At 35.7% G+C, this 144,179-nt stretch overlaps 1 long non-coding RNA gene and 1 pseudogene across 2 annotated transcripts; one reads left to right on the top strand and one right to left on the bottom strand.

Annotated features, from left to right (window-relative positions):
• The window catches only part of LOC102165040 (myosin-binding protein C, fast-type pseudogene), a 1,873-nt pseudogene extending 320 nt beyond the window's left edge, over positions 1-1,553 (top strand).
• A 41,865-nt stretch (positions 1,554-43,418) lies between these two features.
• On the bottom strand, positions 43,419-67,333 carry LOC146397519 (uncharacterized). 2 transcript variants are annotated; one of them, XR_014824520.1, is made up of 6 exons: positions 67,237-67,333; positions 65,576-65,731; positions 62,316-62,406; positions 48,784-48,929; positions 46,610-46,701; positions 43,419-45,338 (listed from the first exon to the last, which is right to left on the bottom strand). It is a non-coding gene; the product is annotated as an uncharacterized LOC146397519 (long non-coding RNA). The 2 variants fall into 2 exon arrangements; XR_014824521.1 differs by lacking the exons at positions 43,419-45,338; positions 46,610-46,701; positions 48,784-48,929; positions 62,316-62,406 and adding an exon at positions 64,818-65,355.
• Positions 67,334-144,179: the final 76,846 nt, after the last annotated feature.

The following is a 144,179-nucleotide window of genomic DNA, read 5'->3' as shown; positions in this document are numbered from 1 at the left end:
AATGTTAGCCATTTTCATATTCTTTTTTAACCTCTTTTTCTAGTTTTGCCACAAAAGATTAATGGAATGACAAGTTTGGGAAATGGAATGAGTAAGGAATGAAGTTAGCAAAAATGCTAAATTAAGAGCAGTTCTTATCTATGATATTCTGAGGGCTCCCCCTCAATTCTTCAAGGACTGAAACAAAATATTTAGGAAATCTTACAAAGCCACATACCTTAGTTTAGTCTTTGAAAATACAATTCTTATATTGTTTCTGGCAGTATTTCTCCATTTAGCATTACATAGTTATAAAATTGATCCAGGGCATCCTCTACGAGATGCCAGTCTTTGCTGTCAACACCAGGGCATCCTCTACGCAATGCCAGTCTTTTCTGTCAACGCTATTGGTGTCTTCCTGCCCAGCTTCAACAGCAAGCCTTTCATGCCTATTGCACCGTGAACCCCAGCACCTGACAATGGAGGATGTGACAGACGCCACCACTACCCTCAAGTGGCTTCTCCCAGACAGGATTGGGGCAAGTGGCATCAATGGTACCTGATGGAGTACTGTGTGGAGAGCTCTGACACATGGATTCCTGCTAACATGGACCTCATGGGGCACAGCCCGCTGGTCACCCTGGCCCAGAGGGTCACCCTCTGGGAGACTGTGGAGCAACCCAAGATCTGGCTGCCCCACCACCTCTGCCAGACTTATATCTGCAAAGTGGGGGAAAAACTCAACCTCATCATCCCCTTCCATGGAAAGCCGTGGCCACAGCTTGTGTGGACAAGGGCGGGGAGCTGGTAGACACCTCCCTCATGCACCTGTGCACCAGCGACTTCGACCACTGTTCTTTGTGTGCCAGGTGGCCCGCCTGGACTCTGGGGAGCATGAACTGAGCTTGCAGACTGAGAACTTGAAGGACACAGCCACCATCTGCATTCATGTCTTGGAAAAGGCAGGGACGCCAGAGAATGTGATGGTGAAGGAGGTATGGGGCACCAATGCTCTGGTGGAGTTGCAGCTCCCGAAGGATGACGGCAGCAGTGAGGTCACAGAGTATTTCGTCCAGAAAGCCAACAAGAAAACCATGAAGTGGTTCAACCTCTTCAAATACAACTGGCATACCTCCTACATGTATCTGACCTCTTTGTGGGCAATGAATACTATTTCCGAGTTTACAGCGAGAACATCTGTGGTCTCAGTGGCTTGCCTGGCCCAGTGTCTCCAAGACAGGCATCACCTTCAAGGCACCTGAGCTCAAAGAGCATGACTTCCAAACGCCTCTCGAGTTCCTGACTCCTCTATTCGACTGAGTGGACGTGGCTGGTTACGCTGCAGCTCTCAACTGTGACGTAAGAGGCTGCCCAAAGTTCAAGGTGGTCTGGGTGAAGAACAGTGTGGAGATCGGGAGGATCTCAAGGTCCTGAGGACCAACCACCAGGGGTTCCTGACACTGAACATCCGGCGCCCATCACCCTTCTACTAGGGGACTTACTCTTGTCAGACTGTCAACATGCTGGGGGAGGCCCTGGCCCAGCGCAAGCTGGAAGTCCCAGTGCTGCAGTGAAGCTCTCTCTTCCACCCTCCAAGATAATTGGCTGCTGAATACTGACCCAGACTGCCTCCAAACCCTTTCCCTTTCCCGAGTTATTATGAGAAGATAAGACTCTTGACTCTAGAAAAAAAAAAAAAAATTTAAGTGAGTAGATAAAATTCTGACTCATCATTGAAAATCTTGTTAAGAAGTATTGGTTGATAAAGAAAAAAAAAAAGCAAAACTTGAGACCACTCTATCAATAGTATATTATAATTAATTTCCTAATATGGACTATTACAGAGAAGAATATAAAAACTAATAACGAAGACCAGAATGAGATCTAGGAGTAAAAATATTTAAAGGACATCATTTTCTCTGTTGGCCATGAAAAACCTATAATGTTTAGGGTATACCACACCCAGGGCATGTTGAAGAATTATGAGTGACAGAACAAAATAAAACTTTGAAATTCTTTTAAAATAGTTTTAAATAGTGATAGTCTTGGCTCCAAATCAGAAAAACCTAATTAGACTCTCTTCTTGCCAGAATCTAAATCAATTAATTGGTCATTTAGAATTCAGAAGTCTAAGAAATGGACATTTACCCAAAAAGAGTTTTTCAATAGTAATCCTATTTTCAGATAAAATTTAGGTATTTATTTTTGAATCAATTTTTAAGTGAAAATTAGGAGATCCAAAAATATTAGTGGCTTGCTGGAGATCACTGAATAAACAGTGAAAATATAAGAACTATAATTCACATCTCTAGACTCATCCTCCAGCACTTTCCTCATTATATTTCATAACCTCTTTTATGTTCACATATTTCATATAGTTCTTAATATAACAGAGTCTACCCCACAAGCTTTCTATGTTTATTTTTATCATTTAAGGAGGGTACTCCTTTTCTAGATTAATGTTCTGTAGAGGAAAATAATACATTTATTTTGTAATTGTGAGGAAGGGATTGATTTATTGAAGACAATACCCCTCTAGGTTGGTGCCCCTGAAAGGAAGTTGGTCTCCTACAAAGCTCCATAGAAACTAGCTACAGCCAAGTGCGCAGACCAGTCAGGTGACCAGAAGGCTTGGGATCTGTCCTGTATCACACTGATACTCACCTGAGTATATATGCTAAGCTCGCAAGGTAAGGATGGAGCCATGTTATAGTGCTGTTGTATCATAGCCTCAGATCACACAGTAAAGGTTCTGAAACTTTCATAATCATAAATTTCCAAGACCCCACAGCCCAGTATCAGAGTCCCCTACTGTCCACCACACATGCTGGGACAGCGCACAGCAATGTAATAGCACTGAATGGCAGACTCTGGAAGAGGGACTCTGTCTTTATTATTCGGATATATATTTAGATTTAAATTGCCATGAGGTTTGCAAATTACTTTTAAATTGTTCAGGAAACTGTGTGTTCACACATGTGCATATGTGTAAATAAATAGCAAATGTGACAAAATGTTAACAATGGGTTATTTTAGGTGAAGTTTATAAGCATTTATATTAGTACCCTCTCAACTTTTTTTCTGTAGATTTAAAATAAAAACTAAAAGCTTAGGAATTTTAAAGTACTGTAACTAGAATCACCCAGTATAAAATGCATTTGCAATAAAGTTTAACTTTCCCTTTCAGCAACAATACTTTTTCACAAAAATGCTAATCTTAACAATGTAGAAAATAGTAATTTTTCCAGGTAAAATGGTACCTCTACTTCAGAAGTTTGTCAATTTCTCAAAATGTCAAGCCTATAGTTACCGTATGATCCAGCAATTGTAGATTACTAGGTATATACCCCAGAGAAATAAAAAAAAAAACACATGTTGCATAAAAGCATTATTTCTAATATCCAAAAAGTTGAAACAAGGCAAATTTCTGTCAACAGATGAGTGGATAAAAATGTGTAGTATATCCATACAATGAAATATTCAGCAATAAAAAGGAATGGTGCACAGATATTTGTTAACCATAGATAAACCTTGAAAATATTATGCTAAGTGATAGAAGCCAGTCACAAAATACCATGTATTGTATAATTCCATTATATGAGTAATCCAGAATAGACTATCTATAGAGACAGAAAGTACACTAGTGGTTGTCTCTGTTACCAAGTCTAAGCACTTTGCTTGCCCCATGATGATCCAATAAATTGGGAGGTGCATTGTTCGGGCAAGGGATAGCTACTTTATTTAGAAAGCTAGCAGACCGATAAGATAGTGGACTGAGAGTTCCCATTGTGGCTCATTGATTAAGGAAACCCAACTAGCATTCATGAGGACGTGGGTTCAATCCCTGGCTCCACTTAGTGAGTTAAGAATCTGGTGTTGCTATGAGCTGTGGTGTAGGTTGCAGACACAGTTCAGATCCCTCATTGCTGTGGCTGTGGTATAGGCTGGCAGCTACAGCTCTGGTTCAGCCCCTAGCCTGGGAAGCTCCATATGCCTTGGGTGCATCCCTAAAAAGACAAAAGACAAAAAAAAAAAAAAAAAAAAAAAAAAGATTATGGCCTGGTATCTCAAAGAACCATCTTTCCTAAGCTGGTATGCTAGTTTCTTTCATAAAACAAGAGGAGTGAGGGGAGAAGAGGTAAAGTAAAAAAGGTGATTAGTTGTTTCAAGTATATGTCGACTCCAGCCGGATATTGGAGGGGATGTATTAATTTCTACTTTCCTGTAGCCATTCACAGATGGGCCTGTTCAGTATAATTCCTGCTAGCCAAACAAACTTTATAGCTTAATACTCATGCATGGGAGGCAGTTTTTCAAGAGATTAGTCATTATGTACTCTTTAACTATAGACAACACCCCTTTAGGGATTAATTTACAACAAAAGCAATAGAATACAAAAGTTAAAGAAACAGATCCAATATGGAGTCAGATTTGTTCTTCCTTATTACACTTAGGACTGGGGTGGGGATATGAGGAGTGACTTCTAATGCAATGCAGTTTTTTTCTTGGGTGATGAAAGGTATTCAAATTAGATAATGGTGGTGATTGCACATCTCTGTGACTGTGATAGAAACCATTGCATTGTATACTTTATTTTCTTATTTTTAATTTTTTTTAGGGCCTCACCTGCGACATATGGAAGTTCCCAGGCTGGGGTCCAATTGGAACTACAGCTGCTAGCCTACCCCATAACCACAGCAATGCAGGATCCGAGCTGCCTCTGTGACCTACACCACAGCTCACGGCAATGCCAGATCCTTAACCCAATGAGCGAGGCCACATCCTCATGGATACTAGTGGGATTCATTACTGCTAAGCCAGGATGGGAACTCCCTGAACTGTATACTTTAAATGGATGAATTTCATAGAATGTGAATTTTATTTCAATACAGCTGTCAAAAATAGTCTTTTTTTAAAACAGAAAAAAATAAATATGTTAAGACTGACAGCAAGTATGAAACTATAAATGATCTTTGCTGATTTTGGATCTTATAAAATCACAATTTTAATGTAGAGAAATGTGGAGTTCCCTTTGTGGCTCAGTGGTTAATAAACCCCATTAGGATCCATGAGAATGCGGGTTTGATCCCTGGCCTTGTTCAGTGGGTTAAGGATCCGGTGTTGCCATGAGCTGTGGTGTAGATCACAGACGCAGCTTGGATCTGGAGTTGCTGTGGCTGTGATGTAGGCTGTGAGCTATAGCTCAGATTTGACCCCTCGCCTGGGAACATCCATGTGCCACAGGTGAAAAATCAAAAAATAAGATAAAATAAAATAAAATGTGAGAAACCATGTTAATGTCAGATATGAATAAAGATGACGCTGCAAATTTATTTGAAAATACAGCAGTTGTATCACTTGTTGATATAGTGTTTTTCTGATTGTTGCTCAAGCACTGTGGTTTATAAAGAGGATAGAAATTCTTCAGAAGAGCATTTCTTGCTGTTAACCTATACTCTTGGATGATTGAAATTATATATAATATAAATTGAAATTATATATATAATTTTAAGAAAAAGTGACTAGTTTTTATTTTTCTATTTCAAAAAATCAATTTATATGCCAATTAAAAAATTAAGTCTCCTAATATCTGAATACTCAATACAAAAGTCATTCACTTAGGCCCTTGGTCTACTTTTACTTTCATGCAGCAAAGCAGAAATAACTAAAAAAAAAATAACCTTCAAGAGGCTTACTTTCCCATAGTGGATAGAGAATATAAACATCTATACAGGACTTCCCGTGTGGCTCACAACATAACTACTCGGCATTGCTTCTACAGTGGCTGTGGCTCAACCCCTGGCTCAGGAACTTCCATATGCCACAGGTGTGGCCACTTGTTTAAAAAAAAATTTAAAAATAAACATTCTATACAATAAATGATTGAATTACATAGTATGTTAGCAAATAACAAGAGAATGGAAAGAAAAATGAGAGCAAAGAAAGGGGATCAAGAATGCAAGTGGCAAGAAGTTAGAGTTGCTGTTACCAAGGTGGAGGAAGCTACAGGAGAAGCAGATTTGGGTCTGTAAGTGGGGGGATCAAGTCCAATTTTGACATAGTGGTCTTGAGATATCTGTTAGATATCTAAGCGGAGATGCCGAATTGGCATAGATAAATGAATTCAGAAAGTGACTGAGGGCAGAGACATTTACTGTAACACACAAGTACGAAGGGCTTGGCATCTAGAGAAGTGTTACGGGATAGAGAAGAGATTTTACAACATTCGGAAGTCTTCCAGACCTTAGAGAAGGAATCAGCAAAGGAGACTTAGAAAAGTGATAGTTGTTAGTTTACACACAAATGAAGAGTATGTGGTACCCTGTGAAGAGAGATGTCTCCTAGAACCAACCGTGGAGTATAACTTTTGTGTTATCTGCAGCGACAATTGCAAAGGCAACAAAGCTGAGCTGAGAATTAATTTCTCTCCTTTTAGGTTTAAGCTGCTCACGCTAGAGATCTTACTGGATTATCCATTTTGTCTCAAGTTATAATGTTCATAATTATCAGCCTCCATGGAGAAGTAGGGATATCTGAGTTTATTAAACAGGAAGTTAGTAACAGTTGGGGAATTGCCTAATTAGGTGAGGAAAAATGTAACGGTGGGGAAGAAGAAAAAAATATGTTCAACACTGAAAGGCGGGGCTAGGAGTCATATTAACTTGATCATTAAAATCCTTGCTGTACCCCATAGAGGTGAAATTGGCCTATCTATTGGAACTAAAATTCTATGTTCTAGTAAAATACTTTTTGTAAAATAATATTCCTTTAAAGCATTCAAATTGCCCTAAGTACCTATTTGTTTTCTACTCATAGGCTCGTCATGCCAAGGCTAACAAAAAAATTCCAGAAACTTAAAATTAATGAAAGTAGATCGCACAACCATGCCACACACGGAATAGAGGTAGGCAGTAAAGACAGTAATTTCCAGATCTATCCAATTTTATGTAGGAATTGAGATACATAAAAATTAGCCAAACTTACACAGAAAGGTAGAAAGTTCTATTTATATAATCACTCAAGGATGCAGGCAGAGAGAAACACCAACAATTTAAAACACTATCATCTGTATGTGAAGCTTCAGGGTTCTCCAAGACTAGCACCTAATGTAGAGAACAGGGATTGAACTTTAAATGCTGAAGTTGGCGATGACACATGTCTTTCAGTTCACATTTTCTTGACTGAGATATGTCACGTGGCTATGCATATTTCTCTACAAACAAGTGTATCTTCCCTAGGCCTGGAATCAGAGAAGACTCAGGTGTACTGAGGATGGTGGTGATGTCTGTTAGACTCAAGTATCCTTTGTGACCTGAAGATAATCAGATCTAGGAGGCCTGCTCTGCCTGTTAGGCTTTCCTGCTACATTCATAAGCTCTGTGTATTTGAATTGAATAGGAGGTGGTAAGCAAAGAGAAATAGTTCCCTATGACCCTTGAGTTTCTCAAAAAAGGAATGGTAGCATAGTAGAAAAGGGTAGACAGATAATCCCTTTTTATTTTTATTTTTTTTTTAAGAGAGGCTTAAGTGTTCTTTGGTGGCTCAGCAGTTTAAAGACCTGGTGTTGCCATTGCTGAGGCACGGGTTCAATCGCTGGGCCAAGAACTTCTGCATGCCAACTGCATGGCCAGAAATTAAGGATAAAAAAATAAATAAAAAGAGGCTTAGATTGTCTTTGTAACATAGTATTTTGAATTATTAAATGATGTCCTGTTATCCCTTTTCCCTATCCCTCTTATTTTCTCTTCCTCACCAGGAGGGCCTTCCTTCCAGTTAGAGTAAGCCATGTCACCCATTGATTTGGAGATGGGTAGTCATATCAGAGGAGTAATGGCAGCAAAGTTAAATTTAAATTCATAAACCTCTTTTTAGGAGTTCCCATCATGACTCAGTGGTTAACAAATCTGACTAGGAACCATGAGGTTGCAGGTTCAATCTCTGGCCTCGCTCAGTGGATTAAGGATCCAGCTTTGCCATGAGCTGTTATGTATGTTGCAGATGCAGCTGGGATTTGGCATTGCTGTGGCTCTGGCATAAGCCAGTGGCTACAGTTCCCTAGCCTGGGAACCTCCATGTGCTGTGGGTGCAGCCCTAGAAAAGACAAATAATAAATAAATAAATCCCTTTTTAAAATCTCGTACATAAGATAAAAAATTTGGATCTATCTGAGCAGAGTGGATTTTGTTTTTTTCCTGCTCTCAGACTACAGTGAGATTTCTTTGGCTGGAAGAGAATTATCAGAGAAAGCCCACAAAGATAGAATGTGGGCAGAAAGGGAGAACAGAGAAGAGAGACTCTCTTCGAAGATTTTCTGAAAGTCTTAGATAATAAATGTCTCAGGAGAGGAGACACATCTGCAGTAAGTTGGAGTGTAATGGGAATGTGAGATGGCCTTAAGTAGAATTTGGAAAAATGAACAGCTGAAATTGAACAAAGAAATTGATGAGGCATGAATAGCAGGCTTACAAGGGCCAGGATGAATTTAAAGGGTGTACACTACTGTGAGCCAAACAGGCTCTGATATGAATATTTCTCCTTTGCTGCCTGAAGCAAGGGAGAACCAGAAGAAAAGTTTGGAAAATGGTTGAGGGCATAGAGGTAAAGGTTCTATACGGGAAACTTAACAGAAAATCCTGGGGCACTACTGCCTTGAAGTTGCACTAATAATGTCTTAAAAGACAGAGTTATTATATAATAACGCTAAAATGCTGTAATATATCTTTAAAATTTTTACGAAGCAAAACCTTGCAAGAGAAAATGATCATTTTCCTTAGAATGCCATTTGCAAAACTCCTGAATTGTTTATTCATTTTATCAACTCTGGAAATGTTAAAAGCCTTTGGGAATATGTTGATGTTGAAAGAAGTTAATATACTCCACATGCTTCTATGATTTTCTATTAAGTTCAAGTTATTTTACTCGTAAAAAGTAACAAAATAAATCCTTTTGATTTTATTCACTTTACCTCTAGAGTCCATGCAGTTTTCCTGGATGAGAGTCGACATGGCGTAATAGCAAACACAAATTCCTGATGGGCAGCCGCAATTTACTAAATGCGTGTGCACCCATTTTCCTAGCTGTAAAACGGTGCTGGGAATAGATACTTCTCAGGTTTTGAGTGAAGATTAAATGACTTATATTTATAAAATGCTCAGCAAAGTGCCTGGCACATAAAAGGCTTTTGGCAAAAGTAGCTTACAATTTTTGTTACAAGAGATCTTGGTCTTTCTAAGCAGCTGATCTCTCTTAATACAATCTTTCCTTACCAAAATAGTAAAAGGTGGAGTTAGAAAGATCTCAGTAGCCTGGACTTCAATCTCCCACCAGAACTGGGCTTCATTTTGTCTCTAGCGTTTCAGATGACGTCTGCCCAAATCACCCTTGAATGATTTTGTTGTTAGCATTCACATGACATTGGAAAGGTGCTAACCTTGATGAAAGATTCAGTTATTAAAACATTGTTTTACTAAATCCAGCTTTCCTCCCCTCTGAGAGCCCCACACGTCAATGTTTATTCTACCTCTGTTACTATAATGAGAAAAGCCATTTCTTTCTTTCTTTTCCTTATTTTTAGGGCCGCACCTGTAGCATATAGAAATCTCAGGCTAGAGGTTGCAGCTAAGGCCTTTGCCACAGGCGTAGCAACCTGGGATCCAAGCCATGTCTCAACCTACACCACAACTTGCAGCAGTACCAGATCCTTACCCACTGAATGAAGCCAGGTATCAAACCTGAATCCTCCTAGACACTGTATTGGGTTCTTAACCTGCTGAGCTACAATAGGATATCCCAGCAAATCCATTTCTGTCTTCTACATGGAAATCATTGATATAGCAATAAATTTAAAATGTTTCCTCTGCACTTATTTCTCAGGTCAAAAATCATCTTTGTTTATATACGTGGATTATAGCGTAAAATCCATATTGTTCAGTAAATACTCATTTACGAGAGCACATTTTAATGAAAAAATGCATTTTAAGATGGTTGCCTTTCATTTTTTTTCTCTTCTGAAGTTAATCACTCTTCGAAATTTGGTAGAAATGACAGTAATATCTAGACATCTGGATGGTGAAATAGGAACTCCTAATGCATAAAAGTTAGCCAGATAATTTGTAGGTTGGGAAAAATTTTAAATGATCTATCTCTGTTTAGAAATATAACGGAAAACAAAATCTTCTTTTAGCCCAGAAAATCTCTCCATTAAGGTAGTAGAGAAAGAAAACACTTTAATCATTGTACAAGAATTAAATGAAAATGAATGCATATCACAGGTAATCCATTAACAGAGCAGAGACAGAAAGAAACCTCACCCTTGTATAAAGCCAAACTGGGGCTCATTACATACATGTTTTCAGGACAAACAATGACTAGATCTCAGGTAAGAGGACTTAATATTGCCACTTATTATACATAGTTATCCTGAATTTTCCTGGTAGTTGGGGTAATGATGTATCTGTGTCATTTAATTAGTTTTATGCAAAGGAAATATAAGTTTCTCATATTTTTATGACAGGTGGTAGTTTTTCAACTGGAAACAAGGCACCCTCTGAAGCAAGTTTCCTCCCTCCCACAGAAACTGTGAGATAGAGGTGCCATCTCTCCTGATGATTACAGTTCCAAGAGATGGCTCCCAGGTCCTTGGGAAGGACATCCTTGGGTCATTATACTTGCAAGAGACTTATTTGCTTCTAAAACTTGACATATATTTCAAAGGCACAGAAAAATAACTTAGGAATACAAGTTTTCTAAAATTAATTCTCTAAAAAAGGCAATTCTCTTATTTTCAACAGAGAGTTTCTTTAACTTTTATAGGTTCTTAGACCCTATAATTCATGTTTGTTAATAGATTCTGGATTTTATAGCTATCATGGAATACTATGAAATAGTGAGGTTCATTCCTGGAAACTAATAAACCGAAGTATTTCATGTGACATGTGGGGACACATGAAAAAATTGGAGAAAAAAAGGGAAGGTGTTTGGATATGTCTTGAAAAAACTTTGAAACTTAAATGTATCCATTAACAAGAGGGAGTGACTAGATCTTTGTTATAACCTCTGGAGTGTTTTAACACTCATTCTGAGTCAAGAAGAGATGGAGAGAAATATTTTGTTCCAGTTCTGTGACAAATGTCATTGGTAGTTTGATAGGGATTGTATTGAATCTGTAGATCACCTTGGGCAGTATAGTCATTTTGACAACATTGATTCCTCCAATCCAAGAGGATAGTATATCTTTCCATCTGTTTGTGTCATCTTTGACTTCTTTCATTAATGTCTTATAGTTTTCAGAGTATAGGTCCTTTGTCTCTTTAGGTAAGTTTATTCCTAGGTATTTTATTCTTTTTGAAACGATGGTAAATGGGATGGTTTCCCTAATTTTTCTTTCTGATCTTTCATTGTTAGTATATAGAAATGCAATCAATTTCTGTATATTATTTTGTATCCTGCAGTGAACCTATCTACAAAACAGAATCAGACTCACAGACACAGAGAACAGATTTGCAGTTGCCAAGGGGGAGGGCAGAAGTGGGATGGATGAGGAGTTTGGGATTGGTAGTTGCAAACTATTACATTTAGGATGGATAAGCAATGAGGTCCTACAGTTTAGCACAGTGAACTAGAGCCTATCTATTGGGAAAGACCTTAATGGAAAATAATATGAGAAAAAGAATATTATGTATGACTGAGTCACTATGCTATACAGCAGAAATTGACTCAACACTGTAAATCAACTACACATTAATGAAAAATACTTTTAATAAAAATTAAAAAAAGAAGAGATGGAGATAAATAATCTCCACTTTGGGGCACAGTAGAACTCTCTTATCTTATATTTAGAAAAATGTGTGTCTGTAACTCACACCAGGGGTCCTTAAGGCTCAATTAAACATCCAGATTCCCAAGACGCTTGGCTTGAGTCTACTATGGACAACAACCAGCCTCCTTGCAGGACAGTGCTGGGCATATCTCGTTCCTCTCTGCAGGATTTCCTGCATTAGCCATCCCCTTAGCAGTTCACATAGCTCCCAGGGACTTAGCTTCTCCTCAGAGAAGAGCTCATGGTCCAGAAGGTGGGATCCACACTGGGCACATGTGGAAACTGACCTGATTTAAAAACCTCTGCCTAGATGCCTCATGTCCCATAGGAGAGCCTGTTTCTTGTAATTACTCTATGGGCATAACTTCCAGCATCCCTGCAAGGGATTGCTATAAGAGTCTCTGAACCTAGGGAAGCTAAAACTATAGCGTCTCCATCAGGAATTTATAGTTCATTTATATTTTCTTCCGGTCCAGTGTAATTTACCAACCAGGGGATATTTTTGTAATCAGTAGTGTTGATTTATATGACATTTTACATTTAACAGAGCTATAGAGTTAAATTGAAAGTGAAATGGCAGCAGAGAAAGGGTCATATGAACTTTCAGTCCTTCTTGATAAACAAATTCTTCAGCTGTTTAAACTTCAACTACCTCATCTCTCAAACAGAGACCAAGTGTTTATCTCATAGTATAAGTTGTATACATGTAATGTGACAATGTGCAAGAGGACATTGGTCCATCAGTAAATATTCTTAAAGCTGTCTATGATGGTCTATGAAGTTATAATGTTTGAGCTTTTGCCAGTAGAAAGTTTTGCTCTGTAGAGGTGTTCTTGAGAAAGGAAAACAAACTGGGAAGGATGAAGAATGCTTACCTTCAGGCCTAGGAAATGCCCCTTCAGGGTAACCTCAGATAGCAGAGTTGTAGCAAACTAACTGGATCACCGGTGTCACATGAGTGGGGAGCAGGGGGTGAAGGCAGGGGTGCAGGTTTCAATCTAAGCCCTATCAGAGTTAGTTGAATAGAAGTCATGTACTATTTTATATGTATATGACTCAAGATAAAGCAATATCTTGATCCATAGTTATAAAGGTTGTGTGTGTATATGACTGTGCATATTAATGGGTGATCTGTGTTTCCTCTTGTTTCCTTTTATTGTACCTGCTCAGGCTTTAAAAACACATTATGCTATTTTTTTTTTTTTTTTTTTGGAAATTGCTGGGCAAGAGATTGAACCTGTGCCACAGCAGTGACCAGAGCTGCTGCAGTGATAATGCTGGTTCCTTAACCCACTATGCCACAACAGACCTCCTAAAATGACATTGTTTTTTCTGCCTCATCTACCACCAACTTCCCATGTCACAATTCTTCTCAACCTTCGAGCTTTATTTTATATCTCACCTTCTACAGAAAATCATGTTGAGATTTCATAGCTAAGTCAATCTCTTGCCTCTAAATTTAATACCAATTATATTCTTTTTATGGGGGAGGGCCTGCACCTGTGGCATATGGAGGTTCCCAGACTAGGGATTCCAACTGTAGCCACAGCTGCCCACCTACTCCACAGTTCACAGCAGATGCCATGCCGAGCCGCATCTGCAACCTATACCTCAGCTCACGGCAATGCCAGATCCTTAACCTATTGAGCGAGGTCAAGAATGGAACCTGCAACTTCATGGTCCCCAGTTGGATTCATTTCCACGGTGCCACCATGGGAACTCCTACAACAACTATTCAATTTATTTAATCTCTGCATATGCCTATCAGATCTATATTTGCTAAACCACAAGAATATGTTTATAATACTATGTGTTCTTGTGAAATCTTCAGTGCTTTATACATTGTGGCTGAAATTTGATGATTGATTGACAGAAGATGGTTTAAAAAGTTAGGGAAGAAAGAATCTTAAGTCCTTTTAATGGACAGTTTTTTCCCCATTCCAAATTACTGACAGACGGGCTTAATTTGGTTCCTCCTTGATGTAGGGACCTCTTCAATTTGATAAAATGTCTTAAATATTTTTTTTCTGTTAAATTCCATTATCTGCTCCAAAGTATAAATCTTGCCTTACTACTTTCTTCTTGTCTTTTCCATACCTTCCCAGTACTAGCTGTTAAATTCCATGTGCAAATTCAGCTCTGCAATGTTCCAGAGTCAGAGCAGGAGGTATATTCAAAACCTGAGCCTCCCTAGCTGGAAAATTGCAATGTTTGTCTTGCTATATTTAGAACCTGTAATTCACATGGCAGGGCTGAATGCTGTCACCATTTGAGCCTTCACTCCTAGTAATTTGCTCAGCTCCTGTCTCACTCTTCCCTGGAGTATGAGCACTTTCCTGTGTCTGGTCCTTCTATCAAGACCTACCATTCACCTCACTTGTTAACCCCATTTGTTCTGGATTTTCCTTCCTCTTCCCAGTTATCTGACTTTATACCTCAATTGGGCATCCAATTCTGTCTCTCAGTGCTGACTTTTTCTAGTAGGTTTAATTACTCATATTAAAAACAGTTATCTCAAACTTTCTCTTACCGCAAACTTCCCACACACCCACTTTATCTGCCTTCTCTGTCAGCTAATGCTCTCCCTTCATCCTCCAATGGGAAAAGAGAGTTATCACAGCTCTCAAGTTCAAATCTATAGAACTTGGTAGTCATTTCAATATATCTTCTTCTCTTCCTTCCCATCTTTCACACTGAAAGAAATACCTGCCCTTCATCATGGCCTATTAGTCTCTGCAGGGTCTGACCTCTGCATGTCTATAATTTCTTCTTCCTGTTACTACCCTATGTACTCACTCCCTGCAACTTCCTCCTGGTATAGTCTTCCCTTTAGGCGTTACATGACTACTTTCTTCCCATCACTGAGACCCATTTTAAATGTTGCCACCTCAGAGCCACATCTCCTGACCACCCAGCCTAAAGCAGAGCCCTGACTAGTACTCACTTGTGGCTCAATCTGTGACTGATTTCCTGCAGTGTCTATACTTTGTTAGCTGCCTCCTCTAGACTGGAATTCTGGGAGGCAGAGAGTAGGTCTCCTCCCATGGCCTTTGTGTCCTGTAAATATTCCATCAATATTTGATGGAAGAGTTAGTACTACTTTCCAAACTAAAGTGTAAGCCTGCCCTCAATGACTCTCTTGCTACCTCTTCATACATACCCCAATTCAAACAGGCTTAGATGTGTGGAATCTCAACTTTTTTTTTTTTTTTTTTTTTTTTTTTTTTTTTTTTGGCACACTGTGTATTGGAGTTGCAGCAAATTCAGACGACTTTTAAAAACATCTTAGGTCCATCAGAAATTTGTATAGGGGAATTCATCAGACTGTCCAGTGACTACACACATGCTCCATTATCCAGGCATCTCACATGGCCCCCATTCTCAGGCTTTCTTCATTCTTGGACCACAAATTCTGAAACCTCTCATAAAAGGGATTTTTTTTTTCCCATGTGTTAACACTTGTTATGGTTCTCTTATGTGCTCAAAGGCTGCTTTTTAAGTTGAATCTTTTTACACCAGATTTGCATTGCTTGGCTGCCTTTTTTTGGAGGTTCTCTGAAGCATCTGACTTTGCCCCACCCCCAGCTCTTGTAGCTGAGGTCCACATATGTTCCATTCAAGACTACACTGGCTTATAAGTATTGGTTTGTTTTGAAAACAAGTCAAAAGTAATAGAAAATACCCAAAGTACTTTTAACTGTATTTTCTAAATCAAAGATATTACATTTTAGCAAAGCGCTAAAAAATAATCTGTTAAAATAATTATTATAACTTGCCAGCTATTAAATATAGTGTTCTTTTTCTATTTCTTTAAGCTAACTTTAATGGTTAAGAGAAATAAGAGAAGGAAATTCCTGTTGTGGCTCAGAGGTAATGAACCTGACTAGTATCCATGAGGATTAAGTTCTATCCCTGGCTTCAATCAGTGGGTTAAGCATCTGGCATTCCTGTAGCTGTGGCTTAGGCTGGCAGCTGCAGCTCTGTTTCAACCCCCAGCCCAAGAATTTCCCTGTGCCACAGGTGTGGCCAGAAAAAAAAAAAAAAGAAAGAATGGGAGAGAGAGAGAGAGGTAAGAGAAAAGCTAGTGCTTACATAAACCTGAACATGCGAATACCCTTTTAAAATAGAAAATATAAGCTGACCTTGAAAATATAATTTTACCTCTTTGGATCATTAAGAACTTTAATTCAGTAAAACCTATCAATAAACAAAAAAGTTGCAACTTTAAAAAATGAGTTTCTAACTTATTTTATTGTCAGTCTGTATGGCCTTCAGCTTTTAATTAGCTGGATGAAATATTTATTCTGTTTTTCATAAGGCTAAATGTGAAAATTTATTTTCAGAGAAACACTGTGTACTCACATAATCAACATATAGTCTTAATTTTTTTTTTCAAACAAGTACTGGCTCTATAAACACACACACTACAAATAGACCTTAGTAGAAGAGAAAATATCAAGACAAAGATATGCATGGAAGGAATACTTTGCAGATCCACAAATTTCCTCTCCTGCCTATAACCATTTCCCTCATTTCCCAGACCAATATAAACACAAAGTATTTTATGAATTTAATTATATGAATATTAGAAAAGTAATGTAGGTACTGGACTAAATTAACCTATCCTCTGATTCAGATACATTAAAAATGCCTGGTGAATTATTTTATGGTAATCTAGTTTTTATTTCAATTAATGTGAGAGAGAGTTTAAAGTAACAACCACCATTACACCATAAGAAGCCCTTGTTTAAAAGCTATAAAGTTACGGCACACAGTGGTAAGAAAATGAATGTTCATACTCAAACCAACTTAATTCAAAAATATTTCTCTTGCACTACCTGAAATTTGCTGAGGGTATATCATAAATATTCTCACCAAAAAAGAAAGGAATGGATAAGCAATGAGACCCTGCAGTATAGTACTGGGAACTTATCTAGTCACTTATAATGGAGCATGGTAATGTGAGAAAAAAAGAATGTATACATGAGTGTGTAACTGGGTCACCTTGCTATACAGTAGAAAGATGAAAGAACACTGTAGACCAGCTACAATGGAAAAAATAAAAATCATTATAAAAAAAAGGGACCAGATGGTACTGATGTGTCTCAAGTGACAGAGATAAAATCAGCTCCCTCTGACCAGATGTGAGCCCTGGTCCTAGAAAAAAGAAAGGAGGGGGAGAATTGGGATGATTGGATATGTTAATTGTCTTGATATTGGTAATCATTCCACAATGTATATGTATATTGAATAATAATATGGTAAATTTTAAATATATACAATTATATATGTCAATTATTACTCAACAAAGGTAAAAAAGATTTCTCTTATAGATGTTAAGTAAAAGGATTTTGATTTCCTTTCTCTTTAGGTAGAACTGAAAGCTGTAATTCTCCATGTTATCTCTAGCCAAGCTCATAAAGCTTTGAAATTAATTTCTTATTTTTCTTTATTCATTTATTTATTATGGTTTCACCCATGGCATGCAGGAGTTGTGGGGCCAGGGATCGAATCTGCACCATAGCAGCGACAACTCAGATCCTTACCCTGCTGAGCCACCAGGGAACTCCTTAATTTCTTCTTTAAAACAATGTTCTTTGGGAAGTGTTTCTGGAAACACTAGTTTTGGTGGGCTATTTATGCTCACAGTAGCTGTTAACTTTCACAGTTCCAAGGTTCAGTGTAGATGTGGGCTCCCATGAATCATTCACTGTTACTGGATGATAGCTGATTTTTGATTTTTTGAAATCTGATAGAAGGACGACCTCATTATGAGATATAATAGTTTAATATAATGAGATTTTGTATTTTGTAAGTGTCTTACCATAACCTTTTCCACATATGCCTCAATACAACAATGTCTGTAGAGAATTAAAATAGCTATTTGTAGCTAGCAGTCATCTATCCCATGTAATCAGAAAATTATCTTATCGATAAGAGGGAATTTAGGACAGGTTTGAAGATTTTAATCCATCTTCACCATGAAAGGTCTTTTAGACAGGGAACCTTTATTGTCAATACACCTGAAACTGATAGACAGGAAGATTTTATCAAGAAAGCAGCTGTCCCAGTTATACAGATTTTGTGGAAATTGCACCATTAATCAGGAAAGTTGATGATCAGTTAAGACACAGAGCAAATGCCCTTGACATCTGTTTCAATGTTGCCATTTTAAATTGACTGATGGTGACATACCCTGAGAAGAAAGCTGTAAAGCTATACAGAAAGATTAAAGACAAAAACATGTTTAGAAAGTTTAAAAAAGTGTTTGCAGAAAGAATGATGATTTGATTTGACATAATTTTCTATAAATTTAGTACTGACTCAGTAAATTCACCAATGTGAAACTAAATAAATCATAGTAATTTATATCATAGAATATTATGACACATTCATGTTGAATTATGTACAGTACAGAAGTAATTTGGTTCATTAGAGTTAAGCTCTGTGGGAAAACAAAACCAAAAAAAATAATAGCTCCAATAATGATTCTACTGCAAATAGCTGCATAAATAAAACCAGAAGAAACAACTATTAAAATCTATAAGAACTAATAACACTTTACTAAGTAAAAAATATAATTGAAGCAAAGTTTGCAGTTAATTTGGAAAAAATATATCACACAAGGGAAATTTAAAATGAATTGCAAGCATAACATACTAACAGTTTAGATCTGAGTAAAAAATTATGGCATGTAGCTTTGTAGCATATCCTTGAGGCATTCCATGTTCACCATTAATACACATTCCTATTCTTTTCTACTTTCGTCTCCAAGGTACAATCCTTTGAGAATGTTTTCTCAGTAATGGCAGATAATATTTAAAAGTTGAGAAATCTAAACCTTTTCTCTAACCTGTCCATCACCTTGGTGATGGGAGCTTATGGAGGTCAAGACTCAAAGATGTCAGAAAAGATCATTTATATCAGTGTATACACCTTTGACTTCAACAACTTAAAATTAGTTTCTCCTGCTGGTATTCAAAAGATGATTACATTTGCTGCCTTATGCTTCACTGTGGAATAAAAAAGCTTTGATTTGGTTTAGAAGGTTAAGATAGATCAGTAGCAAGTGGGGACACGAGCCCTTCTCTGAAGTGACATCACAAAGTTGGTTACATACTCTTGTTCCGATAGAAGACATTCCCTGAATCAGACTGATCTGCAGAATAACTCTTGATGTGGATTAGTTTATGTAAATTCATTTAGAAAATCAAAAATAAATATAACCAAAGTATAGATATATACTTACAGAAGGTAGATATTACTATTCTCAGTGTTAAGGACGTCAGTATTTAAATCATAGACATGGACTGGTTTGGTCCTATTGGTTCATAAGTATTCCAATATTATAAAATTCTTTTCTACTAAAAATTCTTTGAAGATTATTTAAAGCTTGTAATTGTGGAAAGTCCTGAGGGGAAAGAGCTCTTTTTTTTTCCACAGACATACCAAGATTATGCATTACTGGATATTCTTCTTTCTCTTCGTAATTAAAAAAAAAAATCATTTAAGAGCATTAGTTTTTTGTTTTTTTTTTAAACATTGATGATGAATTGTTTCCTCAGTGAGGACTGAGTTAATTAGGTAGTCCAGGAACTTTTTAAAGTAATATAATTGTTGATATGATATATTTGAAATAACCTAACATTTAAATTATATATATTATACAACTGAGACTATTAGGTTGTCATTAAAACCATGCTATAGAAGGATATTTGGTATCTAAGGAATTAGTCAAATCATAAAGTTAACGAAAACAAAATTCAGGTTATAAATCCCTATGTGTAATGGATCCAGTACAGCCTGTGTTTTATGATTTCTATAAAAATAACAATGGAATTTCTTTTAGTGCTTAGGGTTATGGAGGATTTTAAAATCTAATCTGCATTGTGGTCAATATTTTTCTTTATTTTTATTTTTTACAGTTTTTGCTTTTATCAAAATTACACATGCCTGTAGTTTGAGTCAAAGCATTCTATAAGCTTTATTTCAAAAACCAGCAGTCATCCCTGCAATTTTCCCCTTTTCAGACCATGTTCTTTCAGCTTCTTTAGCAAAGTCTGTGACATCCCCCTCTATAACATTCATGTAGTCTTAATTCTTGGCTCCATATGTGTTATCTTTGGACTCTTTCTTTCTTCCAACACTTCACACAAAATGGTAACCAATTCCCTTTGTAAAGTTGTAACTTTTGGTTATATCAATATTCAGTGTTCAGATTTTATGAAAGCTGTTTTTAGCTGAGCTATATAAAACTTTTTCTTCACAAGTTTTTGGTGTCCCTGTGAATTATTAATGGTTATTTTGTTTTGTTTCCTTATTTTTCTAAACATTTTTCACTAATGTAAATTCTTTACCAGTTCTCTAATTCTGTTTTTAGGCATCCAGACATGTCATTTTATCTTTTTTGGAGGTTATCTTTCAGTATCTCCAGTTTGGGCTGAGTAACTTTATGTTCCTCTGGGAGCTCCTTTCAACTTTCCCCTGTGCACAGCTTTGTCTTGTCTCTGATGTTAGATCTCCTATTAGTTATGTCTCTCCCCTTTCTTGCTTTACTCTCCCCAGTTAAGTGGAACATATCTTCCAAAGGCATCCTGAGAAAAGACGGATCAAACAGTGCTCTTATTCTCCACTCACACTGGATTGATCATTGGATTAGACACAGAATTCTGCATTGAAAATGATTATCCTCTACAATGTCAAAGGCATTGGTACATTGTTTCTGGCTTTTGAATTGCCCTTTGAGGAATATGATACATTCTGATTCCTAAGCTTTCATTTTTGTCCTAAATGGGAAGGATTTCCTCTAAACCTTGGAAGCTGCTAAGAGAATCTTATCCAGAGTATTTTGAAATTGCATATATGCAGTTATATTATTTCACCCATTTTGTGGGCATTGATGGGTCTCTTCACCATGAAAACTTATGTTTCACCACTTTTGCATGTTTCTTTGTTTACATCTGTTTCCTTGTTTACATGAGAGCTTTACATCTCTCCTTTGCTCATGATCTCTTTCTTCCTGGAATTCATATTACTCAATTTTTGTTGTTTTTTTTTTTTTTTTTTTTTTTTTTGGTTTTTAGGGCTGCACCCATGGCATATGGAAATTCCCAGGCTATGGGTCAAATGGGAGCTGTAGCTGTTGGCCACAGTCACAGCCACAGCAACAGGAAATAGGAGCCATGTCTGTGACCTGCAACACAGCTCATAGTAACTCCGGATCCTTAACCCACTGAGAGAGGCCAGGGATTGAATCCACATCTCCATGGACCTGATGGATCCTGGTCGGGTTCATTAACCACTGAGCCATGAAGGGAACTCCTATTACTGAAATATTAAATTAACTGGGCTGCTGTCTAGTTTTCTTATATTTTCCATGATACATCTATTATACTTTGTCTTATTTTCAGGGAATCCTTCTCAATTTTATTTCCAAAATTTTTTGAAATCTCTGCCTTCAGAGTTTTAATTTTCAAGTTTTTTTTCTGAATATTCTTTTTAATAGTGCAATATTTTCTCATTCTCTCTAAAGGTCTTGATTTAGTTCTCATTTTTTTTAAGTCATACCCATGGAATGTGGAATTTCCCAGGCGAGAGATCGAACCTGCATCCCAGCAGTGATTGGAGCTGCTGCATGACACCAGATCCTTAATCCCCTGGGGCTCAAGGGAGCTCCATTTCTTGATTTTTTAAATTTTTCTGACTTTAGGATGCAGGTCCTCTTTTTCTTTCCCCCTCCTCTCCTTCTTCTTCTCCTCCTGCTCCTCCTCTTCCTCCTTTTCTTCCTCCTCTACCTCTTCCTCCTCATCACCTGCTCTCTGCCTTACAGGAAATCTATTGCTGCTCTCCTCTTTTATTTGTGTGGATTTATTTCCTTAACATATATTTTACTATTGCATTATTGGATTTTAGGGAGAGAAAAAAAGTATTTATTTACTTGCCATATATATCTAGACAAATACCCTGCTGTGTTTTCATGGTTAAAATATGTTGTCTTTGTAACAACAATTATACAGATTTATACTATGTTATTTTAAAAATATTCCCAGGACAGCGTTCCCCAAGTTTTTCCCATTTTAGTTTCATTTACAAGTATTCTAAAGATTTGTGGAGTCTCATGATGAAACAAGAGACATTTCCATTAAATCAGCACATTTGATCACTTGAAGGTGAAGATTTCATTTTTAAATGATATGAACAATGTTCCAATCTGTGTGCGTAACTGTATGGAGGCTGTAAAGTTTGGCTTACCCATTCAAAAACTTACTAAACACCTTTTCTGTTCCAGGTCCTGTGCTGAGTTCTGGGGGAATAGAAAGGTGAATCAGTGCAGTTTCCTCCCCCTAAGGAGTTCCAAATTAAGGAGAGAATTCTGGAGATAATCTGCATTGGAAAAGTTGCAGTCCAAAGAAAGGTGATTACTGCATCTCAAATCACAGGTTCATTAGTCTATGGTTTTGACTTGGGGCTCAGTGCTTTGTCTACTACAAATACATCGTGGTTTAGTCAGATATTTGCCCTGGCAATGCTGCTCATGTATATGGTAGTGTGTAGAGTTCGTGTCAGGGATTTGAAAGCTCAGCTTTGATTCACAGTGCTGTATACCATAGGGAATAATTGCACACATGAAGAAGACGATCTGCTTAGGCTCCAATCCTGTTTAAATGTAAGCAAATTAGCTAAGTCCCATGGTGCCTCACTTTGTTTCTGTGGAAAGTAGGTATGATAATAGCATTTACTTCACAGGGTTATTGTAAAGATTGCAAGAATTAATATATTCAAAGGACTTAGATAAAATCCTTGGCAATAAGAGAGACTGTCCAAGTATTATAGTATCAGTTGTGCCTCCGCAGAATCCACGTGTTGAATCCCTAACCCACAGTGTGATAGTATTTGGGTACAGCAAATTTAGGGAGATAATTAAGGCTAAATGAGGTCAGGAGAGTGGGGGCCTAATCTGATAGAGATAGGACTGGTGTCTTGATATAAAAAGATTTCTTTCTCTCTGTGCTTTCACAGAGAAGAGGCCAAGTGAGAAATGGCAAGAAAGTAGTTGTCTATAAACCAAAAAAGGCCCATCCAGAAACCAACTCTGATGGTAACTTGATCTCGGACATCGAGCCTCTGGCACTCTAAGGAAATAAGTTTTTATGTTTAAGCTACCTCATTTGTGGCTTTATTTTATTATGGCAGCACATCCTCATTAATGCAGCTGTCATCATCTATCTAATGCCTTATAATGTATTTTTTGCTTGATGGTAATCATCTACCCTCATCTGGGGCAGTGGTCCTTAGGTGACTCTGGTCTCTTCCTCATTGTCTTCAGTGAAAAGACTTTCTTAGGGCATTTGGCTAGAGCTTGAGAATACAGAATTATTGAACATTTTCTTAATTCTTGAGTGTGATATACAAACAGGTGGTCAAGTAACAATTGTAGGAAGAGTTTTCCGAGGTCCAAAAAGTATTCAAGGAGAAATTGAGACTTAAACCTAACCTCTAAGCAATGGTAGAAATACAGATGAGAAGACACTCATGAGAATAGAAATCGAGTGAGAAAATCCTAAGAGTTGGAAACACAGTGCTCCTTTCTACCTGTGTGGTCTTAGTAAGTCACTCTATCCTTTTTTTAAAAAAGGTTTTTTTGTATTAAAGTGTAGTTGATTTACAATATTCTGTCAATTTCTTCTGTACAGCAAAGTGACCCAGTCATCTATATATGACTGTGCTATACAGCAGGAAATCATTGCTTTTCCATTCTAAATAGAGTAGTTTACATCTACCAATCCCAAACTCTCCATCCATCCCACTCCCTCTCCCTCCCCCTTGGCAACCACAAGTATTTTCTCCATTTCTGTGAGTCTGTTTCTGTTCTGCAGATAGGTTCATCTGTGCCATATTTTAGATTCCACATTAGTCACTCACCCTTGTTGAGCTTCAAGTTCTCATCCATGAAAGAGGATGATAGTAATAGTGCCTGATGGTTTTCTGTGTTTAACTTTAAAACAGTTGTCACATAATATTTATGAACATGATTTAAAGATGCCAATCACATGCTTGGGGTAAAATGAATAAAGCAAAATAGGAGAAGAGTGATAGGAAAATTCTGGAGAGGAAAGTTGTGGCCAGATTTGAGAAAACCCTGTGTTGGAAGTTTTAGGGTTCATTCTAGAGGCACCGAGGAAATCCTGAAAGTTGTTCAGCATGGACACCATATTGCTTTAGGAAAATTAATCTTCAATCTTGCAGCAGAATGCTTTGAAATAAAATAGAATTAACACATACACATGAGCAATGTTTTACAATATTCTAGGAGAGAGAATGCTGATAAGTTTTAGGCTAAGGATACTAGGAATATAAAAGGAGATAGAACTATCACTGAGAAAGTAGAATAAGATTTGACAGCCAAACTTACATGGCAGGAGTGGGGGGAGGTGGTGGTGATGAAGCAGATATGATTATGACATTTTGAGCCTACTAGGCTAGTGAGTCAAATGATGCATAAATAGTGCTGTAGAGACAAATATTCTATTTTTGTGTGAAATGATTTTTTGCGTGTATGTGAGTCCATGCACACTTGCATGTGTGTATCTGTGTGTGTGTGTGTGTGTGTGTGTGTGTGCAATATCCACCAAATGAAGATACTTTAGTATAGTTAAAGCCATGAAGCTGAATGAAAACATCCAAGGGTGAATGTATGTCTCCTGATTATAATGACATCCACTTGACCACAGATAAAAGTCTTTTAAGACATTATTAGTTAAGGTGACAGAAATACACTTTTTTTGTTGTTTTTGCTTGATCATTAAAGCAAAGAAAGTTTGAGTCCAGTCAGATTGGATCAGTAAAGCTAAAATTTAGCCCTACATCTCTAGGTTTAACATTTGAAATTTAACCTAAACTTCAATTATGTTAATAGAGCAAGATACATGTGTCAGTCATATAAAAAAATTTTTAATATCAAGTGATCAAAGCCAAAATCTGAAAATAACATATATATATAATTCTTCAGCATGTTTCAGGAAAATTATAAAGAAGCCAAGACTGGGCCAGCAAAGACTTTCAGTTTCTACTTTAGAATAACTGTGATTTTCTTCTATTGTCTTGTGTGGTAGCTTTCTGACGTTTTTCTCTTTGAAACTTATAATCTCTGTCTTACTGAAATGATAGATTTTAGATGAGTCAAGGCTCAAAATTAGCAGGAAAGGGCAGAAACTAAATGAAACTTTTCATCACTTGTGATCTGAAACATTTCATATTTGACTATACATCTTATAAAAATCTTAATGCAATGCAAATTTATGTTCCTAAAGCAAGATGGCTCTAAAATTTAATATATATTCAATCTCCAATAAAACATTGGTTTTATTTTTTTTAATTTTATTTGTCTTTTTAGGCCACACCCACAGCTTATGGAGGTTCCCAGACTAGGGGTCGAATCAGACCCACAGCTGCTGGTCTACACCACCACCACAGCAATGCCAGGTCCAGGCCACATCTGTGACCTACACCACAGCTCATGGCAATGCCAGATCCTTAACCCACTGAGCAGTGCCAGGGATTGAACCTACCTGCTCATGGTTACTAGTCAGGTTCGTTACCAAAGAGCTACAGTGGGAACTCTAAAACATTGGTTTTAATAAAGATAAAACCTTAGATTCTCTGCACTAAGCTGTAATATGTGTAAACTTGTTTTCCTTGTTTATAGTTAAGTAGTTTTAAAGAAGTCTCCTAAGACACATACAGCTGTAAAAACTTTATTGTTACAACAGCTTTAAAAAGCTGGATTTAACAAAAAAATTCTGTTACCTCAAACATTTACTCTTACATAAAACCTAGAAAACCCAATATTTTCTAAAATTTATATCGATAAATATCACTATTTTCTGTCTTCTCAATTTAATTTTTAGATGGCTGGATTTAACAGAATTTTTTGTCACTTAGGTAGTAAGTGGAAAGGAATATTTCCTCAGCCTAACAGATTTAACAGGGTAAATTTCTGTCACACCGACACAGATACACTTTGCAAAATAACAGTTTTGGGAACTCATTATAGCTAACATTTATTGGGAGTTTACAACCTTAGGTACTGAATTCAAGCAGATTAAGTCATTTAACCATCATACCACAGCAGGTGCTATTAAGTTCATTATTTTATGGATAAGGAAGTTCAGTCTTTTTGCTTAAGTCAATAGTTCTCAAATTTTGATCACCATTCTTAGATCACTATCATAAGAGAACTATTAAGGAATATGAGATTCAGGCTTCTTGAAATAGATGATGGTCTGGGCTTTGGATTTTTACAGAGCTCCCCAGGTGCTTCTGAATGCCACCAAATTTCTAGAACCCTGAACTAAAGCGTCCTGCCTAAGGTAATATAGGGCAGATTTGATATTTATTTATTTATTTAGCAGAGTTTATATTTAAACCCTAGTGGATGAGATGCCAATAACTTATGCTCTTAACCTACATGCTATCAGTCAACAAATTTATTATTCCTTCAAATTAATAGGATGTCTATATAGTTTCTGAAAAACACAAATATCTAAATGACCTCCTCTTCCTTTGAATGAAATGAACCAGTGGTATCTCACAGTATATAGGTTTTTAAGTTAGCTGTAATATAAGGAGGCATGCTATTGATATTAGGTCCAAATATAACAGATGTATGTTGTATTTTGGTGAATTGTCATTGTAAATTTTCTAGCAGAAATAGGATAAAGATATTGTCAAAGTTGTTTCTATATTGGATGTGTGGTTAAAGCTAAATGATAAATTCTGAGATGCCTGCACACATGGGTGGGTCTGCAGGCCAGTGAATACAGCTTATCACACAATAAAATGAATTTTTAATAATGTGCTGCCCTTGCACACTGGACATTCGAATACTTCACATTGTTGAGTATAAAATGAAGCTAAATATTAGCATTAACAGCTTAACATAGAAACCATCTACTTTGCAGCTCTTACTATAAATCTATTTTGAAAGCAAGGTAATGGAGCAGCAGCCCTGAACCTCATGTTAAGTACTTTCCCCACGAGAGACACCGATAACAACTACAGATGTAGTTAAGGTCTTTTTCTGGCCCTCAAAGATTTTTTTCCTATATTTAGGTAGAAAGCAATTTCCAGTTTGGGGAAGATTGTGAAAAAGCTCTGTGGCATTATGGACATATGACTATAGCACCCCCTGGTGATGACTGCTGGGATTAAAGTTTTTGCAATGCCGACCTCAGAATTTGCTAGAGCCATTCACTTCCCTGGTGAGGCAACAGTCAAGCATTCTCAACTTTTCTTATCCAACATTTAGACCACTGTCATGTTTTCTTTGAAACTCAAATCCTCAGGGATTACAGATTTTTTTGACTTGTGGGTAATTTTTTCATTCATTCATTCATTCATTAAGAGCAGAGATAGAGAGATGGCAATTGAGAGAAGACAAAGACAGGCAAATAGGTAGTAAGTAAGGTGGTGACAAGCATTATGGGGAATGAAAAAAGAAACAAGGTAACAGAAAAATAAAATGCAGCTGGGGTTTGGGAGATTCTATTTTTTAATAGGCTGACCTGTATTTTTTTTCTTCCTTTTTTTTCCCCATCCTTTGAAAGAAGCCACTAAACACAAGCAAAAAAGGAGAAGATAGATATCTGTTTCATAACACAGCTGCTTTTTAGAAAAATGCACAAACTACGTCTGCATAACTCTGCGTCTGGCGAAAGACGTCAAAGTTCTCCCGCAGTGATGAGAGTAATAATAAATCCAAGCAGAAGTCAGAGCATAAAGGGGAGGCTGAGGTAGGCAAACCCTCATGTGAGGAATGAAATGAGAGGACTATTAGATGGTGGAGGTACAACGCATGGTTTTAGAAAAACTTTGACATTCAAAATAAGTGCATCAATCTTTGCCTTGCATCAGAGCTACATTTGAAGCTGTTTTTGAGACCAAGGTCTTTTTATTTAGTTCTTTTTAAAAATCAGAATTGTTTGTCACAAAGCTAGTGGAACAGAGCACAGTAACAAAGAGATAAGGTCGTGCTGTTTGCATATTGCATTCCAAAATCTGAAAGCATTTTATTACAATTCCGTTCTTAACATGAATACATCTGTACAATGGAGAGGGGCTGGCTTTCAGCTTTGTTCTCAGACCACCTAGATGTCTATGGCCCCATCCCTGACAAACACTGCTGGTCAGAAGAGAGAGAGGTTACCAATGTGAAGCTCACAAGAGCCAAATCTCAAAGCAACAGGATGAATAATTTCTGTTTCCAGGTATGTTAAACCAAGAAAAAATTAGTTATATCTATTAAATAGCATTGGTCAAAATAAATAAATCCAGTCAGAAAATGAGAATCCATTACGAGAAGATGACAGACACAGCCAGGACACTGATTACCTCTCATTTCTCTGCATCTTCCCCTGATTTGTGCCATCCCAAGGCAAACCCCAACTCTGAACAGTCACATCTTTTGCCTTCTCAACAACTATACCAAGGCTGCTCTGCATGCTGGAGAAAAATCTCCTATTTTTATGCTTGGCTTCTCTCCTCAACTGTTGACATCATCAGACTTTATCATAACCTTCTTCTCAGGAGAAGAGCTGCCTTCTTACTACAGGTAGAAATAGAGGCCACTTGGTTGAGATTCCCTCATTTTGCTGATGTCTATATCACCTACAAATGTATCAGCATCTGTTGTGTTCTTCCTCATCCTCTCCTCCTTTGGTGGCAGAAGTCTTAGACCAACTGTTCTAGGATGATCCTTTCCCTAGTCCTTTCATGTTCTCAGTGAACTTGCAGTATCATTCATCCAGCCAGCCCTCCATTCCCTCCTCCTGTTGGCTTTCTGAGGCCCTAGGTAGTAGGATAAATCAGTTGTCTTTGGGGTTAGTAGGAAGTGACCCTGGATAAGTGGCAGAGTTTCTGTCAAACTCAGTTTTCTCATGCATCAAGGAGGATATCTCTCAATAGGGCTTTTTTAAGGATCAAATGACAAAATAAGCAAAGCACTTGGATCATAGCAAGTATCCTCCCCCCAAAAAAACCCACAATGACTTTTATTATTGCTTGCATTACTCTTACTGTAGCATACCATCAATTTTTGTAACAGTCCTTTTCATTGCATGTTGACATATATTTCCAATGTTATTCTTACAAAAGCTTATAGTATAAGCAGGACGGATTGAGAAATGGAGTCAAAATAATAAAATTGCTTTCTCAAGGTTGCGGCAACAGGTGGTGGTGAAATTTGGACTCTGAATCCTGAGTCATTGAATCCTGCACTTCTGTCTTTTTTAGTATATGATTCCTTATGGGGAAAATGATACTGTCTGTGAATTTTGAACTTAGGAGCTAATGAGCTGCTATTGTTATAAAATAAAGTTGCATCTCTCTGTAGATATCAGTTGTGTTTTTCTTTGTATTGTGGGCTACTTACAAGATTGATGTTCTTTATGTATGCAAAGTGGGATAGGAATTAATTGTATTATCCGAAACAAAGACCACAGCTATGTAAGTTTCAGAAAAATACAATAGGTTTTACATAATGTTCTGTGAACAAAACTCCAAACACTTATACAAAGACTGTATAACATATGGCTTAGCATCCATTTGAATATGAAAGTGTAAAACATCCAAAGAGAGGAAATAAGTGGGGTTTTTTTCTTCAGTAGTTTTTGTATTTTACAGACTCAAGGTTTAGGAGAAATTTTGAGAAGTCAACTAGTTCAGTTGGTTGTTTTCAAGAGTATATTTAGGTCATCTGAATGTCAAGATATTTTACAGCTTATGTAGACAACTTACATCAGTATGAAATCACTTTATGGGAATAGTTTCTTTATTCCATTTGGTGAAAAATAACTATTTTTTGAACTATTGGATTAAAAACTGAGCTAGTCCATGAAGAATGAAGAATATAAGAGAAGGTGCTGGCATAAATTTAAACACAGAAAACAGAATTTTTACAGATTTTTAAGGCTCAAAGTACTTATTCCCCTAGATTCTGAGAGAGTGGAGATTTCTGTGGCTGAAGAAAATTGCATCATTTAGGATTATATGTGGTCCTGGGACAGCCCCCATCCAATGGTTAATAAATGAGATTTTATAAAGTCCTGGTCTTCTTGCCCCAATTCAGAATGGCTTAGAAATGTATCAGGGATAAATAGCAGCAGACACACGTTAAAGGTGGCAAGACAGATTTCATTCAGGCTATTGCACTAGAGTAGATTGACTCCAGGAAGATGAAGCTCAATTCTAACTAAGATAAAGGTAATTGAGGTTTTAAAATTGAAAACAGGGAGAGAACAAAAAGGAGCTAGAGGAAATGAAAAAATAGGGAAACAAAAAAGTGATTAGGGGCCTACTGGGAAGTAAAAATTACAATCGGAGGGTGAATGGAAAATTACTGAAAATGATTTGGCAATTTGGGTAAAGGCAATGTATATTTTGTGATTTGTCAGTACTACAGTTTTCTTGAGCATAGACTTAACACAGAGGCTAGGAACACTTATAGGGACACGGCCTAGTGCCGGTAGAAGCCAGGCAAATGTGTGGTCAAGTCTTTTAGAGTGTTTGAGCAAGTTTTGTGCTATATGGGGGCTCACATTTCACAAGGTCATCCATTTCCAGAACTCCTTTTTGGGATACCTGGGCATTCATTTAAACTGCAGTGGAAAATAACTTCTCCGTCTACTCAATCTGGCCTCCACTCACTCCTTCTCTTCCACAAGTATTGATCGAAAGATCTCTAATGAACATCTAATCTCCATCTGAAGCGACTTCGGGGGAATCCAACCCCCATCAATGTGCTTCTCTTAATAATAGTCCCTAGGAAGTTCACAAATTTGAAACAGATGATGTCCCCAAAGACATTTGCTCTATAAATCAAACTTCATTATAGCCTTAGATTGTATACCAGCTATAGGATTGTGAGTCTTCATTTTATCTGAAAAGATATGATTCTTTTTAGCTAACACATTAAGTCACTTATGTGTTAATGTCTACAAATTCTACATTTGAAGTTTTGGTTTTTGCTGTAATGATCTATTATATCCCTGAATAATTGAAATGGATCAATGGTTCAAAGATAGTCTAAATCATAAATATAAAGAGAGGCATCCTAACATAAATGATGCAACTCAAAAAAATTCATGAAAACAAATCTATTATACGTTAAGTACAGAATCAATTGTATGGCCACAGCAAGTAAATCTGGCATGATGCTTTTCAATAAGCCATCAAAAAAAAAGTGCTAATAGAAAGAACTATGTATATGGAAATTGGGTTTTATTGGACCAGTGATCTATCCATCTCTATTTTTTGGAATCTGTTTGTAGTGGAAATTTATCAAATAATATCATAAAATCTTTGAAGCTGTCTGTCACATAATTTTCAAAGCACAGTGATTTCATTAGTTAACCAAATTTGTTCTTTTTTTTTTTTAGGTATTTATTTATTTATTTATTTATGCTTTTTAGGGCCTCACCTGCAGCATATGGAAGTTTCCAGGTGAGGGGTTGAATCAGAGCTATAGCTGTCAGCCTACACCACAGCCAAAGCATTGCCAGATACAAGCCATGTCTGCAGCCTACACCACAGCTCATGGCAATGCTGGATCCTTAACCCACTCCACTGAATGAGGCCAGGGATCAAACCTGCATTCTCATGAATACTAGTCAGTTTTGTTTCCATTAAGCTATAACAGGGACTACCAAAGTAGTTGTTTTTATAAGAAAAAGTGAAAAATATTGCTTTCTAGGTTGAAATTAGATGAATTAAACAAATATAGTTATTGGTAAACCTTAGCTTCAGAAGGAATGGAACAGAGGCAATTGTTAAAATTGATTTTATTAAATAGCATTGATGGGCATCAAATTATATTAATGCATTGACTGTCAAAAAGAATTACTCTCTCAGATAGATAGTCTTATATGTGGGACAAATCCTTGATACATGAAGAATGATTGAATTGCTGGCTCATGTGAGAAACATAGGAGATGTGTTCTGGCATTAATGCTGAAGACACACCAATTATATAGAGGCAACAAGCAAGGCCATAGCTACCTGAGGTCAGCTTTAAGTAGAGCTTTACTCACAGAGTGTGCATGGTTTCCAATAAGACACCTCATATGGCTCTTTCTATGTTGAAGGAAAAAGTAAAAGCTATGAATGTGATACAGTCTTAGCCATATAATTTAGGTATTTTCAACATCCTGCAAAAAGAAGAAATAAGCAGGAAATATAACATTTTTTTTTCTAATCTAAAGTAAGCTTGTAGGAAAATATTCCTATTATTCCCCCCATCATCCAAATTTTTAAAAACAGATTCTTTGAACACATATGCCCCTTTTGGTATCACTCATTTCCCTGCAATCCAATTATGGCAAAACTCTGCAAACAATATTTTATCTTTACTTCTCTTTGCTTTTTCATCTTCTGTTCTTTTTATTGGCCCCTCCAATAGGGTTTCCATTTACACTCCTCAGTGAAACCACTTTCGTCAATGACAGAACAGCTTCCTTCTTAGCAAGTTCAAGAATAAAATATTCAGGAGTTCCTGTAGTGGCTCAGGGGTTAACTAATCTGACTAAGAACCATGAGGTTGCAGGTTTGATCCCTGGTCTTGCTCAGTGGGCTAAGGATCTGGCATCGCCATGAGCTGTGGTGTAAGTCACAGATGTGGCTCGGATCCCATGTTGCTGTGGCTGTGGCTGTGGCATAGGCCAGTGGCTACAGCTCCCATTGGACCCCTAGCCTGGGAACATCCATATGCCACAGGTGCGGCCCTAGAAAAGACAAAAAAAAAAAAAAAAAAAAAAAAGAATAAAATATTCAGGTATCCAATCAAATTTTCACCCAATTGAATTCCTGCTTTTATTTATATACATATTTAAAAAACATATTTAATTCATGAATGTTAAAAAATATAAAATATATATAATGTGAAATGCTTTTTTTAACAAAATATAGTCATCTTTTATCTAAACTCCCCATACCTTGGAGTTTCCATCTTGGCAGAGTGGAAACGAATCCGACTAGGAACCATGAGATTGGGGGTTCAATCCCTGGCCTTGCTCAGTGGGTTAAGGACTGGCATTGCCGTGAGCTGTGGTGTAGGTTGCAGACGCAGCTTGGCTCCTGCATTGCTGTGGCTGTGGTATAGGCCGGCAGCTGCAGCTCTGATTCAACCCCTAGCTTGGGAACTTCCATATGACACAGGTGCAGCCCTAAAAAGCAAATAAGTAAATAAATAAATAAATGTTAGGTATTCTTTCTGTTTCTGCTACTCTGTGACCCTTGAGTTTTTTACATATGGATACACATCAAATAAAAGATCATGAAAAATAGCAATACAGTGGGCCCAATGTTCACTTTTCATTTGGATAAATAAAGAGAAAACTTTATCCTTAAAAAAATAAATAAATGCATAAATAAAAATTAAGGAAAAACCTCCCTAACCTTATTTCCATTTTCAGAGAAAAACACTTTTGAAGTATTGTTGTTTCTCCTGATATTTATCTTTATGAAAACCATGATTCTCAATTTTTCCACTTAATGCATTATTATTGACTTTATACCGTCAGTGGGCAGATAACCTATATAGATGGTCTTCCAAAGAAAATATACCAATGGACCACAGATTCATGAAAAGGTACTCACCATCACCAGTCATTGGAAAAATGCAAATTAAAGATACAATGAAGGAATTCTTTTGTAGTGAGGGTTAGGAATCTGGTGTTGTCACTGCAGTGGTGGGGGTCTGATCTCTGGCCAAGAACTTCCATGTGCCACAGGCGTAGCAAAAAAAAAGAAAAAACTACAATGAAATGTAACCCCTTGTCTATAGAAGGCTCATCATCAAAAAGACAAAAGAAATAGCAAATGCTAGCAAGACTGTGGGGGAAAGGGAAATTTTGTGTGCTGTTAGTGGGAATGTAACTTGGTACAGCCATTATAGAAACAGTGTGTCCGTCAGTGAATAAATGGATAAAGAATTTGTGAGATATATATACACACACACACACACAAAATGCAGTATTATTCAGCTATAAAGAAGAATGAAATCTTGCCATTTGCAACAACGTGGATAAAACTTGAGGGCATCATACAAAGTGAAGTAAGTCAGACAGAGAAAGACAAGGACACTTATATAAGAAATCTTTTAAAAATAAAACTTTGAAAAGAGATCAGACTTGTGGTTACCAGAGGTGAGGAGTGGGAGGGAGAGAAAATTGAAGGAAGGTGCAAAAGGTAACAAACTTCCAATTTAAAGACAAATAGATAAGTACTAGGGATGTAATGTATAACATAACTGTAGGGAACACTGCTGTGTGTTATATGTGAAGATTATTAAGAGAGTCAATCCTGGAATTCCCAGGTGGTGCAGCAGGTTAAGGATCTGGTGTTGTCACTGCTGTGGCATGGGTTCACTCCCTGGTCCAGGAACTTCCACATGCCACAGCTGTGGCAAAAAAAAAAAAACCCAAAAACAAAAAACAAAACAAAAAAAGGACGAGTAAATCCTAAGAAGAGATCTCATCACAAGGAAAAAAGAAAATTCTTTTTGTTCTATCTATATGAGATGACATATGCTAACAAAAATTATTGAAGTAATCATTTCACAATATATGTAAGTGAAACCGTTAAACTTATATATGGATATAAGTCGATTACATCTTAATAAAACAAAAACGATGTTTCTGCCTCATAACACACTTCATCCCCACAACACAACATGTTCCATCCTCAAACACAATTATCCTCAAACTTTTTACTAAATCATTTTATCACATGCTTAGTTTTCTTTGTATTTGTCTTTAATACATTTCAAAATATACACAAAATGGGAGAGGTCTTTCTCAGTAATTTCAGATCCACTGGATTTTTGATCAATTCTCGTTTAACTTGAAGACATCAATCTGAAGACCTCTGATGTTCTGTAATCTCAACCTGCTGTTCCCTATGTGCCTCTAACTTGCTGTGCACCTAGGACCCCTCTTTGTTTTGTGAGCTCCCTGTGCCATATTTCCATGCAATCTTCTGGTTCCTGGATCTCTTCTCTTTCTGTTTATTTTACTTTCTTGTTTAGTGATGCATAAACTAAAGTGGTTCTCTGAAAATATGTGCATAGGAGGTAAAAATACTTAAGATTGTACATTTTTGAACATGTCTATCTTCTAAATTTAGGGTTGATTAAAATACCTTCCCGTTTTGAATATATTGTGCCACTGTCAAATTTCCAATGTGGTTTAAATAAATCCAATGATTTTCAGATTTTAGATCTTTGGACATGATGTGTTGTCTTTCTCATCTCTGGAAGATTTTCGTACTGTTATCTTTGTCCTGAAATTGTATCATTATTCCTCAGTCTTCTGTCATGTGTGGTTTAGTCCGTGAAAAATATTTTATTAACTTTAGGAAATAAATTTAATTTTATATCACATAATTCATTAAGGGTTTGAAGGGGTGACACATTTCTCATGCAGTCAACTGCATAGAACTTTGGAGAAAATATGATAGATTTTACTTGGTAGTCAGTTTATAAGGAAGAGGAGGCAATACTCCCTAATATAAGGGGATGTCTGGTTGATGCAAGATACTGAGATGTGGTCCTTTCACTTTCCCCAGATGTTCTCCCCTCCTTCTCCATCTCTCTACCCACCAATACATCTTGTCCTATATGCTTGATGTCTCAACTTAATCTTACTGTTTTCTCCATGCCACTTCATTACCATCACATTTTAATTGGAAAGTTCACCTAGAGGCTACATCTCCCTGGAGATTGAAAATAAATCAGTGCAGGCAGTTTTCCTCTTGAAGTTTTGGCTGACCTAACATTTACAAGACAGTTGGGCCCTCTTTCTGGGTCAGATCAGTCCTTCCTGTTATTTGGGCAGTTTCTACTTTTCCCAGAGCCCTGTGCATTAATACAAACTCTCTGTTTACACTTTTATTTAAACTGAAAGAGATATGTATCTTTACCTCATGCATTGGGTTGTATATAAGCAGAAGAAATAGAATATCTGTATATTTTCACTAATAAGATTTTGTGCTTTAATGTCATACTTTGATTCTTAAAAATAATTTCACTGTTTATTTTTAGGCAGTTCAACTTCGAATAGTTCAAATAAATCAGTAAGTTAATCAGTTACTCACGTAGCTGATTCTGGATTATTGTGGAGCACTTTATTTCTGGGGAAATTTTTGATGATGAGATTTTTGAGGATTTTATAGACAGCAATGCGATCTATGTGTGACGAAAAGATGTAGAGAGACTGACACATAAGCCCCTACCCTTTAGTCCCTCTGGGAACATTTAATATCTGTGTGAGTTTTTGTTTATTATTTAGTCTCTCTGGTTCTTTGTAGATGCACTTATATGAAGAGATTATGCTGTCCTGAATTGAAGTGATACCATGAATTCTTTGTGATCCTCAAAATTCTGGTTTGATATTCTTCAAGTGATAAAAATTATATGAAACTTAGGAAGGTTAAAAACTAACAATGGTTTTAAATAAGGGGAGAAGTGATTGTAATATTAGATACTTACAGTTAGGCTCTTTATAATGTTGAGAAGTTGATGTCTCTGATTTGAAAACGTTTTTCTGGAAATCTGTTTAATTAGCTACTGATAAAATAGGGCTATAGTGCATTAAATACTGTAATAGAATTTAGTGGTCCTGATAACGGTGGGGTTTTTTCCCCACATTTGATCAAGGTGCTGAAATCTGAACCATATAACACTTAGAGATCTTCTTAAGCTCTGTTAGTCCCTAAATCTATTTAAAATAATACTAACAAAAGCCATATTTTTCATATTGAAAAGAACTGACTTTACTGAAGGCTTCAGCGCCTCAATGATTTACTGGCTAATCTCACTCTTACTCTATTTACACATTGCTTATTTACATTCAATCTACAGTGATTTAGGCATTAATATGTTCTCTCACAGAATAGTTATGCCTTGACTCTATTCTTAAAATGGAATAAACTGAGATGTATATACCGAACGCAAAATGCACTATGCATGGGGAAAGCACAAATCCCTAGAATTTCTTAAAAGTTAAAGGGATCTGGTATAGGGCAAGGATAGGAGTGGGTATTGCAAATCAATGTGACTTTTTTGGTGAAGTATTTATTTTGGGGATTTGCTTATAGAAATCCATAAAATGAGAAACAGTAATAATGCATTTCTATTTATAACCTTGAGGATCATCTAATTATTCTTGGTGTTTAGAGTTTGCATTTTCTGTGACATATACATGGAAAGGATTTACTGCTTCTATATTAAAGCATTTGGCTGTTGGGTAAAAGTCAGCAGTGAGGAAGGCTTTCCTTTGAACACCAACTGCTTAATCACAATGACTTATTATAACTAGTGGGGCATCAGGTTTTTCTCCTCTGTAAAATGATGGGGTTGATAGGATAAACTTACATGTAAGTTATTATTATAATTGAATTGATTGAAATAACCATCTTAATTTCATTTTCTGCTTTGTTTCCATGACTTTAGTTTGTTTCATTTTGTTTTTTAAGCTTATATGAAACCAGCTTGAGTAGTTTTAAACACTGGTTATCTTTTATGAATCAGCAAAGAAGTAATACAGTCACATTGGCCATACTAGGTATTTTCTGTTTAAATACATGGATGTATTTATATTAGATAGCTGAATGTAGAAAAAAGTTGTTTTCAAACAAGGATAATTATAAGAACGTCCTCTAGAGGGATCCATTTTATTGCTTTATACTCACAGGCTTGAAATTATCCTGATTTTCTGTTTAATACATATTAGAATATTGCAGATTTATTACCATGACTATTTAATGAAGGGAGGGGAGACACAATCACAAATAAATCATGAAAAATTCAGAGTCTGCTTTTTTGATAGAGATGGAAAGTCCATTTTATTCAGATAAACATCTTTAATTTGGTATAAGACTGATGATGTAATACCTTTTCATAGAAAATAAATTTCTTTTCCGCATATAATAACTTTTATTGGAACTTAACAGTTAAATGTTTGTCTTAGTTTTATAAAAATTTCCCCAATACAGTCAAGTTGGAAATTATGTATGATAATCTTCAGAACAGATCTAACATGGTAGCAAATAATGAAATATTAAAACACTTATACATTCTTTGCACATCCCTGGTTATAATTTTTTTCATTGCTTAAAATAAAACCATTAAAGTTGCAACTTATCTAAATAAAACTATGGGTAATTTTTTAAAGTATGGGTAGTTGAACAATATTATTATTCTTTTTTTTTTTTTTTTTTTTTTTGGTCTTTTTAGGCCCACACCCACAGCATATGGAGGTTCCCAGGTTAGGGGTCGAATTGGAGTTGCAGCTGCTAGCCTATACCACAGCCACAGCAACGTCAGATCTGAGCTGTGTCTGTGACCTACACCACGGCTCATGGCAACGGCGGATTCTTAACCCACTGAGGGAGGCCAGGGATTGAACCTGCGTCCTCATGGGTCAGATTTATTTCCGCTGAGCCACGACAGGAATTCCCATTATTTATACAGTTTAGAAGATTTTCTTTAAGACACATTTGGAATTTAGGTTTCAGTTTCTTTGAGGCATTCTTTAAAATCTTATCTTGCCATTTCTTCTAGTTGTGTTAATAAAGTGATCACACATTGTAATATCAGTGATAATAAGAAAAATAATGCTAAAATTTGGAATTTTGAGATAAATAGCTTTTCCTGGTGAATTATAGTAAAGTAGTGAAATAAAATAACTTTTTACTCCAGTATTTTGTCTAGCATCCATTAGGTTTTTTGTGTATGTTCTAGTGTATGGGACACAAGGAGTGACTAAGAGCTCAGAAGTACATATCTTGAAGCAGTTCTATTTGGTCAAATGGCCTTGAAAAAATTTCTCTTTGAAACTTACTTTCCTCAAATTAAAAAAAAAAAAAAGATACAGAAAAAGAGGAAAAGAAAGGAAAGGGTAATCCTTGTCCTTCCTATATCCCCTCAATCTTTTGTTTTTTAAATCTTTAAGGCCGCACCCCGCAGCATATGGTAGTTCCCAGGCTAAGGGTCGAATCCGAGCTGCAGCTGCCAGCTTAGCCACAGCAACAAGAGATCCCAGCCATATCTGCAAACTACATTACAGCTCACAGCAATGCGGGATCTTTAACCCACTAATTGAGGCCAGGGATTGAACCTGCGTCCTGGTGAATGCTAGTCAGAATTGTTTCCGCTGAGCCAGGACGGGAGCTCCTCCCTCGATTTTTTGAATGTCAAGTAAGACCACATATTCAGAGAAGCTTTGTAAACAAAACAAAACAAAATTATAAAGTATCATTAAAGGACATGTGCATCTGGGGGAGTTCCTATCGTGGCGCAGTGGAAATGAATCCGACTAGGGACCATGAGGTTGCGAGTTCGATCCCTGACCTTGCTCAGTGGGTTAAGGATCTGGTGTTGCCATGAGCTGTGGTGTAGGTCACAGTCACGGCTCAGATCTGTGTTGCTGTGACTCTGGTGTACACTGGCAGCAACAGCTCTGATTGGACCCCTAGCCTGGGAACCTCCATATGCAGCGGGTGTGGCCCTAAAAAAGTCCAAAAAAAAAGACATGTGCATCTGTTAGTGTTACGGCCGCTACCCAGCAGCCCTGTACTGCAGCATATCAACTCTGGTGACAGCCCTGTGGCTGTAGCATACTACCTCCAGCAGTTCTGTGGCTGCAGTGGATCAGCTCTTTTAACCCGCGAGAAACCAAGCGAGCACTCAGAGAGTTGAAGAACTCAGGTTTATTATACTCAGAGGAGATCGATCTCCAGAGTCTGAGCCCAGAAGAAGGGTTTCACAAGGCTTTTATGGGCTACGTCTTCCAGGTCCAAGCTTGGCTAGTTGGACCAGAGTGACGTCAGGCAAGGTAGTAAATGTGGAAACAAATTTACAGAAGCAGATGCGTGGGGGAGGGGTGGTTGGGGCAGTTGGCTAGACTTTGCTTAGTCACCATTTTTATTGGGACATTTTCTCCTACATTAGAAAACATTCTGGGACTCACAAGTGAACATTTCAAGAGACTGTCAGCATCTATTATCTGTTATCTAACACAGACTCCTTATGGATAAATTTAGGTCTATGCCTTAGGTCTTTCTACTGATGTTTTCCTTTGGTGTAAAGATCACAAAAAGTTTATATTTGATTTTGTTAAACTTCATGAGTTTTCTTTCTAAGGGAGGTTTTATCCAATATTCATTCAATGCATGGCAAAGATATAAGATCATGGTTTGTACTGGAGCCAGAGTTGCAGCCCTTATGACTGACTTGGTAAAGATATGAAAACTATGTGAAAAGAAAAGAAAAATTAAAAAATACAAATATTAGGAATAAGAAATGAGATGTAGCCATGGATGTGCTAGAGTGTTAATAAAATTATAGGAGCATATTAAAGAACATATTATAAAAATACAAGCACAATTCTGTAAGAATGGACAACATTTTAGTAAAATATACGTCCCTTAAGGTAAGAAACTTAATAGATTATTAGAAAAAAAACTTAAAAATGACAATTTCTTAACACTTTTCTAGTGGGTTTTTTTTTTTTTTCAGTTTTTTCCCCAGGAAACATACTACTTTAATTTTTTAATGGATTCTTCATAATATAAAGTTTTCATTCATCCTTTATTTTATATACCCACAGTATCTTCTGATAATTTTTGCTTCACTTCACTTACTAACTGCTGCTATAAAGCAAAATTTTGGAAGATTTTCTATGAGTTATGAGCTTAGAATATTTTGCAAATATAGCTATCCCCGCTATTTTATGCATAATTTTTAAAATAAACTGCACGCTATTTAAAATATATAGCATTCTCAGGGAGTTCCCTTTGTGGCTCAGCAGTAACAAACCAGACTAGTATCCATGAGGATGCTGGTTTGATCCTTGGCCTTGCTCAGTGGGTTAAGGGTCAGGCGTTGTTGTGCCTGTGGTGTAGAGGTCACAGAAGCAGCTTGGATCCGGCATTGCTGTGGCTGCGCTGTAGGCTGGCAGCTGTAGCTCTGATTCGACCCCCAGCCTGGGAATTTCCATATGGCATGCGTGTGGCCCTAAAAAGCAAAAATAAACAAATACATAAATAAAACAAAATAAAATAAATAAAAAATATAGCATTCTCAGACCAATGTGTTATGCTTTCATTTTTTATTTCCTAATTTAACACAGAAACTCCCATAGAACTTTTTAAAACAAAATAATGAATTCTCTTTGGAAAGTATGAACTTATATTCTTCTTCATAAATAGCATGTTAACCTAGCTTTGTATTTTTTATCTCAAGTTCAAAGAGATAATTGACTTTTTAGTCTCTGATAAATAGAATGTAAATAATTATGCTTTAAGTCGCTCTTAAAAAATACTCTGCTTGATTTCGGTGTCTAAAGAACCTCTAATTATGTAGTGTTTTTCTATTAAATGTGCATAATCTATTGAAATTTTATGTATTGATTCATTTTCTTAAATAATTCTCTCATTGTAAAATAACTCTAGAGTTCTATACATAATGTTTCAGTTCAATGTACTTTCATCATATTCTTCTTGTTCTAAACACATAATTAACAGTGTAAAGAAAATGAAATCTCAATAAGCACTTAAAATTATTTCTTAATGCCCTTGAAAGTCGTAAAGGAGTTGTTTTCAAAAATATGAATTTTCAAAAATATTTTGAATTATATTATGCTATCTTATTACTATAAAGCAAATTTATGATTTTTAAATCCCAGAAAAGAAGACATCATGTCAAAAATTAAGTATGCAAATAGATTCAATAGCACATTGTTTCCTCAGCCCAGCCCTTCCAATGCTTTTTCTGCATTTCTGATCTCAGTAATTGGACTTTCTTTCCCCTAATTCTAGTCATTTTACATCTTTTGTCCCTTATATCCCTATCCCATAGGTCACCAGGTCCTCTTCAAAGTTTCTTCCCTTTTTGTTTTTTTTCACCTTTCACTCTCAAAGCTGCCTTAGTTTGAGCCCTTATTATCCCTTTGCTTCCTTCTCTCTCTCCCCCTCCCTCTCTCTCCCTCCCTCCCTCCCTCTCTCTCTCTCCCTCCCTCTCTCTTTCTCCCTCCCTCTCTCTCCATCTGCAATAGCTCATGTCTGTTTACCCATTGCTCAAGAGTCAATCTTGGACACAACTGTGATCTACTGGTTGTTTGTAATTTTCACCTGAGTAACTGTAACCAGGATTTTTTTATTTAACAACTCTTGTTAGATTTGAGAGTAACTGTGGTTGGAATTACAAGCTTCCTCCCCACCAGGTTTCAAGCCAAAAGTATCCTTTTAGGTTTCCTGCCTGTCATGTTCTTTCTTCAGTTCCAGTGGGTCATCTGAGTTGTTAACCACTTAACACTCTCTCCAGTTTACCTTTAAAGTTCTCCAAATATTTAAAATAAATAAATAAAAAGTTTGCCCATATTATTTTAACTTTAGCTAATCTTTAATACATCTTCTTAATTCCTGTTGGTTTACCTGCTTTCTGATCCTTTACTTGCCTCATTGACTTTTTTAGTAGCAAAAATTAGAGAAAATGTTAGTCAGAAACACCTGGGTTCTACTTCAGGATCTGCTTTTTACTGGTTTTAAGACTTTTATTCAGGTTTTCAGAAAGGTAAATAACTTTCTGAGTCATGTTTATCAGTAGTTAGTGAGGATAACTGCGATATCACAAACTTTGGGGGAACAGCTACCTGGAAAGCATATGTGCATACCTAGCATACCTAGCTCACAAAATGTACTCAATAATTGTTATTTCCTTACCAATCTTACCTATGCTATTTTCTCCCATTCTGGTACTTATCAAAACATTTCAACCTACTACTGTGGGTTGCACAATTGGGAATATATTGTTCGAAGCATATCAGAAATAGGAGAATTGAATTATGCACCAAGCATTCCTTGACCTTTTTGCCTGTACCAACCAGTGAACTCTGACAGATACTAATGGAATTTGCCTGTCCTGAAAAATTTAATAAAAGCTCAAGGTTATTTCATGTTGATGTGATTAGTCAAGCCAAAAGGAATGTTATTTGGCAATTTCTCCTAACCAGTAAATGCTACTTTGTTATATTCTCCTACCCAGTGGGCAAAAGAAGTCTACATGAGAGCCACTATATTAAATATATCTTGTTATATTAATTATATCTTGCAGAGCCATACTTAAAGAACATATTAAAGATGGGAAAATTTCTCTTCCAATTTATAATTGACTGGTGATAATAATGTGTTTGAACAAGAAAATGCAAAAAAAAACTTATGTGAGAAATTAAATGCAAATAAGAATGCCTATATTTGAAATGTAGCTTGAAAATTTGACATGTATTGACTCTTATTTGGATAAATCAACCAATAAAAATAACCCTGTGTGATAGTTACCTTCTTAGAGGACATAACAAATACAACTGAATACACATGAGTACTCATTCTCATCTAGAAATCAAGCATGCTCAGAATCTTTTCAGAGAATAAAATACCCTCATGCCAAGAATACATACTGTCTTTTTCTTTATTGAATGTTACAACTTCCCAGTGATTGACATAGTCCCCACCTTCTGACACTCTCCTACACCTCATTATGCAGAGCTAGGATGCTCATTTTACACAAGCTGTGCCTTAACCTTTCTAACTGTCACAGGGTACCCAGCTCCAGGGCCTTTGCTTTCAGCAGCAGGAAAGAGACGTATAGCCTAGAGCAAGTCATCACAGGCACCTTCAGATTGAAGTGAGTACCCCAGCATGCTGGGAGACATGCTGTTGTGAGGGAACCAAATTACTGCATCAGATCAAGAAGCGGGAGAGGAGAGAGTCGAGGTCACAGAGCCCTGGGCAAGTTAGCTGTGGATGCACTGAGCAAAATTTGCTGTTGATATTTTCCTTGTTTTGATGGCAAACTTCTCCTTCTTTTTTACTCTCTTGGAAAATGGTTTCTTTAGTTACCAGGGTTTAGAGAGCACTTAGCCCATGAAATGGCTCAAGCCAAACTTTATAAGCTATTTGCTTTCTTCTAAAAGTTACAAATTACGATCCTATGGAAAATGGGTTTTATTTTTTATAATTTTTATTTTTTTAAAAGGCAGGCAAAACATCATGAAAATAATTATTATTATAAACTGTAAACAATCCACCAGCCTGATGTTTCTTCAAAGTAAGGGAACAGACTCTGTTTCATATCATCTTTATCATTCAGACATGTGTTTCATCTATCTGTTCCATCATAAGATAAAATTTCCAAATTTTATAAACTTAGGTTTATTGAAACAAATACACTGTGTAATCTGCAGATGTTGCTATTATGTTAAAGCCATAATGACTTGTAATGTGAGTACATATTTAGTAAAAGTAGGAAGTGAACAAATGGCATAGTATTCTTTGATCTCAAAAATGATGAGTTTTGCCTTCAAAAATGTTGAGTTTTACCTTCAATATACATGAAGAATTAAATGCAGTAAAATTCCTATAAAATACTTTTCCACATGCTAGGAGTTTGGTTATACTGTGAATCAATGGAAATAGTGCGGCGTATTGCAGATAACAAGGGCTTTCAGAATTAAACATATTTTGGTTTGAATCTCAGGTATAAATATACAGGCTATGAAACCCTGGAAAAGTCACTTGATCTCTTTGACCCTAAATTTTCTTCTCTCTAAAAAGTAAGAAACAGAATACAAACTATGGTCCAATATTATTTACACAAATTAAATGCATGCACACAAAACAGCATTACATTTTAATAAAAGCAATAAATACCTAAGGAGATGAATGAAACACATTTAAAAAAATGCTACGTAGAGAGGAAAGGGAATGTGGATTAGAAATGAAGTGGGGGCAACAAGATAAAATAAAAGGCTTTGCTCACACCAGTTATAAGAATGCAGTCAGCCTCTTTCTGCAGCCACCCCTGTCATTACAGAAGGGGCTCCTGAACAAAGCAGCACAGTGACAGCGATGGAGGTTCCACATGGGCTGAGCAACGTGGATTTCCACTCCCTAAGGCTGACCTTGCCACATCCATTGCTGATTGACCAGTGTGCCGGCAACAGAGACCTACCCTGAAATAGTTCCGTTTCTAGAGTGGTTCTGTTTCCGGGATGATCAACCAGCTACCTGGTGGAAAGGTGACTGTATCAGACAGCTTCTATCATGAAAGAAGGCAGTATTTTGTCTTTTCTAGAATGTACACTTACTCTGGATACTGATATGCCTTCCTCGTATGTAATGCTTCTGCCAAAACTACCATTTGTAGACTTAAAGGATGAAAACCTTGTGCACTGTCCTGGTGTTCCATGCAGCGTTGCTTCTGATCAAGGAACTCATTCACAGGAAAAATAGTGCAGCAGTGGACCCATGCTCATGGAATTCACTGGTGTGACTGCGTTCCTTACCATTCTGAAGTGGTTGTTTTGTTAGAATGGAAGAATGGACTTCTGAAGATTCAATTACAGTGTCTATTAGGTACCAATACCTTTCAAGATTGGGATAAATTTGCCCAGAAGGCTATACAAGCTCTGAAGAAGCATCCATAATATTTTGTCTGACAGCCAGCAATCACGGGTCCATCCAGAAATCAAAAGATGGAAATGAGAATGACATCAGTTACTATTACTTGTAGGGACCCACTCACTAAATTTTTGCTTCTTGTTTCCATAACTTTATACTCCACTAGCCTAAAGGCCTTAGTTCCAGAGAAACGCTTCCTCCAGGAGACACAGCAATGATTCCACTGAACTGGAAGTTAAAACTGCCCTCGGTCACTCTTGGCTCCTTATGCCTCTGAACCAACTGGCAGAGAAGGGAGATATGGTGTTGGCACACATATCCTTACCTCCGTTGTGGTTGTGAATAGCAGTCCAATTTCCTCTTGGTAGTCAGGATCAATCACTCCAGCCAACACCACATCTCCCTTCTCTTCCAGTTAGTTCAGAGGCATGAGGAACCAAGAGTGACCGAGGGCAGTCTTAACTTCCAGTTCAGTGGAATCATTGCTGTGTCTCCTGGTGGAAGCCTTTCTCTGGAACTAAGGCCTTTAGGCTAGTGGAGTATAAAGTTATGGAAACAAGAAGCAAAAATTTAGATTGATCTTGACTACCAAGGGGAAATTGGACTGCTATTCACAATGGAGCTAAGGATATGTGTGCCTGGAATACAGGCGATCCTTCAGGATGACTCTTAGTATTCCCATGCCCTATTTTAAGGTCAATGGCAAACTGCAGCATAATCCAAGCAAGACTACTAGTGGCCAAGACCCTTCAGGAATAAAGTTTCAATTCATCCCACCAGGTAAAGAACTGTAAACAATGGGGTGCTTTATGAAAGCAAAGGGAAAGGATAGTTAAAGAAGACTGTTATAAATACCAGCCATGACCACATGACAGGTACAGAAATGAAGACTGAACGTCATGAGCATTTCTCCTTATTTTGTTATGGATATGTTTGGGTGTATATACGCACATATTAAGCAAATATTGTTGCCTTCTTTTCTCTTTATTCCCTCTTCATGTGATGTATTGAGTAATGAGTTTTCAGTTTATGTCAGTATTTAAGTGTTATTAATTTTACATAATTCAAGATAAGGGATATCAGGTGAAATGTAAACATTACTCAAGGTCTTTACCTCCTCTTCTGGAAAGGAGATTTTAGTGTTTTTTTGATTGTATGCAGGATAGTTGTATCATGTTAGATGGAATTATGACCTTGTTATTGTCCGTATGTGGAGATTAAGTATAGTTTAAGTATACGTAGAGATTCCCTTCCTAATAACCCTCATTTATCACCAGGGCTTCAAATTAATGGTCAAAAACTTACCAATCAATTTCCAATTCCAATTTCCAATTAAGCTGATGGTCAGTCTGGAAGCTGCCTGCAAGCTTGACTGCCAGTTCCTATTCCTGGGGAAACTAGGGCCAAAAAAAGGGACATTTCTAGCTTCTTCTCTAAAATCATGGGTGTTTCTGGAAACATGAAAAACTTAACATGTGTGGCCTGGTGATAAGAATAGGAACCATCAAAGGAGTTTCCCCACCATCATCACTTTACATCACTGCTGTTTTGAAAGGTTCCATTGGTGCTTGTCCAAAAAGGTAAATTTGTATCCTTGGAGTATAGTGTTACATACGTCCAGTAGATCAGGCTTGCTACTTGTGAATTAAAATCTTCTTTGTTCTTAGAATTTTAAAAATTTGCTTGATCCATTAGTCTTTCAGTGGTCTTTCAATTTTCTCTTAATAACAATATTTGTTTGTTTGTTTGTTTGTTTTTTAGGACCACACCTGCAACATATGGAAGTTCCCAGGCTACAAGTCGAATCAGAACTGTAGCTGCCTGGCCTATGCCACAGCCACCTCAACACCAGATCCCGGCCTCAGCCTCATCTGAGACCTACACCACAGCTCACTGCAATGCCTGCCAGATCCTTAACCACTGAGCAAGGCCAGGGATCAAACCTATATCCTCTCGGATACTGGTCAGGTTCATAACCTGCTAAGCCAGGATGGGAACTCCATATAATACTATTTTCAATGTTTTCTTCTATTTGTATTAGGTTTTGCTTTATAAATTGAGACAACATTAGTAAACACATGCACTTTTTTTTTTTTTTTTTTTGTCTTTTCTAGGGCCGCACCCACAGCATATGGAGGTTCACAGGCTAGGGATCCAATCAGAACTATAGCCACCAGCCTATACCAGAGCCATAGCAATGCAGGAGCCAAACTGTGTCTGTGACCTATACCACAGCTCACAGCAACACTGGATCCTTAACCCACTGAGCAAGGCCAGGGATCAAACCTGCAACCTCATGGTTCCTAGTCGGATTCGTTAACCACTGAGCCATGACGGGGACTCCAACATATGCACATATATAATTGCTGTAAGTTATTGGTGAATAATTTATCTTATTATATTCTCTTTAACCTGTAATACAGCCTTTTGGCAAAATGTCTGTTTGTTCTTCCTTTGAAAAGGCTTTTGGCATTGTTAATATTGTTCATTCTTGGTATATAATTTCTACCACTTGATTTTATCTGGTAGATAAGCTTTTACTAATATAGATAAGCTTTTACTAATTTCTACCACTTGATTTTATCTGGTCATGTTTTATATAAGCATTTTATATCTCATTATCTAATATAGATAAGCTTTTACTATTTTTTCTTTGTGCTGGTGGGCAGATTTTATTTTTTATTTATTTATTTATTTTTTTGCCTTTTTTAGGGCTGCACCGAGGCATATGGAGGTTCCCAGGCTAGGGGGTCGAATCAGAGCTGTAGCTGCCGGCCTACACCACAGCCACAGCAATGTGGAATCTGAGCTGTGTCTGCGACCTATACCACAGCTCCCAGCAACGGTGGATCCTTAACTCACTGAGCAAGGCCAGGGATTGAACCCAAAACCTCATGGTTACTAGTTGGGTTTGTTAACCACTGAACCATGACAGGAACTCCCAGATTTTATTCTTGTCCTTATTTCTTCAATATCGTAGCCCTTTAATAGTTTCAGAAAAAGATCAGGGCATTTTTTTTTTCCTTTCCTTGCAACCAAAGTCCTTGCATTAGTGGTTTCCAAATTGCACACTTATCTGTAAAAGAACATATGAGATGCCCTTCCCAGTTATGCAACATTCATTTCTAATTGTAAACGTGCACTATGAATATATTGAATGTTCCAAAATTAGAAAATAAAAAGTGATATTTTGAATAAATGTATTAGTTTTTTCTTCCACCCCGTCTTCCCTTGGATGAGAAAACTGTAGCCCACCTAATCCTCAGGGCAGAGCCTCCTTGCTTGCCTGCTTGTATGTCTCAAAAGAAACCTATCTTAATAAAGCTATTTCTTGCCTATCAAAAAACAAATGAATGTATTAGATAGTTTAATATTTTGCTGAAGCCCCCTCCCTCCATCTAATGTGCTATTTCTCAGGGTTTATACACAGATGCACAGACACACACACACACACCCCACTACACACACCTACACCTTACCTTGGAAATCAATACATTAGGAATATAACCATCTGCCAGAGAAGCTGTACAGTGTTATTGGATGTTGTCATATTCCTGCTTTCAGTCTCATCTTCATCTTTGACCTTTGGGAATTTCTCTTCATTCTTGCGTACTCAGTGGCACACCTATAGAAACAAACAGGTAATCATATTTATTTGCCCAGCATTTCTAGATCATTTAGTTCACCCTGAAGTTCAAACATTATTTCATCCAGAATATTCCTGAAAAGTGAATAACTCACTAATATTTCTATATTATCCCTTCCAAATGTTACTATTTCAAAAACTGATTCTATTAAATACATAGTGAAAATATGCCTTAGAAATACAAAACAACCATGGCAAAAAAAAATGTTCTTTCTATTTTATAACTGACGCTTTTAACAACTTATATTTAACTGACTATTTACCATTGGTTTAATTGGAAACTTTTTTGGCAAGAGAGATAGAAATGTCAACACAATACTCCTATAGCAATCATTTTCATCATTATTATTACTATTGAACATATGGCGTTTTAATATAATGGAGACAAAATTGAATAGTTCTTGAGGCAAATGCCAAACATACAAATTTTTCTGGCAACAGTTTTTTAATGAATGCAGTGTTCTGGTACTCTAACAATACACACTGGTAACATTTTGTCAAATGACATAAGTGATTTGGGATAGTTAACTTACCACAATAATCCTCTGGGCTTCTCAGTTCTCAGAAAAAGATTAAAAAAAAAATAATAAAACAGGGTAGGACTCTCAGAAAGCATGTGTTAGGAACTCTGAAAATCTGTCCCTCAAAGGAATACACATTCATCTGGTGAAACTTAGGAAAGACAATCATTTAAAGTTTTTAAAGATTGACCATCAGCTTACCATACCTTGAAAAGCATTTATTCACCAAAATTTATGGAAACTTTGTTAGGAGAGTGGAAGAGTATTGTGCACATTCTCCTTAACCCCTTCAAAAATATTATTTTACCTTTGGGCAAATAATACTTTGGTCTATTTACTGAAATCTTTTTTTGTTTTGTTTTGTGAATTCAGAGCTTGCCCAGTCACCCATGACTTTCATGTGACTGATTAAAACACGTTTCTTTCTCTTGGTTACATGATTTAGTGTTCAGGCTGGATTTCAGACTTCAAGTCCTCCTGCTGGGTGCATCAGGGACTTACAATAATTTCATAAACTCTTGATGTGGCTTTGGGATCAACATGTTCAAATATGCTCTACTCATTACATATTATATTCCTTTACTTGGTAATGGGGACTGACTGTATAGTGCAGAGAACTCTCTTCAATATTCTGTGATAATCTATGAGAGAAAAGAATCTGAAAGAGAATGCATATGTGTATATATATGGCTTAATCACTTTATGGTACAGCAAAAATTACCATAACCTTGTGAATCAACTATAGTTCAATAAAGCTTTTAAAAAAAGATATAAGAAATCCCTTCCAAGTGAAGTGATCTAGGCCAGATGCTCTAAAAGGACACCTGAATATGCTTTTAATCTGCAAGGGCAGATAGATAACAAAGACCAAAAACTTTCAGGACAAGATGTGTGCAATCTGAATTTTTGACATAGTGCCACAGCAAGTAACACGTGATTAAAACTGTTTCTAAGCATAGGAATTTTAGAAAAGGAAGCACATATGTGGAAGTATACTGTGGTTTTGTGGTTGTTGAATAAATCACTCCCAAATTTCAGGTAGTCAACATGTCCTCACAACTGTGAAATTGCCTTCGTAATTTATCTATCTACAGATTTTCTCTGATTCAGATCACCCTCTACCTTTCTGTGAGGCTAACTTTCTAAAATACAAATCAAGTTGTATTACTTAACTGCTTAAAATCCTTTATTGATTCTCCATTTCCTTCCAGATACCACGGAATTTATGTTTTTTTGGGGTGGAATTTGTTCCTACTTATCTTTCTGTCCTCCTCTTGAGTAATGTGCAGAATTGTCTGATAGCGACCTTAGGATAGTCTTTGAAGTTACCTGGGCAATGAGCCAGCTGGAAACCATGGCCCCTTCTCCTAGAGGGGTTGTACCCACATTCTGCTATCTTTCAACCCCCAGATCCTTATGGGCCACCTGGAATTCCAAGGCAACTCTTTCAAATAAATGGTGGGAACCTGAAGCCAGCCTCCCCAATCAGCTTGCTCTCTCCTGAATAATAAGGCTTCTTTATCATGCTTTCGTTTTTGCTGCTTTAAATTTTTATAAGATAATGTCCCTCTCCTAGAAGGGGCATTAGGTGCGGCCCTGCATGCCTTTCAGCAGGGGAGATAAGTGGTGAAGACACCATACCTTCCTTGCTGAACAAACTGCAGTGGCTCTCAGCTGTCAGTTTTTGTTGTTAAGATACCCTGACACACATGCCCTGAATCTCAGCAACCTACAGAACAGTGGTGCGCTTCTTGCTCATGTTAAGGGTTGGTTGCTAGGAACTGACTGTGTCCCTATCTCTCTTGTCTTCTTATTATAGAATCCAGGCTGAGGGAGCTGTCACTTTCCAGGATATGCCTGTTTTTATGGTAAGGAAAAATTGCACAGCGACAGGCAGAAATGCGTAATAGTTCTTAAGGATCCTGCTCAGATGTGGTATGTGTCACATTTGCTCCTGGACAGCATGTGGCAATGGTAGGATTATATAACCTCTTACAGGAAGCAAGAACAAATATTTTGAAACAATAATAAAATTGACTACAGTTGACCTGTATTATTTTCCACATTTACTATTTGACCATTAGGCAATGATACTTTAGAAGTGTTTTATTTATTTGTATATTTATTTTTTCTTTTTAGGGCCTCTTTTGAGATATATGGAAGCTCCTGGGGTAGGGGTCAGATTGTAGCTGCAGCTGCAGGCTTACACCACAAACACAACACCACCAAATCCAAGTCACAGCTGTGACTGATGCTGCAGCTTGCAGCAACGCCAGATCCTTAACCCACTGAGTCAAGCCAGGGATCAAACCCACATCCTCACAGAGATAACAGTCGAGCTTCTAACTTACTGAGCTACCACAGGATCTCCTGTCTTTTATTTTTAAAATTGTACATAAGTAAAAGAAAAAAGAAAGAAAAAAAGGTACTTTTAAAAGTTTAGACCAGGCAGTGTGATGATGGACACTAGACTCTTGAGAATGCTCTTCCCCAAGAGACCAGAACCCCCAAAGACATTAGAGTCCCCTGCAAAGGGATCCCTGGTTCTTTTCCCTAGTTAGTGTTTGCATGAGAACTCTCAGCAATGGCTCCCTGCCCCCCACCCAATATCCATGGCTTCTAAAGAGTTCTGCTAAAGATATTCTCCTTCTTTGGTCTTTAGTATGTCAGTCTATGACATCTAGTTTGAGCCCTCAACAGATCTTATACAACCCACTAGTGATGCAATGAGTAGTTATTACACACTAGGGGACAATTTTTGCTATCCTTAAGCAAACAAGTTCAATATTCTGCTAAATCTACTTAACTATACTAAGGCTTCTTCCAGCTTTAAAAATCTATAATGATTCTTATTTAAGTATGTAGTGACTTACAGTGTAATTATTAACAACTTATTTAATCCATATTGAAAAATTGTTTTAGGTTCATGGTTCATAACTAAAGAAATAAAACATTTCCCTATTATATAGTAGTATCAACAATTTAAAATTAAATATATGTAACTTCATATGTATTAGAGCAGAGCAAATCAATCAAAACATATAATGAGTGAAATAATTACTATATATAGGTTAGACTATACATAGTAAAATTGCCTTAAATATTGGTTTGATTTATAGCAACTGGGAATAACATATAGAAAAATATGTAACTATGTGCATGTTTATAACTGTTATATTTTTATATAATCTCACAAAACCATTCTATGTTTATTATTTTCATTCACTAAATCTCCCCTATGCATTTCGTCTGAAGTTTAATTTCATCAAATTTAATTCAAATAGTGTTTTATCTTAAGTTGTAAACTATTTTTCTGAACATGGCTTTATGAATAAACTTTTTAGTAAGTTTTTATTTAAAAGTTGTAGAACTCCTGTTTGGAGCATGTAAAAAAATCTTTTAATTAATCATTTGTATTGCTGTTGATTGCAGCAACAGGAACATAAGGTATAGTGAAACCACATGACTCATGGCCAAATAGTATGGAGACAAATGTGTACATGTTAAAAAAAAAAAATGTAGACAAACAACTATGAACTATATGGCAGTTCTTGAAAATTAAAACCAAAATTAAAACTAAAAGCAAACAGGCTCTTGGAAAATTCAATTCCTTCCTTTGAGTTTTAGGTGCTTTGTGATTAAAAATGAGAAGAATGAACTATTTAACTTCAGTGACATGTTCCAAAATGATGTCTGTGATTCTCGCTCTTTTTTTTTTGGCTTTTTAGGGCCGCACCTGTGGCATATGGAGGTTCCCAGACTAGGGGTCCAATTGTAGCAGCCCACCTACGCCACAGCCACAGCAACATGGGATCCCAGCGCATCTGCGACCTACACCGCAGCTCACGGCAATGCCTTAACCCACTGAGCGAGGCCAGGGATTGAACCCCCAACCTCATGGTTCCTAGTCAGATTCGTTTCCACTGTGCCACAGCAGGAACTGCTGTTAATTTTTGTAATTTATCTCATGAGATTAAAAAAATTATTTTTAGCATTGTTTTCAGATCTCAAAGACTGAAATTTGCCCATCTTGTAATTAAATTAGTAATCTACAAGTTTATGCATATAAATATATATATATCCTGAGATAAAAAAAAATTCTCTAATTTTCCCCAATATTCTTATTACTGCAATCCATTAACGTCATATCCCCATTTTAACTTTTTCCTTCACAATTTATGATAGTATAACTTTTGATTATATATGTCAAATAAAAATATTTTGTATCTACAGGTGTGGGTACAAAGTGAATATTTTATAAGGAGTTCATAGTGATTTTCTATTCATGAAATAGGGAAAAACCAAACTTATTCCAATAAATTATCCTTCTTTCCAGTGTTATAAATTAAAACAAACATTTAAGAGGTACAAAACAAAATTCCAGTTATAACACATTTCAGGAAGTTATTGTTATATAATCAACTATCTCTAATGGATGAATCTAGTGTTATGTAACATATTCAATCTTTTAGAATACATTTTAAATTATTTTTCTTATTCAAATGAGTTCATATTCATTTGTATTCATTTACCTACTTCTCTTTTCTTTTTTTTTTTTCCTATACCCATGACATGTGGAAGTTCCTGGGCCAGGGACTGAAGCAGAGCTGCAGTTGCAACCTATGCCACAGCTGTGGTAATGCCAGATCCTTAACCCGCTGTGCAACAAGGGAACTTCCTTTGTTTATCTACTTTTTATTCTCTTTTTTCTCTGCTTCTTTTCTTTTCTCATCTAATAGAATATTCAAATACATGGAAAGATGATTAATCAAAGCAGTCTGAAAATTGGAAAAGGACTGAATTTTTACCAATGTAGATACTATCAAAATAGAACTTTAGGAAATTCTAAAAAAATAACTTTGTAAATTTGTATGCAAAGGTGAATGGTTTGTTTAATTCTAAAATTCTTTAAACATTTTCACTACAATACAATACAGAGACTTTGTCTAATTATCCAACATAAATAAGTTATTTCTGTGATACTCTTTTGTGCAGAGGCAAGAACTTTGTTTCAAGGAAGAGCTTTGGGTTTATGTTTACATTACAAATAAACTGTCATATATATTAATTACTTGAAATGAAAGATGTATATCTTTTATAGTTTTAATTTGTTATAAACTATATCAAAGATAGAAAAATATTTGTAGTGTATGTTTATGGTTTAAAAAATAATAGTAAAACAACATCCTTATATTTACCACCCAGATAAATAAATAAAACATGATGTATCTATGATTCCTCTGTTTGCCTCTCTCCATTCTGTCTGCAGTCCTTCCTCGGAAAGGAATCCAGGAAAATTCACAAAGTTCCTGAATTTCGTGTTTATCATTCTCTTGCCTTTTAAAGAAATAGTTTTACATGTATCAATGTATCTCTAGCATTATACAACTTATTTGCCTACTTTATACATTTTACAGAAGTGGAACTGTATTATTATCCTATATGTTTTTCTTTTTGTTCAATATTATTTTTGATTGTTATTAAATGGGCAAGGTTCTAATCTATGTTGCATTGCTGTACAGTATCCTATTATGAACTCTACCACCTTTTATTTACCCATTTTTTTCTGTCAGTGGAAGATTGAGTTATTTCAAATGTTAGTACTTCCAAATGGTGCTGCTGTGAACACCGTTGCAATTGTTTCCAGGGCAAACAACCAGGAATAGGATTACTGGGGTATGTGGTATTCACACCTTTAGATTTACTAAATAATACAAAATTGATTTCCATGTGTTTATATAAATAAATCAATCCTCTAGCGATTTATGTTCTAGTTGCTCTATATGCACACCCCAAATTTTTCATGACATTTTAATTTTTGCTATTTAATGAGTACAGAATTTTTATCTCAATATTTTAATTTATTTTCATCAGCTTACTAATTTTGTGAAATATCTCAATTTTTAAAAATTCACCACTGGTATGGTGAATAATAATATAATAATAATAATAATATATAATTATTATTATTGTTGGTTTTGAACTCACAAATTTTTAAAATATTTTAAATATTCACCCTTTACCTGTTTTATGTGTTTGTGGACATCTTTCTTTTATGTCTTATCTTTTTACTTCTTTATAGTACTCTTTTCTACAGCAAAAGTTCTTAATTTTAATATAGTTAAATTTCTTTATAATTGCACATTTGTCACTTGTTTAATTAATTTATACTAAGTTTTTCTCTCTGCGTGTCTCTGTCTCTTTCTGTCTCCCTCATGCTCATGTTTTAGAGGCATTTTATTTTCTAGGTCACTCTACTACAGCTGTCACCTTGGGATAAGATTCACAGATCTAACTTTATACTGTTCAGGGTCCTATTCCTTGCATGCTGCCTACCCTTCTTGTGGTGGATGAAAGTCAAAGCCCTGAACTATAGGAACTTAATGCCTGGTTCTTCAAAGTTATGCTTTCTCATTAGCTTTAAACAATTTAAAAAAATCAAACTCAGCATTTTAAATTGTATGGTGCCTAGAAAATTCTTATGTCTACATTTCTGGAAATAAGAGTTATGTTATTAATTTATAAAAATTGTGATTCAAAAATAATTCATTTTGTACAGTATTGAAGAAGATTGCAAATATTTGTCTATACTTTTTTTAATTCAAAATTGTTTTCCCACAGTTAATATTATTGGGTAGCTACATCAAAATGCTGCCATCTCCCCATCCTGTTTCTCCCTTTCATGATAATAGGCGTGTTCTGTTCTCTGTGACACTTCAGCCCCCCATCTATATAGTTGCTAAAACTGGCCTCAAGAATAGCAAGTACATCAGCTAATCTTCACATTACAATGTGGCTGAGTATAAAATCTCCCCACTAGAGAAATGTGTACTTTATCAAGAACAGTTAGAGACCCTATCTTGGACTTGAACTGGGAAATATGGAATCAGTCAGTTGTCAGGAGAGCAGATGGCAAAGAATTCAAGACACATGACCATGAGGATCATGGTCCACAGTGAACCAAGGAAGCTAAAGCCAAGAGATAGAAAAAGTTAAACAGGAAGACAGTAAGTTGGTTAATTGTTGCAGAAAATATAGAAGTAGATTCATACAACAGAGAATGGCAAATCACTAGGGAGAATAAATATTTCTTAAACTTGTGCTCTTAGGGGTTTGCTAAAGATAATGTAGTCCCTGAAGTGTCCTTGTAAATTGAAAGGACATTTGCATTCAGTGCTTAGGAGCATTGTTGCATTAGAGTACAGAGCAGTGCTATCTGTAGTAAAAGATTGGTTCTTTGTGTTTCCAATATCAGTCATAGATATTCTAATATCAGTCATTCTAAAATTACAATTTTAAAAAAGTAGTTGAAAAATTACATAAAAAGTAGACAAAAAGAATGCAAGTCCATATTTTGAAAATTAGACGTAATAGAACGCTATACTTTAAGGGTCTCACTACTTGCTCTCAATTTCTGAGCTTATCTCATTGACTGGTAACGTTGGGAAGACTATAGCACCATCTGCAGACCACACTTTGAACAGCAGTGGTTTATGGAATCCATGGGCTCCTTCCCTGTGCTACTACCTCCACACGAGTGATGGGGAGGAAGGGCATTTCAACTTTCTTGCCCCATCTTTACTGCTTCCCACATGAGGCTGTCAATCTGTCTACCCTTTTGTCAAACTTCACTACTTAAATGCAAGAAAAGGGGAGTGGGTCCTTAAGACACGGCCCCCACATAATCATTAATTAGCTTTTCCTATCCTTTTGTGATGGATTTTGCTTTGGGTTGGTAATTTTTAAAGTTTAAAAGCTCTGAGGGTCACACCTTGTGTCCTAGAAGGCCCAAGCATCTTACTTGTTTTCTCTCCTTCTGTTCCCTTCTATCTTGTTACTGCAATGGTGTAAGTAAACAAGTTCAGAGTCAAACCTACTAAACCTGCCATGTTTACTTCACAGAGAGGGGAGGAGGAGTTTATGTTGTAGGGCAAAATTCCACATGGGGAGCTTGAATCTTTGGGCATCTAGTGTGAACAGGTATAGCTGGGATCAACTATAGCAATAAAGAAAGTATGTTTTGGTTTCAAGACCTCGTACTCTGTATCTAATCGTAGTTGAAACTAAAGTTTTTTTGTTTTGTTTTGTTTTGTTTTGTTTTCCAGAGAAAGTAGAGCTTCTTCAGGAAACTTTGATTTCAGAGGCAATTTTAATTCTCTATAAATTCACATTTAAATGTGGAAAGGAAGAGCTTTCCATGAAAGGTCCCTTGAAAAGGGGATTTCTCAGAATTAAAAAAAAAAAAAAAAATTGACCTCTTCAGATTTTGTTTGCAGACTTGGTGCTGAGGTTTGTTATGCTTCTTCAGGACAAGTAAAGTCTTCCTATTTCTGAAATATAGGTGTGGGAAGAAATATGGATGTTTTCAGTGGATTAGTAAGTAGAAACAAGCTCTAAGAATTTAAGTAGCCAGGGAAAGATAAGAATTGAATAAAGCACATTGCAAGGGTTACCCTTTCATCTTAGGCCCCTGAGGGAATAAGATGGGGGAGGGTCAAAGAAGCAGCATGGAGTTAGCAAACTTTGACTTTTAACAAGATTGTAAAAAATAGCAGGCAAAATTAATGTCTTCATAGGAAATTTCTCCTGATAGAGATTAAATTCATAGCTAATTGAAAAGAAGATTGGCAGCAAAAGATTGACATCTTAGTAAGATTCAAATCAAGCTATAATTTTCTTTTTTATTTTCAATTCTCCTGTCTAGTTTAGATATTCTTTAGTTTACCTATTTTTTTCTTTTTTCTTTTGACTAGGGGTCTAACTGGAGCTGCAGCTGAGGCCCACAGCAATGCCAGATCTAAGCTGCATCTTTGTTTCACCTATGCTACAGCTTGTGGCAATGCTGGATCCTTAACCCACTGAGCAAGGGCAGGGATTGAACCCACATCCTCACAGAGACAAAGTTGAGTTCTTAACCTATTGAGCCACAATGGGAACTTCTAGTCTACCTATTCTTAAATCTCTTCTATGGCCCATGAAAATAAGAAATATTAAGGGGAAATAAAAATCCTTTTCTTGGAAAATGCTACGGTTGTAGTGGTTGCGTTGAGTTTAGATATCATAGATACAGTGATAAGAGCAGCTGTTGTAATATGTTCTTGTGTACTATTGTCCACTTTGAAGTGCAGAAATGCTGAGTACTTTATAGATTGAATTGTGTCCCATCAAAATTCATATGTTTATTCCCAACCCTCAGTACCTCAGAATATGACTGTATTTGGAGAGAGGACCATTAATAATAAGGATCGAGCAAATTTTTAAAATTCTAAGAACAAAGAAGATTTTAACTCCCAAGTAGCAAGCTTGATCTAATGGACATATGCAACCCTATACACCAACGTAATAAGGCAAAATGAGGTCAAATGGCTGGGCCCGAATCCCATATGACTAATGTCTTTATAAAGAGAGGAAATTAGAACTTAGGACACAGACACACATATACAGAAGACCTTGTGAGGACACAAGGAGAAAGTAACCATCTACGAACCAAGGACAGAGGCCATGAAGAAACCAAACTTGCCAACCTCTCTTGGACTTTTGGCCTCCAGAAGTGTAAAAAAATAATTTTTTTTTTTTTTTTTTTTTGTCTTTTTGCTATTTCTTTGGGCCGCTCCCGCGGCATATGAAGGTTCCAAGACTAGGGGTCTAATCGGAGCTGTAGCCACTGGCCTAAGCCAGAGCCACAGCAACGCGGGATCCAAGCCGCGTCTGCAACCTATACCACAGCTCACGACAACGCCAGATCCTTAACCCACTGAACAAGGGCAGGGACCGAACCCACAACCTCATGGTTCCTAGTCGAATTCGTTAACCACTGCGCCACAACGGGAACTCCAATTTTCTATTTTTTAAAAACACAGTCTGTGATATTTTGTTATGACAGCCCTAGAAAACTGAGGTATGTAGAGATAGATCAAGACACTAACTCAGATGCTGAAGAAATTCTATCATAAGTCAGTAAAAGGTTCCTTGGGTTTCTCTACTGAATAAAGATACGTACTTATACTCTATCACCAGACTGTTGTTTGTTTTGGCTTCCCCTGAGCAAAAGATAAAATTTTGGAGAAGAAAATATCATATATTAATTTATTTTGTTATGAATTCTATAAAGGGATGTGAGTATTTTAGCATGTCTCTGGGGGCTTAATAATTAAAGTTGGTTTTAAGTTTTGGGGCATTTGTTATTAACAGGTCTATTATAAAGTCTATGCGAATTATGTTGTAAGTTACTTGTCTGATTATTTATAGTTAAGTATTCAGTGGGATGAATATACGATAATTGATTATAAGGAGGATGGGCTCTTAGACCTTGAAGGTCAGCCTCCATGTGTGATGGTTACTTTTCCCATTCCTGGTGTCCATGTTTTAAATAACAAGGTCTGCCTTTGAGAAAGAGCCTGTGCCCCCAAATTTAGTCCCTTAAAATAACACATATTTACATCTTATCATTTCTGTGGAACAGGAACTTGATCTTTGCTTAGCTCAAAATTTTTCACAAGGCTTTGATCGAGGTATCAGCTATAGCTGCAGTCTACTTAAGTCTTGCTTGAGGCAGGATCTGCTTCCAAGCTCATTCAGTTGTTGTTGGCGGGATTCCGTTCCTTATGGGCTGTTGAACTGACAGCTTCAGTACATCACTGGCTGTTGGATGAAGGCCACCCTTCGTTCCTTGTCACATGGATCTCTCTATAGTGCAGTTCACAACACAGCAGCTGGCTTTATCAAAGTGAGCAAAAGAGAGAGCTCCAACAGGAAGGAAGTCAGTCTTTTGCAACTTAATCTTGGAAATGACATACATCATTTTTGCTAGATTTTATCTGCATTCTATTTGCTGGAAGCTACTCACAAGATCCAACCCAACCCCAAAGAAAAGGGATTACACAAGGACATGGCTCATTGGGAGCATGTTAAAAGCTGCCTTATTTTTTGTTTTACTACTTTTATTTCTGTAACTCTACATGGATGCTAGGATCAAATTCATCCTTTGGCTTGTCTTGCAGATTGGAAGACTCTTGATTTAGGAGGACTTGCTTAGAGACTTAAGTCTCTAGGTCTAAGTCATGTTTTCAAATATCAATGAGATCTGGAAGTTCTCTTGTCAAACAGCAGGTTAAAGATCCAGCATTGTCACAGCTGTGGCATAGGTTGCAGCTGTGGCTCGGATTCAATATGTATATCAGTGAGATCTGATTATAGAGAATATTTTTTTTGCCCAACTATTTGTGATACCATGATACCATTTTTTTTCCCATTTGGCTGTTTTCTCATGTATAGGATGTTTTCATATTTAGTTTTCAAGAGAAGTGTGGCCATCAAAACATACATCACAGTAGTTTAGTTACTCCAAAACTTCAAAGTCTCATATATTCAGACGCAAGTAGCTAACAAGTGACTCAAGTGAGAGCAATTTCAGAAGATGCTTAGAAACAGACATAACACTGAAGTATGTTAAAAACTGAAGATGAAGAAGATGAAGGATACAGCAAGTATTAAAGGGCATTATTCATTTATTCAAAATATTCCTTCTGGATCTACTCATTACAAGACATAAGGTAGAGAAACTAGGGATATTTCAGTGAGAACTGAAAGTTTCTAAACCTAATTTTAGTGTGTAGAAAAGTTTTAATAATAAATATTGAGTTAGTTTTTCATAGCAGTTATAGTAAACATGATGAAGGAAAAATGAACCAATCCAAACGAATGAATAAAAGGCCATGCTCTAGCCAGGTGTCATCAGAGAAGGGTACCTGGAGGAAAACAAGTGAGCTGACCTATTAGTAAGGATCAGGAATCAGCCATGCATAGAGGGAAGAGAGAAGAATCCAGTTAAAGAGAATAGCGTATGCCACAAATTTGAGTTGGGACCATAGTTGCCATCATGGTTTGGGAAAGAGCTTAAAAGGTGAGAAATGAGTAGAATAATAGAATGAGTTGTGGATGTTAAGATAAGTAGGAGCTGCATAAGCCAGGTTAAGAATTTAGGACAAGGAGAAGCAGAAGAACATGGCCACATGTTCTTCTGAAATGCTTAAAAAAAAAAAAAGCATTCAGTCCTTCAGCATGGTAAATGCATTGGAGTTACAACAAATACAAGGAGACTTGATAGCAGGCAATTTCAGTGATCCAGTATAAATAAGTTTTTAGCTTGAACTTGGATTTTGAAGATGGAGAGAGAAAGAGATAGAAATATAGAAAATTTTTTCTGTGAAGTTGGGAGGAAAAAGATAAAAGTAGCTAAAGGGAATTTCTAAGTAAGTTAAAAATTTTAGTGTAGCAGATGCTTGGCCATTTTCTAGGGTCTATGGGGAAAAAGCAGGTGGATAGAAGAATTCGGATGTAGAACTCCTGAAAGGGCTATGAAACACTTACTACGTAGAGTCATGTCCCTGTTTATTATTTTTCTTTTTTTAGGTATGAAGAATTAATTTTCTCTTTGTCAAACTCAATTATGCATTTGAAATATCTTAGCTACTATTTTAAATATATGATGTTTTGATTTAAATATAAAATGTTATAAATATTTTATAGTAAGAGGGTTTTCAGGCTATCTGGACACGAATTACAGCCTGATTTTGTTTTGGCTGGGTCTATCATTTTTCTCTAACTGTAACTCCATAATAGTTTAATTTTCTTCCTCTGTATTTTCCCTGGCAGAACTAAATTATTTCACCCATCTGTTGTTTTACTCTTCCTTAAATGAACCCACTACCCCCCTTTTTTTGAGATAGAAAATCTTTTTTTTAGATAGATTTCCTCTAAATTCTCTAACATAATTGCATAGTGCTATATTTTAAAATTTCTTTGTGGTTTAGATTTTGGTGATGTTTCTTCTTATAGCATGTACCTTTGTATCTCTTTTCTTTCTCCATCTGGATTTAGTTTTCATGCTTGTTCCCAGAAGGTTAGTATTTATATTTGAATGGTCCAACAAAGAACTGAAAGAAAGCAGAGGGCAAAGGAGTGAGTCAGAGTCTAATCAGCAAAGAACTTGGGTCTGGTCTGTCATGCATCTTTTGCTTTTTCTTATATCTCTTCAGGTTGATCGAAGTGTTGCACAATGCACAGAACAGGGAAGTTCCATATTTATACATAAAACAAGGAGACTCTTTGGCTTTCCTAAACCACTTATAGAATTCCTTTATTTATTTCTTTATTTTTTGCAGAATCCCCCATTTTCTCTTCTATCTTGCAAAAAGTAAGTAAGTCTTATTCTTTGACAGTCAACAGGTCTGAAAGTTTCCTTGTTCATCTCTACCCACCTTGCACTCAACAGCTTAAGGCAATATGATGGTTGGGTCTTCTGCACTTGCAACCCACTTGTGCAGTAGACCTGTTACTTAATAACTGCTGTGCCCCCCACAGGCAATCTTATATCACCTGATCCTATTTTCACTGTTACAAATAACCCTTTACGTGTGGTAGTGTGGTATGATACTGCATTGGAGCTGTATCTAGCCCAGTCAAATATGTCATTTTGTCTTCTTTTAATTCTTGTTGATGTGTTAATTTGAAATGGAAAATTGCATTGCAGCAAAGAAAATGTTACCTCTGTGATCTCTAAACACAAATGGAACAGCACAATTTTCAGCATTAACCTAAGTATGTTTGCATGAAAAGTCCAAATCATCTTAACTAATCCTGCCTTCCCTCATATTTATTTATTTATTTATTCATTTCTTATAACAAATCCTGAAAGTCCTCCAATTCTTCTTATTGAATAAATGAGAACAAATAAGACCCCAAAATATGATACTTTAAGAAATATGAAACAAAAAGATAAATTTGTCTCCCTCACTCTTATCTAACATTACCATAAATATGGTACCTATGAGAAAAATAGTAATTCATGGTCATGGGTGGATATTAGTATGTTTCAAGTAAGGTACACCTGAAGGCAGAATTATTTTTCTATTAAGACAGCTCTGTTTCTCTAGCCATTCTTTTTACAATAGTGTTTTTTTTTCCTTTCTTTGCTTTTCTTTATGTTCTGCCTTGAAAGACTGGGAAATGACCATAATAGCTGTTTTCCTTGGGCAGTGAGCAGTGAGTGAATGTTGAGCTCCCTGTGGACTAAGCATTTTGATGCAAATTTCCTCAGAAAAAGAAACAGTGCTGCAGATTGCTACAGAACCACTGTACCTCAGAGTAGGGAATGCTTCACTGCTCTTTTGTCCTGGGGCTGAGTATTAACTACACTATTGAACAGCAAGTGCTTATCATCCCTACCATTCAGACCACATAAATCTCTGGAAAGAGACAATGTCCCTTCAGGGAGCTTAGCTAGCCCATAAATGTCAAAAAAAAAAAAAAAAAAAAAAAAAATCAAACTGCATTTAGTCCATAGAGCTGCAAAAGCTAAGGTAATTGGGGCTATTAGAAAAATATTTATTTTATGACTATCATCAAAGCAATCGATTTTCCAGAAGGCTGTCTTTGGGGGAAAATTTTCTTTAAATAAAATTATTTCAGCTCTATATAAATAAAAACATTCTATAGTCCTGTATATATTTCACTTACTATTATTTTCATGGCATTACCAAATCATTCTTGGGTACCTACTAGGTGTTATGTTTGCAGAGGGAGGAATATGCAAGGCCAAGTTGATAAACACGATAAATTTATTAAGGCATTCGAAGCAATGGGCTGAGCTCAAGATGGTGCCAGCGGCTACTGAAAGGATATGTTAGGCTTATAAAGGATCTGTGGTGGGAATCTATGGCAGGCCTTCATGCAAGGAACTTGTGGTGGGAACAATGAAGAAAGAGGAGGGGAAGGTTGGGGGTTGGGTTGGGGACAGAGGGCAGTTAATCTTTGTAGGTGGTTAATCTATGGAGGCAGTTGTTTCCCACAGACTATCTTTTCTTGCTGAGCATCCACAGCCCTGGAAAGGGTATAATCTTGCTCCGGACTGTACCCACATCTGCAGCAAGTCTCCAAGGTGAACAGCCATATTTGGGGGGTGGAGGTGGGGTCTGTCACAAGCCTCCAGGGAACCTATCACTAGGTAGTGAGAAAACTGAGATGGACCAAAAGGAAATGTGAGACTGGATTCCACCCTCTAGGATTTCAATTTCCTCCAACCATTGTAGTTGACCTTAATAGCAAGAGGCTCTCAGGGATCAGAGAAAAAGATTAAGGTCTCTGGTTTCCTGTTCTCACTGTGGAATAATGGAAATAATAAACGTTTGAAGTCAGGTAGAACTGTTATTTTATGATTTTTTTTTCTGTTAGAATGCATTCATTTTTAATGTATTTTATTGAAAAAGAAATAAAATTATACATGCATATAGTAAAATGTTCTATCACTACAAATTATAGAATTACAACATATTTTCTTATACCCAGACCCTAATTCTGTTCACAGAAGCAACAATTATAACATCTTTACTTGGCTATAATTTTAGAATTTAGTCATCATAGATACAAGCAAGCATTTTCACTAGATTATGCTAACCCAAAGTATGCCTCCTTGACATATGGGTTATTTTGAGCTAAAAGCAATTGAGAAACAGCAAATGCAAGAAAACTTATAAAGCCGGGGCACAAATTTTCTTTTTGCAGAAGAAATATCCATTTTTTAACGTTGTCTCGGTCTTTTGAAGGGGAGGGCTTTGAACAACTCTTAGCAGTGGAGAAGTCACTGGCTTAAATCTGCATAACAAACCTTACTAAAAAACCTTTGTTTACTGCACTTTTCCTGGTCACCTTCACAAAACTTGCCTCTTCTATCCAAAAGCCCCAAGTCCCCTTTTCTTAGTTTAACCTAAGGTAGTAAATATGTCAAAGGTCTAACCACTGCCACCTATAAATTAGCACTTGCCATCTGTCTCTGCAAGGATTAAGTAGCCACTTCAGCCACTGTAGCCGCTGACCTTCAACACAGCCTGAAAAGAGATCAGGGTGGAGATCAGGAATGAGACATTCATATATATTATTAAGTAACATCTTTCCTTCCTTTACCCTTCATCTCCTTTGGCAACCACAAGTTTGTGCTCTGTGTCTATGAGTCTGCATTTTTTTCATAGATATGTTACTTTGTGTTGTATTTTAGATTCCACATATAAGTGATGTCATATGATGTTTGTCTTTCTCTTTCTGACTTACTTCACTTAGTATGATAATCTCTAGGTCCATGCAAGTTGCTGCAAATGGTGTTGTTTCATTCTTTTAAATAGTTGAGATTCCACCGTATATACATGCCAATCTTTATCCATTCAGCTCCCGATAGAAATGTTGCTTGATTTCAGTAAGAGACTATGACTAAAAAAGTAAAACAAAAACAAACAAAACTTTATTTTTTTTAACTTCATATTCTGTATAATGTTCACACCTCCACATGATGGTGGACAGTGAACCATCCATCATGTGGTGACAGCCTTGTCAGCAATTTTATCACAAGTCTTTCAGTCCTGTAAGACAGTGAGTGGTAGGATGAAGTTCATTTAGTTAAGTCCTTATTTTGGCAATTGCTGAACATAATAGCCCTTGGTGGAGGTGGGGAGGGGAGGGAGAAGCAGATGACATCAACCTGATATAGTTAAGCCGTCAGGTGACTTACAGGAGTAACAGACACTAGGATAATAGCAAACCAGAGGGAGTTAAAGAAGATATTTTCATTCACCATGACTCACCTTCTCCAGGCATGCTTTGCTTTTAAAAACACTGCAAAGTATGGATTGGGTAGGTGAGAAATAAATTATTCTGTGACTATATATTTTTCAATTCTCTCATTTAGCTTTTTATTATGCCCTCTGTTTATTAGTAGTATTGGTTTACAAACCCTTCTGATGATCCATTGTGACCATTTTTTAAAGAAAAAGATGAGATGAAAGAGGGGGTTTTATGCCTAAAAACAATTCAGATAAGATTACTGATGAAAAATAGCAATGTTTTGAGTCATTTCATGTAGCAGTATAACAAGGGACACAATAAAATTCTGTCTTCACACTGAAGGGTACTTACCAATGGGACTGGAAGTTCAAATCGGCCTATTCCATTGTACATCATCTGTAGAAAACAACTTACAAATATAGCAACAGCTCCAACAAAATTGGAAAGTCACTTACTAAAAATCACAGCCCTGTCATTTGACAAGCAATGATGCCGATTATGTCAAATAGCTTTTGGAACCTCAAAACAGCATTGAACATCGGTTTAAAAACTCATAATCATTGTAAAAGCTTAAGAAGCAAATTATTCGATCACAGAACTAACTGCTCAGGGAAAAAAAAAAAAAGTCACACAGAGGGCAAGAGCCTAATAAATGCCAGCATATTACATTACAGTGAGTAACATACTCAAACAATTTCTGTATAAGAACTGAAACAATTCCACTCTCTAACAGCTCCAGAAGTTGACATATTAATGACACGCCAAAGACAGCTTTTCTATCCAGGCTGATGAGTCATTGGGTTTCCCTAATTAACGCTATGCCATAGTATTTGTAAGATTTGTAAGTGATGGCAAAATTCAAGATATGTTGCAACAAGATGCCTGAAAAAGCAAAGGCTTAATGTTTCGTCTTCTTACGTGGAAACAAAAAGGCTTGTTTTAGAGGATCTGTGTTGGCAGCTCTACTAAGGGGTGTCTCATCAATGAAAAGTTTGCTTCTCTAGTAATAAGAACCACTTCTGACATTGTCACAATGAACTGCTTTCTTCACATATACATGCTTGTGTCAAAAATTCTTGAAGATGAAAGGAAAAACATTGTAATTACTGCTACAAAAATGATTACCATTGGTTTAAAAAGACCACTGTACTTACCAAAAATGTTTCAAATCAGTGGGAAAACTTGGACAAGGACCGTGTAAATCTGTTTCGTCCAGGAATCTGGAGGCATAGCAGAGGGTGAGTTCTCAACAAGGAATCTGAGCCAAAAGGTGAAATGTAGGGGAGATTTCAAGAAAGTAGAAAAGCAGCTATGCTTTGAAGATGAAGAATGGAGGCAGAGAATAGCATACTTGTCAGAAAATCTCCTCACATGAACCATTTGCAAGACTTTGGAGAAAATATGAGCTGTCCTCTCAAAATTTTCCATGTCTTCTCAGTTCAAATGAAAAGACTCTCGACTTTAAAAGAAAGCAGAGTCTTTGGAAAAATCGTGCTGAAAAAGAAAATCTTGAAACTTTACTGCTGATTGGGCTTGAGTGTAAGGGAGAGCATTAAGATTTATCAAAAAATCTCCTTGAAGAACTTCAGATCAAAATTAAATAGTATTTTGTTCTCCTTTTCCACACAAGTGTGTGGCTGATAAGCAGTCTTTTCTCTGAATTTTCTGTTAAACTTGAGAATTTGGTTTTGCGAAGAAGAGAGTAGAATTTTGTGAGCTACAGTCTAATCATGCACTCAAGATGGTATATATTCTATTCTTCCCTTAGAAAAATTCAGAATTATATAAAAGGCAAGTTTCCTGTGATTCACTACTTAGTGTCCTTTTTTGTGTTGTTTTCAACTTCTTTCATGTTCCAGCAAGTTTTCCCTTATTTAACCACGCCTCCAGAACAAGGAAAGAATGTTCTCCTTTCCATGGAAAGTATCTCTATGCTTATCTCAAACTCAAGCCAGAACTGAATGCTGGTGCTGCAAAATACAAGCCAGGTTCTCACAGTAAAGAAGGAAATTCCACCTTTTGTTTTTAGTTCAAGACAATGCTCTTGCATACAAAAACCTATAAAGATTAAGAAGCCAGTACACAAGAACAATAATTTTGTAACTCTCGGTGTATATCAGTGCCTTATATTTTCTCCCAGTAAGAAAATTTCTTTTGCTTTTTCACAGAATTTTATCATAGGCTATGTGTGTGTGCGCGCGTGCGCACATACTATTCATATATATATATATATTTAACATATTTATGTATAATATATATAATATAGACTTATACAATGTTTATATATGTATAAATATGTTTTGATTATATACATATATACTATATATAAATAAATAATATATATATGTTTGACTTATATGGTTTGTAGTTTTGTTATTCAACGTTGCCATTAAAGTTTTCACGCTGCAATATCAATAATTAAATCAATGTAAATTTTTTATTAAATTAAATGTACTGCAGTTAGAGAAATCAATTTAGAGAAATTAAGTCTAATTTTGACTTAACCCAGCTATTTAGGGGGAACTTATTATGTTTATATTACGGGTTTTAACATTTATAAAAAAGAAAGAATAAGATAAAGTCTGAGAAAATACACTAAGCTTAAATATCTACTTTTGTAAAAGAAAGTTGATGAAAATAACTTTTATTTTTTTGTGGGGAGAAGGCACTTTTGCAGATACCATGTATCAAATAATATCTTCATTATTTAGCATCGTTTATAGTAGAAATTTGTGATAAGACTTTTAGGTCGTCCTAGACAAGTTTTTTAAAAGTCAAGTAAATCATTTTTATAAAGGGGGAAATCAAAATTTTTTCCACCTTAACTACTGACATGTATTAAAGTTGACATTCTTTAGTGGGAAGGGGAACACACATAGAAATATCAGCTCATACTTGGCCAAAATGGACATATTTGCAGAAAAATACTCTCTTCTACTCAAATAATATCATACAATTGTCATCAATAAATATTATTGTATACTTTTATGTACCATTTGATGTAGACAAAATGATTTTATACAACGTGGCAAATCATAGTTTCCAAATGTGGCTCTAACTATATTTCCCATTGTGTACCCTTTTTTTAAAGTGAACTTGACACATCTCTTATCATGAAGTTGTGTTTATGTTGTCTCCCCTTGAACAATAGTGAGCTAGTAACAATAGCAGAAGTGGTGTGATTTGATTGTTTTCAGACTAGATCAAAAAATGCCATAATTTTTCTGCCTGATTCTCTTAATACACTCAGTCTTTAAACTCAGTTACCATCCCGTGAGGAAGCCCAAGCAGTCTGGGGAGAAATCTGCATGGACGTCTCATAGACCTATTTGCTCTTCCCACTAAGCTTTGCCCAATTGCCCAATTACCCAATTTATAAATAAAACAAAGGATTATTGTTGTTTTAAGCCATTGAGATTTGAGTGCAGTTGTTTCACAAAAATAAATAAGTGGAACAAATTTCGGTACTGGGAGTGCAATACTGCCATGAAAAAAACCTATGGAAATGGCCTTGGCTTTGTAATGGTGGTAGGAGATGCTCAAAAGAATTTTTAATAAAGTATTAATGAATGCCTAATGAGACTCTGATGCAGTGTTTGTAGTGAGGGCAGAAGGAAAGTAAGGAAAATGTAACTGGAGTTTGAAAGAAAAAAGACCTTTGTTATGTAGTGGTGTAAAGTTGATAACACTGTCACCTGCAGTAGGGTAGACTGTGGAAAATGTGTTTGGCGAACTCAATGATGAAGGTAAAAAATTTGAGACAGGATGTTGGAATGCTACCATGCTTCTTATAGCTAGCCATAGGAAAATGGAAGAGGAGAGAGATGAGCTTAAAAAAAAAAAAAAAGAAACTATTAAATTTTTAAGGAAAATTTCAAGGAAATAAAATGAGCCAGGATGTTATAATTTCGGAATTAAATCAACAAACTGTTTTTCATTTCCAGATTCTCCAGATGGCAAATTATTCTGAAACTAAGAAGTGGATTCCAGGAGTTCCCGTCGTGGCGCAGTGGTTAACGAATCCAACTAGGAACCATGAGGTTGCGGGTTCGGTCCCTGCCCTTGCTCAGTGGGTTGACGATCTGGCGTTGCCGTGAGCTGTGGTGTAGGTTGCAGACGCGGCTCGGATCCTGCGTTGCTGTGGCTCTGGTGTAGGCCAGTGGCTGCAGCTCCGATTCGACCCCTAGCCTGGGAACCTCCATATGCCGCGGGAGCGGCCCAAAGAAATAGCAAAAAGACCAAAAAAAAAAGAAGTGGATTCCAGGTAAAAATCCCATTCAGAGTAGACATGTGATATCCTGATAGAGCTCAGAAAAAATACATTCAGAGTGTTGCTTCATAAACCCTTTCAAAGAGACTCTCAAAGAGATTTAAGAGCAAGTCTCACAGTTGCTATTAAACAATAGATTTTTCTAGGAATCTTAAGGCCATTGTCCCACAAAAATTTCACAAGGAGCAGAAGATAAAGGATGGCTTATGTCTAATAAAGTATATTACAAGTCAATAGGAAAAACGTCTAAAAGTTTTTGAAGAAATTGCATCAGCTTGGACTAGAAATATAAGAAGAAGTACAAAATAAAAAACAAAGCTTTGGATTCCCAAATGATTGTGGGCAGGAAGCAGGCAGAGGAACTACTGCAAACAAAGGTTTTTTCTTATGGGACAGGAATAGTGAGTCAGAAGATAATATCAGTAGTCCAGAGGGTAAAGGTAAGAGCTGCAGTAAAGTCCCAGGCAGTAAATCTTAGTCTTGATCAAGGAATTGACAACCCATACCTCTCCATATTTCAGCACTTTTATAGACTAATAGTTGCTATATCCTTCAAATTTCCCCTCTTTCTGAATAAGAGTGTCTGTAGCGGTTTTCCTATACTGTTGCCCATCTCACCACTCTATGTGCCTACTGGGTAAATCATTTATTGTTTCAGTTCTTAGTTCTTTAGATCCAAAGAAAGGATATTTAAGAAGTTTAACTTGAGGAGTTCAGTGGCACAGTGGTTAACAAATCTGACTAGGAACCATGAGGTTGCTGGTTTGATCCCTGGCCTTGTTCAGTGGGTTAAGGATCCAGCATTGCCATGAGCTGTTGTGTAGGTCACAGATGCGGCTCGGATCCTGCATTGCTGTGGCTCTGGTATAGGCCAGGGTCTACAGCTCTGATTAGACCCCTAGCCTGGGAACCTCCATATGCCATGGGAAGCGGCCTTAGTAAAGGAAAATAAAAGAAGTTGAATTTGAAAAACTTTATCTAAAAACTTCATCAAGGACGTGATGGAGATAAAAAAGATTCTGGAGTTCAAGCTGATGCTGTGATGTGGAGGAGTCCTGGGGAAGACGAGTATTATTTTTTATGTGAGAGGGAATTAATGGTCAGAAGACAAACTATGACAATGTGTTTTCCAAAAAGATGGCAACCAAAACATCTTTACTCCTCATGTTCTTATTATAATGTGAGCTGAATACTTCAGTTGAACTCACAGCTCCATGTTCTTTAACCTTGGATTGGCTGTGTATTGTGTGAGGTGACGCTTTGTGACTCCTGAGACTGAGTCATGGAACATAATACTGCATCTGCCTGGTTCTTTTGAGGAAAAATTGAAATGACCTTCCAGAGTCCTACAAATACGACTCTTTGGTCTAAGAATACTTGTTTTGTTTTCAGCAATGGCAGTGACAGTGCTGGATTCTTAACCAGCTGAGCCACCAGGAAACTCCATGGGAAGCACTGTAAACCATAATCAACAAAATACCTGGTTTTTCTCTGGTATAATAACAATATTGTAAACTGTTAGCACATATTGCCTCACAGGAACTGCATGCCAAATATATGGAAGAGCATTTCAGTAAAATTACATGAGATGAAGGTATAAACCAATACATAGCTTAGAATATTCCTGAAACTAGGAGTAAACTCTGTAATCCAAAGTCTATATTCTCTGAAAAAGTGACAAGACCAGTTTTTCAGTGAAATTTGGTATTGTGAGGATTAAAAAAAATAAACAGTGGAACATATTTTCAAAATTACATTAATTCTGTAAAGAGACCACTGGTTGCTTTTGTGTAGCCCTATTTTCATTGAATATGTTCAATCTCATTGAGTTAATTCAATTTTATTTCATTAGTGCCAGCTGCTAAACTTTTTTCAATGTTGATTTCTTTCCAAGAGTAAAGGAAATTCTCGGCAAATCCACTGTTGCTTATTAAATTATGAAAGGTAGAAAATGAATCTTTATTGAAAATTGTAAGGATCGGTTTGCAAAATTGAATGTAATTTCAAATTGTAACTGGAAACTCAGATTTAATAATGTTTTGGAAATCGCACTCAAAGGGGTACAGGGCATGCCACGCTAAAATATGTCACATTGGCATGATGATTATTTTGAGATGAAGGCAATCAAGATCTGGCAGACTCAGGAAAAGCTCTTTACTACTCCCTTAACTGCCTAAAAGAAAATATAATTTTCTCTGTTTGTGGAAGGATGTCTGCATTTATAGGGGAAATTGACATTAGAAATTTACATGTTTGTACCAGGGAGAGTGTTGTTCCTACAGATCACTTTTATACCTGAAAAGCTTATCTGCATGGTGGGGCAAACTGTGTTGACCATGCATTTCCTCTGCTCATCTTCTTTTAATAGTCTCCCGGAGAGCCCCCACCTGAAACCCCAAACCCCATCCTTTTCCTCAGCTCAGGATGACATCTAAATTTAAAATCTGACCACCTTTTGAGATGCATGTCTTTGTGGGGCTCCTGTGTGTATATATGTAATTAAATTTGATATTTTTCTCCTGTCTTACATCAAATTTAACCCTCAGACCAGACACAGAACCTAGAAAAATAAAAAGGAAAACTTTTCCTCCCCTGCACACTGCATTGCAAGGCCCTCACGTGAGAGACATAGAGAAAGAAAAATTCAGAATATAATTCATCTCCCCGTAATAATTTATGTGCAGAAAAGAACATAGCAATAATACTTCACAGTAAATTTTATTTAATGACTAAAAATCAATTAGTGGGACATTAATTATTCTGTTATAGACATATTTTTTGCTTAAAATGAAGTGTTGCACATTTTGACATGGGTATTATAAAATGCTTAATATTTATAATATTAGGAAATGCCCACCTATAACTTCAATCTTAAAAAATTTATTTGCCTTTCTAATAATTGTCTTGGAATTTAATTTATTTTATAATCAGTATTTACTTTTCCCCTTCACCTTTATTTTTACCACCTGTTGATTTATGTTGCTTATATCATCTTATTGTTTTCAAATCTTTTATTAGTTTATTTTTCACCTATGATTTTTAAAAAACATATTTAGCAAAGTCTCACACATAAGGTTTTTCAAGAAAATCGTGAAATTTCAATTTATGTGACAGCAAATGTATTGGTAGTTATTTTTCATTTTATATGAACTCACCATACAACTATAAAATATAGTTAGATTAACATGGAGAAAAGATAAGCATTTATTATTTTATTTTTATCTCTTCTTCATAATGGCATTCTTCAACTATATCTAACTACCTGGCTAGGATATGAATATCAGGACTAAGTATATAGGACATTAAAAATGGAGTTATTGTTGTACAGCCATCATCAAAACTATAAATGAAAAAAAAATTCATTAAGTAATAAAAAAATGGAGTTAAAGATATAGGTGGGAAGAAGGAGTATATGAGAATTTTAATTGATTCTTTTTATTATATGAATTATCATGACACTACTTGCAATATTTTATAGAGTCCCAGAGATTGCAAACTTTAAATTTACCTAGAAACATAGCTTACCTTCTTCCATAAAGAAATGGACCACAGACTTTCTCCAGGATATTTTATGGCTTTGTTTACAAGTTAAAAACAAAAGGAGTTCCTACTATATAGTATAGGGAACTGTGTCCAATCTCTTGGAATAGAACATGATGGAAGAGAATATAAGAAAAAGAATGAATATATATGTATGACTGGGTCACTATGCTGTACAGCAGAAATTGGCACATTGTAAATCAACTATATTTTAATAAAAATGGTAAAAAATTAAAATTAAAAATTAAAAACACAAAAAACAAAAGTGTGCATAGTTTAAAACTTAAGAAAACAGTGAATTAATAGGTCCGATTTATAAATATTTTTCATTTAATTGCCTGGGTACATAACTTTGGCTTTTGTAAAGAATTGTCAGAGTTACTAGACATTTCTAATGAAAAAGAAAAAAATATTTAGAACTGTTGAATAGCCTCTTGTCAGGGTTCTATACAACAACAATTTAGTCACATAGGATAGCAATATCAAAGACAAATTACACTGTAAAATCTTGTTTGCCTGTTTTCTTACGGGTAGTGTTGAAGCAACATAGCACAAACATGCAGGCAACAATCAATGATACCTTTTGTCAGGGTCTTAAGTATCAGGGATTGCTTGCATACACCCATCAGGAAGCCCTTATCAAGCCTCTGAAGGGCGCTTTTCTGCATCTTTATGCTCAGCTATTGTACGGGCTTTCACAGCACTAAGAGAAGTAATAGGTTAGCCTTTTCAAAGTGTCCATGCTGGGCATTTAAAATAGATTACCTTTAATCCTCACAACAATCTTATAAGGTAAATATCATCACCAAAACCATTTAATGATATAGATGCTAAAGACTGTGACTATTAGGGAACACATCCAAAGCCACAGTTTTCAGAGCCAGGATTACTTACTGTTCATCTCTGATTCCAAAGCCTATCCTCTTTCATCTACACCCTACTTCTTTAGTACGATGATTATGATGATGATGATGATGATAACCATTGCGCTTTTCCCATTTAAAAAGTTTTATTGAAGTATGGTTGATTTACAATGCTGCGATAATTTCTGCTGTACAAAAAGTGATTCAGCTATACACCATTGCAGTTTTTTAAATGCTTGGTGTATAAATTAACCACAGCTCTGAGTCTTTTGTATAGTTTTTCGTCTTATCTTACATTACCTACCCTAAGTCTCTGTAATAATAAAAGATTTAAGGGATTTTTATTTAAATCTTCCATTATTATAGAGAAAAAAGACTAAGAGGTTAAGTAATTTATCCCAAATCATGTGGCTCATAGATGGACTAGCTGGGATTTAAACTATGACTGTCTGAGATCTCAGCTAAGGCCTTTAACATTTACACAGAGTTGATTTCAACCTAAAGCTCCAAGAGGGAGCTAAGGAAAACTGAATGCATTCATACCAGATAGGATCATGTTTTAAAATAGTTCTCATGCCTGAAGAAGATTCTGTAATCCCTGACAGAACTATTTGGTGGCTGTGATCAAGATAGAAATGGCAATACTGTTTTTCTTTTATTTGTTTATTTATATATTAATAGCATTTGTGCACTTGCACACCTTATTTTCAAGAAAGACATTCAGAGGTATCCCTTGAATTTTCTAAAACGAAAAGAGGGGCGGGGAAGAAGGCAGTGCTCTTAAAAGAACACATGGGGGCTTCATTGTTAGGAAGTAGTTCTAGAGGTCATCATTCTCTTTCAATATACATATTTTTAGAGAAATTTTTATCCAACTTTTTATCGGTATCTTTGATACCTGAAAACTCTGGAAAAGGAAGCTAGTGGGAACAGTGGAAAAAAGGAGAGAAGGAGCTATGGGGGCAACACCAATTGTAGCACAGTTGCTAGGCTGTAGAAGAACATGCCATCATATTACTCCAGGTACCACACAGTATTTACACTCTGATGTTTGTAATTGAGGTTGTGTGTGATGAATGTGGATGCACTATGGAAATAAACTAGCAAGATATGGCAGCAGCACAGAATGTTGAGACTACAAGTATTTGAAACATTTGCAAGAAGGATCCTTTAATCTTAAGACTTCTCTGTATCAGACCTTTAGTCTAACAGAAAGTAGAGGTTATTAAGGCAGATATAATATCAATTCAGACTGTAATTTTAAAATCTGAGTGACTTTGTGCATTTACTTAATTTTGCTATGTCTCAGTTTTTTAATCTGTCCAATAGGAATAAAGATATCGACTGAACTGTATTGTCAAGGAGATTCTACCTTAACATAGTAGAAGATAGAAGATGATTAATGAATAGTGGCTATTTTTATTTTTTAAAACATAATCTTTGCCTCTAAGATGATTAGAGTCTAAAAGTAGAAAAGAATGAAATAACGAAATTAATATTAGCACTGTATTAAAAGGAAATTCTTTTTCTCTATCAGATCCCAAATACAAAGGCAAGTGCTCTCTCATTCAAAAGGAAGTTTTTAGACCACTGCTGGCCCTTGAAGGAAGTGGTCAAAAGTATTTTAAGTCACCTTAGCCAAATTTTCACTTGTGGGTTCAAAAGGGAGGCCAGAATATTTTTTTTGATGATAGGTGTCTACTTGCTGCAAAACCCATCACCATCTCTAATGGGAAAGAGGCATCATCTTCCAGCTCACCTCTCCTTCAAGGAGCTCACTTGAGAGCTTGATATTTTCCAAGTGGAGTTGGAGGGAACTCTGTGGATTGGTAATTGACTCACACCTGAAAATATCTCCAGGCAAAAGCCTGGCTGTACCACTCTGTGGTGGCTGAGCAAGAGAGAGGACAGACCTGAGAACAGATACATTTCCACCATTTTGCTGGGCCAAGATGTGTGACTTTTCTTTGTGTCACATGAATCCCCTACAAGTTAAACAAGCTGAAGTATTTGGAAAAGACCTTGCCCCAGTGGGAAGCCTCCCAGAGCAAAGGCAAGAAGAAGAAATCCAGAAGAAAAGGTCTCTGGGACTTGACTGGGGTGTGGAGGGTGGACTGTGAGTGGTTGGTTGGAGCATGGACTGTCTACATCAGGGATATGGACAGTGATGGAAGGCATTAGGAGTCTCCAAAGAAACCACAAGTACACCTCCATAAACAGAGGTTAACACTGACTATCTATGATACCCAGGGAGTACTCAAATTTAAAACAGCTCCAGGGTCAGAGAGATCTACCACCAGATCATGGCTGTAACAATCAAGTGGGACTTTTTCTACCTTTTAGTCTCTCATTACTCCTACCTAGTGGGATCACACACCATGACTAGCAAGAAAAAATGAGAAATAATGCAAGGCAACAAAGTGGAGGAGACACTGGTGACACATCTCATCCCTTCCTTTCCCCCTTAGGCTCCCAGGAGAGGCTTTCTAAAGGAGGAGAGCCGTTTTAAGTTTGGAATTTTAATAACATTGCATTTGTATTGATTTTCCATTGCTACCTAATGTATTACTACAAATATAGTGGAGTTGAAAAAAATAAATTTGTTAGCTTATAATTCTGTTGGTCAAAAGTCCAAGATGGCTTAACTGAGATCTCTGCTTAGGGTCTGATAAGCCCAAAATCCAGATGTTGACCAGGGCTAGCTCCTATCTAGAGCTTGGAGTCCTCTTCCAAGGGTATGTCTGTAATTGGCAGACTTTCTCTCCTTTCTGGTTGTAGGATTGAGATACCTATTTCCTTGCTAGTTGTCAGCCGAGGACTTCTCTCACCTTCTGAGGAACATCCATTCCTTCTCACTGATCTACCCCACAATTAAAGCCAGCAAAGCCATGGTGAGTCTTTTTTTTTCTCCCTCAGCCAGGGAAAAGGGATTTTTTTTTTTTTTGAAGCCTCACGTGATTAGATCAGGCTGGCAAATAATCTCTATCATTTCTTTTTTTGTCTTTTAGGGCCACATGCACAGCATATGGAAGTTTCTAGGCTAGGGACTGAGTTGAAGCTACAGCTGCCAGCCTATACCGCAGCAACGCTGGATCCTTAACCCATTGAGTGAGGCCAGGGATCAAATTCAAGTCCTCGTGGATACTAGTCGGGTTTGCTACCACTAAGCCACAATGGGAACTCCATTATCTCTCTATCTTAAAGTCACCTGTACCATATCAGATAACAAAATCACAAGAGTGACACCTCATCATAATCAAATGCCCTGGAGATTAATATAAGAAATCACTAAGGGATCATTTTAGACATTCTACCTACCAGAGGATTAAACTTCTTAATTATTCCAGCAATGGCATTTTAAAATTTGTTTTGACTCCAAGTGACTAAACAGCTTTCATTATCCAAGAGTAACTAATAAAATAATGGGCCCTACACAAGATTTTTATTCAAGTGTGAGAATAGAATTACTTCCACAAATTGGGGTTAAATGGGCAGTTGCAGTGCTTGGTGAGAACATTTTCCTTTATCTTGCCATACTTTATTGGTTTCTTTGCTTTGAATAAAATGTATAGCCTTAAATAAACCATGGTTTGTGGCAGAGAGATAACCTCTCTGTACAGTGATCTTCCTCATTCCCCACCTCTTTCCCCAAAGATGGTCCATGGAAATAAAAACTGTGAGTTCATTTTCTTTGCAACCTAGGCTATCCTGCCGATATTCCTTCTAGACCAGCAGGCAGAATCTGCTGGAATCCACGTAGGTCTGTGTGCTGATGCCCAGAGGGGTTTGGAAGATGCTGGAGAGTGAATCTGAAAGAACACACAGAAATTATCAGCATGATAGTCTGTTGCAATAAATTGAGCAAAAGATATTGGTGACTGGGGAAAGATGGTGACAATAAAGCAAACAAATCATGAACATATTTTGAGGACTAAGTGGTCAGGTTTTGCCAAATGGATCAACTGTGGAGTGTGAGAAAGAGAAGAATAAATTCAAGATTTGGAGCCTTTGGAACCAGGATGATAGAGATGCCATTTATCTATGTACAAGAGATCAGAAGATACGTGTATTTCCTAGAGCTAGCATAGCATATGACCACATGCTTGGTGACCTAAAGCAACAGGAACTTATTCTCATGAAGTTCAGCAAGAGGCCCAAAATCAAGGTGACAGAACTGTTTTTTTCTGGAGACTGTTAAAAGGAATTTTTTCCATGCCTCTCTCCTAGTTTCTGATGACCCTATAAACCTTGGCATTCCTTGGCTTATAGATGTGTCATTTCAATTTCTACTTCCATCTTCATGTGGCTGTGGCTTTCCCTCTGTGTCTCTGTGTGGCAATATCCTTCTCCCATTAGGACAAAAGCAAAAGCTGAGGGGCAAGTGTTCTCTTTTCAGTAAGATCTTCTTCTCCGATTTCTCATCTATGGCATATTTGACATACCTCTGTGATATTCTTTAAGTTCTACAGTCAAATACACATGAGCCAACAGGTAAAAACGATGTAAATAGTGGAAACATGAACAGATATTTCTTAAAAATCTATTACATGACAAGCACCACATTTTATATATATTTAACACAGTTCTAAGAGGGAGTATTATTTTCCCACTTTGAAATGAATCAGTGGAAACGTATTAAACATGCTGTTTACCATATCATGGTACATATGTAAGAATGTGGAATAAAATCCATGTTTTTCATATTTTGAAATATCAGATCAGTCATAATGTACTTGAAAATATGATGCAGACCTGAAACTCTGAAATGTTTAAATAACAAATCCTTCGTATTTGAGTCCTGAAAAGATGAATGCACTTATTGTAAGGATGAAATATTTTAAAACCAAATGGTTTTACCAAAAGTCTCTTTTCTTTTCTTTTCTTTTCTTTTCTTTTCTTTTCTTTTCTTTTCTACGAAATGGTATTCTCATAGTTAAAACTGTTCTGGTAACTGAATAATGTTAATAGCATGTCATTCTCCTACACCTGAAAGATAACCAGTGTTTGGTGACAGCACTTTAAAATATTAAGCATTTTTCTTCACAGCTATTGTCTGTTACTCATCATAGATTCATATCCTTGTGTGACACCATATATCTTCTAATCTTACTCACCCCTGTCTCCTCTTTGGTTCTTTCACAGAGACTGCTGAGCTTCTGTTCCCTCATTTGAAAACCCTCTATACGCTCCTCTCTAACTTCCCTCTTCACCTCCTCAGTCAGTACTGAAATGTGAATTTCTTATGAGGATTCTCTTCCCTTGTGGCACTTTCAACAGAATCACTTGTCTCTCCATACTGCACTTAGCTTGTAAATGAGATTGGTGTCATCCCTACGCTTTCTTGCTAATTTCAAAATAATTTTCTTTCTCTTTTCTCTAAAATCTCTCATTTTTTGAAGAGTCTGTCCCTAAACTATAATATACTTCAATGTCATGCTTGTCTACACACTGTTAGGCTTATCTCACTCTTTAAATATTTTAAATTTTGGCTCAATGCCACTCTCTCTAACAGTACTCTTGTCCTAAGCCTTATTGGTTGCAATGTCCTTGTGTGTGATAGTTATAATGTTCTGATCTCATAGTTCCAAGATCCCTTCTTTTTCAGTATCCTCCCTCCCACCTGCACTCTGTCTATCCCCATGGCCATTTTCCAGACCTTCGCATTGAATAATTGTATCCCCTTCATAGTCTCAGTTTCAAGTATCCTGTTTTCTGATTTCTATATCCTCTCACCCTACTTCTTTTCTCTAAGATCTTCCAATCCATTGGTTCTATTCCCTTTTTCATTGTCACTTGCTTCTCTTTGTCAATGCCCTTCAGCCATCAGATAACAGGAATAATAAATCAATGGTTGAGCAAGTTGGGTTTAGTGTTCTTTTAAGGTGGGACAATGCACCTGATGGTATCTGAGTAAGTCTGTTCCAAAAGGCTAATTCTTAGGAGTTGAACTCATGTGATGTGATTTTAAGAAGGATTTAGGAAGCAGGGCTTTACTATGCATTGGGATGCTGTCGGGCAGAATGGTCATTCTATGACTAGGTATCTAAATTAATCTTCTCTATAAGGCTGGTAGAAGGAATCAAGGCTAAAGGTATCATTGCTAAGGAAGCTGCTATCATTCATATTATCCAGAATAGGGTAATGTTTGGATACTTTTTGTGATTTGAACAAATTCATGTTTTGTATGTGTTTAGGAGTGATTACAAAATGATCTTTTCGTTTTGATCCATCATGGCCAGAGTGACTTTGTCTGATATTAGTATTCTGTGGAATTGTTTATGTTCGTCAGTAAAGCATCACGATCTAGTTGAGAGTGCTGCCCAGCTGAGAGGTCTGGAATTGCTTCTCTCTTCCTCTCCTTGGTATGTCCTTACAATCACACCTTGTACTCCTCCGCCTCCCCAACCCAATAATTCTAGATCCACACTAGGTGGCATTCTCTATCTCTATCCACCCCTTCTTTTTTTTTTTTTTTTTTTCTTTTTAGAACCACATCTGTAGCATATGGAAGTTCCTGGACTGGGTCAAATAGGAGATACAGCTGCAAGCCTATACCATGGCCATAGCAATGCCAGATCCAAACCATGTCTGGGACCTATGCTGCAGCTTATGGAAAAGCCAGATCCTTGACGCACTGAGCAAGGCCAGGGATCTAATCTGCATCTTCACAGACACTATGTCCTGTTCTTAACCCACTGAACCACAACAGGAACTCCCTCTATCCCTTTTAACCAGCTTATTTTTTCTCCTAAATATTTCTTATAATCATATACCATATTATAAGTTTAGTATATATTTGCATATTCTCTTTATACTTTTTAAACAAATGACTCAGATTATTCTTACCGTATAATGGCAATTAAATAATAATTTGATCCCAAAGACTAAGGTAATCCAAATCTGCAAGTACTAATAGGATCCATATAAATCAGTTATAAATTCTATTTGATTATAGAAAATAAAAAGGCATGATTTATACCTTCAAAAATGTTTGTGATAGTATTTGCTATCTTGACAATTGACTTTCACTGAATTAGAGATAAGACTTTTCATAAGAGATATTAAGGGCCTGTCAAGGAATAACTTTAAAGATTAAAATAAAATACAAAGAGATGAAATCACTTGTGGAGATGAGGGGAGGCGGATATAATGAATTGAAGGTAACTATGAGGATTTTCAGTATAAGAATTTTTTTAAAATGGGCAGTTTTGACTAATATATTTCTGATAATGAGCAGCAGCAATTTAAAAGCAGGATATCTAAGAAAAGAATTAGACTATTTGCAAAGTATATTATACAAAGATTTTGATATTGCCAAATTCCTAATATGTTTTGACATTGGACATGTGATTTGCTCTTCCCACACTATATTTCATAACTACTATTAGAGATTTAAGTCTTTCCCTCTATTGTGTTTTCTGTAGCTTGATGGCCAGTGTGGGAAAGAGGGGTTAGCCTTGTGGGAGGTCCCAGTTGCTGCTGCTCCTTCAGTTACATGTCCTGCCCTGAGATTTACTCTGCTTTGTTTGAGGACTGTATCTTCCTTCTAAGGCAAAACCCCAGAGCATCAGATCACTGTTCCAATTCAGCCTGCATGTCCAAGCCTTGCTGAGATCAAAGAGCCAGGTCAGATTATGCACTTATCAGTTCCACTCTGCTCTTCCTTGAATCAGCAAGGAGAAAAACAAAGTGATGAATAATGCATGGATTATTGTGTTAATCGGCTCCATGGGCAAGAGAGTGCTATGGAGGAGACAAATGGAGCTTATATTGTGACTTTTCCCCAGGATTTCTGCTCCTTTGTGCGTCTTTTGTTTTCATGTCTGTTCAATCCATCATTATTGCTGAGAAGCAGCAACTCTAATATTGTGATTCTTCTTTCTTCCTTTTTGACTGTCTACACAATTAAAATAAACATTTTGAGCATGGGTGGTGGGTCCCAACTTCTTTGAGACTGGGATTGACAGATAGGGATTCCATTTTTGCATTGCCACTCTTCGTCCCTCCCGACTCAGCCTTTCATTCCACCATATTTTTCCTTCCCATTGCCTGTCGCTTCTTTCATGACCTTCTCTCTAAACTTAGTGATCATAGTAACATTCAAGATGTTTGCTTACTTTCTTTCCTCCATTTCCCTTGTTTAGGGGGCTTGGCAAGATAATTAGCAGCTACATCATCATTCTAGAATAGTCTTTATATCTTTTTAAAATCAATTTTATTAGGTATCAGGAAAGGTCTATTCTGTGATCCAGTCTCATTTTATTATCCTTACTTCTTGTTTTGATTTTAATGTAATAGAAGAATGAATACATGTAATAAATGATTTTGAATTTACCTACATTTAATAGCCAAAATTTTGTTTTAAGATATGATAACTTCTAATTTTTATTGTTGAAATATCTATATATTTTAAATATTTTCTTTTTCTGCTTGGAACCTGATTTTGTTTCAAAATAAAAATGAGAGTATATATTATAATGCAAGGGGGTTCTGAATATCAATACATTGTAATTTTAGTTATTTCAACTAGATAAATTTATCTTCCTTTCTCTTTTCCTTTTTAATACTCTGTGCCCCTCATTTCTCTCTTCCTAATTTTTTCCCTTTATTTTCTTATTTCCTGTCTCCCTACTACCAATATTTAGTAAGTATATATTATATCCCTCAGTATTAAAGATATGGAAATGGAAAAAAATGTGTATAAGAAGCTATAACTTATTGTTCTTAGAGACAACTATTCACAATAAATGACACATATACCCTTCATGAATTAATTCATTTATTGATTTGTGGATGTATTGTTTTATTCAGACTGTTCCAGAAATTTCCTTGTATTTTGCCAATAAATCAAAATAGTACATTTAGTGGAGATAAATACTTCACTCTATTGATTTTAGGTGTGACCTTCACTTGCTCTTTAATTTCTGTGCCTGAGAATTGAAACCATACTAAAATATGTCAAAAGTAATAGAAAACATCAACTTTTACCATGTTAAGGTAACTACAAGTAGAAATTTTAGTTGATAAATCTGTTTAAGACTACGGCATGATAGTTTAAGTCTTAAATTTCTAGAAAATAACTGCTTTATTACAAATTTTCAAAACATTCTCCTTTTATGTTCTCTTAATATGTAGTTTCAGTTATTTTAGTCTGCCAAGTTCTAACTTTCAATTCAAATTATGATTTGAATTTTTCAGTGTTATGCCTAAGGTTTGTGTTTTTTACAAAACTGAATTTGACAGCACAAAAATGTGTTTATAACTAAAATACATTTGAGTGCATTAATATGGTGCAATTAGCACTTGGAATTCTCCATCAAAATGTAAAATTCATTTATGATTATTATTTGGCAAAGTTAGATCATAGTTACTAAAATGAATAGCTAAAATGTTAATTAAACTATAGAACATTTGGATATGGTTTGAAAATGAAACTACTTCATGTAAAATGCACTTGACATAAATTTCTCTGGTCTTTGATATCTCACTTGAACAAAAATCTTGAATTAATTTGGTTAATATTTGAAAACTCATCCAATTTTTTTTAAGCTGTTAAGAATGGGAATAATATGAAATGATTTAGGAAAGGATTGGAATCAGACTGGACCAAATATAATTTCCATTTTAGGTTTTTAGTTGAATTTTTGGCTTCATAGCTAACAATCTAAGCCGTTGAATTTGAGAGTGAAAAATCAAGATGCTTTTTGGAAATCTTGGAAAATCACTAAAAGCAAAACAATAAAGTATTGGTTTTTATTTACTTACACTGTCCCTTATCTCTTTAACTTCTGTTAAACAACATATATACTACCTTCTAACGTCTTTGCCAGTGTTCTGAAATCAGACACAACTTCACTAAGGTTAGCAATCAAGTTGGGAACAATTATGTTGTGCTAGGTGATTTATAGACATGTAATATTTATTTATTGAAATATTTATTTATTTAGGGCTGCACCTGAGGCATATGGAGGTTCCCAAGCTAGGCGTCTAATCAGAGCTGTGGCTGCCTACACCACAGCCATAGCAATGCTAGATCTGAGCTGCATCTGCGACCTACACCACAGCTTATGTCAATGCCAGATCCTTAACCCACCAAGCAAGGCCAAGGATCAAACCTGTGTCATCAGTGATGCTAGTCAGATTCTTTTCCACTGAGCCATAATGGGAACTCCAGACATGTAATATTTATAATATCTTTACAATATGATGCAATAACATTTAAAATTAAATTTTATAAATTTAAATTTGGCTAAAAATTCTTATTGCCAATTTACATATGTGGACACAGGTATAGAGAAGCTACAGGTTCTTCTGACATCCAGTGATCAACTGTCCATTAACTATTGTGATATATCACTTTATAGGAGGACACCGAACACAAAATTTCATTTATTAATATGAATCTGTTTTATAATTTGATGCTTATAGAGTTTTGCTTTATTCTGAATGGCTAGATGAATTGGGTAGTTATTTGGAATCCCTAAAGGTGAGCAATTTTGGTTATATCAGAAGTGCTCTGCTTCAGATAACCTAATTATATACATTGTAATTACCAATAGAGCCAGCCAATGGGTGGCAACATCTCCCAGTACTTTACAGATAAGTGTTACAGATAAACCGTTTTTAAGACAATTCTATTGCCTTTGGAATGGATTAGCAATGAGATCCTGCTGTGTAACACTGGGAACTATGTCTAGTCACTTATGATGGAGCATGATAATGTGAGAAAAAAAGAATGTATACATTTATGTGTAAGTGGGTCACCTTGCTGTACAGTATAAAAAAAAATAATGTATTGAGGAAATAAAAAAATTAAAAAAGATAAAAAAAAGACAATTCTAAGAGAATTGCAATGGTAACTTATTAAGTTTATAAGGGAGAACAATGAGAAATCTGTGTTTGCAATCCTCATTTAGAAATGTGATAAGGGAAAGGAAAAAATAGATTTTCTACATTATTCAAATTATTTAACCCAGTCTATTTTTCTTTCTGCAATGGGAATCAGGTTTACAAACAAGCTCTCTTTGAGGCTGATAACAGTGTAATGTTTAGATTAAATGGGTGAAAAATCTGTTTTGCACCACTGACTATGCAGAATCTTGTCACTAACTTCAATGCATTTAATTTCCATTCTGTGCTATCAGTACAGACAAACCAGATAACCATAGATGTATCCCTTGGATATAGCTTTGGCTCATCTTTTATTTTTTCTTATCTCTAGGGGTGGTGATTATATTTTATTCAAAGCAAAAAAGATTCTAACATCTACAAAATGTCTATTGTTTTTCTAGATGAAGTGACACCACATGTTGTTCTGCTTATTATTCCTGCATCACCAGTGAAGCTCTTGTCTGTTTTAATGATGTATGGTTGCCTCAGCAATTGTTAATCTAATGGTGGGATATGTCCCTGGAGGTTACAGTTACCATTTTCTGAGCCTCTTGCCTGCAGGCAAATTACAAGATGATTGATATCGTAAATATTTTTTATTCTTTCTAAAATATGTGCACATTTATAATGGGATCATATAGCTATGATACCAGTAAGAGCACTTTACAGGTAAGCATGTTGCAACCTTTGCAGAAATGGCCGTTTTTTTATCAATCTCTTTCACTGACATTGAGCTTTATCAAAAGATAGGGAAGCAAGGAAAATAAAAATGTCAGCAACTTATGCATTCTGATTTCATTCCCAGCTGAACGTCAATGTAAATATACATCATGTAAATATATTTAAATATGCAACACACATATTTACATTTAAATGTAAATTGAGATAATTTACATGTTATGCTCTGAATGTCAGTCATTAAAATCCACTGATTTCCTGACCCAATGCTACCATTCAGAACTGTATATGCATGTGCTTATTAATTAACAATTTACTGAATACTCAAAAGGTGAAAATGCTGATGCAGGTGCATACAGTGATTTCCAGGATGCTGCTCTTCTTAAAGGAGCTGGCAACTGGAGTGTGATGGGGCTGAAGTGGAGAGGTGGGGGGAGATATAGATAAATATAAACCTGAAATTGGAAAATAGAAAAACAGAGGTCAAAAGGGACAATGTAAATGTTCTTAAGTCAAATAGACTCGCATTTCTAAAAAGTCTATGCTATGATGTTTTGGAAGAAATTTTCTTCTACCCTTCTTGGTTTCTTTAGGTGGTCTAAAAATTAAATTGACATAGGATAGGTTAACAGGAGACAAACAAAATTCAATATTATGTATATACTGGAGAGACCCAAGAAAAGTGAGTAACTCACCAAATGCCTGAAATCTTCACCTTAAATACCATCTTCAGCTAAAGACAAAAGATGATGTTGGGGGTATCACTTTGGGACTTCAAAAGAGAGGAAGGCAACTCACATGGAAATGGAAAAGCAAATATTTGGAAAACAAATGTTTTTTGCTGGGCCTTGTAAAGACACTGAAAGGAGAGGTGTAGAAAGGATTCGGTAAATGGGTAAATGTTTCAGACCATAGCAGAATGTGTTTTTCATTTCTCTTGTAGAAATAGCAGGTTGAGTTGCTGGGTCATAGAATAGGTATATGATTAACTTCCTAAGAACCCATGATACAATTTCCTAAAGGTTGTAGCATTTTCTCCTCTTACCAGCAGAGACATTTCCTATTGTTCTGCATCCCTGCCAATATTTGGTGTTATTGATCTTTATAATTTTAGCTGTTCTAGTGGTTTTAATTTATATTTCCAGTATGAATAATGGACAATTTTTCCTGTGCTTATTGGCCATTCATATGTCACCTTTCTGTCATGTATTTATGCCTTTTTTCAGTTTAATTATTTTATTATTGTTGTTGATTTGTATATGTTTCAAACATAAATTATTACACAGAGATATTTACTTTAAAAAAACTCACCCATGGGAATTCCCTGGTGGTCTAGCAGTTAAAGATTTGGTGTTGTCGCTGTTGTAGCGCAGGTTACTGCCATGGCTCATGTTTGATTCCTGGCCTGGGAACTTCCACATGCTATGAGCATGGACAAAAACAAACAAAGAAATAAACAAACAGAAACAAAAGTAAAACACTCAGTCTATGGATTGCATTTTTCTTTTACTAACATTGTTTTTAATAAACACATTATTTTTTGTAGTTTTTGTGTTCAATTTATCAATTTTTTCCTTTATTGTTAGTACTTTTGTATCTTCTCTACAAAATCTTTGCCTACTCCAAATTCATAAAAATATTCTTATAAAGGTTTGCAACTACAGCCTACTGTTATTGAAACCCAGATAGGCCATTTATTCATTTATTGTCTGTGGCTGTTTCTGTGTTACAGGACATAGTTGAATAGTTGTGACAAAGAGTTTGGATCTGGAGCTAATATTATTTACTATTTGGACCTTTAAGAATGGACGAAACCACTGTTGTCAACAACTGTTGTAGAGACTTTAAAATTTTAGATTTTATGATGTATTTATGAGGTCTTTCAAATTAATTTTTGTAAGTGGTATGAATAAGAGTGAAGATCTATTTGTTTACCAGTTGTTTCAGCACACCTAATATGACTTTATTTTCCACATCTAATGAGCAGGTCATTATCTAGACTTTTTCTTCAGTTTCATTATATATTGGTTTATTATTATATCAATATCAAACTATTTTATTACTGTAACTTTGTATAAGTCTTGCAATGAGGAGCTGTTAGTTCTACAAAATTGTCATCTTTTTTAGGATACTTTCTGCTCTTGTAGGTCTATTGCATTTTCATATAAATTTAAGAATCTATATGTGGAATCTAAAATATGACACAAATGAACTTATCTATGAAACAGAAACAAACTCACGGATATAGAGAAGAAGTTGTAGTGGCCAGAGGGAGGGGAGATGGTGGAGGGAGAGATTGGGAGTTTGAGATTAGCAGATATAAACTAGTGTACGTAGGATGTATAAGTGACATGGTCCTACTGTGTTACATAGGGAACTATACTCAATATGCTGTGATAAAACATAATGGAAAAGAATATGAAAAAGAATACATGAATGTATAACTGAATTTCTTTGCTGTATAGTATAAATTAACAAAACATTGTAAATCAACTATAATTTTAAAAAAAGAATGTATATGTTAATTTTACAAAAATTTCTAATGTGATTTCTATTTGGTTATCCAGTGATATGTAAATGTAATTGTATTTAAACTTTGATTCTGCAAATTTGAAGGCAAAGAGTCTATTACAATGAGTCCAAAAAATAAAGAAAGAAATGTTTTTTGGTATAGAATTTATTATTACAAAGTATATTATTATTCTATGATTATTACCAAGCGGAATTATTTGCTTATGTTGCCACCTCACTCACATTTTGTTGCTGTTGTTCTTAACAGTTGATGGCAATATTTACCTGTGAAATAAAATTTTCCTTTTAAAGAACTGTGATATATAAAGTGTACCTTTTATTCTTCAGCATCTGATTTATACACAATATCAACATGAACAGTAATTTTTCTGTTGAATCACAAAATGACTTCATGCAATTAAGTTGTTAATATAGTCAGAGAAAATATGAAAATAATGTAAACTATTTGGACCTAGTTCAACTTTTAAATTTTTAAAAAGTGGGATGAGCAGAAGCATTAAAACATTACCAACTAAAGGGCCCTTTAGACATGAGAAAAAGTTCCCATAGGGATTTGAAAGAGAAAAATAACTTCAAAGACCAAAAATAATCCTTACCCAAAGGTCTTGGTTCCTACTTGTTGGAAGACGCCTACTTGTCTCTTGTGGCCAGAAATTCTCACTAAACGGGGGCTGTGGAACAGTCCAATTCCTTCAAAAGGTGCTTTATTTCCCAAACAAAAAGTAGTCTGTTTATATACTGAAGAGGCTTAGACTTTAAAATTATGGCTTTAATAGCCTAACATCTATTATAATTTTTAAATTATAAAATTATCCTCATTAACTTGTGCTATGTTTACTTTCTTTGTAGATTTCAACTGAATTTTTTCCTTGGATCACCTATTTGCTCTTTTCTAAAGTTTCTTCTTAAAATTAGCTAATTTCTCCATCTTCCCTTATCCTACATTAATTACGTATAATATACATATTAGTTCCTATATCTATAAAAGTTTTTTAAAATAAAGTTTAAAATGTTCTCACACTACACTCATACATTCAAAGAATATATAATTTATTTACTGTAGTTTATGTAACTTTCTTCATAAGCTTTGAATCTGTTAGCTGAAGGAAACACTAAATTTTGATATTTGCAATCATTTTCTGTTAATGTGGATTGGAGACAGATTTTCTGTTAATGTAGATCATATTTTTGGATTAAATACCTATTCTTTGAGAATCATTTCCCACCACCCCCTATTAATTTCACAAAGATATAATTAATATATAGGAAGATGGAGAACTTTTGCATTTGGGGGAAAGAGACAAATCCTTGATTTTGTGTTGTTTTGCACATTGGCAAGGATCTACTGAGAGGGTTTACTTTATCTGATTCCTGAGGTTTTTTCCTTCCAGTTTTCTACTGAATATTATATCTGATATTTGTGTATTAGTTTTCTAGAATTTTCAAAACAAAGTACTTCTTCCAAAATACAATAATGGGACAGGCATATGATAGACATTTCTGTTCCAAAAGTGAGAAATCACAAGCTAGGGATTATATGTCCTAAGCAAGTCTGAAACCTAGAAGGACAAATTCTATTAGACTTTTACGACTTGAGAGTTATCCTCTTTAGCTTGATGCTCTGTTCTCTTGGCCTACCAGGAAGGTGATTTGTCTTCGGGACCGACCAGAGTGGTGGCCCTATCCCTCCGTTCTTTCAGAAAACCACGTCACTTGTACCATCCTCTGGTACTGGGGAGAAGAACCTTCTCCCCAACATACCAGACCTGTGCCCCATGGGCTCCTGGTGGCAGTAATAGCCCTGCTGAACTTTGGAATGCTGTGGGGGTCATTCTTCTGTTTTATTAAATGATAAAGCATATTTGCAGCTGGTTAATTTATTGGTGCATTCTGTAGGACCCCCAAAGCCTGATAACTTTCTTTCATTTTTTCCCCCTATTTTTGTCCCCTTCAGACTGAACTGAAGCTTTTCTGTTAGTATAAAATTCTCAAAAGCCTTGTTGGCCTTCTGTGCAATTTATGGTGTTTACCCATCAGACAAGAAGGTTTTCCATTGATGTATCCTAGATAATTGGCTTCTGCTGAAATGCTGACTGGATTCATGACTTGCACCTATAATCTCTTTAGCAAATGATCATCCAGACATACTCTTGATATTCCCTCCATAACACTGTAAATCAACTATACTTCAATTAAGTCAATAAATAAAGTGAACAAATAAATAAAATACCACTGATGGCCCCCACCTATCCCCCTACCCACAAGGCAACATGCAATATGCAATATGAGTAGGCTGAGAATTTTCCAAATTTTCAAGTTCTGGTTTATTTTACTTAAGAATTCCTTCTTCAATTTCTCTCTCTTCTTACATTTTATTCTAAGTAGCAGAGAGAAACCAAACCAGGCTTCACCTTTCATCCTTTACTTAGAAATGTTCTCTGCCAAATGGAGTTCCTGTTGTGATGCAATGGACACAAACCCAACTAGTGACCATGAGGATACAGGTTTGATCCCTGGGCTTGCTCAGTGGGTTAAGGATCTGGCATTGCCCTGAGCTGTGGTGTAGGTCACAGACGTGGCTCAGATCTGGTGTTTCTATGGCTGTAGCAAGGGCAGCAGCTGTAGCTCTGATTCGACCCCTAGCCTGTGAACTTCCATATGCCATGAGTGCAGCCCTAAAATGAAAAGAAAGAAAGAAAGAAAGAAAGAAAGAAAGAAAGAAAGAAAGAAAGAAAGAAAGAAAGAAAGGAAGGAAGGAAGAAAGAAAGAAAGGAAGAAAGGAAGAAAGAAAGGAAGAAAGAAAGAAATATTCCAACTTCATAATTTACAATTTCTGCTTTCCTCAAAATATTTGAATGTAGTTCTATCAAGTTCTTTAACACTATTTATTTATTTATTTATTTATTTATTTATTTATTTATTTTTGTCTTTTGTCCTTTTAGGGCCACACCAGTGGCATATAAAGGTTCCCAAGCTAGGGGTCCGATCGGAGCTGTTGCTGCCAGCCTACGCCAGAGTCATAGCAATGCCAGATCCAAGCCATACCTGTGACCTACACCACAGCTCACGGCAATGCTGGATCCTTAACCCACTGAGCAAGGTGAGGGATCGAACCCTCAACCTCATTGTTCCTAGTCAGATTTGTTTCTGCTGTGCCATGATGGGAACTCCTCTTTACCACTTTTTAATAAGGATTTTTGCAGTTTCAATAATATGATGCTCATTTCCATCTGAAATTTCATCAGAATTGCCTTTAATGTCTCCATTTCTACAAACAATCTCTTTAAGGAAATCTAGGTTTTTTTCTAACATGCATCTCAAAACTCCTTCAGTCTCTACCATTGCCCAGTTCCAAAGCCACTTCCATATTTTAATGTATTTGTTACAGTAGCACCCAGTGCCTAAAATCTGTTTTAGTTTGCTTGGAACATAACAAGGTACTACAGACTGGGTTAAACCTAAACAACAGAAATTAATTTTCTTCATTTCTGGAGATTAACTGTCCAAGATCAAAATACAAGGAAGTGCTTTCCTCTAAGGCCTCTCTCCTTGGCTTGAAGACTACAGTTTTCTCTCTAGTCTCTTACCTGTGCATGCCTTTCTCCTAATCTCCTCATCCATAATGATACCAGTCATATTAGGTTAAAGCCACACTATTACCTCATTTTTACATTAATTACTTTTTAAAGGATTCTATATCCAAACACAGTCATAGTCTGAGGTGCTGGGTTTAGGATTTTAATACATACATTTTGGAAGAATGCAATTCAGCCCATAACAATTATCTGTGATACCCCCAGTTTTTTTTAGGCCTGATAATGCCTTGAGTATTGCTGGCCCAGTAGATGGTTCTGATCCCCTGTCTTTGTCTCTCACCAGATTTTCCGCTTAAGTGGCGCATCTCATGTCTTGCCATTATGTTCCTACATGCAATCTTTCCCTTTAGTGTCACCACCTTCCTGAGAAGTGTGAAAAATTCTGGGCACCTCCTTAACATATAGGAATTAATAAGGCCTGAGAGTAAAAACAAACAAACAAAAAACAAACAAAAAAACCTCCAAAAAACTAGGGCCTTGTACTGATTTGATCCTATCACTTGGATAAGGAGATCTCATTTTGGCATATGACAAACTTGTTTAGATATATTCTCCCATGGTCCCAAGTGCAACAACCATTTGACTCTCTTCCCTCTCTTCCTCCATCTGGGACCAAATACATTCTATCCTCATCATTGCCTTTCACCTTTTTTTTTTTTTTTTTTTTTTTTTTTGCCATTTCTTGGGCCGCTCCCTCAGCATATGGAGTTTCCCATGCTAGGGGTCTAATTGGAGCTGTAGCCACCGGCCTACACCAGAGCCACAGCAACGCAGGATCCGAGCCGCATCTGCAACCTACACCACAGCTCAAGGCAACGCCGGATCGTTAACCCACTGAGCAAGGGAAGGGATTGAACCCGCAACCTCATGGTTCATAGTCAGATTTGTTAACCACTGCGCCACGACGGGAACTCCGCCTTTCACTTTTCTTCTCTTCTCCCTCCCTCCTCTTCCTCCTCCTCCTCCTTTCTTCCATTCTTCATTTTACAGCCGCACATGCAGCTTATGGAAATTCCTGGGCTAGAGATCCTTTTTACTTTGTTTAATCACATTTTTTTTTTTTTTCCTCTCAGCCTCTTACCTGTCAAAGGAAAGTCCAAGGAGGATATTATTATTGGATTCAGATATCTGACCACTGCTTCTCCAAACTATGTTTGTGTTCTCCTTCAAAATCCCCAGGTTAAAGGGCTAGGGAGGATTCTTTTATTTTCTTTAGGTCATGTTTTACCTTAGGGCAGGTGGCCTTATGACCTCTGTCATGGGGCAAGGGGATGCAATCTCTACTCTATGGAATAAATTATATGATATGTCTTTAGGTATTGGTTTTTGATAAGTTAAATGGAAACAATGAATTTAGTAAATCTATTTTTTCTTGAAAAACTTGGTTTTGAAAACCATTTTAATTAAAATATTCCATTTGCTAGTCTAAAGTGTAATAAAATATAATCATTCTTTTTGTATTACTGAAAAATACTCTCCTCTGAATCATTCACTGATTAGAGCATATGAAAACTTCAGATAGAGTAAATATGAAGAAGAAAGTCACATTTCACTGATATTATACCCACTATGTTTTTCATTGTATGTGTATTTTCATCATATCATATGACCTCTTTTTGGGAAATTAACTAAAGAAAATTATAGATATGTTAATCAAAGTTTGTTTTTGCTCACATAGTCATCTTAAAGGCATTTAGAGAAACATAGCTTGGATGAGTCCCTTACCACTTAACACTTTGTGTTCAACAACATTGTTCAAAAGTTGTTTTTGCTTAGTCACATGTTTTGTTTAGGCCCTACTTTTTTCCAGTGGAAGTACAATATATATCTATACTTAGCAATATCAATATATTCCTCTCTAAAAGGACTTTGGATTCAGGTGTTTGGAATTTGAATCAGCCAATGAAAATTAAAAGGATATGGAGCCAAGTTTTCAGCTTTAGATTTCATTTTACAAATTATAACTTTTACTTTTGCTATTAATCTCATCTCCAAAATTGCATACACAGCTAATTAAGCCGCCAGGTGGCTTATTGCAAGCCTATTTAATTGCTTGCATCTTATTTTGAGGGCAATGGTTATAATTATCAAGTTGCAAGTGAAATTAAATATGATACTATTCCCCTGCCAAATGAATTGTGATTAGAAAGGAAGGCTAACTTAGGCCAAGCTGGAAAACTAGTGATAGACAAAATACTGTCATTGGTTTTCAGTCTCACAATGCAGTTCTCATCTCTATGCCAGTTTGAATGGCAAAAGCGTATAATATCACAAGTCAGATTCTTCTGGTTTGCTATCCTTCCGTTATAAATTAGCCACATTGGCAGAGGCACAGTTATCAGAATTTTCTCAAATCTGTTCTGTAGATGAAAGGTTTAGAAGCCCATTAATAGATAACAGTTAATGGATTGATTTCCAATATCAGATAAATTTGAGAATTCTGATTTAGTTATGTTAAATCATAGCTGTTATTTTAAATATTTCCTCATAGTATATTTTCAAAAGTATGCAACATTCCAAAATTTATTGGAGCATGGACATCATTTTTCTCAGAACATCTTAGAAGTCAGATTCTATGCCAAATACCTAAATTCTGTCTATTACATGTTCATTGATAAAGCCCAGCAAATGATAGGTCCAAGTAAATAAATATCATTCAGGAAAAAATGCTTATTATAAAATACTTAAATGCCAAATCAATTTTTTTTGGTCAAAGGTATTATTTTTAAGTGATTATTTGACTTGCTTACTTAAGTCTGAAAAGAGATTTCAAATATACTTTAAAACTAAGGCAGTCTACCAGTCTATAAAATTGAGTAGTAAACCATGGCTCTGATTGAATTTCTTCTAGACATTGTGGATGTAAAACTTGGTAAACTTTGGACACATTTACAAACTTATTAAAATGTCAGTGGTTTAAAGACTAAAAGTGAAAAATGACCTGTCAAAAATGCTGCATTTATGAACTTTTATTCATCTTCAAAATGTAATTTTTAAGACAACACTGACAGATTCGTTTTTCTAATATTTTCTTAGATTGGCTTTAGTGACTCTAACTAGGGGAGAGAGAAAAACAAGCAACATTTCTCATTCCTTAGGTAGTGAAGCTAAATAAAAATTGATCTTGGTCAAATTAAAAAATCCAAAATTATATTAATGCTATAAAACGTACCCTTGGAATCTGTCTTTTTTAGAATTTAAGCAATGATTGAATTCTTAACTCCTTGAAATAGGTTAGATATAGAAACAGCTAAAGGTAAGGAGGATAGCAGTACTTCTTAGGGATCCAATCCACTTGTTTGACCACTAATGACTGGTTTGAACTGCCCCACAACACTCACTGGGTACAGATTTACAACTCTTATTTCTATATCTAAAAAGAAATTCAGCTTGGGCCACCACCTTTCAGATTGGCTGGGAGTCCACTGTTATTTTATTGGGTTAACCCAATTCTCATGGATCATCCAAGAATATTAAATTATTTTTCTTGTGTGTGTGTGGTAGGGGTGGAGGTGTTGTTGAATTTACATGAAAAGGCCATCTATTTGGTTCTTTTCATCACAGGAGAGCCCATCTGTCTGGTGATGATGGTGGCAATGCAGTAGAACAACTCGAATTCTCTTAAATTCCTAGAAGAAATGTAAAATAATGGAATCACCCTTTCAGGGTTTGTTTGTTTGTTAAACACACACAATATCCTCCTATGTATTTATCCAAGCACAATGAAGACATATATCCCACACCCAAACTTGTTTATAAATGTGTAGAGTAGTCACAGTTTTTTACCCAACTGTGTGGGAAGCATTGTTTCAAGTGCCTTACAAATATACCTGCTTGACTTCTCATAACTTTATGGAGTAGGTATTATTGTAATCACTATTTTACAAATAACAAAAATAAGGCATGGAAAAGTTAAGATATCTTGCCCAAAACTCAGGTCTTGGAAGTGGTATAGATAGGATTTAAACCCAGGCAGGCTGTCTCCAGGTGTTATAATCAACTGCAATTGCTGAAACAATAAATATAAACATCCAAGTGACTTAGGAGAGATAATTAAGTTTCTCAAAATGGAGGAGATACACATTGATCACATCCTACTTAAGATACTTTAATTGAAAGTCACAGAAGCCAGCAAAAGCTACTTAATTAAAAAATGTTTTATATAAAATTTATAAAAGAATGGTTTTACAAAAACTGAGAGCAAAGATGAAGCTATCAGGATGTGAAAGGATAAAATACTAAAAAATAAAACAAATAGCACATCAGAATAAACTTTTCTTTATAACTCTTCATTGTCTTTCTTTTTTGCTTAATTCTTTCTCATACTAGTTTTTTGGCTTCTTACTACATGAGGCAAGTCAACTAGAATATAGTTTCTATTAAATATTTAGGTTTCTACCTTCTCCATCTGAAATTCCAGTTCTCAGTCCCACTTTCAACTTCCTGGACAGAGTTTCTATTGCTTGGCTTTGGTTTGGTGTCCATTTCTGGTCTGATAGAAGCAAGTTGACTAGAATCACAGAGCACAGATATGACAGCTGGGAGCAGTTCTCAGAGAAAGGAAGTGACTTTGTTCCAGGCTGATACTGTCAAATCTGTTTGCCATAGATGATGCCTTGAGAACAGTGATCCATTGTCCAGGTGAGCATCCTGTGTGAGAGGAACCTGGAGGAGTTTCAGGCTTCCAGCTGAGAATGGTCCTCAAGAGCAGAATTCAGAACCCTGAGAGAGAGAGAGAAATCAACAAAGAGCAAAGAAGGCAGCTAGAACATTCATAGAAAAATATTTAAGACATAAGAAGCAAAGGTAGCTTGGGATTGAAAGAGGTACTTAATGTAAATTCATTCCTAAACTTTTCGTTGCTTTATTTATTCATTTATTCATTCACTTAACAAGAATTTTTTGGACATTTCTTGGGTAGAAAACAGTGTTGTTTTCTAGGGTCATAGATGACTAAAACATGTACTTCCTTTTTGTTGAAAGGGATCACAAAATATTTAAATTACAGAATATATCTTATTTGGTATTTTTGAGGTAAACACCTTTTCTGCAAGCAGTTTTGCTGCACAACTAATAGTCCATAAGACTATTTTTCCTTAAAAAAATGAAAATAAATTAAAATAAAAGGGGGATATTAAAAATATATAATAAAATATAAAAAAATGTTAATTGAATATATAGTCGAATCTGGCTGTATCTTAGAGAAAGCCATGATATTTATTTTCTCAAAGTTGATCAATAAGGACTCAGGACCTAATGTGACATAACTTCTTCATGATACAAAAAAAAAAACTATCATAAATCTCTTTAGATTTCCCTAAATGAACAACAAAATGAACAGGTGAAGGATCCTGATATGTCTTAACAATATACATAGCTATACATAACTAGTGGTATCTATCTGAACTACATTGAAATTTTCCATCACATGGCCCAGTCAACATTTTACCAATCCATTAGAGCCAGATTCTATGCCAAATAGCAAAATTATGTTTATTTCATGTTCTCCACTATCAAATAGCAAAATATTTTCAGAATTTTAAAGAAACATATACTCACCAGTAATCACATAACCACTATTGGGGGGACCCGGGTAAAAGGAGCTTGATTCTTCTTTTGTCTCCAACTTCTAATACTACATGAAAAATTTGGTAAAGATGACATCAGAGAACAAGCTATCATATCTCAATTAGCTGAAGAACTGATAATGCTCTCAAAGACTGTTGTGAATTACTAGCCTTCTCTTTTATATTTGCCAGCTTGGTAGAGTCTTGGCTTTGATGAGTTGGAGAGATGTCTGTGCTCACTGAAGGATTTTCACAAACTTATATGTTATCATTTTCTAGTGGAATGAAAACCAGACTGTCAGTCAGCCAGCTATTTTATTTTTTACAGCAAAATGGTCTTATGGCCAATTAGTTGTGTGAAAAAACTGCTTGTGGCAAAGATTTTTATGGCTAAAATACCTAGAACCTATCTATCTGTCTATCATCTATCTATCTATCTCTGTCATCTTCAAAGAACTTACAGAAAAAAGACATTTGTGCCTACTCACACCAGTCTTATTTAACATTGTTCTAGAAATTTTCAGTAAGGCAATAAAACCAAAAATAGAACTTAGTCATAAATTTGGAGAAAAATTGCAAAATATTATTATTATCAGATATTATGCTTGTCCAGAAAGAAAATCAAACATATTGAGATGCTCAAGTGAATTAAGCATGTTGGTTAAAACAATCATACAAAATCAACATATTTCTACTATATGAGGAACAACCTGTTAAAAATAAAATGGGAAAGAAAAATATATATTAGCAACTAAGTGAATGAAACAATAAGCCATAAATAAGTAAAAACAAAAATATCAGGGAATGGACTTCAAAAAAAGTATGCTGAACTATGAAATATTGTTCAAAAAATCTGCTGTGGAACAAATGAGATGATTTTAATGAGAGGTACAACACATTTCTTTATTGTAATACATAATAAATACTTTCCAATGTAAGCAAGAGCATATTTTTGGCCATACCCACAGCATGCAGAAGTCCCTCAGTCAGGGATCACACCCATGCCACAGTAATGACAACCAGAATCTTAACCGCTAGGCTACTGGGGAACTCCCTAAGCAAAATCATTTTTTAAGAACCTTACTGAATAATGAAGTTTACTTCCAAGAAGAAATGAGCTAAAAAAAAAGAGACTAATGAGAGAAAAGTTTTAATCATGTAGTTTAAAATATGCTATAATGTTCTTATAATTTATTGTGATTATATTTCATTGTATCATATAGATCAGTCTATCACAGAATAGAAAGCCCAAAATCTTATCCCGGAGAAGAACTATGATGAATTTAGTTCCTCACAAAGATAGAACTTTAAAACAGTGGAAAAAGAATAAATGATTTAATTAATGTCCTGGTATAGCTTGGCTCATTACTTGGGAAAACAAAAAAATTATTGACTCTAGTCAAGATACATGAACAGTTGTTATTGACGAAATAAATACACAGATATTAAGAATAATATTCAACTTCAAAATTGCTGCCACAGAATTTTGGCAAATACTTGTGTTCTTGTGGGGCTAGCCATTGTAAACATCAAACCAAAAGCAAAAATCACAAGGAAAACATGATAATTTTGACTATATAAAAAATGGAAAACTTTTCTATGACAAAAGAGTAAATCACTGTTAAAAGATATATGATGATTAAATTAACATGTGTTTTCTTAGATATAAGACTACAAAATAAAACATTTGGTCTTGCAATGATAATACATCCCTTGCTAATTGTGTTGGAAGAGAAAAATATCTTGGAAATGCTTATATCCTGCTATATTATAAACCTTATATTTTAATTAAATTCTCAGATTAAATTTTTGGCAACTGATTATTAAAGTTCCAAGTCACCACTTTCAAACAACTTTCATTTTTGTAAACAACCCAACAGTAAGAAATTTTCTGAATCTTCACTTATAAAGCAGAAGTTTCTTTTTGTATGCTAAGTAGTTTTTTTTTTTTTCTTTTCCTCATACAAAGTACTATAATGATACCTCTGTGACTAAACTACTAGTGTTATTTGTCTGACCACATTGACAGCAATGGCAACGTCACTGTTGATGGTATCTTTTTGGTATCTTTTGGATTCCGACAATCTCATTATTATACGTAGGTGAATAAAACCAAATACTTTTTATCTGATATGGAAAAAAAAGAATAAATCCCATGACTGTAGGTTCCTATAATGAAACAGATCATGCATAGAAGGCTTTGAAATTTGGTACTAAGGCAATAACAGCTTCTGTCAGATCCCGGTAACTTCATTTGACAGGCGTAATGTTTCTACTTTGTCTTCATTTAGGACAGTTTTGCTTCAGTGACTAGGAAACACGAGGATGAGTTGTAACAGCTAGCAGTTCAAACTACTTTTCTAACTAAATCCCGAGGTGAAGCTAACAGACTTTTGCAAATAGGGAAATGAATGGTTTTTACAAGATCCCTCCTGGAATTACACAACTACATTTTTTTTAAAATATAGATGTATAAAAATAATTGAAATCATTATAGGAAATTATATTGAATAGCAGGAATAAATTTAAGTAAGAGTGACTCTTGCTGCAATGGATGGTTATATTCAGACATGCTTCTCAATAGCTGTGCTTTACGCTACAATGGTTTTATTCAGCAGTGAGTTTGGGTTTCAAGTCAAGCAAGCATTTGTAGATTTCCTCAAGGATTGAGGCTGAGCAGTCAGAGGTCTACACTGAGAAAATGTTATTGGAGAAAATTAAGGTGTTATATTGGTTTAATTCTAGAGAGACATCACCATATTATATTACTTTAATGAATCTCTGAGTGATCAGAGAAATACAAGGTGAGGTTATTATGTGACAAACTGAATGAAGATTCAGGAGATGTGGGCTCTGAGCCGTTCTTTGTCAGTTGCTCACCATGTGACCTTGGAAAATTCAATTCACTTATTTGAGTTAGGATTTTCTCATCTGTAAAATGAAGAAATGGATGTAATTTATCTTGGGGTGCTTTCTATGAGAGGTTACTTTGAAATTTCACTGAACATTAAAGGAATAAGTTTTCTCAACACCACCAAAGGAAAATAGGGTGAAGATTTCTAAACACACAGCATTTGCCATATTACAAAGCAGCAAATGGGGTCATTTCTGTTCAGAAGGTGACTAGGGAAAAGTCTGTGTAAATGGACTGTCTTCAGGGGCCATGCATAAGCACAATAAGCTTATCTTCAGTGATTTATTCTACATCTAAATAGGATTCAGTTATTCTCTTGCCCCAAGATAAAATTCAATATTGTGTTATAGTCAAAAGACCCACAAATTCACTCCACAAGCCTGGAGTTATTTCTGATAATTCTGTAAAAAAAAATAATTATAGCCTACAAAACAGAGCAAAGCTTCTACATTTACTCTTTAGATATTACTGTCCACTTCCAAAGTCTCTATACATGGCAACTAATAAAATCACACTATCTATATCCTTAAGTCTCATGATAATCTTGACTTTTCACTTTTCCACTCTCTCTGACCAGGATCTTATTCCACTTGGAACTTCCGAAAAACCAAGTTCCATCTTTTCTGTTTACACTCAGACTGAGGAATGATACAGGGCAAGCTGAAGTGAAAATAAAAGTTTTTAGAACACTAGTTATATCTGGTCATTTTAGCATACATAATTGCATTTAAGCTTCCCAATTGATCCATGATGCAGGTATTATCATCATTCAAATATTAAATGTTTCTGATTCCAAAAGAAGATTAAAAATTTTCCAACATTTAATAGCATGCAAAAGAATAGTTTTGGGATTAGAATTAATCAATTCTACTTTTTTTTTTGGCTGTGCCAATGGCACGCAGAAGTTCCAGGCCAGGAATTGAACCTAAGCCACAGCAGCAACCTGAGCCTCAGTAGTGACAATCTCAGATCCTTAATCCGCTGAACCACCAGGGAACTCCATAAATTCTTGATATATGAGTTTAACAGCTGCATATTTTGATTATATATATTTAATTCACATGGTAAATTAAAACAATAATAAGGCTTGACTCTTTAAACACTACTATCTCATTTTCTGAGTAATTTCAAATTAAAAACCTAAATGGAAAATTTTTCTGTTAAATATGGAGATAAGCATATGTTTGTATGAGTACATATTTGCATACATATATTAACAGATAAATATTTCAAGAGGTAGTTAACTGAAAAATATAAAAGAAAAAAATTATCGATATAGGTACAAACATACACATGCACGCACACAGCATATGCTATTGTTTACATAAAAACAGATTAGCCTACAAAGAAAGAGAAGGAAAAATCAGAAGTTGTAGAAAAGCAGAGGAGTGTGGTCTCATGGATGCGAATTCTAATGAATCTTCCCTTAGGGATGATTTCTGATTTTTAAAACTTCTGAACATGTGCATGTATTAAAATATCCATCTTTTCACCTCAACACATGAATTGTAGACAGAACTTATTTTAGAAATCTAGGCTGAATATTGCTTTCCCTCAGATCTTTGAAGACTTTCCCCACGGTCTTCTACTCTCTAGTGTGGCCATTGAAATCTCAAAGGCCACCGATTCTTATTCCATGTTACAGAACTGGTTTTTGGTGACTGGAAACTATTCAAGTTTATTCCTTATCACTAAGATTTAGAAATTTTTCCATTTTCATCTTTTAGGTGAAGAAAAGTCTTTATTATTAATCCCTTGGAGCATGTATTGGGAACCCCCCCCCCCTTACTATTATCTTTCCTCTTTGGGGAATTCTTACTCTTTTTTTTTTTTTTCTTTTTAGGCCACCCTCACAGCATATGAAGGTTCCCAGGCTGTGGGTGGAATCCAAGCTACTACAGCTGCTGGCTTACGCCACAGCCACAGCAGCTCAGGATCCATAGGTCAGGATCCTTATCCCATGAGTGAGGCCAGGGATGGAACCTGCAACCTCATGGTTCCTAGTCGGGTTTGTTTCTGCTGAAGCAGAATGGGAAATCCCTGGGAATTCTTATAGTAGATATGTACCCTCCTAGACAGTTTCTGTAATTTTTAAATTATTCTCTCTGACTTTACATCACTTATCTTTTTTGCTTTAATGTTATCCACATTTTTAAAATATTATCTTCTCAATATCCAAACTTTCTAAAGAATTTAGGTGTGTATCATTTATACATTTGCATTATACAATATGTATTTTAATTTCCACAAGTCCTAGTATTAATTTCCAGAAGTGCATTCTTGTTTTTATTTGCATAAGCATTTTCAACTTTTATTACTGTTTGTGAAGCATGTCTACATTTATCCCTTCAGAGTCACTTTGTATTCCTCCTCTGCTTTGTGCCCCAGCTAATCCATATGGATCGCCTCTCTAGGGCTTCCTGTCCTTTGCCTTCTGGTTGGTATTTGTCAATAGAGTCTGGTCCCATTTCCAGTAGGGCCTTTGCTTTCTTTACAGCACATGGTCTTCCTGATCTGGGCCTCTCTGCTTCTAACTTCTCTGCGAATTAAACCTGGAGTCTCTTGCTGGGTGGAGAAGGAGTGGTCCCTTGGCAGTGCTGAACCTGGGAGAAGACTGAGGGAATCATTCTCCTTATATAGACTTTTAAACAGTCCAATTTTCAACTCCTGCCCCGGACCACCTTCCCAGTGCCTTCCTTGTACCATAAATTCCTCAGCCCTTTCATTGTGGTACAGCACAGACTGACCCACTTTTCATGGCATCTGTAGGCATCCAGTTACCAATTTTTTTCAGATAAATCTGCTTCACATACTCTAAAATTATACTCATATCTTTCAAATCTTCTTGCCAGTCGTCTTGGTGTGGGTTCATATTTAAAAAAATATTTTTGCCTTTGTTATGACATAATGTTAGAAGAAATTTTAATTCCCGGTAGCAATCCAAACATGACTTCTCCTTAAAAAATGTATTAATTTGGAGTTCCTTTCATAGCTCAGAGGCTAAGGACTAAGATCCATGGAGATGAGGATTCGATCCCTTGCCTCGCTCAGTAAGTTAAAGATCCGGTGTTGCAGTGAGCTATGGTATAGGCCACAGACACAGCTTGGATCCTGCATTGCTGTGGCTGTGGTGCAGACTGGCAGCCATAGCTCCGATTCGACCCCTAGTTTGGGAACTTCCATATGTCACATGTGCGGTGCTAAATATATACATACATACATACACACACACACACACACACACACATATATATAAAGGAATATTTAAAATATTATATATATAAATTTGTTTGAGAGTCAGGGCAGAGATTACAGTCTCTAATAAACAAATGTCCTTTAAACTAATCTCCCTAAGAGCCTTTATGTCTGCCATGGGGATGGAGAGTTAAAAGAAAAATTCTGAACGGCTACTGGAAAGGTCAGGTTTTGGGTGTCTTACTCCACTCCCTGGGACACCTAAGAAATATTGTAGATAAAAGAAACTTTTATCACTTAAACATAATACCAAGTATATGTCTCAAAATATCAATATGCTTAGATTTTTCTAGTGCACATTTAAGTTTGCTTTTATCAAATGCAAAGAGAAACAGCATCAAGAATATGAAGAACCTGGAAATGAATTAAACACACACATGTTTCCGACACAACGATTTGTTTTACTGAATTTCCTTTTGGGCACTTCATATTGCTGTAAGATTATACTTATTAAATCTATATACTCCACACTCTTAGAATGCATATTGAAAATTGTGGTGGCTCTTCCAAAATACGCAGAGCATTTTCTAAAAACATAAGTTATTTGGTGGAAAATGTAAGTGTAGGAATAAAATAAAAATATATCCTGGCTTAGATCTAAGCTCTTTCTTAATCTTTAAATAAAATTTACATCAATAATGACACTTCTGATGGAATAATTTTGTATCATGTCTTTATTAATTAAAATTTATAACCTATATTGAATTTCAATTTAACTCTAACTTGCTATCTGACAATTTGGAAAGTCTTTAACATAAGAGATATTGTTGGGTAATTTAATCATGAAAGGACTTAATGGTCTTAATGGTTTTCTTTATGGGATCTTAAAGGAATATGTAAAAATTTTGAAATAAAGTTTTCATGTAATTAATATGCTACTTAAAGACATCTCTACCACTTAATACTGCATCTTATTTAAGCAGACAATTTTTGTTAGAACATAGACTTGATAATCCAAGATTTTCTTCTTTTTTGTGTGTGCATGTGTTATTTTTCTAGCTGCACCCACAGCATAAGGAAGTTCCAAGGTTAGGGGTCTAATCAGAGCTGCAGCTGCCAGCCTACATCACAGCCACAGCAATGTAAGATCCGAGCCACATCTGTGACCTACACCACAGCTCACAGAAATGCCAGATCCTTAACCCAGTGAGCAGGGCCAGGGATCAAACTCTCGTCCTCATGGATACTAGTCAGTTTCATTACCACTGAGGCACATGTGAACTTCCCAAGATTTCTTTCTTTCTTTCTTCCTTTCTTCTTTTCTTCCTTCCTTCCTTCTTTTCTTCCTTCCTTCCTTCCTTCCTTTCTTTCTTTCTTTTTTTTTTTTTTTTTTTTTTGCCTTTTTAGGGCTAGACCCAAGGCATATGGAGGTTTCTGGGCTAGGGGTCAATTTGGAGCTGTAGCCATTGGCCTATGACACAGCCACAGCAACACCAAGATCTAAGCAGCATCTTTGAGCTACACTACAGCTCATGGCAACACTGGATCCTTAACCCACTGAGCAAGGCCCCAGGATGGAACCTGTGTCCTCATAGATGCTAGTCAGATTTGTTTCCACTGAGCTATGGCGGGAACCCCCCAATTTTTTTTTCAATTAAATCAAACACTGGAGTTAAACTGAGGGTGCATGGTAACAGATTTATTACTAATATATATTTAACATGTAGAGTATATTCAAATACTAATATTAATGTTTGTGAATAATCATGCATTTTATCAGGGAATATTGTTTATTCTCTGAGAAATATGAGGTCCCTAATCTGAGTACATGTGTTTTGGAGAATGACTGATAAGTCTTGCTTTAAGGAAAATATTTTCTTTGAGAAAAAGTATTTTTTTCAAGCATAGTTATGAATTAACTCATAAATTCCACATGCTTTTATTAAAACTTTTCTGGAAGAATTCTTTTACTTTGTCACTTCCTTTTAAAGAAAAATTGAAATAGTAGTTCTTCTTCCAACTTAATAGTGTGTGTGTGTGTATTTATTATTTTTCTTAAAAGAATAATTTTACCATGTGAGTATATCTTACCACTGTGCTGGGTCATTATATATTTTAGAAATACTACTAAGTCCAAAAGTGGGAAGTCTTCTAAAAGTAAATAATTAACTTTCTGTGTATCTTAATTCCTACATTTATGAAGAAAAGTCTTGTTTCTTGGATTATTTCGGCTTAATTGCAGAAATAGTTTGGGAAATTCACTGTAATGCAAATTCATTATGAACTAAACCCCTAAAATTATTTAAAATGAAGTTTTCACTTTTAAAGTTATACTCCATATTTATCCATTGCTTCTCTCTGAATTATCATTATACTTTTAATAGAAATGAAGTAATTTATAAAAGACAGTGCAAGAAGGAATAAAGTATTGACATAGCATTACAGAATATTTCTGCCTCTTCCATTTCCTGATGCCAAATACTTCTTTTTCAACTAATGGCACATTAGAATTTCTTAGTGTTTCGAGTAAGTGCCACTGGGTTGAGGCTTACTTTGCTCTTTCACGTTTTTGCTTCACATACACACTTTACTTCCAGCACTACTCATTTCAATACCGATAGAAGACGACAGTTTTAAATGAAGTGAGTTTTTATCTGAATATATGAAAATATATGTAACTTCATTATGTTCTAGTGTGATTCAATATAAACAAATTACCTATATGATAGAATCATGTAAATGGTGCTGTTATATTTCTAATATGAAAACAATACCTTAACTTCATCTAATCCATCACCAAGTCCTATTGATTCTACCTTCTAAGTATATCTTAAATTTGTACCCTATTTTCTAGCCACTTTACTCCTTTATCAACCAGACTTTGTAGATAATCTCCATGCTTATCTTGTTTTGGTTCTTCTCATCTTTCAGGTCACCCTCTATGATAATTTTTGCAACATAGATATCTAATCAGATATTTTCAATAGATTTAAATTAAAAAATTCAATAGCTCTATGCCTTTTAAGATGAAGATAATATTCATTAGCTTATGTATTAAAAATTTCCATCTCAACCTTGATATTGTATCTTTCTTGAGTTTTATTTCTTTTTCTATTTTTATTTATTTATTTATTTATTTGTCTTTTTAGGGCCACACCTGCTGCATATGGAAGTTGCCAGGCTAGGGGTCGAATCAGAGCTATAGCTGCCAGCCTATGCCACAACCGCAGCCACACAGAATCTGAGCCATGTTTGTGAACTACACCACAGCTCGTGACAATACCAGATGCTTAACCCACTGAGTGAGGCCAGGGATTGAACCCACATCCTCATGGATACCGGTTGGATTCACTACCATTGAGCCACAATGGGAACTCCTCTTGAGTTTTATCTTGAGTTTATCATGTTTATTAGTTGTTACTCCTCTATGTTCTACATCCACATAAATGTCATTCATATCCTAAATTTTTGAAATTACCCTCTACAGTTTCCCACTTTACCAAGTACTTCTCATTCTTTGTGACTCTAGGTTAACTTATTCCCATGGTGTCATCTATGATGTTTTCCACTCCAAACTTTCTCATAAAATGTTGAGTCATGCTGTCTGTCTACCCTACTACCTCAATTATAGCATGTATTATGTTGTATTAATATTGGTTGGTTTGCTTGTCTTTCTATATCACTGAAAAATGATTAGCTTCTTAAGATCTGAGATAAAACCTAATTCATGCTTCATTGTTAGCACTTACATATGACACAGTTCACTTGTTCTATAAATGTCTAAATGAATGAATTGATTCAACAGCCTTTCATGAGAAAATAAATATAATCATTACGTAATACATTTCTAGTCTTTTAAATATGTCTAGTAAATGAATCTGTAAAAGACTGAATTGCAATAGGAGTGATGATGAAGTACTAAAGAGAACAAAAAAGAGTTTTTTGCTAGAAAATCGACCTATGCAAATACACATGATAAATGATTATAGCTAACACTTATAAGGAACTTAAAACATGCTATGTACTGTTTTAAGTATTTGCTTATTAAGAATGCTAAGAAATAGTTACCTTACTTACCCCTTTTTCAAGGTAAGGAAATAGAAGCCCAAAGAAGTTTTCTGTATTTTACTCAAGGACTCAGCTAATCAGTAGTATTGAAGAATAAAACATATGATTTCCACAAAAATGGGATGCATTTTTATTATCTTTATACAAATTAAGAACATTTTGTTTCAGTTCACAAATATTTCATAGACTTATGAAATCAGATGGTACTTTGACAGGTCCTTTAATTGATCCTTCCACTTCTAAGAAAGATTATTAAAATTTAAACTTCAAAAAAATACATCTAATTGCAATATATATGTACAGGTAATTTCAAAAACCATGTAAATTTTACATCTTCTGACTATTTAATGTCTGAACACAAGAAATTTCTGAGTTTCTAAAAGGCAATAGCAGTTAATGAAATCCAAGAATCCATCAAAAACTTCCATAAAAGGCCAAATAACAAAATAGCATCTACACACATCCAGTTGCCTATTTCTTTCATTCAGTCAAAATTCATGAGTCTGGAGTTCCCGTCGTGGCGCAGTGGTTAACGAATCCGACTAGGAACCATGAGGCTGCAGGTTCGGTCCCTGCCCTTGCTCAGTGGGTTAATGATCTGGCATTGCCGTGAGCTGTGGTGTAGGTTGCAGACGCGGCTCGGATCCTGCGTTGCTGTGGCTCTGGCATAGGCCAGTGGCTACAGCTCCGATTAGACCCCTAGCCTGGGAACCTCCATATGCCGTGGGAGCGGCCCAAAGAAATAGCAAAAAGACAAAAAAAAAAATCACGAGTCAGAAATCCAGATGGTGCTCTCTTGGGCAGTGCTTCTGCTTTCCGTAGCTTTGACTGGGGTTATTTACTCTGCTCTGTCCAGCAGGTAACTGGGCTGTGCTATAGGTCTAAGAGGGTTTATGCTTCCATCAACATTTGCGTGGCCTCTCTCTCCATACAGCATAGTTCTTGCTTGATTGTTGGACTTCTTACATGGAGGTGGGCTTTCAAGCAGGCAAAAAAAACCCCTGAAAATATTTTATCTCACATGTATATTATACAGAGAATTTACATAGATTCATATAGACATATATTTATACATATTAATCATGTGTATATCTCTATATACATAATTGTATATTTAAAAGTTTTATATGCATCTCCTTTTTCTGTAGGACACAAAATACATATTGTACTACTACATTAAAATTGTGAAATTGACTTCAAAATATTTATCTTTGTATTTAGAAACATTAAATAAGTTACTGGTGTGAATATTGTATGATCTTACAGGGTATTTTTGAAAAGTTTGGTGGTTTAATTTTTAAATGTCTGCAAATCATAATATGCTCATATAATTTGCTAACAACTCAATGTATAATATAGAATAGTGATCTTCAACAATATTTCAAATGGTCCTCTTGATAATTTAAAAGAAACATTTTGAGCAACTTCTTTTCTTATATGACTAGGTCATTATTATTTTTATATTGTATAGCAGTTAACCTACAACCTCTCTGGAGAGAAGTGAAAATGACAGTTTTCTCACTGTTTACATGTGTTAGTGTTATTAATGTTAACCCTAATCTGAAGTTTCTTTGCAGAACTCTTATTTAAGGCATTGGTCTGTTTCATGAATAATAATTTAGTTTAAACCAGATAAAAATATACTCAAAGCTAGTTAGCTGGGGACATAGGTTGCTACACATATCGTAGTAGGCTAGAAATGAGGGAAAAAGCAAGGCAACTGTGTCAACATTTATGTGTTCTGGACTGTTCACACTTCCTTCACAATAATCACTGATAGCAAATAACATATCACTCTTCAACATAAGGACTGAACTCAGACAGTGGACCATATTAAGCCTCATATGAAATATAAGTGAGAATAATTATCTGCTTTATTTTTTAAGTAAACATAAAGGGTCAATTCCATTTTACAAAAATAGTCATGCCAATACTTCCTATCCCGCATACTCTCCCAAAACCTTGTCACTCCCCCATCCAAATCTGTAGTATATGCTTTATTGTGTTGAGCCCAGCAGGGCACTGTCACTGCCTCAAATAATGGAGCTCAGGAGGTGAGTTGAGGGAGGCAATCCAACTTCTTCTTAGCACTGGCTCTCTCTCTCAGGAATGCTGCCTTTTCTATCCCACTCACCATGTTGGCAGGCCACATGGAGGTGCTCTTCCCAGTAGCCCCTGTTGATGTCTTACCTGACAGCCAGGCTGGTGAGTGAGGCTAGCACCTGTCATCCTTTGAGCATCCCAAGCTAATGCCATGTCTAGCAGAGACAGGCTGTCCCCAGGCAGCTCTCCCTAATTTGCACATTCATGAGCTAAGTAAATGATTGTTTTACAGCACAAAGTTTGAGGGAGTCTGTAATGTTGTACTTGATAACTGGAATAGGAAATTAATGTATTCTCTCCATGTTTCAATGGATTGACTTGCACATTCCACTCTGAAGATAATTAGTGCCGGTTATGACTAGAGGAATCAAAATTAATTGAGGTTTGGGGAAAGGGGTAAATAATACTTTTTCCTGTCAAGATGATAAAACATAAGCTGCTGTCTCACGTGATGGAAGTCCCTATTGTACAAAAATATCACTTTACTCCAACTATTGTTCTGCCTGGGTGTCCACCATTATGTCATGTCTTGAATAAATATAGACATGACATGTTTATTCTGTTGAAATAGAGGCTAACGTATTAAACTTTTATCACATATAAATAAAATATTTAGGAGTTCCCATTGTGGCTCAGCGGAAACGAACCTGACTAGCATCCATGATGATGTAGGTTTGATCCCTGGCCTCGTTCAATGGGTTAAGGATCCAGTATTGCCATGAGCTGTGGTGTATGTAGGTTGCAGATATGGATCAGATCCTGCATTTCTGTGGCTATGGTGTAGGCCAGCGGCTACACTTCCAATTGGACCCCTACCTGGAAACCTCCCCATGCCACAGGTGTGGCCCTAAAAAGATAAAAAAAATATGAAATAAAATAAAATAAAATATTTTATAATCTATTCTTTTTCACTTAGACCATAAGTAAATTGGGGGAAAAAAAAGGATTTTTTTTTTATGGCCACACCAACGGAATATGAAAGTTCTGGAGCCAAAGATTTAATCTGAGCCACAGCTGTGACCTATGCCACAGCTACAGCAACCCCAGATCCTTTAACCCACTGTGCCAGGCCAGGGATCAAACCCGCATTTCCACAGTGACCTCAGCCTCTGCAGTAAGATTATTAACCCACTGCACCACAGCAGGAACTCCAGAAGGGATTTTTTCTTTTTTTGAAGGCGGGATTTATATGTGTGGTTATCTGGTAAGAAAGATGGATTAGACATCTAGAGTCGAGTCGATGTAACTCTGGTAACTTGTAGTGAAAACCAGAAATACCAAAGATGCATATGAAAGCTTTGAAAGTAGCCCTGAGTGACTCCAAAGACAAATTTTATTTCATAGAAATTTTTGTTAAAATGGATTTACTTATTTTGTTCAATGAGTTTGATTTTAAACATTCAAAATTTTTCCTCACTGTTATGTCAGATTTAGGAACTCATTATCGTTCAATTAAAATTATAGCTGCTATGATATATATGGTTTATAGGAATACAGAAAGGCTGATGTCATTGTTTCTCTACTAGTTCAGGCAGGCTTGTGGGGCTTAGGACTTGGATATGTCCCAGCCAATTAAAAAAAAGCAAGTGGACGTGAATATCAGATCCACAAGACAGTCACACAGCTTAGAGAGTTAAACTTGAATCCAATAGGATATATATGTGGGTTGGAGGTACCTGATGCAGTGAATTATGATATGGATTACTTTGCAATGGTGAAGATTTAAAAAGAGTGAAAAACAATAGACTCTTTTGCTTGTTTTTTATTTGAAGTTGCAATGGACTCTCTCATATGTGTTGTGTTAATATTCGTTGCTGACATCTTTTCTACTGGCAGGTTTTTTGTTTTGTTTTGTTTTAGTGAAATAATCAGTACCTTGATAATGTGGTTGTTAAACCAAAATGTTCAATATACTCTCTCTATCCAAGCAAAGATTCATTTCATTGTAAATGTCACATTCTTTCAGTACTTCAAAATCCTTCACTGAGTTTTTGTTTATGCTGAAATATGATTCCTAATAAATAAGGTGGATACTTTAAAAATAGATTTTTCTCTTTCAGATATTTTTTGACACCTAAATGTATAGTGTAATATATAAATATCATCTTATTATGTTATCTAGACAATCTCATTGTGGCACTTTAATATATAAGGAGTTCACAATATAATACACTCTTAATGAAGACCAATTATGTTAAGTGGTTCATAATTTGTGATTTTGCAATTATAAATTATTTGTCTAGTGTATATTTTGATTATTTTTCTCTGTCAAGTTGTCAAAATGGTTAATTTAATGTCTCATGATAACAAATTCTAGTAATTTATAATGAAATCTCAGGTGGTACAAATTTACATTTTAGTGATTCACTTAATTAAGGAGGTTCTATAATTAGAACTCCCCCCCCAAGCTTTAATGACTTAATAGTTAATTTCTTGTTTTATACTCTTAGAATTCATTTCAGTGATGGTGGCAAAGTCTTGAGGAGATTTTTTTAATAGACCTTAATTTTTAGAGACATTTTAGGTTCAAAGAAAAATTAAATAGAGGGTATGGAGATTTTTCATAGACCCTCTGCCCTCACACATGCACAGTCTCCCTGACCATAAACATCCCCCACTAGAGTGGTAAATTTGTAACCATCACAAACCTACAGTGACACATCACAAACCTACAGTGACATATCATTATCACCCAAAGTCCATAGTTCACTTTAAAGTTCTCTCTTGTACATACTGGCATGTATTCACTGTTATAGAATCATACAGAATAGTTTTGCTGCTGTAAAAATCCTGTGTTCCACATATTTGTTTCTTCCTTTTTCCTAAGCCTTGGCAACCAATGATCTTTGTCTCCATTGTTTTGTTTTTCCAGAATGTTGTAAAGCTGACATTATACAGTCTGGAACTTTTTCAGTTTGTCTTCTTTCACTTAGTGAAATGCATTTAAGTTTCCTCCATATCTTTTCATGGCTTAATAGATTGTTTCCTATTAGTGCTAAATAATATTCTATTACCTGGATCTAATACTATTTATTTTTAATTTATTTACCTATTTAAGGAGGTCTTGTTTGCTTCCCCAATTTGGCAATTATGAGTAAAGCTGCTATAAACAAGTGTGTAGTCTTTTGTGCAGACATAAGTTAAGTGTTTTCATGACTGTGTAACTCCCAAGGGTCATTATTGCTGGATAATATGGTGAGAATATGTTTTGTTTTGTAAAAAATTATCAAATTGTCTTCCAAAGTGGCTGTACTATTTTGAATTCTCACCAGCAGTGAATGAGAGTCCGTTGCTCCACATCCTCACCAGCCTTTGGTGTTAGCGTTTTGGATTTGGGCCATTTCAACATTCTAATTTTGGCATCTAATTGTTGTTTTAATTCACAATGCCTTAATAACCTATGACTTTGAGCATCTTTTCATATGCTTAGTTGCCATCTGTTTATTCTCTTTGCTAAGGTGTCTATTTATGTTTACTTATTTTTAAATCAGGTTGTTCATTTTCTTAATGTTGAGTCAAGTGTTTTTTTAAATATATTTTGTATAGTAGTCCTTTATCAGATATGTCTTTGGTAAATACTTTTTCCCAGTGGTTTGTCTTCTTATGCTCTTGACTATCTTTCACAAAGCAGAAGTTTACAATTTTCGTAAAGTCCAGGTTATGACTGTCTTGTAAACATTTTTAGATGGGGAAAAAAAATGCCCCTCATAGTTTCCTGTAAAATACATAAGTATTAACAAGAAAATATGTCAAAATATACCTTTCTTTCTTGATTTGCTTTCTTTAAGGATGTTGCTATTACACTTCTCTAGTTTATATTCAATAATAGCATTTTTATTTTTCTAAAAGCAAATATTCAAGGTACATCTATGATGCAAGCTCTGTTGATAAAAATACTCAGAATGAAAACTGGCAGAGAGTTTTAGCTCAGCAGATGATATGAAGTGGTGAGATTTTAGAGTAATTTTCTACATTCAGGAAAAATAGTATATCACTCAGGATTCAAATAAAGAAGCGAAACCTGTAGGGGATATAGATTACAAGATGCTTTTCAAAGAATTGGTTTATATGCTGATGGAGGCTGTCTAGGCAAGTCTGATATCTGATGAGTGTGTTGTCAGGAAGAGCAGACAGCAGCTCTCAGCTACGGATTGAAGCTGATGTTTATAAGTGGAATTTCTTCATCTTCAGGAAAGACTTAATTCTGATCTTAAGATCTTTTCAGGCATTCCTGTTGTAGCTCAATGGGTTAAGAACCTGACATAATAACATGTTGTTTAGTCTAGATGTAGTAAGTTTTTTCTCATTTGTTTTCCTATGGTTTATTTCTAGTTTCATGCCATTGTGGTCAGAGAAGATACTTGAAATAATTTCTACATTCATAAATTTGTTGAGGTTAGCTTTGTGCCCCAGTATGTGATCCCAAAGCAATAGAAATAAGAGCAAAAATAAACCAAAGGGACCTAATCCAACTGACAAGCTTTTGCACAGCAAAGGAAACCAAAAAGAAAACAAAAAGACAACTTACAGAATGGGAGAAAATAGTTTCAGATGATGCAACTGACAAGGGCTTAATCTCTAGAATATACAAGCAGCTTATACAACTCAACAGCACAAAAGCCAACAACCCAATGGAAAAATAGGCAAAAGACCTGAATAGACATTTCTCCAAGGAAGATGTACAGATGGCCAACAAGCACATGAAACAATGCTCAACATCACTGATTATTAGAGAAATGCAAATCAAAACTACCACGAGATACCACCTCACACCAGGCAGAATGACCATCATTAATAAGTCCACAAATAACAAGTGCTGGAGAGGTTGTGGAGAAAAGGGAACCTTCCTGCATTGTTGGTGGGAATGGAAGCTGGTACAACCCCTATGAAGATCAGTATGGAGATACCTTAGAAAACTATACATAGAACTACCATATGATCCAGCAATCCCACTCTTGGGCATATATCCAGACAAAACTCTGCTTAAAAAAGACACATGCACCCGCATGTTCACTGGAGCACTATTCACAAGAGCCAAGACATGGAAACAACCCAAATGTCCATCGACAGATGATTGGATTAGGAAGAAGTGGTATATATATTCACAATGGAATACTACTCAGCCATAAAAAAGAACAAAATAATGCCATTTGCAGCAACATGGATGGAACTCATCCTGAGTGAAGTAAGTCAGAAAGAAAGACAAATACCATGTGATATCACTTATATCTGGAATCTAATAAATGGCACAAATGAACCTTTCCACAGAACAGAAAATCATGGACTTGGAGAAAAGACTTGTGGTTGCTGAGGGGGAGGGGGAGGCAGTGGGGGTGTTTGGGGAGCTTGGGGTTAATGGATACAAACTATTGCCTTTGGCATTGATTAGCAATGAGATCCTGCTGTGTAGCACTGGGAACTATGTCTAGTCACTTATGATGGAGCATGATAATGTGCAAAAATAGAATGTGTATATGTATGTGTAACTGGGTCACCATGCTGTACAGTAGAAAAAAATTGTATTGGGGAAATAATTATTTAAAATAATAATAATAATAATAATAAAAAGAAGTATGAGAAAGAACTAAAAAGAACCTTACAAAGTGTCCATGAAGATGCAGGCTCGATCCTTGGCCTCGCTCAGTGGGTAAATTATCCGGCATTGTAGTCGCAGGTGCAGTTTGTGTTCAGCATTGCTGTGGCTGTGGCTGTGGCTGTGATGTAGGCCCAGTGATAGCTTCAATTTAACCCCTAGCCTAGGAATTTCCATATGCCAGAGGTGTGGCCCTAAAAAGAAAAAATCTTTTCAGTTTACTGAATCAGGCCTACACAGGTTTTTATATCTATATATGTACATATATATTATATTATATATAAATAATATATAAATTATACAATATATTATATATAATAAATATATATGTCATATTAATAATGTAAATAATGTTATATATAATATGTAATATATATAAAATTTCATGTATTACAACACATTCATAAAAATAAGGGGAAATGTAAGTATTAAAGTCCTCATTTCTGCAATTGGTAATATGGTCATAGACAGCTTTTCTAACTATTCTCTTTCACTATGCATTCTCTATTTCCTTTATCCTCAGCAAGTACTTCAGCTAGCTAATTGTGGTAATTTCTCTGCTGGTTCAACCTACTCTTTATTCCTGAAGGGTCTGAGACCTTAGTAGTCCTCCCCGACATAGGTTGTAGTTTTCCATTGATAATAATATTAAGTGATGTCCTAAGATATCTCCTGTACTCCAGAAATACTCTTCCTTACCTCTGTTGAGGAGTGGCAATCGAATTTTCTCTTGGTAGTCAGGACAATCATTCCAGCCAGTACATTAAACCCTTCCTTTGCCGCTGAATTAAAAGGTATGAGGATCCCAAGTTGGCTTGATGGAAGTTTTGACTTCCAACACAGTGGAATATTTGTTGTGTCTCCTAGTGGAAACAATCATTCATTTGTAACTAAGACCTTTAGTAGAAACTAAGGTGATCAAGATGAAAAGCAAAAGTTTTGCTAGTGAATCAATGCTAGTAAGTAGATCACTAGTGACCAGAAATGAATGGAATCACATCCATTTCGACCTCTTCATTCCTGGACAATGAATCCTGGTTATGAGAAAAACACCACCAAGTGTTGAAGGCTAATTTAATTTAGAATATATACCATATCCTAGAGGACATTACCTCAGCCCTGTGAGTTATTGTCATAAAACTCACATTGTAACTGAGTCTTTAAAAGGTCATTTCACAAGTCTGTCAAACCAGCTGCTTCAGGATGAACATGTTACGATCAGTGAATTCCATGCGCATAAGTCTATTGCTGTATTTCACATTATTAAATGAGCTCCTTGACAAGGAGCAGTGCTGTAGAACACCACATTGATGGTCTATATATTTCGCAATTCCATGGATGCAAAATTATTCCATGGATATAATTTTGACATGAAAGATTGCATATAGATAAGACAAACCCATATGTAAATATCTATTTGAGATATTAAAAATTCCTACCCTTCTATGATAGAGGCTGTCCCATGTAATCAATCTGCTACCAGAGACCTGGGTGATCACCCCAGGGAATGATGACATATTAGGGATTCAATGTTAGTCTCTGCTACTGGCAGATAAGATACATAATGGTGGCTGTAGCCAAATAATCCTTAGTGAATGGAAGGTCATGTTGTTCAGCCCATGTATGACTGCCATCCCTTCCACCATATTTGCTTTGGTCATTTGTTTATTGAGCAATACCAAGAGTGGATGGGAATATGGCTGGCTTGCCTCTATAGGCAGGTCATCCTAGTCACTCGATAATTCTCTTGTGCTGAGGTCATCCTTTTGTGAGCCTTCACCTGAGGGGCAAATATTCTCATGTTTTTTTCCTTCAGAGAGATTTATATCCACGTACCTCATTCCCAGGCATTCTGTCATTGAGTTTCCAATCATTTCCTTCCAAATCCTTGAACCATACACCCAAATAATTGTGTACAGTCCATCCATTTGAATAGGCTTATCCCTCTGTCCATTTTTCCTTCCAGGAAAAATGAACAACCAGATACTCCTCAAAGTTCTGCCCTAATCTTCAGGATAGTCTCTGAAGTAGGTTGTCATGCCCAAAAAACCATAACACTTTTGAATTTTTCAGGTTTTTTTAGCCAATTTTTAAACCTCTTAAGCAGATTTTTAAGGCCTTTTTTTCCCCATTGCAATAAAAAGAATAAAATCATATTTTTTCTGATGTGATTTTAATATTAAGCCATTATTAGTCAAACCTTCAATACATAGGAAGATCACATATCATCTACATGAAAATGACTTTTAGAGGGAAAGGGGAACTATTGATAATCACACAGAACCAAAAGGTACAAGTTGTGACTGTTTCTAACAAACCCAGAAGAAAGGTTACTTTAACCATTTTGCAAATATTGGACTGACTGGCCTGACTCCACTCCTTATAGTGAACTTAAATGAATGCAACACCTTCTCTAGAACCCAGCCCTAAGCATGTATGAGACCTCTACTATGTATGACATATATTTATAAAAAATAAGTTGTAGAGGATATGAAGCAGGAAGTGTGCTTGTTGCAGCATTATTGCTGTTCACTTATTTGTTCTCTCTTTGATTTCCTGGTTTCTTTCTTTTTTCACTTCATTGGTTTTTCTCTTCATGCCTGACTAACCTGCCTGTCATTGTCATCATAGTGTACACTCTAAGCTTGCTAGCGGCTATTATTGTTCAATAAATGCACATTTCAAATTTTACATTGGAAATCTATGGAAAATAGGAGTAAATAAAAGAAATTGTGTTTTGTGTAGTACTTTTCTGGAATTGGAGTATTAGGAATCTCTGTGGGCCTAAAAATGTTAGATAAACAAAACTTGGAGATGTATTAGCAGTTAACAGAACATATTGTAAAATAATTTTTAAAAATTGCAGAGTAGGGTTTTTAAAAGAATGTAATTATCAAATATTTCTTGCTCTATTTCCTTAAATTATGCAAGAAAAAGTAAAATCTTTTGACTTTCTAACTTATTAATTTTAAAAAGCATTTTTAATACCAGTTCTTGATTGTAATTATAAATCAGAATAATATTAAAGGGATTGTTTTTTCTTTGTAATAAGAGGACATATTTTTTTTTTCTTTACAATGATAAATTATGACTCTTCTCAGTGCTGGTCAATAAGATAGAAATTAGAAAATGATTTATTCTTTCCATGCTGTTATATTACAGCAAATAAGCTTCTGCTTCATAACTGTTCTTGAAAATATAATTTACAATGAAGGTATTTTATAGAATATCTGAATTTAGGAAGTATTTTAGCCCCTGTGAAAACTGTCTTTAATCTCTCTTAATATATAAGTATGATTGAAAATTGAGTAAAATGGACATCATCATCCTCTGAATAATATAAACCCTTATATTTTGATTTTCATTATGTTAACATAAGTTCTTAAGCACATCTCTCTTTTATAAGTATGGAAGTAAAATAAAATCTGTTAGATTTCTTTTATTTTAGTATAAATTTTAAAACATTTTGATCGCTTAAATTGGCACAAGCTTTGTAAAGAGCCAGATTTTCTACGCACAACTAAATATTAAGGAATGGAAGAGTAAACAGGGTTTTACCACTTTTTTTTAAATTATAAACATAATGAGGTAATCTGTGTAAAGCACTTAAGAATAATAGCAACAGTAAATGAGGGCACAGATGGTACAAGTAAAGATTTTATTTTCCTCATTATATCCCTTCCTAAGTTCACTCCTGAGGTAAACATCATCTAGCATTTCTTTATTTAGTTCTTCAAATGGGTACATTATATATTTATATACTTATATTTTTGTTTATTAATATGATGGTTTTGAACAGGATTACTTTGGCTCCTTAGACAATTGTGTTTCATTCTCCTCTCTCTTTTCTCCTAGTCTTTTTTTTTTTTTTTTTTTGTCTTTTTTTTTAGGGCCACACCCGCAGCATATGGAAATTCCAGGCTAGGAGCCAAACTGGAGCTACAGCTGCTGGCCTACACCACAGCCGCAGCAATACCAGATCTGAGCCACATCTGCACCCTACACCAAAGCTCACTGCAATGCCAGATCCTTAATCACTGTGCGAGGCCAGGGCTCGAACCTGCATCCTCATGAACACTAGTTGGGTTTGTTACTGTTAAATCACTATGGGAGCTCCCCTAATATTTTAATTTGAGCCCTGATGTTTTTAGTTTCTTTATCCATTTTGCTTTAACTTAATATGTTGTAGACGTTAATTTATATTATATATTTCTGCAATCTATATATGTCTATATAAATCTATTAATAATTTGCTTATTTAATCAATTTTAATGATATAATATTAATCTGTTATATAATTAAAAAATTTGATTGGTTAGTAATTAGGCACAGAATTGAGTGATTTCAAGCTAATGACTATTTATTTATTTTTCCCAACCTCTTTTTCCAATCTCTACCTTCCAATTTCTAATTTTTATAGTTTTTTTTACACAGTTCAGGTTTATAACAGTTTTAAAATATTCTTTAAAGATGATATCCTCTATGTTTTATTGAAAGTTTGATTCTAAAAATAGAAGAATATATATGTATTATACTCTAGCATAGCTGCCTTTAATTTTTTTTCTAACATTTCATGTCTTCTGAGTCATACTTAATTAACTGCCTTTAAAAAAAAAATCCCATCATTTTTAATTGTGATCTTAGTGTTCTTTTATTTGTTGTTGTTTTTTCAAATTTACAGCAAGATATTTTGAGTCAGTTAGATGTCTGACTTTATTTTTATATAAAATTTGACTGACAATATTTCTAAGAATAGAGTTAATTCTTAATACTTAAACAAATTATTGTCATCTGGGATATAGGCCAGTTATAAAAAATGTGATGACAGGTGCATTTCATTTTTTTTTTCCTCTTGTTCTCTCTTGGCTTTTATACTTTGTTTTGAAAATTTGGAAAGCTATTTCTAAACATTGGTATTATTTTCAAACCTTGATCAGTTTTTGGTACTCCCTTTCATTCTAGGGATTATATTTTTCTTATTAGTTTCTCTTACCCATTAAATATTATTCTTTTTGAAATTGCATTATGTAGATGTCCTATCTCCTGGTTCTATCTCCATATGTCTCTATGTTTCCCTTGTACTTTCCATCTCATTCTATGGAGAGCTACGTGAAGACTTCTTTTCCTTTCATCAGTAAACTCCTCCCATTTCACTTGCCTTGCTAATTCAAGTTTGTCCATCATTTTCATGTTGTTTGATTTCTTTTAATGTTTGGTTTTAGGATGGCCTTGTTTTATTTATGATTCTAAGACTATAGTATTTGTAGCTGGTGCAGATTTTCTCTGTCATTATGTTGATTTATTTCCCTTGAATGGAGTGATTCATTTTGATATGTGTTGGAATATTGAAAAGATGCACATACTTTCATGAAAAACCGGCAGATAGATGGAGATCCTCAAAATTTTCAAAGAAAAGTTAATATGCCAGTTACACTTCGCTGATGCTGACATAGCTTAATTTTTGTTTATCCAGGAAAAGATGAGGATCCAAGAAAACTAATTTTGCCAGAACTTTGTCTTGCAGAACAACTTGCCAATAGTTCGAGGAAGAGCAATGCAGGAAAATATGCTTCCCTGGCTAGGAGAGCAATGGATGTAAAGGAATACAAACAAGGATAATGTAGAACATGTATGGAGTTGAAATAGCTCCCTATATAGGAGCAGGGGGTGTTTTCTGGATTGTTCCACATAACTAGCTTCAAGATGGAGTAGAGGATTCTATTTTCTTTTTTGGCTGTGCCTGAGGCATGAGGAAGTTCCAGGGACAAGGATCAAATTCGTGCCACAGCAGTGACAATGCTGAATGCTTAACCACTAGGCCACCAGGGAACTCCAAATTGACTTCAATTTTTAAGAGCAGTTTTAGGCTCGAAGAAAAACTGATCAGAAAGTACACAGTTCTCATATCCCAAGTCCCCACACATACACAGCCTTCTCCACCATCAACATCCCTCTGCAGAGGATGTTACAATTGATGAACCTACATTGACCCATCATTTTATCATCAAAACTCATAGTTTACATTAGCATTCACTCTTGATGTTGTTCAGTCTATGCATTTTAAGAAGTATATAATGTATATATTGTAATATCATACAGAATCATTTAATGGCCCTAAAAATTCTCTTTGCTCTGTCTATGCATTTCTCCCTTCCCATAACCCCTAGCAACTATTAATCTTTTTACTATCTCAATAGATTTTTCTTTTCCAGAATGCCATATATTTGGAATCCAACATTTTAGATTGACTTCTTTCACTTAATACTATGCATAATATGTATTTAAGTGTCCTCTATGTATTTTCACGGCACTTCAGCACTGAAAAATGACCCATTGTCTAGGTGTACCACAGTTTACCTATTCACCTAGTAAAGAATATCTTGGTTGATCCCAAGTTTTGGTGATTAGAAATAAAAGTGATATAAAAATTGATGTGCTGGCTTTTTGTGGACATTTTTCTTTTAAGTCAGAAACAATCTATTGTTCTCAAAATGTACTGAGCTTTGGGGTTTATTGAATTGGCAGATAGAAATAATTACCTCTATTAATACAACTGATCATTAATTATGTTGAAAAATCTTGCATAGGCACCTCAATTTGCACAAGGGGATTTCAATATTGCCAATTAAGTCAATCTCTAAAGTACAAGAATGTGATAATCATAGTCTTTTCTTATTTAAAAATTCAATGATTTTATAAATTATCAAATTAAATGACTGCAGTAGCAAAAAAGTTTCAGAGATAAAATAAAAGCAAACTGTATGTATTTATTGTTTATAAACTGAATAAGATGGTCTCTGCTCACCAAATGACTTGAACTCAGTTGAATTAACTTATTTCTATTATAATACTACAAAAAGCTATATATTTGTATGTTATGTATGTGTGTGTGTGTGTGAAAATGTTCAACAAGGTAAGAGAATGAAGCTTAAACAAAAATACATTAGAACATTACACCAATTACCAAACATAAAACATAAAGTTTTATGAACTTCTACAACATTTTGATATAGCTAGTATAATTTATTTTGATGGCTGCTCCACATTCAAAAACTCAAGCCCCTTCCGTATTGCCAGTCATTGTGCTTGACATTAGAATGTAAGGATGAAAACCCTTGGACTCTGCCCTCAAGTAATCCAGTCTTGCAGGGAACATGCACATAAACAAACAGCACAATGCTTGGTTATAAAGGCATCAGTAAATATCTTAAATATATTACAGCAACACCACAGACGGGAAATACAAGGTTACCAAGTGTAAAATTCTTTCTGGTGATTAGAAGGCCAGGTGAAGATTCAAGGAAGCAAGGATATCTGATGAAAGTTTTGAATGATGTGAAGTAAAGGTCTTAACGTTTGTTAACTATTTTACAATTTAAGCTATCACAACTTGTGTGCTTATCTTGCCAAACCTTCCAAATACATACATATATTTTATTTATCAGGTGGATAAAATTATGAAGTTTTTGAGAAGAGCACAATTTATAGCTGATATCTTTGGGATAGTAGTGTCTTCAGAATACCAGCTAAGCTAGAAGTACGTACTCCAGTTTCAGTAGTACCTGTAATAGCCTCTCTGATGGCGTGCTTCTCCATTTCTGATAATATGCCTTTAAAAACAATGTCCTTTAGGGTTCAATGGACCATGAAATAGTCTCTGCAGAAGTACCCCTGGTGCCAGCACTGAGACAAACATTCATTTAGGCTGTCAGCTAAAGGAACTTGGAAGAAATGAAGCACATTTATTATGTACTGATATATTCTGACTAGATAATCCTTTTTAGTTGGAGGCACTATAAAAGCAAGTGCAGATTACTGTTGGCAAAATAGTAAAAAATAAAATTCAGTTGAACTGCAAAAGTTTTGCTTCCAATTTCACAGCTGGGTAATTTTCTTTATAAACTTCTATTAAAAAGTTTTACTGGGAATGAGTATATTATTAAATAAACAATTCATAATATAGTAAAGTCAGATGAATCAACAGACCTTCAAAATGATAATTTTTTATATTTAAAAAACTTGGTTTTTTTCAGTGTTATAGGATAAGTGCTTCAATTAAGTAACTCAACTAGTAGGAATTGGCATTATCATTAGTATGAAAATGTAGTTATAGTAAAATTTATAAACTTTTATTTTAGGAAATGATAAATAAATATACTTTGTGTTCTTAACTGTGGAAAAATATATCCTAAAAACTGGCTTTTTAATATTCTGAAATATTCAAATAATAATAAGCTGTTTTCAGAGTTCCTATCATGGTGCAGTGGAAACTAATCCGACTAGTATCCATAAGTATGCAGGTTTGATCCCTGGCCTCAATCAGTGGGTTAAGGATCCAGCATTGCCGTGAGCTGTGGTGTAGGTCGCAGACATGGCTCAGATCTGGCATTGCTGTGGGCCAGCAGCTACTGATCCGTTTTGACCCCTAGCCTGGGAACCTCCATATGCTGCAGGTGTGGCCCTAAAATGTAATAATAATAATATTTAGCCATAACCTTTAAAAAGTGGTGGCAAATATTACTAGAAGTTAAATAAAATAGAACTAAATTAACTTCTTGGGAGTAAAGAATGAATATCTTAAAAATGATCCAGCAATAAGTTGACCTGTTTGCCAACTTTCAAAAGAAATGGAAAGAAATTTAATTACATTTTTCAGTATTAAGAGTTCCTTTAGACATTTATCTAAACTGCTATCTTTTAGGAGTTCCCGTAGTGGCTCAGTGGTTAAGGAATCCAACTAGGAACCATGAGGTTGTGGGTTCGATCCCTGGCCTTGCTCAATGGGTTAAGGATCCAGTGTTGCCATGAGCTGTGGTGTAGGTTGCAGATGTGGCTCAGATCCCAAGTTGCTGTGGCTCTGGTGTAGGCCAGCAGCTACAGCTCCAATTCGACCCCTAGCCTGGGAACCTCCATATGCCACGGGAGCAGCCCTAGAAATGGCAAACAAACAAACAAACAAAAAAAACCTGCTATCTTTTAAAATGGCAACTTCTTAGTGATTTAATCAAAGCCAATACTTTGGCATCTCCTTCTGTGATTTGAAGCACGTTAGAAACTCATCCTGTCCTACATTTATTCCAGTCATGAGTGAAATAACAAGGATATTTAGAATGATATTCAGGTATTCTGATCTGGAATAAGTGAGGTCAATTTTTACACCTAGTGGTTCTAGTGTTTTTATAGTAACTATTTCAATAGCCAAACTTACTTTTCATCCCAGAATGTATCCTACGATACAGGTCAGTGAGAGGAGATTCAGGGGAAAATGGTGGCTTTGTAGAACATGCCAAAATATTTTATCAGTTACAATCAATAGGAAACTAATCCGTATAAATAAAAGAACTTTTTTTTTCTGAATGTATCTTTATATTTTTTATCACATCATGGTAAAATTGCTAGATACATTTTTACTAAGATTTGGGGAATAAGTTTTAGTCTATTTGGAATACAGGTTATGAGATACACTCAAAATTTATTTTGGAGGTTCAGACTATATCTCAAAAAAGATGATTATTCCTCAAAAAAGCCTATTTTCTCAGTCACATGCACAGCTGTAAGCAACTCCTCCAACGAGCAGTGGCAAAGTTCTATTTATTTCACAGAGGCTTACAATTTCTTCAGACCATGACAATGAGGCCCAATAGACCATATGAGTTTACTTGCCATTTTTATAAACATATCCTACAATTAACCTTGTATATATATATTAAGATTTTTGAACAAAGAGATGGGTTCTAATGGAAGAAAGTAAATACCTTTTCATTATGTTCATTATGCAAAATCCAGACATTGCAGAAATATATTCCGTATTTCAACATACATAACTGTTTTTTAATGACCTAGTTAATCAATAATATAATATTTTCTTATTTAAAAATTTAGTTGAGGAGTTCCCGTCGTGGTTCAGCAGAAACAAATCTGACTAGCATCCATGAGGATGCAGGTGCAACCCCTGGCCTCACTTGGTGGGTTAAGGATCCAGCGTTGCTGTGAGCTGTGGTGTAGGTTGCAGATGCAGTTTGGATCCCACGTTGCTGTGGCTGTGGTGTAGACTGGCAGCTGTAGCTCAGGATTTGACCCCTAGCCTGGGAACCCTCATATGCCGCAGATGCTGCCCTAAAAAGACAATAAACAAAAGAATAAATAAATAAATAAATAAATAAATAAATAAAAATTTAGTTGTATGCTTTCGGATAAAGATCTTTTGCAACTCAGACATAGGTGGTGGTTGTGGTTGTTGTTTTTTCAATATAGAAGAGGAAAAATTTCTCCACTACTATCTTAGGGTTTCTGTCTGTGTCTAAGATTTAAACTGACAAAGGGCAGATTAACGGGAGAAAAGCATACATGTTTTAGTTTATTTTTACATGACCATGGATGCCTTCATTAAAAAAAAAGAAAAGAAAACCCCAAATTTCAGTTGGAGTCAAATGTTTATATACTGAGTTGGACAAAGAATAGTAAACTATGAAAACTTGACAAAGTAAAGGGGATTGGGTTAGGGTAGTTAATCATAAGAAAAGGACTAAAGGATAAGAATTGGTTTAACAAACTTTATTTATACAGATTTCTCTCTTCCTCAACTTCCCATTTCTGGTGATAATGTTTCTTTCTTCATGGTATAGAGAAAACATCTTTTCCGTGATTGTTTTATCTCCTGCTTTCAGGGAAGAAAAAAAAATAAGAGGAAGGAGGAAGGTCAGGCTGCCCTTCTTGCATCTGCAGTTTTCCAAATGCCTTTAACTTAAAATAGCCAATATGCTATGTGGCATATCTTGGGGTGGCTTGTTGTGAACTCCTTCATAAATCATCACCGTTTTGCATATTGTATTAATTGCCTATCTTTGTTGTAATAAATCACCACAAACTTAATGGTTTAACACAATGCAGATTTATTGTCTTCAGATCTGGAAGTCAGAAGTCCAAAATGGACCAGCAGGGATGTGTTTCTTCTGAAGCAATAGGAAAAAAAAATCTGTGTCCGTGCTTCTTCCAGCTTCTGGAGGCTGCCTACTTCCTTGGCTCAGCTCCTTCCTCCATCTTCAGAACCAACAGAGGGTATCTTCAAATTCTCTCCCTGTTTCTCCTTCCCTCCATTCTTTTCTCCTTTCCTCCTTCTGCCCCCTCCCCCACCCCCTCCACAATTCTCACATCTGCTTCTGTCATCATGTCAGCTTCTCTGCCTGTGAGCCTCCTGCCTCTCTCTTATAGGTCCAAGATAATTTTCCTATTCAAAATCCTTAATTTAGTCATGTTTGTAAAAATCTCTTTTAGCATGTAAGATAACATCTTCACAAGTTTGGGGGATTTTAGGGTATGGATATCTCCGAATGTCATTATTCTACCTACCGCACATATAGCAAAGGAAAAATACATATATAAGTGAAATCAGTTAATTCTGATCTCTCTAAATTTTCATATCCAGAGATTCCTTTTTAAAGTATTTATATAAATATAAAATTTACTCGGAGTTCCCGTCGTGGCGCAGTAGTTAACGAATCCGACTAGGAACCATGAGGTTGCGGGTTCGGTCCCTGCCCTTGCTCAGTGGGTTAACGATCCGGCGTTGCCGTGAGCTGTGGTGTAGGTTGCAGATGCGGCTCGGATCCCACGTTGCTGTGCCTCTGGTGTAGGCCGGTGGCTACAGCTCCGATTCAACCCCTAGCCTGGGAACCTCCATATGCCACGGGAGCGGCCCAAGAAATAGCAACAACAACAAAAAAGACAAAAAAAAAAAAAAAAAACTTACTAAGAAAGTATAAAAATAAAATGTATAGAATTCAATAAAATATTGCAAAGTGGACACATAAGGCATGGCAGATAAAAATAGAACACTGAATTCAAAAAACTCATGTTATCTCTGAATCTCTTCTTCCTTCTAAACTGAGTGTCATCATTCTTCTCAAACACCATTTATTTTTTCAGTTTTGTCTATTCTGAACTTTATTTTTATTTAAAATTTTTTTAATTTATTTATTTATTTTTCCTCTGTACAACATGGGGGCCAAGATACACTTACATGTATACATTTTTTTTCCACCCTTTGTTCTGTTACAATATAAGTATCTAGACATAGTTCTCAATGCTACTCAGTAGGATCTCATAGTAAATTTTTATTATAGTGTAGTTGATTTACAATTGTCTATTCTGAACTCTATACAAATTAACATAGCAAGACTGTGTGTATATTTGCATACATGCAGGTGTGTCACTTGTTTTGCTTAATATTACACTTTTGAAATGAATACATTTTATTGTGTGAACTGTAGCTAATCATTTTTATCACTGTATATCATTTCATTAACAGAATAAATCACAATTTATTTATCCATTCTGTTCCTTTTGGACATTTTGGTTGTTTATAGTTTAAAAAATACTCTGAATACTGCTTTTGGTTTGTTCGTTTGTTTTGCTAGGGCCACACTCACAGTATATGGAGGTTCCCAGGCTAAGGGTCAAATCAGAGCTGTAGCCGCTGGCCTACATCACAGCTATAGCAACGCAAGATCCAAGCAAGCTGTGTCTGCAACCTACACCACAGCTCAGCAATGCCAGGTCCTTAACACAATGAGCAAGCCAGGGATTGAACCTGTGTTCTCAAGGATGCAAGTCAGATTCATTAACCACTGAGCCATGACGGGAACTCCTGAATACTGCTTTTTTGAAGAATCAATTACCTGTGTCTTGGGGAATACATGTTCACGTTTTCATTGACTATATACCTGGGAGTGAAATAGTATAGCCACTGGACATCTGTATTCAACGTGAGTGAAACCACTATGCTAATTTCCAGAGGCATCAAACTATTTTTTACTCCCATGAGTAGTGTATGGAAGTTCTAGCTGCTTCCCTTACAACCTTGCTAACAATTTAATTATTAGTCTTTCTCATGTGAAGCATTCCGGTGTATATATACCAGGATTTTGCATTACACTAGTTTTACATTTTAAGTTAACATTTTCTTTTTTTCCTCATTTTATTTATTTTTTTATTTCCCCAATACACTATTTTTTTCCTACTATACAGCATGGTGACCCACTTACACATACATGTATACATTCATTTTTCTCCCATTATCATGCTCCATCGTGACTTGACATAATTCCCAGTGCTACACAGCAGGATCTCATTGCTAATCAATGCCAAAGGCAATATTTTGCATCTATTAATCCCAAGCTCCCAATCCATCCCACTCCTTCCCCCTCCCACTTGTCAACCACAAGTCTATTCGCCAAGTCCATGATTTTCTTTTCTGTGGAAAGGTTCATTTGTGCTGTTTATTAGATTCCAGATATAAGTGATATCATATGGTATTTGTCTTTCTCTTTCTGACTTACTTCACTCAGAATGAGAGTCTCTAGTTCCATCCATGTTGGTGCAAATGGCATTATTTTGTTTTTTTTTATGGCTGAGTAGTTGTCCATTGTGTATATATACCACTTCTTCCTAATCCAATTGTCTGTTGATGGATATTTGGGTTGTTTCCATGTCTTGGCTATTGTGAATAGAGCTGCAATGAACATGCGGGTGCATATGTCTTTTTTAAGGAAAGTTTTGACCGGATATATGCCCAAGAGTGGGATTGCTGGGTCATTTGGTAGCTCTATGTATAGTTTTCTAAGGTACCTCCATACCGTTCTCCATAGTGGTTGTACCAAACTGCCATTTTCTTGATTATTAATGAGGATGAGATCTTAAGCATATTTCCTAATGTTTACTGAGATTTTGGATACCTTCTCTTGTGAAGTGTCTGCTTAAATATTTTGTGCATTTTTCTGTTTGAGTATCTATATTTTTTTGTTTTCATTTGCAAGAGTCCTTTAGGTATTTTGGACTTTAGCCCTTTTGTTGATTTTATATTGCAAACATTTTATCCCATACTGTGGCTTGCTTTTGAATACTTTTAAGAGAAATTTTTGATTGATAAACATTTGAAACATTTTGATATTTAATTTATCAATATTTTTCTATAGAGAAAGTGATTTTGGGTTCCATTTGATATTTTTTTTCTGGCTAGCTTTTCAGTAATAATATTATGTACTGGGTTTATATTATGTATGTAATGAATGAACATTTAAAGAAAAATGAAATGAATAAAAGAGTGGTTGCTGAATGATTATCCCATCACCCTTACATATGCCATTTATATATGCCATTAAGTTACTTAAGCTGATTATATAAAGAGCTTATGTAGTAGCTTCCTTTCAAAACTTCTCTCCCATATATATTTTTATGCTTGCGTCTATTTAATCCATTTGCTCAGGCTGCTACAAAATTAAGAATTTTTTTAAACTTTCCTCATCATGGGTTTCTTTATATCACATATCATATACATAAAAAATATACCTTTTTTTTCTCTCTCTCACTTTTCCTCCCCTACAGCTTAATGATTTGCCATTTTGGACTATTGAAGACTATTAGATTTTTGAGGTCTTGCATTTGCCATATATCATCTTATTCTATTTATCGCTCTAGATGATCACCTCTCTGGCATGAAGAAGTGACAGGGAGACCTGATTTGCAGTCTGATATGCCACAATCCAAGTCCACCCACGGGAGATATGAGGAGAGTGAATCTATACCTTTCCCCTCATATTGTTTGTATGCTGGTTAGTAGAGCCTGTGAGGAACCATGTGTACCACTATGTGCTTCTCCAACCATAGGATTTACCGATTACATTGACCGACCATGACGGCGTAGGCAGTAGTGTGCTATATCTCCCAAATCTCAAATATATTTTAGATTTACATTTTACACAACTGTTTTTCTCTGTTTTCATTTTTGCAAGGTATCTTCCTGAAGTAATTTTCCTTACCTAGGTACATAGTAATATATCCTACATTTTTATAACCAGCTTGAGGGATCAAATCATAATGGTTTGTGAGTGTTCGTTCTTATAATCTACCCTGTTTGACTTCAACATGGCCTGTTCTTGGTGATAATTCTAAAGCTAGTTGTTTTCTTCTAGACATGTGCTATCCATATTGATCAAAAATATGCTAAAAAAAAAAACAGACATTTACTAATGATCGTAATAGGCGCCAGCTGAAGCTAACATCACGTGTTTAAAAAATGTCTTTGTTCTTTGTTTCTGTGTTTTTTGGTGAAAGCCTTTACTCTTTGTAACACTCTAAGATTTACTTTTATTATTTATTTAATTCTAGTATAGTAATTTCCCTCAAGTCAGTTTTGCAAGTAATCAACGTTCATAAAAACAAACAAAATGAATCATTCTTCTCAAATCAGCTACTGATTTTCATCTGAAACGAAATACATCAAATTTTTTTTGTTACCCAGATTAAAAAAGCCAAACCCACATTGAATTTTTTATTTGGCAAGCTACCAATGTAGATTCCATTTCTACAATATTTCCTCTTTTTCATTCTCTTTTTTAGGACCCAAATACAAGATTGTAAGGTTCTTTTTTTTTTTTTTTTTTTGTCCTTTTTTGCCTTTTTCTAGGACCGCTTCCCACGACATATGGAGGTTCCCAGGCTAGGGGTCCAATTGGAGCTATAGCCAGCGGCCTACGCCAGAGCCACAGCAACGTGGGATCCAAGCTGCGTCTGCAACCTACACCACAGCTCACAGCAACACCAGATCCTTAACCCACTGAGCAAGGCCAGGGATCGAACCCACAACCTCATGGTGCCTAATCGGATTTGTTAACCACTGCGCCACAACGGGAACTCCGATTATAAGGTTCTTAAAGCACTTTCAAGTCAACTAACACCCTGTTGTTAGATTGTCCTTTCTAATATGTGAATTTAATCATAACACATTAGTTCTAAGAACTCTAATAAATCCCTATTGCTAACAAGTTAATCAACAATGATTTTTATTAAACCTATTCTTATTGATTTTTCAAAATATATCAGTCCCTACCTCCAACAGATAACCCAGAATGCTTTATTCATTGAATCTCAGGATTACCTTATATGTTTTTAGCTCCATGGTTTTGTTCATCTGACTTTTATTCCTAGAATGCTGTGTAACATATACTCTTAAAAAAAAAAAAAAAAAAGCATCTTTCTCAAATTTCTTTTCAAAAATCTCCTCTGTAATGAGACTTTTCCTGCCTGGACTGCACTCCAACTGCATATTTGTGCTTCTTTGTTTAGATTTCCTCTTTGTGCTGCTCTTATAGTTTGTGTCAATATACTCTTAAAAATTCTTTGAAATTCTTTAAAGTACAGTTGATTTACAGTGGTGTGCCAATTCTTAAGTATTCTTAGCAAATTGGTGCTAATGTGCTGTAAAACCATTCTTAAAGAATAGCTCCTAAAGTGAAAAAAGGTTGATGTTCTCTGCAGATTTCTTTGGACCCCCTTTACTCTTTCTGCGCCCTTTCTTTTTTCCTCCCCTAATGCAGTTTCCCTTCCAGCAGCCAAAGCCTATAATTCTTTACCAGAGCAATGCCCTGGGTATACCTGGAGCTTGCCTGTCCTAAGGAATGAGCCATTAAGAGCTGTGTGTTCCTGGCAGGTTATAGTCCTGAAACCAAGCATAGCCCTGTGGGGCTCCTGGGTGCAAAAGACTTTCTGTGTCCCTCATTTCTTATTCTTAGGAAATGGGCCTCATCCAGCCACCATGACCTTCCCTGAGTTAGTAGGGACAGGTTCAGACAGTTGCTCATCAGGGAAGGGAAGGGATACAAAGACAAGGGAGGGACAGTCAAAGACAGCTTAGAGTCCTTCCTTGTCCTCTCTGACTAAATTACACCCTAAACACAATAAAGATTATTAGCATATAATATTTTTCAATAACTTTCCTGGTTTGCACTAATCTCTGATCAATATGCCCTTTTTGCAACTACCGTCATTCTAGGCAATAACCCAGAAGACCACCATCATGTTCATAGCGAGATCTCCTGACTCCAACCTTGATGACTAAGCTTCCCCCAAGGAAAGGAGAATGCATGTTTGTCCCAATCTTGATTCCTATCTGAAAACCCATTTTCCTCCTTTTTACTATATAACTCCTCACAATTCTTTACAAAAGGGGGGCACAGTTTTTTAGGGCATTAGCCTGCTGTGACCCTCCTTTGCCTGGCAAAGCAATAAAGCTATTTTTTTTTCTCCTTTACCCAAAACTCTTTTCTCTTTGTTTCAATTTGGCACCAGCAGACAGAGGTGCAACAGCCCCTGGGAGAAGCCTTTAGCCAAGGACCAAACTGGTACCAAACTTGTGAATGCAATCTGGCCTGTTCAGGACAACTCAGGAGTGGCTTACATGGCAATTTCCCTGTGGGGTCAGGTTGCTGCTGCCTGAGATGGCAGGATTTGTCCTGTGATAGCATCTTGCTTGGTGCCATTTCTCTGTTCTTCCTCCACTCCTTTAGTTTTTCCTACAAGTACTTCCTTCATGTCATGTACCCAAATGCTTATTTCAGGGTCTGCTTCTGGGGAATCTGATCTAAGGATGCAGTCCAAATACCTCTGGTTGTTTTCCAGTTTAACTAGACACAGCTTAGAGGGATAAGTCAAATAGTTTATGTCTCCAAATATCAATTGCTGAATATCTGGTATTCTGAACAGGTTCTAATATAAGGTTGCTTCTGGCCTAACTTTTAAACCCCTATGGGTGTTTAAGAGGAGCTGTTGAAGGAGAAGTTAGCTTTTATCATTGTATTTGTGAGAGAAGACATGCTTACCCATATAAGCATATGGTTATGAAACTCTGATGGAATTGGCTGTACTTCGTGCCCCCAGCTTAAAGAGTTTGAACTCCCATGAGGTATTAGTCTGGGATTTGATTACTGTTGGCTGCAGTCTATTCCCTTATCAGCTATTTCTGCAACACATCAATTCCATGTCATTCAGCAATGTCTTTGCTAGGAAATAATTCTGACAATCTGGTCTATTTTAAATTTATCAAATAATTGTATGCAGCCTAGTCTTAGTGGATTTTCCACTAAAATGCTCCATATTTTCTCCTTGACAAGCTTCATCTCACTTTCTGTTAAGTTGTGATAAGCAGCCAATGTCTGGCTAAGAGGCCATGGATTGCTCTATTTTCAGTTCTGAGGCCTCTATTGAAGTATCCAAATGAAATATTGGGATTTGTAGACTTTTAAATTCTATCATTCTCAGAGATCATACAGATATGGCTAAGTTGGCCTCTATCATTTGTTATAACCTTGAAATCAGGTATCTCAGGGTATTTTTCTTTGTAATTCTTATTGTCTTTTAGAAAATGTTATTCACAGCATTGCATTTATTTTCCCCACAACTGTCATTTTGTAGATGTGGAGTTATTGTGAGTACTTTTTGTTTGTTTTTGCTGTTAATTTCCAGAATGACTTGAGTTCCTTTTCACTGTAGGAAATTATCTTTACATCTAATAGGGATTCTACTTACATTTAGAGACAGGCATTTTGAACTAGAAGAGTCAACTAACATGAAAACAGACCTTTACCCTTTGTAAAGGTACAAAATATACTGAAACTGAGTGTACCAATTTGTGAACTTTTTGATTTATTGTGATTTTTAAAAATATGTTTTTAAGCACAAAAATACACACCTGCCAGTTAAGAATACTTTTTTGATAAATACTTTGATATATATTAAGGATGAATTTTGTATTCCTAAAAGGGCATAACAGTTGAGCAAATATAATAATGAGTTCTCAGTACTTTTAGTCTTAGGAAGACGTAACCTAGAGAGAGGTAAACTCTTGCTTTGACTACAATGGCTTTGAGAGAAAGAGGAGAGATCAATGAAAAGCTGGTTTTGTAGAAAGGATTTAGTGTTGAGGCAACACTTTTTAAACATTGAGCTTTGCTTAGGGAGGTATATAGATGAATACTTATGAGTAGACATTTCCATTAGGATGACATTGAAACCTGATCTGTAGCTCTACCAATGAGAGGATGATGAGAAAGATAAAGATCCATCCATCTAGTCCACTTGTAAGCTACAAATATCTCCAGAGAAGAATGGCCAGACTCCCAAGAGTCTTCTTATAGATGCCAAGGGTGCCATTGCTACATTTCTGTGCCATGCTCACCTCTTTAAGCTTCTTGCTCTGAGATCTCACAACCTGTAATAGCTTAGTCCACATCAAACCTGGCCTCATTTACCATATTCTATAAAAGATACAGTCATGTTCAGCAGCGTTTGGATATAGTGCCTTACTCTTGACTCTCAGTGTGAAGCAAATCATAGAGTACGCTGTACAGCCTCAGCCACAGCCACATCAATACCATTATCAATATTGACCCTGATAGTCCCCTACCTTCTGAAGCCTACACACTCCCTTCTAGTTGTCCACCTGCCACATGGAGCTTCCTGGACACCTTGTTCTCTAAGCTAATTTCCATTCTTGTGAGACTAGTCATACCCTACTCCTACTTCTCCAGTGCCTCAGGAAGTCTGCCTGTCTAAACCCCTCTGAAATTCTAGTAATTAAAAATTTCCCTCTTATTTAAAAAATAATTCACTGCCTTATAACATGATACGATGCTGGAATGCGGTCAGGGACAGAGTGGTATGGTAACACATGGAAGCAACAATTTCTTCCCACAGATGGGAAAGATCAGGGGAGGTCTTCTAAGAGGAGGTTCTTTTTGAACTGGTACTAAAATAACTAGTAGGCTATGTCCAACTTGTGAATAGAGGGTAAGAGAGAGCATTCTTTACACCGAGAAAGAAAGCTTTCTCGGTGTAAAGTGTTCTTAAAAATGAGGCATTGTGATTAATGTTCTTAGGTTGATTTCCATGAGAAAAGATTCTGAGTTGGAGATTTGCTGGAGAAAGTTTACTGGGACAAGCTCTTGGAAACAACAGCAATAAGGGGGAAGCAGGAGTGGGGGCTGAGGGGAAAGATGTCATTGGAACAGAAGCCTCAGGAGATCTTCTGAAGGTCCAGAGCTGGGAAGTCCCTGAGTTGTCCTCACTCAAGGTTAATGAGCTGACACTTAGTATCCTGACCTTGACCAGCTATTAAATGTAGGCTGCCTCTGAGAAGAGTGTGTATATAGGAGCAGGCAGCTCTCTTCTGGAGGATCATGATCAGAGACAGCTGGGAGAATCAGTGCCAGACACCTTAAAGGAATCTGGGAAGCATGCACTGCACTCATTGTGGAATTCATACATTCTTGAGTTATTGAATTTGGGAATAGATAGCAACTGCTCTCTTTTTGCACTGACTGGAGAAGATGTAGCATATAATGTAACTGTACACATTGGTGGAACTGAAGCTCAGTTTTACTGAGTAGTAGAAAATTAATCATCTCCTATTGTTTTGACTTTCCTGAAACACATAGGCATAAAAAACACCTAAAAATTTTCTTGAAATGCTCACCATTGTTACCCTAGCTAGCTGACAATTACATCATACCATCTTTACCCTGGTTGACAGTTTTGAAAGTTTATGACAATTGGTTTGGAGATTTTAGAAGCCCTGAGTAGAAAGAGTTAGGTTTAATTTTGGAAGGGTAGAAAAAAAAAATGATCCAGTTGATTTATTTGGGACTAAGTGAGCTTAATTTTATTCTAATGCATAGTTAAATCTTAGGATAATGAGTCAGTCCCTCATGAGAAATTCTAAATGCTAGATGTTGGTTTTCTGATACACATATTACATATATTTAACACAGTAAGGTTAATTAAATTATCTAAAATTATTTATAATAATTTATAAAATTATTTATAATTAAAATTATCTAAAATTATATTATCTAAATTAATTATCTAAAATTATAGATAAGCGTATAATGGACTTACTAATAGTATAACATGATTGAAAGCTTAATATTTCTAAATACTTTGTATCATTATTTAATTTTTTTTTAACTCAGTGAAAGATTGCTTTACGTTAAAGGTTTTATACTACAGTGATTATAGTAATTAAACTCATTGAAGTCTGACTCAATATAAAGTATAAAGATGTATGAATAAGCAAGCTTTGTCATTTTTGTCACATGCAGAATGCCTGCATTTTATTTTCAAAGACTGAGACAGTTTATTGGGAGTGATTTTACTTTTAAATGTGTGCTTTTGATAGGCAGAAAAAGTAAAACAGAGTTAACTGATCAAGTTGCAGTAGAAAAGTACATTCATTATTCAAGAAAATTTGTATTTTAGGTATCTACATGAATTAAATTAGCAGGTGGCCTACAATGAATACAAGATGATTGTCATTAAATAGTGAAAAAAGCATTGGAAAAATTCAGCATCCATTCATGATAAAAACTGAGCAAACAAGAGTAGAGTGGAAGTTCCTCAATCTTCTAAAGGATAACTAAGTAAATCCTACATCAAATACAGTGCTCATTAGCTTTATGTTAAATTGTTCATCCAAGATGAGAAATAAGAAAAGAATGACCATTCTTATTCTCCTTTAATTAACATTGTACTGGAAGTCCTAGTCAGGACAGTAATGCAAAAAAATAACATAATGGCATATATCCTAGAAAGAAAAATACTCGAAAAAGTGAATTTAATAAGGTAAGGCATATGATCAATATTTAAAAATCAAGTAAATATTAATATTCTAACAGTAGATGATTAGAAAATGAAATTAAAAAAAAAATCATTTAGGAATTCCTGCCATGGGTTCAACAGGTTAAGAATCCACTGCAGCAGCTCTGGTCACTTTGGAGATGTGTGTTCATTCCCTGGCCCAGTACAGTGGGTTAAAGGATCCTGCATTGCTGCCGCTGTAGCATAGGTTGCAATCGAGGCTTGGATTCAGTCCCTGGGCTGGGAACTTCTGTGTGCAGTGGGTGCAGCCATAAAATTAAAAAAAAAATCATTCACAAATATACCAACCAACAAAAACATTAACAAAATATATGCAAAATCTCTCTATACCCAAAACTACCAAATGTTTCAGAGTAATTAAAGAAAACCTAAGTATGTAGGGTAACAAAAGGTTTATGTTACAAGACTCAATACTATTTAAGATGTTCTCTCTCTTTGTACCAGTTTTCTAAAACTACCATTGAAAATACCATAAACTGAATAGTTTAATAATAGAAATTTACTGTCTGACATTTCTAGAAGCTAGAAGGCTGAAATTAAGATCATTCTGTTGGCTGTGAGGGAAAATCTGTTCCATGCCTCTCTCTTAGATCATGTTGGCTTTCTGGCCATTTTTTATGTTACTTGTCTTGTACATGTATCACCCTAATCTCCATCTTCATGTCACATGGTATTCTGCTTGTGTGTCTATTTCTAAATTTCCCCTTTTAAAAAGAATATCAATTATACCAGATATGCAGTCCACTCTACTTCAATATGGCTCCATCTTAACTTATCACATCTACAATAACCCTATTTACAAATAAGATTACATTCTTAGGTATTGGGGTTTATGATATCAACACATGAATTGGGGGGTTCATGATTCATAATACTCTACAAATTTATTTATAGTTTTAATACTATCTCAATAGAAATTCCCAACAGGGTTCAGTTTGTGTTTGTTTGTTATTTGTTTTGGTAAAATTAAACAATCCTAATCTAAAATTATATGTACATTCCAAGGGCTTAGAATATCCAAAACTTCTTGAAAAGAAGACAAATATTAGAAAGCACGCACCAACTTGCCTTCAAGACCTAATATAAACTCTATAATACTCAAGATAACTGGTATTGCTTTAATTTTTAAAGGAATAAATTAAAAGAAAAAAAGAGAGGGTTCAGAAAGAGACTAAGCATATACAGTCACAACTGACTGTATTTTTTTTAATAAAATGTCATTAAGGTAATTCAATGGAGAAGAGCCTTTTCAATGCCACAACACTGAAACAACCAGAAAAATATTTGTTACAAAAATTATTCTCAACTCCTCCTTCACATCATACATGAAAATTAATTTTTGGATAATACACCTAAAACAAAGATAATTAAATTAGAAAATTTCTAGAAAAAAACAAAACTGCACCAATGAGTAGAAATACATTTTTAGGCCACATAAAACACTAAGCAAAAAAATTAAAGACCCCCCCCAAAATCATGTGCATGCACACAAGCATGTCCAAACCCCCCCCTCCCACATACACACTACACAAAATGGTTAGATGAATACCATCAAAATTGAAACTGCTTTTCAGGAGACATTGATAATATCAAGGTGTGGGGTAACACTAGCATGGGAAACCCTATCACAACAAGTAGTTCCACCTTGGAAATAGTTTTGTCCCTAGGTGCCTACGACTCCTTTCTCCTACTGAGAGATACAGCCTGGCCTGGGAGAAAACTTCTACCTCCTCTAGTACCATCAGCAGCTATGCATGGGCCCCTCATTGGCATCAGGTAAACCCAGTAGACCAAAGTCTTTGAAAATTAAATGTACAAAGCCACAGAAAAACAAAGTAGACTAGCAACAGTGCAATAACCTAAACAGAGTGACTGTTTGCTGAAATAAAAAAAATGTAAGTAGTACTCAAGCTCTCCCAATATAGACAACATATTCATCATACAAATGAAAATCACTCATCTTACCAAGAAGCAGTTAAAAAACCTGTTTAGGATCCATGAGGATGCAGGTTCCATCTCTGGCCTCACTCAGTGGGTTAAGAATCTGGCATTTCCATGAGCTGCAGTGTAGGCTGCAGATGTGACTTGGATTCTGCACCACTGTAGCTGTGTTGTAGGCTGGCAGCTGTAGCTCTGATTTGACCCCTAGCCTGGAAGCCTGCATATGCTGTGGCTGCAGCCCTTAAAAAAAAAAAAAAAAAAAAAAAAAAAGACAATAATACATTAATGAGAATAGAAAATTGACTAATTCCAACACTGAAATGCTGAGTTACCTGACAAGGACTTTGAGGCAGCAATCAAAAAATATTTCAAAATTGATGAAAAATTCACGTAAATGAAAATATAATAGTTCTCAACAATGATTAGAAGTAATAATAAAGAATCAAATGAAACTGATATAACTGAAAAATATTATAACACAAATTTAAAAATCACTAGATGAACTCAATAGTGGAGTAAAAATGACAGAGAATAGATTCAGTGAATTTTAAAATAGATCAGTACAATTTTACCAGAAAAAAACAGTGGGAGAAAAAATGAACAGTTTCAGGGACCTGTGAGGCAAAATATTCATGATCTTATAATCAGAGGCCCAGAAGGAAAAGAGAAAGATAGTGGGACAGAAACAGAATTTGAGGAAATAATGGTTGAAATTTTCCCAACTTTGGTCAAAGACACAAATCCACAGATTCAAGAAGCTGAGTGAACAGATACCACAAGAGGATGAGCTCAAGAAAATATACACTAAAATACATCTTAACTAACATTTCAGAAAATAAAGACAGAAATACTTGGTAGCATCCACAGAGAAATGAAAAATTACCTATAAAAAATATCAATTTGAATGAAGGATTTCTCATCTGAAACCAAAGTGTCTAGAAGGAAGTGGCATATTTTTCAAGTGCCAAAACAAGAAAGAACTTTTACTTGTGAATTCATTATTCAATAAAAGCAACCTTCAGGAATAACAGGGAAACAAAGACATTCTCAGAATAAGGAAAACTAAAAGAATTTGTAAAAACTATCTAAGGGAAATTATTCAAAGGGAATGAAAATGATAAAAGAAAGAATTACTAAGCATCAAGAGAGAAAGAAGAATGGAAAAGTAGAAATATGGGAACATTCAAGATCTTGGACCTGGAAGCAAAGATTAAATTACAAGATTTAATTACAAAGATTAAATTACAAGAAACAATAAACAAATAAATAGAAGATTTAAAGATTAAGCAAGAGAGACCAAAATTCAATAACTGAAATAAAAAATTCACTAGAAAGAAACAACAGCAGAATATAAGAGGCAGAAGAATGAATAAGTGAGGTGGAAGACAAACAGGCAGAAACCACTAATGTGGAACAGAAAAGAGAAAAAAAACCTGAAATGAAGAACAGTCTAAGAGGACACTGGGACCACCTTAAATGCACCAACATATGCAATATAGGAGTGCCAGAAGAAGAAGAGAGAGAGAAAGGGCCACAGAAAATATCTGAAGAGATAATATCCAAAAACTTCCCTAACATGGGAAAGGAATCAATCATTCAAACCCAGGAAGCACCACAAATGCCATATAAAATAAACCCTAGGAGGAACACCCCAAGACACATATTAATCAAACTGACCAAAATTAAAGACAGATAAAAAATAGTGAAAGCAGCTAGGGAAAAGAAACAAATAACATACAAGGGAACCCCAATAAGGTTGTTGGCAGATTTTTCAGAAGAAACTCTGCAGGCCAGAAGGAATTGGCACAATATACTTAAAGTGATGAAAGGAGAAAACCTCCAAGCAAGAATATTCTACCCAGAAAGGCTCTCATTCAGATTTGAAGGAGAAATCAAAAGCTTTACAGACAAGCAAACACTAAGAGAATTCAGCACCACTAAACTAGCTTTACAACAAATACTAAAGGAACTTCTCTAGGTGGAAAAGAAAAGGCTACAACCATAAACAAGAAAATTAAAAATGACAAGGCTCACCAGTAATGACAAGGCTCACCAGTAAATGCAAATATATAGCAAAGATAGGAAATTATCCACACACAAATATGCTACCAAAACCAGAAATCATGAGAAGAGATGGATACAAATGCATGCATTTGCAATTAAGAGACCAGTAACTAAAAACAATCCTGAACATATAGATAGGTAGATGATAGATAGATGATGGATAGATAGATGATAGATAGATAGATGATAGGTAGATAGATAGATAGATAGATAGATAGATAGATAGATAGATAGATAGATAGATTCCTATATCAAAACCTATGGTAACTGCAAACCAAGAATCTACAATATATACATACACACACACACACACACACACACACACAAGAAAAGCAATCCAAACACAACACCAGAGATGGTCATCAAACCACAAGAGAAGAGAACTAGAGAAGAAGGGAAGAAAAAGAGCAACAAAACCAAATCCAAATCAATTAACAAAATGTCCATGAAAACATACATATCAATAATTACTTTATTTATTTTTTTTAGGGCCACACCTGTGGCATATGGAGGTTCCCAGGCTAGGTGTCTAATCGGGGCTACAGCTGCTGGCCTATGCCACAGCTACAGAAATGCCAGATCCAAACTACGTCTGCAACCTACACCACAGCTCATGGCAACACCAGATCCTTAACCCACTGAGTAAGGCCAGGGATTGAACATGCAACCTCGTGGTTCCTAGTCAGATTTGTTTCTGCTGTACCATGATTGGAACTCCTCAATAATTACTTTATATGTAAATAGGCCAAATGCCCCAATCAAAAGACATAAACTTGATGAATAGATACAAGCCAAAACCCATTTATATGCTGTCTTCAAGTGACCCACTTCAGGAGTTCCTGTTGTGGCTCAGCAGTAACAAACCTGACTAACAGCCATGAGGATATGGGTTCAATCCCTGGACTTGCTCAGTGGGTTAAATAGCTGGCATTGCCATGAGCTGTGGTAGAGGTTGCAGACACAGCTTGGATCCTGCTTTACTATGGCTATGGCTTAGGCCAGCAGGTCTGGCTTCAATTAGATCTCTACCCTGGGAACTTCCATATGCCACACATGTGGCCATAAAAACAAAAACAAAAACAAGAAAAAAAGGGGGAGATCCACTTCCGTTATAGAGACACATACAAACTTAAAGTGATAGTATGGAATAAAATATTCCATGCAAATAGAAATCAAAAGAAAGCTGGAGTAGCAATATTCATATCAGACAAAATAGATCTTAAAGAATGTTACAATAGACAAAAAAGGTCATTGCATAATGATCAAAGGATGTATCCAAGTTTATGGCAATTCAAGCCTACCACAAGAAACAAGAAAAGTCTCAAATAAACAACCTCACCTTATATTTAGAGCAACTAGTAAAAGAAGAACAAACAAAACCCAAATTATCAGAAGGAAAAAATCATAAAGGTCACTGCAGAAATAAATGAAATAGAGATGAAGAAAACAATAGAAAAGATTAGTGAAAATAAAATCTGTTCTTTGAAAAGATCAACAAAATTGATAAACCCTTAGCCACACTCATCAAGAAAAAAAGAGAACTCACGTCAATAAAATTAGAAATGAAAAAGGAGAAGTTACAATGGATATCACAGAAATATAAAGGATCATAAGAGACTACCATAAGCAACTATATGCCAATAAAATGGACAACCTAGAAGAAATGGACAAATTCTTAGAAAGGTACTATTTTCCAAGATTACACCATGAAGAAAGAGAAAAGATGAGTAGACCTTTCACAAGTACTGAAATTAAAACTGTGATTTAAAAATTTCCAACAAACAAAAAGTGCAGGCCCAGATGGCTTCACAGAAACATCTGATCAAAAATTTAAAGAGTTAACATCTATCCTTCTGAAACTATTCCAAAAGATTGCAGAGGAGGGAACACTCCCAAACTCATTCTATGAGGCCACCATCATCCTGATACCAAAACCAGAAAAGATACCAGAAAAAAAAGTTACAGGCCGATATCACTGATGAACATAGATGCAAAATCCTCAAGAAAATACTAGCAAACTGAATCCAGCAGTACATTATAAGGATTGTACACCATGATCAAGTGGGATTTATCCCAGGGATGCAAGGATTTTTCAATATCTATAAATCAATCAATGTGATACACCACATTAACAAACAGAAGAATAAAAACCATACAATCCTCTAAACAGATGCAGAAAAAGCTTTTGACAAAATCCAACACCCATTTCTGATAACAACCCTCTAGAAAGTGGACATGGAAGGAACTGATCTCAACATAATAAATGCCATGTAAGACAAACCCACAGCTAATTTCTTTCTCACTGGTGAAAATCCGAAAGAATTCCTGTTAAGATCAGGAACAATACCTGGATGTCCACTCTTGCCACTTCTAGTCAAAACAGTTTTGGAAGTCTTAGCCACAGCTATCATGGAAGAAAAGGAAATAAAAGGAAGCCAAATTGCAAAGGAAGAAGTAAAACTATCACTGTTTGCAGATGACATGATACTATACCTAGAAAATCCTAAAGATGTTACCGGTAGACTGTCAGAGCTCATCAGTGAATTTGGTAGAGTTGCAGGATACAAAATTAATACACAGAAATCAACTGCATTTCAATATACTAACAATGAAAGATCAGAAAGAGAAATTAGGGAAACCGTCCCATTTACCATTGCATCAAAAAGAATAAAATACCTAGAAATAAACCTACCTAAAGAGATAAAAGACTGTACTCTGAAAACTATAAGATGCTGATGGGAGAAATCAAAGATGACACAAACAGATGGAAAGATATACCATGCCGTGGCTGTGTGGC

The sequence above is a fragment of the Sus scrofa genome, chromosome 13 (assembly GCF_054392235.1).
Source record: "Sus scrofa isolate SSC_HxYL_T2T_F1_AM1 chromosome 13, Sscrofa_HxYL_maternal_Yorkshire_Landrace_v2.0, whole genome shotgun sequence".
Classification (NCBI taxonomy): domain Eukaryota; kingdom Metazoa; phylum Chordata; class Mammalia; order Artiodactyla; family Suidae; genus Sus; species Sus scrofa.
The sequence above is the reverse complement of the archived record's forward strand: the minus strand, read 5'-3'. Positions and strand labels throughout refer to the sequence as shown.